Source organism: Parasteatoda tepidariorum, chromosome 4 (assembly GCF_982258835.1).
Source record: "Parasteatoda tepidariorum strain Cologne lab strain chromosome 4, Ptep-v5.0, whole genome shotgun sequence".
NCBI classification, from domain to species: domain Eukaryota; kingdom Metazoa; phylum Arthropoda; class Arachnida; order Araneae; family Theridiidae; genus Parasteatoda; species Parasteatoda tepidariorum.
Window position 1 is genome coordinate 54,147,751 of NC_141758.1, and position 144,179 is coordinate 54,291,929.

Genomic DNA, 144,179 nt, shown 5'->3' on the forward strand with positions numbered 1-144,179 from the left:
ATAAAAGCAAGATATATAAAATTAGCTACCGTATTAATAAGTAAAAGAAACGAAAACTGTGCAAACAAAAGTGCGGTAGATTTGTTCAGCAGTCTGTTGGTTCCACCGAACAAAATCGTACAAGATGCGGGTCTAATTAACAAAATCCTGTCAATAAAATCTCGTTTGCCTACTACTTATCAGCAAATACCGAGAGGTTATATCGTCGTGAATCGTTTCATTACACCCAAGGGATATTTTGAGAGACGACACAGTTAGTAAGCTACATATTAGCATCACTATAACGATATAAAATTCAATCACCTTTACTCCGGCCCAATTATAGCCTGTCCAAGAAGAATGGGGAAAGTCGTTAAGAAAGTAATGTGAAATTTGGATGGAAAATGTATGAATGAAATACATGTTTTTGAATTGTTTAGCTATCCCGTAAAACAGAAAGGAAAATTAATAAAAGCGCTATTATGGGAATACTCAATTAAAATATGGGGAAATTTGTTATTTCAATAATCAAAAATAGTTTTTTCTTTTTTCTACACTTTCCGTTATAATTTAGTTATTGGATATTTTTAATTAATCAAATGTTAAAATCGAAATTGATGATTGATTGAGGAAAATCGATATTACAAAAGCAATCATTCTTTAGTGCAACATAAACAACATTCAGAATATGCATAGTTTTTTTTTAAAGCAAAACGGTTGCAAATTGAAAATTTTTTTAATAATTTCAACAAGAAAAAAAAACGTTTTGAAGAAAACGCTATTTAAAGCTTGTGAACGCTTATTTCAATCATACTCGTGACATACTTTCAATCATACTTTCAATCATACAAGTTTCTTTTTTTATTTCATAAAAAAATTAAATTACATAAAGGTGTGCTTAGATGCAAAGTTCTCCAACAATGGTCAAGATTTGAAAAAAAAATTTCGGACGCACGTATAAATGGGCGGTTTAGTGAATAAGTTAGCTTAATCTCTTCATCTTAAAATTAGTTATAAAATTTGGAAGCATGTTGAGGTGCTATTGATTGAAAAAAAACTAAGAAAAAAATAATGTTTTCAGCAGCATGTCAGATCACTGCATCTGAAATATTTGCACTTGAATCAGTTAATTTTTTCCTGAAGACAATGCTGCGTTTTTGTTAAAAATAATGAGCATTTTTAAAACAGATATTTATAGTTTTAACAGCAGTGATACATATTGACGAAATTTGTAATTAATTTTGAAATTCGGTAAAAATAAATAATTGGTTTCCTAAGCAAAACGCAACAAGCTGTATATCTTTATCTCTTTTTTATTTTTAATTGATTTTTAAATTTATCGGACACGTAAACTCGCCTGATTTTAATTTCAAAAATTTAATAGGAAACATAAAAGAGGATGTTTATTTAAATGTTATTAAACAAGAGAAAAGCACATTTTTAACGTAGTTTGGTATAGTTATTGTACTTATACATAAGACTTATATGTATATATATATAAGTCTAAGAAGACTCAAATCATAGTTCAAGAAAAGCTAAAGGTTAAAATGTTTCCTTCTTTTCAACATTTTGCTTTTAGAAATCAATGCATGTTCTTTTAATTTGCAAGGAATATTTTAATGTATGAGACTTAAAATAGAAATATTTTGTATAGAACAACTGGAAAAGGGAAGAAAATATTTTAGTTTTAAATCTCGAAAGCTTTCTTACAATTTCTGTATGTTAGTGAAGAAAGCGAACTGTTGTGTTTATGTTGTTAGGAAGTGCAAAGAAAAATAAAACCGAATCGTAAGATGCGAGTGCTTTGACATTCTTTCTAACAGCATTCTATCTTTGTGTACAGATTTCAAAGAATGGGCTTTCTATCTTTATAACAAACAAAGCGGAGTGGACAAAGAATGTAGAAGTTTCCAGCCTTTTGTCTTTTCTTTTAAAGATTTTAGTTTATATCAGTAAAATGTTTTTACCCGATACTGATAGAATGCAATATCTCTTCTCTTTTTTTTTTAAAAAAAAAGGAAACGGGAAAATATAAATGGGGAAAGTATAGTGAATCATTAAATCAACGAATGCACAGAGAAAAAGGTATGATCAAAATCTGGTAAAATTTGCCATGTTTCTGGCTCAGTGGGTACACCAAAAAGCGAAAAGACAACCTGTGCGTGAATTCGAGCACTTTACAGTAGAACAGTTTAATGAGAACCGAGGGGTCAGGATTGTCCGGTTGGTAGGACGTTGAACTCGCGTTCGTGTGAACAGGAGTTGAAATCCAGCCGGCAGACGAATCCCTGTGAATTAAATGGTGACTGATGCACTTTAAATTTACCGGGATCGCAAATTCCTCCAGGCTCCAATAACAAATAATTACCTCTAGGGGATCCGCGATGGCTCAGGGGAGAGAGCGTTCGCCTTCCAATGCTGTGAACCAGGTTCGAATCCCAGTCGATACGAATTCCGCATCCGGCTTGCAGCAATCACAGCGCTGACGTGTAATATCCTCAGTGGTATGCAGATCATGGGTTAGAGTTCCCTTGTCGTCAGGTTAACAGTGTCTTCTGGCTTGGGTTCAATATTACAAGGCTACGGAGTTGAACATTAGTAGTCGTAAACCCATAGAATTGGGTCGGCTGTTCGACGACGGTTATAAAATATAAAATAAAATTACCTCTAGGGGTACCGAATTGGAGAGAGATTGTTCTCTGGTTTAGGTCAAAATTTCGATCTGCGGGTGGGTGAAAGATGTGTGAGTAAGTCCTCACTGTAAAACGTTTTGTAACGTATGTGTGTAGCAAAATCATATTCTTGGCCATAGATGGCACAACTGAAAACCCTCTACATATATTCATTTTATTTCAATCAGGCTTGTTGATATCGGCAAGTAGCATATGTAACAATAGCAACAACGAGGACCCATACTGCGTACCCTTGATCCTTACGCAGACTGATCAAGGTGATCATCCATCCGCCCACTGGCCGCTGACAGTGATGCTTGAATTCGGTGTTCTACTAGGAACCGAGACTTTAAGATCAATCCACTGTTTGATTTTAAATTTATGAATCTATGGTTCGTGGTGTAAGTCGATAATCTCAATTCGTTTTATTTCTTTTACTAAAATTTGATCAGAAATACTTTTAAATTTTAATAATAGCATTTTAATTACCTAATAAAGATTAGCGTATATTTAACAAACAACTTTCTTAAGTTATAAAACCTCAAAAAATAATAAATTTAATCTCTAAGTTTTATCCAACTTATAAACATCTGCCACAAAACCAAAAGTTTTAAAAAAAACTCTAAAATTGGTGTTTTTGCTTCTTGTGAGCATTGTTACATTTATTTATAATTTTTATGTAAATTATCATTATTTTATATATGCTTATATAATTATTTACATGCATTATTTATTTTGCATATTTCTGACATTAATACGATAGCATTTCCCATTAACATTTTACTTATGTAATTGTAAAATTTTCAACTTCCATGCTGTCATAGACGTACGAATTTTAAATGAATCTTTCGGTGCAAATGATTTCACTCCAATATCATATATCAAAGAAATATTGTCTTAACTGTGTAAACTGTATTTGAAAGAGAAAAAAACGTTAAAATCATTCAACAAAAAAATCTAATAGTAAATTTAAAAGGTTGAATTAATTGTTTTCCCTTTTTATAATTTATAATTAATTTCTTTCTTTATCTTTACAGAAAAGAAACATTGTAAACAGTTCTAAAAACAGACCAAGTAAATAAGCGTGATCTGATTAATTTTTAAAATTGAGTGTTTTAGTCATATGCCTTAAATAGAAGTTAATTTCCGTTTTGCTTAAGTTTAATGTCAGAGGTGACGTTTTAAAAACATTAATTAATTTTCGTTATTTAAAACTACGTTAATTAAATGATTCCAAATTAAATATCATGCCTATAGGACATAAAGGAGTTTTTTTCCAGGGATGGTCTACAAGTGCTTTTTGCAGGTGTTCGACAAATGCCATATTTTTAATGAGATAGTTTTGTAATTTTTAGAGTCATTTAAAATGTTACAATAAGTAAAATAAGTTTTAACGGATGTTACAAAAACGCGAACGTTTCTATGTCTTAGGGTATGAATAAAAATATTTTAGCGGCGTTTTAAAACATTTTTGTACAGGGTGCAAATAAAGTGATCATTCTGATAACTCTGAATCTAATGATCGGATTTTCCCATATTAAGATTCACTTTCAGTGGTTCGAAGGTCTAACCTAAAATATGCTAATTAATTAGAATGGATGATAGTTTAAGCTGAGAAATCAGACAAGCAAAAGTATTTTCTCTATTCTTGACTTTCAAACCATAGAGGTAGCCATCATCTTGAAAAATGGTCACAACAGTTTAAGTAGATGAACGGTCAAAAGTTTTGACTCCTTGGTGTTATTTTTTGCTTATCGCGCCACATCTCAAGAACTTTTTATGGGAATTGAAATTTTTTGCACAGAATATTAAAATTGATTTATCGAAGGAAATTTTCATGTAAAAAATAATTTTTAATGATTATTTATTATTATATTTAAAAATATTCGAAAAATTTCGATGTCAAAATATTTTTGCGTCATTTTAAAATATGTGGTTTTAGATGAAAAATACGAAACTTGAACGAAATCGGTCAAATATGTAGTTACGATGTACGACTTTTTAAAATTGGATAAATCATAAACAAATCAATTTTGTATTTTTTCATCTAAGATTACATACTACAAAGCGATATGAATGTTTTTTCTTACAATTCAAAATTTTTAAACTATTGTTATATGTATATATAATAATAGAAAATAGTAAATATGCATTAAAAATTATTTTTCCCTTGGAACTAATTTGAAATAAATCAACTTTAAGAAAAACCTTTTTGATTCGTTTGAAAAGTTCTTGAGAAACATCGAAATGCCCAAAACTATTTTGCCAATACAATTTCCTTAGTCCCCCCCCCCTCCATAGTTTAAAAGAATCCGAATCCGTCAAAAAAAAAGGTATTTTTATTAACAGAAAATACGTTGTCTGATTTCGTAATTTAAAATACCGTCTGCAGTAATTAAGTTCACCTGTTTCATAGATTAATCCCTTGAACCATGAAGATTGAGTTTTAGTTCGTCAGTATTCGAACGCTTTATGTATCTTTCACGCTATTGAAATCATTTGTTATGTGGGTATTTGAATTATTATGTGGATATTTGAATTATTATGTGGGTATTTGAAATAATATTATTCAGTTAATATTTACAATTGACAAGTGCTTAAAAGGCAATGTTCTTCTATAATCCGGTAATTATATCAGAAAAAAATATTGTTGCAAATAAAAAAAAAAATAAAAAAAAAGGCTAAAAATTTTCCTTCTCTTCCTTCGCTTCACTCCTTTTTGAGGGATAATGCAAGGAGGGAAATCGAATATTATTTCTACACTCAAGCGAGGTATTGTTTCTGGTGTATCTCTTTACAGTTAATCGAGTGAGATTAATCACTAAATGATCAAATCAATAGTTATATGGATTTTATGTACGAAATAGTAAAATTTCGTACATGTGCTTATTTATGCCTCTGACATTGCTATCTTATAATATGAGAGGTATTGTTTCCTATCTATTTCCCCCCCGCTAAATCGAATCTATGCATATGTCAATGGTATGAATAGTTCATAGTTCTTATGTATAAAAAGTACTTCGTTTGACATGCACTTATATTGCATTATACATTGCACATTACTATATAGTGACTATCATATCATGTTAGGTATTGTTTGTGATCTTAAGGCCTGGTTTCTTAGGACAGGACACCGTCAGCTGGAAATCAGCGCTAACCTCTGATTGGTCCATTTGTGAGCTTGATAGTATACGTCATCGAACGCTCATCTTGAACTACAATTGCCGTCCAACTCAACTGCAGTTGGATTACAACGTGACGTTAGCCACAGAAGCAATGGCGGACAACATCCAACAGCACATTGAAATCAGCCAAGATTTTGATTTTGACATTAAACATAGCTTCTTCATTAAGCATAGCACTCTTCATTTAGCTCAGCTATAATGTGTTTTTTCTTGGACAAAGTCATTATTTGTTCTCTAAAACACTGGTCGACAATAACAAAATCAATACAAATTCAAAATAAATATTTGTTTACGTTATTAACGCATGCGCAATGAGAGATAATGTCTGCGTTGGACCGACTGCTGAGCTAACAATAAAGTATTTTTTTGGCGTCAACTCTACGTCAACTTTCCGCTGACGCCCAGATAAGGCGCTAGTTCTAAGAAACCAGGCCTTGAGCTAACAAACCAGTATTTTGTTGGCGTCAGCGGGACGTTGACGTCCCGCTGACGCCTAGATAAGGCGCTTGTCCTAAGAAACCAGACCTTAATTGATGTAATTTCACTCCGCTAAATTGAATGAGATCGATTCCGAAACAATCAAACTAATAGTTTAAAAGTTATAACCGCTTTATATACAAGAAATACAATTTTGTACTTGATCTTATTATAGGACTAATAGCATGATTATGGTAAAATATAACGCGATGTTCTAAACTTGCTAATAGTTTAAAAGTTATAAACGCTTTATATAGTACTTGATCTTATTTTCGGATCTTACATTGCTATACAAGCAAGTAATGTATAATTTCCTGTGTGTAATTATTTTTAAAATATTTTTGTTAAACAAATAAATATAATATTATATAAGTTTTGGAAAAACAAGTACAATGTTTTGAAACTGTATCTAAAATTTTTGACGAAATCATCTGAAAAATAATATGTTCCAGATATTTATGTGTAAGAGAGATACATTTTGAAATCCCAGAAAAAGTTGATAATATAAAATTTGAAAAGATAAAAAAAAGTATTGAATTATGGATTAAAAGCAAAACCAGTAAAAAAATATTATCGAAGAAAGATAAGTTATATTGCAAGCAAAGCACGAAAGCTTTAAAATACAGCTGAAGGAAGAAGATTTTATGAAGAATAAAACGTAAAGAGATTAAATAAAAAAATTATTTTACTTTCATAAAAAATTTAAATTTAATAAATTAACAATTAGCATAGCTTTTATATCATTACATGTTTTAATGAATGGGCGAGCTTGTCTACAATTATTTTGTTAAATATACAAATTACAATTCTTTTAAATAATTCCAAAAATGCTTCAGTTTTTTCTGAAAGTTCAATCAATGTTTTGCGACCATATTTGTTAAAACACTTATGATTGAGTTTTAAAATATTCTACAACAAAGAAAGTAATAATAAATAAATAATAAGAAAAATACTTTACACCATTTTAAAATCCTTCAAAAAAAATTTTTTTTTTTAATTTTGTAAAAATTTAAACAATTTTGTTCAGCTTATACATATAAAAAATTGGATTTCTAATATAAGTTTTAATCTATCAAAGTCTTTTTAAATTATAATACGATATTTTAATGCTCTGCTAATCTTAATTCTCCTGAAATTTTCCTCTTTGATTCATTGCGCTGTCATCTGACACCCTTGTTTTTCCCCAAAAAATCTCTGAAGTAGGAGAAGCACGTGGCAGAGGGGACTCAGATGTTTGCATCGAAGAGAGATGGGGAAAAAATATAGCAGCGTGCGTGCTCTACTTTTCTGTCATTAAGACATAAAGGTAACATTCTCTGATTTGTTAAGAGAGAAAAAAAAAAAAAAAAAAAAAGACAGAGAATAATTGGTGGAGTAAACAAAACTAACATTTACTTGTAGACTTAACATGGAGTCATTGACAAATTATTTTTGTCGTACACAATATCTCAATATTGTGAGCATGTTTTCGTTTTTCTTCGCCTTTAAAATTAAACTTAACTATTGAAATTTTTTTAAACGTAAAAATATTACTAAATAACTACATATTTCGTAAAAGAGTTTGATTTTAAGAATTACGATACATCTACATGACACTTTATTCAAATTATTTATGAAATTATGTGACATAAATGTGCAATCATATACCAGTTTTAACACACTATCATACCCCAATTTTGATATTCAATTATATTCCAGTTTTGATTAAACATTAGCTCCATTGCTAAGAAGCTATTAATGTTATGAATTTTGCAAACATACAACAGAGAAAATTATTCTGCAATATTTAAAGAATTGAATCAACAAACAAACAATACGAGCAATTTCCTTGTAATTTTGTCTCTCTATTCTGGCAAAAAACTAAAATTTTGTAGGTGAATATATAAATACACTACCATAGCAATAAAAACTTCCTTCAAAGGTTATAAACTATGACTCTCTTTATATATACTTTTGAATTTTAATTGCGTATAACAATTAGTAATTGTTTAAATAAAAATAAAATTAACTACTAGATACCAAAAATAACAATATGAAATCAAATTACAAACAAAAAGCACGGAACTCAGAGTAAGAAGCGGAGCATGTCAATACAGCCAAGTGTTAAGTGTGATAACCGTCTCCTGTGTCCTTTTTCTTTTTACCTCTATTTAGAATAATTTCAAAGCTGTTGTCATAACTCTTTAAAGATATCTAGGTATTATTACAAATTAAGGCGTTTCTTTTCTTTTCAATAAAAACAACTTTTTCTCTTTTATGATTTCTCTATCATCTTTTCAATTAAAAAGTTGATATCTGTGATGTTTCTAGTTCAGCTCTGTTTAATAAAAAACTGAGTTTATTACCCATTCTTTAACAATAAATTATTTTTTATTCGTTATGTCAGGTAAGCTCGAAAATTAACGTGGATGGCATGTGAGGGCTACGCCACGCCACTGAATTATTACTTTGAAGTTATCTGAAACCACGTATTTACTTTTTTCTACAGCTGCGATTATGAAATGCTATATTGTTAAAAAATGTATATTGAAATCAACGGTAAATGAAAAAAGTATAAATTTTATACGGAGGAATCAACTTTTTGAAGATTAATTTGCCCTTTTAAAAAATAAATGACACCACAATAATTTCATTTTCGAAACATGCCAAATCAATTGAAGTATTTATGTAAGATATTTGCAGTGTTTTGAATACATAATAGAAAGGTTTCAAAAATATATTCATTAGCTTTAGGGTAAGGGTTCTCATTTTAAAGAGCATATAAAAAAACTCGATTTTAATTGTTATGCATATTTTATGTTTCAGTGAAATCATTATGTCTTTGTAGATTGTTAAATCAGCGTTTTGCTACAAATCGAAAAATATCAGTGAATGAGTAAAACTTCAGGTAAGAGTATCAAATGAAATAGCTATTTACATTTATCTATTTTGTTGTTAAAGTTTAAAGCAAGCCTTTACAATGGAAACCGATAAATTATCCAGATCTGTAACAGATTTTTTATTTATGATGATCCAAAATATCAAAGACTCTCCGATAATCATTATTTTACCCTTAAGAGAAAATATTTTCTCTTATTATAAAGAATGAATCTTAAGTTTTCCATCGATTCATTACGATGATGTCAGATAATCGAATATTTGATAAGGCACGTTCACTGAATTATCAACCATTTGGAAGGAAATGGATTTTGAAAAGAGATTATTATTTAGTAAAGCTGTTTTTCAATATTTTGGAATATTTTAGTAGCGCAATCTGGCCTAAACGGAAAAAAGAACAGCTTTTAATTTTAAATTGTGACTTGGAAGTAGATTTAAAAATGTGTTTTCAAATTAAGACTTTGGAGATTTTCAGTCATTTTATTAAAAATTAATTAATTGTGTGATAAAACGTGAAGTGCTTTTAACAATTTCTTTTAACATTAAGTACTAATATTCATGCATATAATTATTATGAAAATAGATAAATTAAAAGGAATAAACAAGTTTACTTGCTAAGTTTTGTTTTTAATTTGAACTCAGACTTTCTTTTTAAATTCATGCAAAATATCATTACTTTTTTAAAGGTACGAAATAAGGTTTTGTGGTATTGGAAAAATTTACATAATAATAAAAAAAAAGTGTTACTCTCAAAAAATTTTATTTTTGTAATAATGCACAGTCAGGTTGAACCATATTATCAATACCTTAAAATGAGAGCCGCGATGGCTCAGGGGATAGAGCGTTCGCCTTCCAATGAGGTGAACCGGGGTTCGATCCCGACGATGGCTGGTCGATACGAATTACGCATCCGCTTGCACCGATCACAGTGTTGATGTGAAATATCCTCAGTGGTAGACGGGTCATGGGTTAGAGTCCCCTTGCCGTTAGGCTAACCAGGGGAGGTTTTCGTGGTCTTCCTCTCCACGTAACGCAAATGGAGGTTAGTTCCATCAAAAAGTCCTCCACGAAGGCAAATTTCTCCCAATACTTGATCCAGGAGTTCCCTTGTCTTCTGGATTGGGTTCAAAATTACAAGGCTACGGAGTTGAATATTAGCAGTCGTATACCCAAAAATTGGGTCGGCTGTTCAACGACGGATATAAAATACCTTAAAAGGTAGCCGTGGAGGCTCAAGCGATAGAACGTTCGTCTTCTGATGCGGTGCACCGGGTTCGAAACCCAGCGATGGCTGGTCGATTTGAATTCCGCATGCGGTTCGCACTGATCACAGTTCTGATGTAAAATATCCTCAGTAATAGATGGATCATGGGTAAGAGTCCCCATGCCGCCAGGCTATCCCTGGGAAATTTTCCTCTTCGTGTCACGCAAATGCGGGTTACTTTCATCAAAAATTCGCCACGAAGGCAATTTCACCCGATACTTGATCCAGGAGTTCCCTTGTCTTCTGGATAGGTTTCAAAAGTACGGTATTAAAACATTAGTAGTCGTAAACACAAAAATTGGGTCAGCTGTTCAACGACGGTAATAAAATTAAATAAAACACCTTAAAAGAGAGCCGTTATGACTCAGAGGATAGAGCCCTCGCCTTCTAATGAGGTGAATCAGGTTCGAAATCCATCGAGGGCTGGTCGATTTGAATTCTGCACCTGGGTTGCACTGACCACAGTGCTGACATAAAATATCCTCAGATCGTGGGTGAGAGTTCCTTTGCCGTTAGGCTATCCGTGAGAGGCTTTCGTGGTTTTCTTCTCCATGTAACGCAAATGCTAATTAGTTTCCTGAAAAAGTCCTCTATGACGATAAATTTCTCCCACTATTTCATCCAGGAGTTCCCTTGCCTTCTGGATTGGGGTCAAGAAAATTATTACAATCAAGAAATTTGAAATTAGAAGGCTACGGTTTTGAACATTGGCAGACTTAAACCCAAAAAATCGGGTTGGTAGTTCAATGACGGTTGTAAAATATACTTTCAAACATGCGATAATTTCGTCAGTACGGGGGTATAGGGGGTAGCCGTAATCTGGGGGAATATGGTCAGGAGAGTGACCCAATATTTGGAACCTTTGAAATTCATTGTACTTTTTTCGTATTTCACTATATCATGGGAATTTTTTAAACAAATCAAAAAATTTTCTGGTACAATTATGAAATCCGTTTATTCAGTATTTATCTTGTACAAAAAATATTTTTGGAAAAACTATAGGGACTATATTTCCCAGATAGCGGCTACTTTCTATATTCTGAGAGTCAAACATCTATAATAGAATCTGTCTATAAGAAGCTATGTTTATTAAGTGAATGTACGTTTTTGTGTCAGGTTTTCTAAAAAATACCATTTGCACTTATTAATATTAGCATATTTAAGGTAAGGCCCTAGAACCATTGAGACTGAGTCTTAGTGTCTAGACGATCAGATCAATAAATGATCAAATAATGTATCAGATAAAGATCAGATCAAATAATGCAAATAGCTTACGCTTTTATACAAGATGTTACATAACAATAGCCATTCTTAATATATAATTTAAAGCCCGATTCTTAGAATGAAGATTAAAAAAAGTGAAAACTGGAAATTGCAAAATAACATTTAAGCATGAAAAAAAAGAGCAATCAAAATCTGAGAATTCATTACTGAAAAAAAATGGCACAGAAAGTATCAAAACTTTCTTAATCGCCAAGGAAAGTAAAAAAAATGCTAAGGGATCAGAGAGAATTAAAAGCATTTTCAAATTTTAACCAGCAATCAAACAGGTTCTGATATTTTGTACTCCTTCAACAGCAATTAATTCCGTTTCCATCAACAGCAATTAATCAGATATCGATAGCGCTTTTGCCTTTTTGTTACTTTAAAAATAACTTGGGGGTCCTCGATGTGAATAACTATTTGTCTTTATTTTTGTCTTCCTTTTAAATTAATTTCTTATTGTGTACACAAGCACGTTGTTTCCACACACAAAAAAAAAAGATTAAGTGAATAAATTAAAAGTCTACATATTTTTAAGAACTTGCAAAATTGCTGTATATAAATAACAAAACATCTTAAAAACTTTTGATTTGATAAGTGGAATTTTTATGAACTTAAATGCTATCTAAGTTATATTTAGGGCTAATCTTAAAGTAGGCTTGTATAAATAAGAATTTTATGCGAATTTTTGTTGTTTGATGGAAATAAGTTAAGCAAAAGATGTTACGTATTTAAACTGGAAAATGTATTTTCTTTGCATTCGGCACATTTCGATTCAAATTTAGATTAAAAAACCCCCAAAATAAAGGAAATTGGCCGCAATCCGAAAAATAGTCTAGCCAGGAGAGTGGTTGAAAGCTTGGAATCCTTCCTGTAAATTTCACTTGTAGAATCAAAACTTCACATCATTATACAACTCCTATTTCTAAGAATAATTCTTTACAAAAATGATTTTTGATAGTTATCTTATAGTTTTTCTTATTTAAACAAATAATAAATATTTTATTAATTTTAAATTATGTGATAAGTGACAAAATACAAAGTTTAAACGAAATCGGTCGAATAATTCTCGAGAAATGAAATTTTTATCACACGATTTTTTTAAAAAATACTATGATTCAGAAGGTATTTGTCTGATTTTTGTTAACGTTTTGTTAATTGTTTGTTAGTCTCGTCATGTAATTCTGCTCACTATGAGGTTCGCATGAAGATTGCATAGTCAACCCTTTTATATCGAGGTTTAATCTACCTTTACAAAACAAGGCTAGAACAATCTTCTGAAATTGGAGACTAATCAATATTCGCAAATCAAGAGAAGAAAGTGCTCACAAACCGTGGATAAGTTCACCTTCTCTAGGTTTATTTAAAAACTTTTGACCATCGCTGAAACAAAGTTTATTTGCGCAGGCTTTTATGTACTTTTTTTAACACTTTAAAAGTAAAGGTTGATTTGATCATTAAGTTTTCAACTCAAGCAAAATGTTGCATTTGAGAGCCTGGACAAAGATAGAACGAAAAAAGACGAAAGCAAGGCACTAAAAACCAAAAAATTATACATATTTTTTAAAGTTTTTTGCATTCTAATTCAAGTTTTAAGGAAACTAGCTTGCCATTTTTACTAACTTTAAAAAATGATTAATTAGTCAACTTTTCTGTGTCAACCAAATGAAAAGGAAAATACAATGTATACCGTAAGGTTGCCTGCTATCTGAGACGCTTTATTTAACAATAAAAGTTAAAAATGTGTATTTTAATAACTGTGTTTTCAAATTAATAAAACTAATTTACTTTTTAGGTGTATAATTATGTTTCAAAACGTCATTTTTTTAAAATAACACAATAACTTTTGTTAAATTTTGGATGTTTTACCAGTTAAACTAACATTCTACAGTAAATGCTCTGGTAGCACATGTTTATTAATTTTGCTTTGTTTGTTAATTATGTTTGTTAATTTTCTAATATTTACTTTAGAAGACAAAAGCTTTCTGGACAAAGTCCAAACATTTGTTCATGCAAACCGATCTATTATTATCAATGACAAATGCTAGCCAAATATATTCTTCATTTCAATAAGAATATTCTCTAACACTTCCTTCCTGAATGAAATTCGTGAACACCTTCATTATCGTTTTCTAATTAGTTCGTGGACTTCCTTTGAACTTAACTTGGTAAACCCCACTCGTTCTTAATGATTAGACATGATCAAGGAAACTTTAATAATACAGAAATTAGTTTCTCAAAATTTAAGTGCAGTATTTTTTTATTATTTAGAAATAATGAAGTAGCGACTTTATGTAACAGGTGTTAGAAATTAGACTAGTTGCTATTTTATTGAAATGTTTTATAACATAACTAAGAATAAAATCAGAAAATTTTGAATGAAAAAATTCTGCAGATATTTGCCAGTTAATTTTTTACTATGCAAGAAAATTTGATTAACAAATAATAAATATATTAAGAAACATTTCTACTGTAAATATAAATTCACGAAATCTGAAAATAATTACAATAGTAAGTTTTAAAAAATTGCACACTTTTATTTCTTAGTTCACCTAAATATTAAATTTTAAATTTCGTACAGTTGCTAATTTCAAATTTCAAACAATTAAAAAATTTTTAGCACAGCAGAATTATGTTTCCGATTTCTCACGATCATAAAACTTGAATTATTTGCAAAGTTATAAAACTTAAATAAATTTTTCAGGTCATAACTTTTAAAATTTTAAGTAGCTACAATATTTTAAATTTAGAAAAATAATTAACATGCAATATAAAAGTTTCTTCCCCATAATTAACCTTGATAAATATTGTTTTATTAAATAATATAATTTAAAATTTAAAAAAATAATAAGGCGATGTTTTTCGTTGTTGATTTCATTTGTAATTTCTTCATTATTATCGCTTTCTAATAATTGAATAATTTTAATCACAAAATTTTTTTTATTTAAAATATGCTCTTACGGCCGGGATAGCCTGGTTGGTAAGGCATGGGGAGCAGGTCCAAGAGTTCCTGGGTTCGATCCCAGCCGGCCGAACACTTCCTGCGTAGTAAATGGTGACTGATGCGAGCTAAATCTGTCGAATAGCAAAGTTCTCCATGTTCCCATAACAAATCAATACCTCTGGGGGTACTGATTCAGGAGTTCCCTTGTCTTCTGGATTGATTCAAAATTACAAGGCTACGGAGTTGAACATTAATAGTCGTAAACCCAAAAATTGTGTCGGCTGTTCAACGACGGATAAAAAAAAAATATTTTTAAACAAATGATTTTGAAAACACGTGCATATGAATTTTGCTTGCCTGCATTTCTGTGTCCTTAAATTATTAAATTATCAGTTATTCAGGAATCTTTACTTTTTTGAAAATGTAAAAGTAAACATTAAACAAAATGTTATTACTAAATGTTTATGCCCACTTGAGACTTTGTAAAACGTAAATAACTGTTTAAAAAATAAACTAATTAAAAATGCATTTCTTTCTACTGTATTTAAAAAGGCACATCTTTACATCTTTTTTTATTTTCTATAATTGTTAATAATTGCAAAAAAAAATACTTAGATAATAGTTTTAGTCAGATTTTTCAACTGCGCGCACGGATTAAAAATTCTGCTAGAATTATCATACTGCATGATAATGAAATTTTTAGTAAAAAACACCATAATTATGGTTCATAAAACCATAGTATACAGTAATTAAAACCATTCATTTTGTTATTTTTCTACTCAAAAAGGTAACAGTTTACCGGAAATTCTGGTTTTAAAAATTACACCTCGCTTTAAAACAAATTCAATAAAAAATACGAAACAGAAAAGTAAATTTAACTGAATAAATATCATGCTCTAAGGTATTATGATAGAATTAAGAAATTTTACAAATTTTATATTCTAGAGCTATATTTTATTGTTAATTTTACCAAATTCATTATCAAAATGCTTCGGTAAAAATTACTGAGCTCTTTGATGTTCTCATTATTATTAATAATAGTAAAATTTTTTTCATCATGTTCCGGTAATTTTAACCAATTGATTTAAACAAAGTAGTTATTTTTTTTAAAAAACTATTTAAAAATTTGCTTTATTTCTTGTTCTTAAAAAAACTTTATAAGAAAAGAAATTGACTAGTTAACAGATCCAAATTTCTTTAGGAATCAAGCTCACAACTAAAGAGATTACAAAGTAAACAACACTCAATAAAGTTATAAAAAAAATACACTCACACATTTTTGTCGATTTTAGCAAATGTTACAAATAACCAGTAACCGATAATATAATAAGAAAATATTTCATAACTTCTTTCTAATTCTTGAATATTTTGGCGAAAAAGTATGCGTCCCTTATATATTATTCAAGAAAGAAAAAAAAATAGCTTTGGAAAAATCATTTCTTAAGATTACCTGCTGCTTTCATTTTATTTACCTACTTTGTAAGAGTTGTTATACTCTCTCGTAGCATTATGCAGAGTTATAAAAGATGCATGGATAAAATATACTACTTTCTCAATTTTATGGTGAGTGCATTTTTGATATTATATGTCAAATCAGGACAGTCTGAACCTTATTTTAAAATTTTATCTATACGATACATCATTTTATATGCTTTTTTAAATTTGTATATTTACTTTATTTTATTTATAAGAGTTCTAACCACATTCAATAAAAAGTCAAATAAACGATGAGTAAATATTTCATATCTTTTAGCATGCCATCTTCTATTGCATTTGACTCGTTTGATGAACTTTCGATTTTGATGCAGATTTTCACAATTTTACGGTTCAGATCAGTTTTGTCACGTAATATTAGTTAACATACGTCATATTTTATGTTAGTGTATGTAAGTTATGTGCTGCATAAGTTATAATAATAATAATCTATTAGGTTTCCAAAGAGAATAAAAATAATGTTTGACTCACCTTAAGCTAATGCTACAATCATAACAGTACTTATACTAAAGCGAATATAAATATTATTGTAATTGTAATATTAAACAGTTATTGTAATATTAAAAATGTATATAGTTATTGTAATATTAAAACGTTGACCAAACTACTGATCTTATAATTAATGATCATGATAACATAATGTTTAGTATAATAATATTCATATTAAAAGAAAAAAATTTATATTTAAATTTTGTAGAAATTATATCATTATTGTTATTATTTTAGTATTATTGTGCTTTTACGTTATATTATAATAGTCACTGTATTATACGTTATAAGTTGTTATTACATATAAACTAAAGACTAAGATAAAATCATGCTTAATTCAACGTTAAATAAGTAAAAAGTGCACTTTATTTCTTTATCTATATTTAGAATCTCGTAATATTGATTATAATCGGCTTCTTCCTGTAATCTTTAAACCATTATAAAGAATATTGATTTATTTGGGCATTTTTACTTGAAATTTGCTTTTTACTTTACGTATAGACTTGTCTGCGAAAGATATAAATTGCAATTTGTAATTTTGCTCTAAATCGATTACGCATTAATAATTTATAATTAACAACTCATTAACAAAATCTCCTATTATTAAATCTTATTAATCTCCTATTATCCTAAAATTGCTTTCTATTTAAATTGTAAATTATATTATGATTCGAAGTTAGCTAAAAATACCTTTACTTTTATTATGTTAAAAATATCTTTACTTTTAAGTTTTTCGTATCTTTAATCAAATTATTAAAAGGTAAATCATATTGTTATCGATATAATCATAATATCGTATAGTTAAAATTTAATAGTTAAGGTGTCATTAAAATTGGAATCTTACAATTGAATTAAATTCATTGTTTGTATTATTCATTCCTTCATTGTGAGATTGTATTATTTCATTCTCCCATTTAAACTACATTCAAAAATATGAAAAATGTAAACTAATTGGTTCGTTCAAGGAATTTTTATACACTAATTTCGTACACTAAACTAATTTTGTAAACTAATTTCGTACGCTTTTATACACTAAAGTCCATTATCGTATTAGAAGACATGTGCATAACTATCATATTTAAACCCCTTATTAAATTCATTCGCAGGAATTCCGATAATATAAAAATCCAAATAATCTGAAAAATATATTAGTTTGTTGAATTTGAATTTCAGCTTAGTTAAAACATATTTCCCTCTCAGAGAAAGTAATAAAATTCAATATGAACGAAATATTTTTCCATTTACGTTAAAAGCTTTTAATTTTATTTTTATAATAACAATAATTTTCTCATTTTTATCTCTGATTCTAACCAAATTTTGCGTAGTAATTTTATATTTCTTCAGCATAAGAAATTAAAGTAATACAATTTCTCCTTTATACTTTAATATTGTTTCCTCTAGAAATTTCCCTAATAATGCGCTATAAAATAACAATTTACTTCATTAAAATTAAATTCCATTAATTATATTGCTTTTAATCTGAAAAATGTAAATAGTATTTAACCTTTTACTGCGTCAAATCATTTGAATATTATCATGATATTCAAAATATTTACCAACATTTATTTTTTTACCGAGAATTCACCTGTTCTTGGATTTATATAAGATAACCATTCATTTTACGTAATTTAATGTACACATTATTTAATAAAATATTGCTGCTTTGTTTTTGTCTGAGAAGTAAATTCGATTTGAGGGCAATGCAGACCACATCACCACAATCGTTCAGTTGATCACGAAATTGTGGATTTTTATTTCCATGAACACAACGGGCTGTAGTGGAAATGCCTCACTTTACTGTTAAACTATTGCATTCATTTCCAAATTTTGTTCTAATATACTTTTAAAATCTTTTTTTTTCATCTTATGTATAACAAAAAATTTCTTTGCACCACTATTTAAATTTAATTTTCGAACTTATGTATAGTTATTTATTTCTGAAACTTCTTGAACTGAATTTTATTTAAGAGCCCTAATTTTCTTATGAAAGACAACGGAAAGGTGAATTACTGTAGCATAAGTATTTAAATACAATAATTAACTATACTGTTAACTAAATAATAAAATTGAAATATTACTGATCTTGATGATATTATATTAGCATGTCTTCTGTTTAACATAGCTATGGAAAAAGTTATTAGAGATGCTGGCATAAATACTACAGGTACTATATTTAATAAATCAGTGCAGATTTTGGCACATGCCAATGATGTAGACATCATCGCAAGATCTAGGACTGCACTGAGTGAAAAAATTTTGGCAACTGGAAAAATCAGCTAGAAAAATGAACTTAAGAGTATATGTGGAGAAAACAAAAAATATGTATTGTGGTACAATGGAAACTATCCCTAAATTGTTGAAATAGATTCTTTTAAATTTGAATCTGTGAAAAATTTTACTTATCTAGGATCAGAAATAAACTATCAAAATGACATTATTCCTGAAATCAGAAAATAATAATCGCAGCCAATCGTTGCTTCTATGGTTTAAGATCATTATTGAAATCTCACTTAATAAAAAGAAAGACGAAGATTTTACTTTGTAAGGTATTAATCAAGTCAGTTTTGACTTATGCTTCAGAGACATGGATCTTATCAAAAAGGGAAGAAAAGTTATTAGCAACCTTCGAAAGGAAGATCCTACGAACCATCTTTGGTGCTATCCTCGATAACAACAACTGGAGAAAAAGATATAATTTTGAAATGTATGAGATTTTTAATAGTTATGATATCATTAAATCTATTAAACTAAGTAGAATGAGATGGGCCGGGCGTGTAGTGAGAATGAGCCTTGAACGAACAGCATTAAGAGTCTTTAATGCAACCCCTTCCAATAAAAGGACAAGAGTAAGGCCCAAAAAGAGATGGAAAGACTGTGTGGATGAGGATTTTGCCATCCTAAAAGTAAAGAACTGGAAATCAATTGCTGGGAGAAGGGAAGAATGGGAAAAACTTCTGAGGAAGGCCCAGGCTCACAAAGGGCTGTCGTGCCAATGTTGATGATGATATTATATAAATTTCAACCAAATTTGGAAAGAAAATTTTAGTTCAAAGGTTCATTTATAGCAAATATTATTAAACATAAAGTTTATAATGGAAGAGGAACTGTTGTGAAACTTAAAATTTTCGTCTTAGTTTTTTTTTTAAGTAACTTAAATAAAATTTATTTTTAGCATTTGTTTTACCTTCCAAATCTTCTTAAACAAATCATTAAAAGGACTTGAATTAAAAATGAGGCTCATCATGCGTGGAAAATTATTTAATAATCAATGTTTCCAAAAGCCTTTTAAACTAAAATTTTATTATTTGTATTTATAAATAATTATATGAGTTTACTCTTAATATACAATTGTTTCTAATTTAGTATTATAATTTGATATTGAATATTAAAATATTACAATAAGCAAAATATCTATATTTCTTTGCAAAATGCTATTATACCGTAATGCATACATAACATAATAAAACGCAGAAAAGATTTTATATATGTACATATATATATAAGATATTTAAGATATTTACTTTATTAAAAAAATTATATTTATATCTACACTTTCTTATTCAATTGCTGAAATATTTTTATTTTTTAGTAAAGAGTCATTTTTTATCAAAAACACATGACAGTGAATTAAGCAATACAATTTGGGAATTTCGTGCCATTATAAAAACAATAGTTTATTACATTATTAGACATTCATTTCTTTAATTTGAATCATGACATATTTTTTATTAACTTATTGTTTTACCGTTACCAATTTAATACTGAGTCGCAGTTATTTAAATATATTACTTTAGCATAAAAAAAGATGATTGAAAAGTGTTCCCATACATATTATAAAATTTCCCTTTCATAATAGAACACAGAACATAACAGATGTAAAAGAAGACTAATTTTAAGTCAATAAACAGGTGCAAGTGTGGAAATAAATAATTTAAACATTAATTTAAATTCTATTTTAAATTCATATAAAAAATGTAATTAAAAATTATCAGCTTTAAAGCATAAAGATAGTGCTCAAATTATAGAGGGAAAAAGTTTTTCTAGTCCTTTCTATGACCAGAAATGCCTGGAACTGGTTGATACATTTCGATTTAATTAATTTGAAACAGTACAATAAAAACAAAGGAAAAAAACTTCATGAATATACTAAAATGTTGCTCTCGAAAATTTTAAAACATGCTTTTTTTACTTCAATCTTCAAAAAAAAAAAGTGAGTAAATTTATTTAGGAACAAAATTTTTCCTCTTATTCTTTAGTAAACGACTTTCATTAAAATCCTATTTTAAGTAAAAAACAAGGGCGCCGGCAGAATAATATAAAAGGGGGTGCAACCCTCTAACAAACTACCCCCCCCCCGAAAAAAAATTAAAATATTCTGCTATTATATTTTGTTTTGTTACTACATATACTTTCATCTGTTAATTTTTACGAGATGCATTTCTTCATTGTTAGCAAGATATTTAAAAAAAAGTACGAATCTCTTGTACTTGCAAATTTTGCCCAGAGAAACTGTATCGATGGCGCTGGCATAGCTACTGACTTTGAAACACAAATAACTACAAACAGTAGTTTCGTATACTAACGTGTTTGTGCACACTTAACATTGGTATTTATTGTGTTGATGAAGTTTTACAATTGTGAGAAGTCAGTTTGTGTTAAACACCTTTGTAAACTAAATAACTAATGGAAAATATAATATTATTTATATTTTATTAAATTAAATTTAAAAACATAGCTTAGATATCTGACAAGTTTGTGCATACTCAGTGTGCATAAGAAAAGAATCAAAGATGACTCAGAATTCATTGAAAAAGTTAAAAACAGATTTGGACAGCAAACAAGACGATTACAATTCTTGATTTATTAAACAATTTTTTAATTGTTATGAATCAATAATTACTTAATTATTTGTTTTTCAATAAAAATATTTGTTTAATAAAAAAGTTTTATAACAAAATTTTTCTGTATCTCTTTAATTGTTTAAAAAAAAGCCAGGGGGTGTAAGTGCACCCCTTTACACCCCACTGACGGCGCCCTTGGTTAAAATATAAAGTTTTGAAACCAAAATATTTGAAAAAAAACTGTTTAAAAAAGAAAATTTCAGCAGTTCGGAAAAAATAAAAACGTTGATCTTCAATGTAAAAATGAAACGAGAAATGTACTTATTATTACTTTTTTTACGTATTATCACATACAAAAGTTTAGCTCGGGATATTGATAACTTGACGTCAACGTTTGTTTCGAAAAGGAGCATATCTATTCAGTCCGAATCATATGTTAATTTTGTTAAACACAGTAGAAAGGTGAAGCCATTTTAAGAAAGTGAACAACATCTACAGGAAATACTGTTTTAAAAAATAAGAAGACAATGATAAAGAGATAAAATATAGATACAAATGGTACATTGAGAAAAAGGATATGATCAAAATGACAAAAATATTCACTGTATTTTTGGTAACAACGGAACACTTTGGTAATTTTTACCAGTGTGCTTTGGTCATGATTTTGGTAAAATTAACAATAAAATATGATTTTATAATATGTGACGACATTCGATAAATATTGTAAAATTTGGTAATTTTGTCACGATACCTTAGAGCATAGCATAAAAATCATTTATTAGGTTAAGTTTGCTTTTTAATTTTGAACTTTTACTATAAGTAGAAATAAGAACTATAACTTTGAAAATCAGAATTTCCGTTAAACAGTTGCAATAAAATTCTGGAAATTTGCCAAAATTAATGGTTCAAATACCGTATAGTTTGGTTTTATTAGCCTGAACTATGTTTCTTTTTTACCAGAAATGTCATTACCATTGAGTACAGTAATTTTACAAAATTACCTATTCAGTATTTTTTCCTATATGCATAAGTGACAGGATCGGCTAAACTAAACATAACTTAAACAATATCACCTACTACAAAATATGTAAAAAATAAAAATCTGTCATAAATTGAGTAAGTTGGGCAAAACTTCTTTAAGCCTGTAGTGGAATCCATTTTGACGAAAGTTCTCAGATAAGTAAAAATTTTACGTAGTGATTACTTTTCCTTTTCTTCTACTTATATCAAAAGTCCTTTTCACGATACAACGAAGAAACAAAATTTTTACCAAACAGCATTTACCTGAAATCTGCAAAATATTATTCAGTTTGGAAACTGGAAGTATATTTTACATCTATACATAATAATAAACGCGGCTGTGTGTGTGTCTGTTTGTCTGTCTGTCTGTAATCACAATATATCGCCCCAGAAGCCTCACCCAGGCACGAAACTCGGCACATAATTGTGTTTTGACATAATGAAGAAGTATTTTTTTTTTAATTTTTCAAAAATTTGGATTAGTTTTTTAGTTATCAGTCATTTTGTAAGAAAATCTGTGCTTTTTCGTCTTCAAAGAGCCATATTCAAAAAACTATTAAAAAATGCATATACTTTTCTCCACTCTTATAAATGTATGCTAATGCGAACCTTACAATTGAAATATTAATTTTCGACAACTTAAACCAATAATATTCGAAGGAATTAATAATTAAATTGTAAGGTTCGCATTAGTTTACATTTATCAAAGTGGAGAGAAGTTTAACTTTGGTATTAAAAATGTGGCAACATATTCGATACGTAAATAGAACGCTTCGCTTTGATATATTTGTCGCAAGGAATTTGAAGAAGAGCCTCAGAGCTCAAATAAATCCTGTTAGGCTAAATTAAGCCTTACCTATTGAAACGCAGTGCTATAAGCGAAAGCAGAGAGCACGCCGCACTTTACTATACTCAATACTCAATACTATATTTGTCGCTGTTCATAATTGTTATAATAAGTTTTTCTTCTTCTTTCCACGCTCTATTTTTTTTCTTAAGCGAAGACGATAATTTTTGTAGCGATATAGAAATAGAAATTGATACCATGTTAAATTATATAGAAATAGAAATTGATACCATAAAAAATTAATTCGTTTTCGGGTTCTTTTCATGTATTTAGCATTTTAGTTTTTTTTTTCTTAAGCGTTGTAGCTATATAATTTCAAACATCCTCAAGAGCTATAATACATCTGCAGCAGAACTGGATATGAAGACAAAATTGCAGGACAGGAACACTTTAATTGTCCACTAATCTTCAGATTTCCTGCTATGTTTTAAAAAAACTTTATTTGTGAAAACCTTTAGCGTGGCGGACAGCTGGCCGCCTTAGGCGGCTAGTTGCTCAATAAAAAGGAAAAAATTTCTCTAACCTTTTTGACGTTTCTAAAAATGACCTCAAATCCTTTTCCCTAAAAATTATTTTAATGATTGTTTAATAGTTTACTTTTAATGGCACTAAAAATATTAAATGTAAAGACAATATTTTATAATTTTAATAAAAATTGTTGAAAATTAGGAAGATCAAACTAAAAATTCATAAAATATATTTTGTATTTCAAAAACAAAAGCTTATGTCTTCATTAAAAATATAGAACCTTATAAAAAGAAGTTTGATTTTTCTTAATGGTAATAAAAATGTTTAATTCTGAATAAAGGAATGTCGCAAGACTTTAATTAAAACGAATAAGAGAGTTTTAGTCTACAGAATTTTTATACAGAGTTTTAGCATTAATTTATTTCTCAACTGCATTTTAGGAACTATATTTAAATTATTTTCTAAACATAGCAAAACGTGCTCAAATGTCGTCTATCACCATACATTTTTTTTAATCAAAATATAAACCACTTCAGATCAGAGAATAAAAAGGGAGATAACCTAATAAACTTCCCTGGTTGATAGAATTATGAACCCACTTACACACACGACAATGTTATGCGCTGTGGACAAATGAAAGAAAAAAAAGGGAAAAAAAATCCTTATATCAGGAAAGCTTCCTCGATTTATCATTTATACCTTTTCACTTTCGTTTTTTTTACGGCAAACTGGAACTATTTATCAGAACTGCAGGAGAAAAAAACATTCTCGACTGCTTTTTCATTGTTGGCGCTTTGGCGACCATTCCTATTGGCGAAGAAAATTCCACAGAAATAGCAACCTTAACCAGCGATGCGGCTCGCTAGCAATTAAACCATCTGTCATTCTAGAGTAGATAGAGAAGTTTCGGGTTCGACCACTGGAAGACAATAGTTGATTCTTACTATTTATAATCATAGAAGAAATGGGTGACTCAAAAACAGACGATTCAAAAGCGACAGAAAACAACACAACCGAAAATGCTGAAGAATCGTCTGCTCCACCACCTAAGGAGATGCGGGCCATCGTGCTGTCGGGATTCGGAGGCTTAAAAGCGGTCAAAGTCATGAAAAAGCCGGAGCCGTCACCGGCCGAGGGTGAAGTGTTGATTAGAGTAAAAGCATGGTATGTCAATCTGTTTCAGGTGTCACATTTTAGTCATGAGGCACTTGAACATAAATCAGTGCATAAAATTCTTTTATTTATGATTAAAGAAACGATTACCAGTTTTCATTGTCACGGTTTGAACCAGACCATCTGTTAGGTTAACTTCTGACATTTTGAGACCATATGTTAATGTCATGTGTCAGCATTTCCAAGATTTTATTAAATTTAAATACTTTTTTTTTCATTCATATTTGTTGATCAATATTAAACTGTATTTCGTCACGAAATTAATAAATTTTTTTTCTCATGGATAATTAAATTTTTGAATGAAAATTTTTTATAAGAGAAATGTCTAGAATTTTTAATTGTGAAAGATTCTCGTCTCATAAATTTATTATATTTCGATATATATATCCTGAAAGATGTCAAATGGTAACCACATTATTTTTTTTTTCACATATAAAATTTTGTCCTTAGTTCTTAAGCGAGGGTCACAAACATGAATGGATTATGTCTAGTTAGACATTATAAAACACACAGAGTTTCTAACTTAATGCCGATACCAAGTCCTTAACACCTTTTTCATTATAACATATTTTCAGGAATGGTTATTAAGAAAATAAATAAATCCTGAAGTCCCTATGTTAACTTTTTATTATTAACAAGTAAGCCGCTCTCATTTATAACTATCCAAAGGTAATTTTATGCATATATTTACTATATAAGTTTCAACGCCTTTTTTGTATCTGAAATATGTATAACTGGGATTTTTATAACTATTCATTAATCTAATTACAATAATTGCTTATTAACTAATTAATTTAATATTTGTTTTATGGTTTTTATTCGTGAAAATTATTAGTATAAAAAACTTTCTTCATTTTAAGAGTGACTACTAAAAGATTTTCTTTCGATGAAAGTTGCAACGACTTATTTTTTATTTTGCTTGAAAAACATATTGTTCGATTTTCAAAGAATCGGTTAATAATCTGCTTAATCTTATTTATTAGTAACTAATTAATTTAATATTTGTTTTAGAAAAATATTTATAAACAAATTGTTTTAGTGGGTAAAACAAATTAGTTTAATTTTCATTGTAAACAGAAATAGGATTTAAATTGAGAAGAAAAAAAACAATTTACAAGTTTTTGAACTATCTTCATGCTCTCTCTTTTCATTATATTTTTGTAGATTTTTTTTAAACTAGTTGTTGACGTAACATACATGCAAATCTTTCTATATTTAATATATTAAATCCCCCGAATCTTTTCAGCTTTACAAGAAGCATAATTGTTTTTTTTTATTAAAAAATAATTAATTAATCAATCTTGAAAATCTTTGCTTACACTATTTCAATATCAATAAATTTCGATCAATTTCGCAATGGTCAATTTTTTAAAAAAAATATTATTAGGCCAAAAAATAACCGAAATCCTATGGCTAAATGACTAATAATAAAAATTTTGTGTTAGAGTAATAATTGATAATAAATAAATTTTTTAATGTACACGGAGAAAAAAAATGGTGAAATTACTGCACTGTATTTAATTTTTAGTAAAGAAAATTATAATACTGGTTAATAAAACAAAAAGATAGAGTTTTTAAATCATTTATTTGGCAATTTTTCCATTCATCTGGCAACGGTTTGTCGGAAAATCTGATTTTTAAAAGTATAGTTCTCAATGCCACATTTTTAGTAAAACGTACAAAATTAAAAACTAAAATTAACCGGATAAATAATTTTTATACCATACTCTAAGATATCGTGATAAAATTATCAAATTTTGCCATTTTTCTCACATTTTATTACATATTATAAAGCTATATTTTATTGTTAATTTCAACAATATCATTACCAAAGCGCTTCAGTCAAAATTACCTAGCTTTTTGGTATTCCCAAAAAATATGGAACACAGGAAATTCTACCATATTCCGGTAGTTTTGGCCATAATTTTTTTCTCTGTGTGGTCTGTAATTAAACTTTTTTTTTTCAAAAGAAGAAACTGATGTCAAACTCAGAGCAATTTTGACAAAATTACACGTTTTTTAAATTTATATGATTTAATGTTTATTATAATTCACTTCCGGCAATAAAAAAACAGGGCAAAACAATGTTTTATTTTATTATTTAAATGTTTCAATTACCTTTATTCCAATTTTGTTTAATTTTCGTCTAACGCTTTTTAGACCTGTTAATAATGCACAGAAATTAATATTTGTATATTGAGAATTTTATTACATTTGTATAATTAGAATTTGTATTTGATTAATTTTAATTTATTAAGCAAGAGAATAGATTTTCTTCATAAATATTATTAGCTAAATTCGATGCATAATTTAGAAATTATTGTATGTTCATTGATATCAATCATTCAGTTAATAGAGAGAATGCTTAAATGTTTTGGAAAAGTTTTATTATTTATATATATTAGAAATTATTTTTAGCTATTATTGAAGTAAGTGTTTAAAGCCACTAAAACCAAAGTCATTTAAAAATTGAAAATGTACTTGTAATATTTACATTTTTTTATTAGTTGTAAAAAATGTGCGAAACAAATGAATATATTTTTAATTTAATTTCTTTTATCATAAATTTATTCACAGTATTTTATTAAATATGGTATTAAGTAATTGCATCTGAATTAGTAGACGTTTAAAATTCAAGGTATCCGCCAAGTGTCGATAACTTTTTTCAAAATATTAACATCAAATTTTGAAATTATGAAACTTATACTTAGCGAAAAAATACCGTTTTTTCTTTAAATAACTATGTTTAGGTGAAAATAAGACATTTTCTGCATATCTCTAAACACTGCAAAAAATGTCTCTTTAAAAAAAAAAAATTTAAAAAGTATAAGTATCAAATTTTGAAATTATAAAACTTATACTTATAAAAGTAGTGAAAAAATACTCTTTTTTTTCTTTAAATAACCATGTTCAGGTGGAAATAAGGCATTTTTCTGCATATCTCTAAACACTGCATGAAAATTTCTATAACCCAAAATAAAAATCCTTTGAGGTTTTTAATTAAAAGGCTATCAACTTTGTTTTGAACTATTAACTTAATTATCTTAAAAGCAAGCGCATAGACTACTGAGTTGAGGATCAATGTATTTAAGAAAGCACATTTTTAAGAACTTCCGCAATTGTATTTTCGAAAAAACATGCATAAAAATTGAAATTAAACTTTTTTCTCTTAATCTGTAGTTCAAAATATGTCCGCTATTATCATAAACGCCTATGAAAAATTGCAGACAATTAATTTAAAAATAATATGAGATAACGTGTTTAAGGTGGGGTAAAATGTGAAACAAAATCTAATTTTGAGATAAAAGCATTTAGAGTATTAAACTGATTATTAGTCTCTCCACTGTTATCACCTTACACAAAAACTGCTATAACTTTGCAAATATTTGGAGTACAAACAAAAGTAAAGTATTTTCAAAAAGCTAAGAGTACAGAGATTCTAAATTTATAATAAACTCAATTTCTTATATTTTGTTCAAAATCATGTTTTTGCACTAGCACTTTAATTGAGTAAATAATTTTTTTTTTGCATTACATGAGAAGGTACTTAAACTAAATGTTCTGTTCATTAGTTGCTTAATTTCTCCAGAGTAGAAGCGTTTGTGCTTTGAAGAGCAACTTCTAATGCGTTTATGAGTTTTCTGAGAAGACGTAAGGAAGTTATTAATGTGAAATAATATAAATAATTCTCGAAACGTTTATTGTATAATGATTAGGATAATATTTTAATGAACTGATAAAACTTTTTATGGAGAATTTAATGTTTTCTTAGAGTACAAAAATAATAACTGAAAATAAGTTTCTAAAATATGTAGATGAAATGGCAAATTCTTATTTACAAAACAATTTAAATATTGTCATGTCTGTATGCTTTTGACTTCATTGGAAGTCTACTTGAATTACTTCACTGCATTACAAATATTGGTTAAGAGGATTTAAAGATCAGTTAGACTTAGTTTTAAACCGTTTTCAAGCTGATAAATGATAAAATTAAAAATAAATTTTCGTAATATGAAATTAAAATTGTCTTAGATTATTGAACTGCACGATTAGGACAACGTAATATCAGCTGGTCTAGAACTATAACAGCTTTCATTTCAACCAAGACATGGGAATTTACTGATTACTTTTAGTACACTCAAATTCGATCAAAATATGATGAATATATGTTAAAATTGCGAAGTTTTGAAACTTGTGTTTGAATACTCATATGACGTCTGGCGGTGAAAAACAAAAACTTCCCAAATAATACGAGGACGCACTTTTCCCTTTAAAACTATAGTTTTGAGGTACTTAATTAATGAAATTTTAATGCTTTTAGTTTTCGTGCAATTATTAACTAAAAAAAAGATATATTTCTAGTAATTAAAATAAAATTGTTCACATTCTCTGCAGAACACTACCACTTCTCCCCCCCCCCCCTCCCTTATACATTTTGGGTACTTTCCAACTAATATTTTTATACACTTTCTTTTTCAATTTTTTAGCAATTGAATATTTTTAAGCAATACATTATTTATTATAAAATAATTTTGATTTTTGAACATACGAGGAAAATAACAAGTTAAAATGTGTTTTACTAAGATCAACTTTGACTTAGCCACTTATATTAAGCAAACAATTTAAATTAAATTTATATTATTTTATTAAATTTAAATTAATTTATTTAAATGCTGATATTTCTTGAACTCTATTTTTAAAGGTGATCAATTTGAATGAATTTAATATCGAGATAATTATATTAGATAGTCATCATAATTATAGGTGGTAGTAATAGATATAATAGGTACTATATGTTTACAAGTCTTCTAAAATTTGTCTCGGCCGAAATTCTATTCAGGCTGCATGCCTCGATTGATTATTGTCTCGAACTCTATCTTTAGAAATAAAAAATTTAAATAAATTTATTATCGAGTTAATAATAATGTATAAAGTCCTCTAAAACTTGTCTCGGTCAAAATTTTATTCAGGTTGTATTAAAGACTATTATTATGAACTCTAACAATTGAATAAACAATTTGAATAAATTTATTATCAGGGTGAGAGAGAGAGAGAGAGAGAGAAATTTTTACTTCATACACATCATCTTTTAATTGACACATTGAACAACCAGAACTCTCAACTCTCTCGAGCAGCTAATTAGAAGTTATACAACTCTGCTCATCCCCATTTGACTCACATGATGAAAAACTCTAAAACTGTACATCCCTCACACTAGATGGCATAACTAGATCAACTAAATCCTACCCAACGAGATTTAAAATCAGTAAACGTCTTCCATTCCTTAAATTGTGATTTCTACAGTTAAATCATAGCTGTAGTTGATAATATTTACATGCGTAATAAAACATAAATTATTATTTTCACTAAAAAAACTCTTTATAACTATTAGAGTTCATATTAAAAAATATCCTATTACTATTATTTAAATTAGTTAACTTTTCAGGGTTTCAAGTTCAACTGTCTTTGATAATTCAATGTTCTTTTTTAAACGTTATATTTACTACCATAAATAATCAAAATTTTGAAATTCTTTCATAGCGGCGGGTTGGGAAATTTTTTTATAATTAATTAAAACTGCGTCTGCCAACTCATGAGTTAATCATTTTGGGTTAATAACATTTTAAAGGGACTAAACATCTCCTCTTCTAATCTAATTTTCCTAACAAATATAGAATCCTCAGTCGTAAATGTAATAAATCAATGTTTATTAATTTTTAACAATCTATAATTAAATGCACTTGGTCTACTTCTTATTAAATAATTTTTAAAATATTTCGGTTTTAACTTTCAACACACTAAGGTTAGACAGACCCAACTGCAATCATTTTGTATTAGTTATTAAATTTTATAAAAAAATTTTATAAAAAAATATTATAATAAACTAGCTTTTCGTACTCAGGCTATTATTTATCTGAAAAGGAGTCGAAAATAATTCATGCAGGTTAAAAGTAGTAATGATTCTGGATAGATTGTTTAGAAAAAGAGACAAAACACTTAAATAATCGTAAAACTAATCTCTCATATTTAAATTGATCTCTTATAAAAATTACCAACTTATGGTCGAGTTATAGATATTTTAGTGTCTAATAAAAACATTTCGTATTACCAAAAATACCATGATGCTCATTAAATGCAAGAAAATATTGCTAAAATTGATGACTATATTATTTCTGGTCGAGCAGTGAGTGAAACTTATTTTAATTGTAGACAATCTTCTTTATAGCCATCCCCGTTAAGAAGCATTAAATATCTTTATTTAGAAAACAAACTCATAAAAGTCTGTTTGAGTCATTTAAGGTTGTTTTTCGCTTACAATGTTTAAGTACATTAAAGTTCCAAAGCGATGAATGAGTTTAAGGAAATATTTACTAATTCGACACTTAAAAAACGATAAAAAAAAAATTGGAATGTTCGTCATGCATTGTAAAATTTTTTAAATTCTAGCAATGTACTAGCGTAATGTACAAGTGTAACAGAGTTGCATTCATTTTAAGTTTAAGCTTATATTTTAAATTTAACTAGGAGGCTCCGCCCCTTGCTCGCTAACGCTCGCCGACCCCCGAGAATTGCTACGCAATCCTATGTGGTTCACGCCGTGAACCATGGCTCGCTGCGCTCGCTCGCCAATGAACACAATGTTCTAGCACAAAGACATAATATATTATCATCAAAGATATAGTATTTTATCATCAACGACATAGTATTGTACTTATGTAGAAGAATTCTACCAATGTTCTTATTGGCTTTTAAAAAAGTATATGAGCTATTTAGATTGTACATGGTGAAAAAATCAAAACATTAGCTAAATAAGAAACATATTAGCAAAATAAATTATCAAATATTGCTTCACTAATATTCTGCATTTTAAAGCGTGAAAATTTAATGCATAAATAAACGCGAAATATAAAAAAAATTCAATGCATTCTATACAAACACTTAAACTTTTTTGGACGTTTAGGTAGCTCCCAGTAGAAAAATATCAATTCAACAGCGGCCTTTTAAAGCATTCTCACTTCAATTAATTAATTAATTCCTAATTGAGTTTAAATTAAATATTGTCATGTTTTTAGTGCATGAATCTGAATTGGACAACCTGATAATGCTCACTCTGGTTATTGTTATCTGGTTGCTCACTACGTGCTCTTGCGCGCCGAATCCAATCAATTAAAAATGAAAACTGTTGCCAGCGCGAGAAAAGAAATATCATCTGTTTTATTGATACATACATACGTACGTATTAGCGTTTTATATAATATAGATTATGTATGTATTAAGAAAAGCGTGGTTCTTATCCGTTCTTACTTAAAGTAATTTTAGCATGGAGAAATTTTTTTAAAATTATTTTTTCTTGAGGGGTGTGTGTGAATTTTATGATTTTTTTTACCTATTATTAATTTATTTTTTATTTCTTCCAAAAGTTACCGAATTCCATTTCCTAGTTTTTCTATTATTTTTCATGCATAAAGCAGAAAAATCTTCTTAAGCCACAAAATTTTTAAAAAAAATTTATAAACTATTTTTGTCATTGTCTAACTATTATATAAAATTTTTTTAAATTTAATTAACAGAAAATTTGCTTTGCATAGTTATTTTAAACACTTAACTAAAGCACTAAAATAATTAAAAATAATAATATATTATTTCATATTTATTTGTTTTGTAACCAAGTTAAAAGTTAGATTGAAAAAAAAAATGTTTTTTAAAGAAACATTAAAAAAAAAATTTCTCATTTTTTTCACGGATTCAAATTTTCGACTTTTCAAAATTTGATCAAAAAAATGAATAAATAAATAAATAAATAAAATAAATAAGTAAATAAAATAAATAATTAAAATAAATAAATAAATAAAATAAATAAGTAAATAAAATAAATAATTAAAATAAATAAATGAATAAAATAAATAAGTAAAAATTATCACTTACTTAAAATAAAGAAAATTATTTTTATAAACTGCTTGCGGGAAATATTTGATTTTCGCAATGAGTTCATAAAGATTACAGAATGCTCAATAAATAAAACATTAAGGAGTGTAAACTTTCAACACATGTAAAAATTAAATGATAGTTTATTTTATTTTATAACCGTCGTTAAACAGCCGTCTCAATTTTTGGTGCTCGTCTACCAATGGTCAACTCCATAAACTTATAATTTTGAACCCAATCCAGATGACAAGGGAACTCTTGGATCAAGTATTGGAAGAATTTTGCCTTCGTGGAGGACATTTTGATGGAACTAACCCGCATTTGCGTCACATGGAGAGGAAAACCACAAAAACCTCCCATGGTTAGCCTTACGGCAAGAGGAATCCGTCTACACCAAGGATATTTTCGTCAGCACTGTGATCGGTGCGGAATTCGAATCGACCAGAAATAGCTGGGATTTGAAATCTGTTCACCTGATTGCAAGGCGAGTGCTCTAGCCCCTGAGCCACCAAGGCAATTAAACGACATAGTCAAGAATACGGCTGAGACTTATATTTTAAAAGTTTTTACGCAAATTTCGTATCTATTGAACAAAGATTATGTTTGTTTTATCAGCTAAGTAGTGACTTAATCTTACTAATTAATGTATCAAAATAGGAGCTTCAATGACTTTCCATAATGTTGCTAGTTCTTAAGTGACCTCAACCATCGCCATCTTAGATTTTAGGTTGAGTTTTTGATTTTCGTTTTCTTGATTTTTTTTTTTTTTTTGTGCTCAACAAACTTTTGATGATAGATTATTATTCGATGATAGATTATTCATACATTTCAAAAGAGGTGGAAAATCAAGGAGTCGCTTTATTAGATTCGAAAAAATAACGCTTTTTAATTTTTAAAACTTCTATGAAATTTCCTTCAAAATTATAAAATCAATGAAAATATGCGATTTGTAGTTTTGATTCTGAAATTTAGAACTACAGATTTATCAGTTTTCAAATTTTAAAACTTTAATTAATCAGTTTAAACTGATGAAAACCGATTTGGATGCTATTAAAAAATTCTTATAACCTAAATTGCTCTAAAACAAAGATATTAATCAAAAATTTGAAAGCAGACAAATATATACCATTCAACTGCCTTTCAAAAGCTTCTAATTGCAGAACTGTATTGGTAGGATGTTGTCGAATAAAATTAAAACAGATTCTAATATACCGCACACTTTAGCGACCTTATGTTTTACATGTATTGAATGACATAACCAAATAGAGTAAAAATCCACCAACAGTTAATTTGTGAAAATTAAATAAAGAGATTTTGAATTTCGCCTCCCCGTCTTCACCCTTTTGACAGTTGAGTTCAATAGAGAGGAGAAAGACCTCTTATAGTATTGCAATAAACTTTAATATGATTTTATAATTATTTTAAAAAATAATTAACCTCTTAACTGGTTTACTCTTACAACGAACATGCTATCCTAAGTCAGTCTCAACCAGTTTACCCGTACAATGTGAAAAATTCTGATTAATTTACCGACATTTTGGGTGGATCATCAGTAAAATCCATTTACCTATAAATCCATTTTTACCTTCAAAGATTATGCCGTAAGTTTCACAGTAATATTTATTTAATTAGAATGATTTTACAGTAATTATTACTGTAAAAATTATTGTATATTAGATCCTTTTTTGTTTCGTAACATGGTTATATGGTTTATTAGAATTTTAACGATTCAACAGTTTTTTCAAGGCTCATGAACGAATTATATTTAAATGTATTGAAAATTGCGTCAAGTGTCAAGTAATTTTTGTTTTCATTTTAGTGGTTTGAATTTCTTGGACCTGATGGCTCGACAGGGGGCAATCGATAATCCCCCGAAAACTCCATGCGTGATGGGGTTTGAATGCGCTGGAACTGTCGAAGCTATTGGAGAAGGTGTCACAGAATTTAAGGTAATATTTTGATACCTAACTTTACAATACATTGCCGAACGATCAAAACAAATTTATAAAATTATAAAAACAAATTGTTTTGTAAAGAGTTTGTTTTTCCTTATAGTTTTTAGTTTTTTATAAAAAATTAAGCTGTTCCTTAATACGAAATGTAGAAAAGCTTTGCATTTTTTGAAACGATTTTTCCTCATTCTGAAATGACAGTATTGTAATATCTCTCTTAATTCGTTGTTAAATAACCCAAAGCATTGTGTGAAAGAATGCTTTATTATAAGTTAACACCAAATCGAGGGTTCATATATACTTTAAAGGGTGTAGTTTAATCTAACAACAATGTAAGATGATATTACACCAAGATAACGCTCAACGTTGTTTACACCATTCGAGAACAGTTTTCGCTTCCCAAACACGCCAATAGTGGCATTTTTTTTGTAAAAAGTTTACTATTGAATAAGGAATAGCGTGAGTTTGTTGTTTTGCCATTGATATACATCTATCGAAACAGAAGTTCCCCGTAATTAAATGCAAGTATGTTTTTAGTTGTTGTTATAAGGATAATTATATTTTAAATGTATGAATTAATTAAATAGTTTTATAATATTTTATTTTTCAAGCCTGATTCAAATTCCTCTTAATTTTATTATCTGCGTGCTACGCTTATAATTGATTTACAAACTGATTATATTTTAAGAATAAGTGCGTGTATGTTTCCTAAACTAACTGTTCTTACTTTAAATTGTTTCTTAAAAATAGCTTTACTGATTCGTACGTGTATCAAATCTTATTGTTTTTATAAATGGCAATTTTACGGAATGTCAAGATGATGGCAGCTACTTTTTACCAGCTTGAATAAGTGAAAGATTTTGGTGTTTGACTACACCAGAAGCTATTTTTGGTTCTGTGTGTAGTGTGAACATTTATCTGTAGTATTTTTCTACACCACTTTGTGTAAAGTAGTTGCCTTAATTTTGGTGCTGAGAGACACTAACATGTTTTACAGTTTATGAACAAGTCACAAAATACTTTGTAAAAATTTTTAAATTATGTTTTTATTTGTTTGTATGCTTCTTTAGCCAACAGTAAAAATGTTAAAATTGAAACCTTAGGAACGATAACGAAAATATACCTTAAATTATTAGTCCATAAAATTGCATTCTTTTTATTGCTTCCTAGTTTTTTATAGTAATTTCTATTTCATAAGGATATCGAGACATTTTCTTACAAAAAAAGAATTATTCTATCGGATTTGTTTTCCTTTTTACGTATAGAAAAAAATTATCATAGTCATAATTTAAATGTTAGCATTTCATTTTTTTTAATAAAAATTTTTTAGGATATTTAAAAAAAAATTTTTTTCAGATTTTCTCAAATTTTAATGGTTTAATTTCTTGAAATATATAGTTTAGAACTTTTACATTTCACCGATTGACATTCTTTTATTGATGTAGTTGATTTTTGAGAGATTTTATTTCATTAAAAATATTAAAAAATAATGTGGCTCCTTTCAGAATTAAAATATAAAATTTACTTTAATATATTAATTTTTTAAATATTAATTTGTTAGGATATTTTTTTTAATTTTTTTTCTAGACAACTAAAAGTGTGAGATTTTTGTAGCGTTTAATGGTTTAATTTCTTTAAATACATAGTGTAAAAATTTTACATTTCACCGATTAACATTATTTTATTAATTTAGCTGATTTTTATGTGATTTTATTTCGTTAAAAATATTAATAAATTATGTGACTTTTTTTCAGAATTAAATTATAACATTTTCTTCAATATTAAATTGTTCAAGAGCATTTAATATTATATAATACTGTTATTAGTAATAAAAGTTGTGATAAACGTATTAATTAATCGAAAAGAGGAATTAAAATTGTGCTTTGCTTTTTTTACTCTTAGATACATCTAAGTCCCTTTAATAATTTCTGCAAGAAAAAAGTCACAAAAAAGAACTATATTGTTCAGTTTTTTTTTCCTTCTTTGATTTACGAAGATAGTCAGATTATAACTTACAATTTCGACAGTTTACCTCGTTAAGAAAATTTTAAGAGAGAAAAGAGTTGTTTAAACGGATTGCCTTAAAAGCTCTTAAGAATACTGAAACATATTTTCTTTTCAAGTTAGGTTTTTTTTATGCTTTTTAATTCGTTATTTTATTCAAAAATAAGCTAATTTCGAGGAATTTGATTTCGGCAATTTAAAAATACATTATTCGGAATAATTAATTCAATTTTAAAGCATTTTTCATTAAAAAAAATTTTTTTTAATAAAAACTGATGAAATTAAAATATAATTATTTAACACTTGGAAAAGATGGAGAGGTTTACAAGGAAGGTGCAAAAACTGACACTAGCCAATTATGTTGGGTTTTGTTGCGCTTGAATAGTCTTAAAGTAATGATAAGCGAAAAACTTTTTGTGTGCACCTTCATTTCGGTTATATTTGTCATCAATTTTCGAAAAATAATTTTTTTTCACATGGAACAATCGTATTAAAGTGCAGTTGCTGGATACAAATTTACTCAGCAAATACTATCGAAAACTACCTTCGGAACACGGCATACTCGCTCTAAATCTTATTCCACCTCTAAATATTTGTTACTGCCGACCGGCCAGTGTAGGGATCAGGAAACTGGTCTTGAATCAGAAAGGTTCTAGGTTCGAATTCCGGGCAAAGCATGGATGTTCTTCCGTTCTCTGTACTATCTGTCCTCACTGTGGGAGCAACGTTGGCCCACCTAATATGGTCCCCTTGAAAAAGTGGCCAACAAAATCTGCACTTCAGATGCCTTCATGACGAAAGGTTATTCTCCAGGTGGGCATTGGGAGAAAAAAAAATATTTGTTGCTTAGTTATAGATACCCCAATATGCAATTTAAATCTTTTTGTAAAAATATTTTGTTATAAAAACAAATATTTCTAGAACAGAAAAGTAGACCAAACTTCTTCCTTGTATAATTCTGCTATTCGAGTATAATTCTATTATATCTCGTACTATGTATTCTATACATTAGATATTTTATTAATATATAAAAAAAAGAACGAAGAAATATCATGATTCAAAAATGACAATTTAATTAACCTCCGTTATAGTTCATCTTCAAATATTAGCATTCTTCTTTTAACTAACATGTATGTGCTTCTGTTTCATTATAGCATTGGAAATATTGACTCCCACTGATAAATATATCAAAAAAGTTTGTTGCAAATCTTTCTTAGACGTATAGCTGAAAATTATTACCGTGAAAGTTAATTGTTGTTGAACTTAATAAATTTAATAATAAAATATCTCAATAAATGAAAAAGTTTGTAATTGCAATTTATTTTTAAAAAAAATTGGAATGATCGGGCCTTCAGTGCTTGTAGAACTTCAGCTGACAAAAATTATCTTTACAGTAGTATAAATTAAATGAATCATCATTTGACAGTTCATAAATTAATCTATTTGATTGTTTTTTCGATTTATTCATTTATTTTAATTAATTTATTTTTCATTTATTTATATTTTATTCATTTTTTTTGTCGAGGAACAACATATCTATAAAAGGTAAATAATTCTTAGCTGTTATAGAATTTTATAATTTCGGAATAAGCTATAGACTAGGCTTATCTAAGTTGTGATATCTGTTTGAAAGAAAAGAATTTGCATTATTTGCAATAAATGGTAAGTAAAAAACGAAGACATTACAGAATTCAACCTGCAAAGGATTCAATAATTTCAAAATACCATGATAACTTTAGGAGTCCAACTTTTTCATTTTACTGTATAATGATGTCAGAAGTATTTTTAAAATCCGAATTAACCAAGTTTTATTCAATAATACATTATTAGAAAATATCTTTTCTTCAAAATGCTTCAAACCTTCCCTCATTTTCTTTGAATTACAACAGAAACAAAAAAATAAATAAAAGTATAAAAAAATAAGTAAAAATCGGCTATTAAAAGATTTATTTTATATGAGTTAATGAACATAGCAATTAGTCTCAACTCAATCCCTTGTTAGCATTAACCGAATTTTTCTCAATGAAAAGTAAAAAAAAATCGTCAAGAGTCCCTGGTTTAAAAGCAATTAAAAAGAAAATAGTTACATTCATTAGTTTTACATAGTTATTATTTTTTTAAATAGTGAGATAATGTTATTCACATTTGACATTTGCAGAAATATAAAATACGAAGTTAAAATCAGACGCATATTTTCCCAAAAGTTAAAAATAATAGCATCATCATTTAATTGGGATAGATTTAAGACTATCTGAAAATGGATTTTACTGTAAAAGGGATTTTACAGATGATGCAGCCAAAGTGTCGATACTTCATATGGTAATTTGATCCCGAATTTTTTACAGTGTATCTCGGAAAATATTTACCCGATTTTCTATTTTTTTAGAGATCATAAATAAAAAATAATCAAACTTTGAATGAAGTTTTCCCTTTTTTATAACTCTTGATTTTAATGTTTTATAAGCTTCAAAGGTTCTTTTTCAATGGATTTTTAATGCACAATAATCTTTAAAAAAATACAAGTATGATTTTTTGAATAATTGTGAGTGGCGTCCGTTTGAATCCATCTTAAATTTTAACCATATTTTTTATTCTCTATGAAACTTGAAAGTTGGATTATTTAATATAATTATTTAAGGCGTTTCTTAGATATTTCTTTGTTTTTCATTCACAGGTAGGAGATACCGTTGCAGCTTTAACGGAATACAAAGCATGGGCAGAACTTGTGTGTGCTCAGGCAAAATATGTGTACGCTTTGCCTCCAGGTATGGGTGCTCAAGAAGCCGTGTCAATCCTCATGAATTACGTGGTTGCCTATTGTCTAGTATTTGATATTGGAAATTTACAAAAAGGGCAGAAAGTCATAATACACTCAGCAGGCGGGAGTGTGGTAAGTAAAAATTCTTGTAGCTTTCATTTAAAAACAAAAGTAGCTTTGCGTTGTACGTAGCGAAAAGAATTCTAGTAAAATTACTGTGGTGTTTGGTAATAACATTTCTGGTAAAAGAAAGAGGGGGAAAAATAAAACATAATTCTGGTCATAGAAACCAAAATATATGGTACTAAAGCCATTCATTTGGTAATTTTTCCCTTCATATAGTAACTGTTTACTGGAAATTTTGGCTTTTAAAATTATTGTTTTTACCACACATTTAGTAAAAAAAAATACAAAACTGAAAAACAAATTTATAACCGAATAGGTGGTTTTTATGCAGTGCTCTAAAGCATGATGATAAAATTATCAAATTTTATCACATTTTATAAAACCGTATTTTATTAGTAATTTTACCAAAATCATTATCAGAGAGCTTCGGTAAAAATTTCCGAGAATTTTGGTGTTCCCATAGAGCTAGAAACACGGTAAACAGTGTCTTTATTACCCGCGTTACCTTATTCTGGTAGTATTAACCGTAATTTTTCTCAGGGTGTGTGCCAAAATTATGTATAAAAAAATGAGCAAGAGTCATTTCAGATCATGAAAAGAAAAGAAAAATTATTTAAAAAAAAAACACCTCAATAATTGAGATTTGTTAGCAACTGAACCGAAATAACTTAGAATATGCAAAGTTCTTGATGAAGGGACCCATGTTTAAACCTCGAGAATGACTAGTTTATTCGTATTTTGATAAATTTCAACACTGAACTCAATGTTAAAGAAAACTCCTCTTCATCTTAAGCTAACCGTGACAGGCCTTTATGGCTATCTTCACCACGTAACGAAGCTGGTTAATTTTAGTCAAAAATTCCTCCACGGTGGTTAGTTTGACTCAGTGCATGATTCGTTATCTCTTTAGTCTTCTCAGTTGGATACAAAATTACAAGATTCCGATAGGGTTTGACAATTCTTGAATAAAATAAAATGAATTTCGGCTTTGTAAATCAACGAATAAGAAATTATTTATCCTTTTTCCACTTTTATCAAACTCCTTTTCTGTATTTAGTACAGATACTTCGTTTCAGTCAATCACGTTTCATCAATATTTCGTGCCCAATACCTACGAGTTTATCTCTTATTTTTCCTTTATGCTTAGTTAATAATTTTAAACGTGATGAAAAGTTTCAGTTTTTTCCTACATATCTGAAACAATAGGACTGATATAAACACTTTGCATAAACCCATTGAGTTGGAGAAAATTAATTTCAAAAAATAATATTTAGCTGTTAATAAAACATGTTCGTAAACATTCCATTTTATTTAAAAACTCGTTTATGTTAAGAACGTTACTAATTGTATAAAGACTTATAAATTTACACCATTAATTCAGTGATTTCAAAAGACCTGGCCCATAAGAAGAGTTTCATGGCTTTTCTCACATATCTTAATTTCTCACAAAATGTCTTTTGAATCGAAAGCTATCTGCGATATTCGACTGATGATTTCGTATTTTCTTAATTGAATTCAAGTATGCAACATTACTGGTATAGCCGATCGGCCGCTGTAGGGGTTAGGGAACTAGCCTTCATCAGAAAGGTTCTGGGTCAGAATCCCGGGCAAGGCATGGATGCTCCTTCCTTCTCTGTATTATCTGTCCTTACTGTGGGAGCAGCGTTGGCCCACCTGACATGGTGCCCCTGAAAGAGTGGCCAACAAATCTGCTCTTCAGATGCCTGTATTACGAAAGGTCATTCTCCAGGTGGGCATTAGAAAAAATATATATATTCTTAAGAAATGTGTTTGGTGGGATGCTCTCGAGCAAATGTTCCTATTAATGATTCTTGATACAGCGAGTGAATAAAGAAAAGAAAGGGCATTAAAAAAACATTACTGGAATAACAGATTTAAATCATAAATATATATTTTTTTGCTTGTCGAAATACATGTCGTAACTCGATTAACAGCTCGATCATCTAGTAAGCTTTGCTAAATATTCTTAATCTCTTTTCCTTTAAGGGTCTCGCTGTTGCGAATCTTTGCAAATCTGTATCTGATGTGACTCTCATCGGAACAGCCTCCAAACATAAGCATGAAGCAATAGCAGAATATTTTACTCATTTATTTGATCATAGTCAAGATTATGTGCAAGAAACTAAAAAGTAATTATTTAATTTCTAATTATCTTATTGTATTTATATTGTGTGTAGAACTATTAAGAGAAATACCCTTCAGAGGTGAAACCTTATTAGGGAACTCCTTCCCCTGTTTCAAAATTTGTTCAAAAAAAAAAAATATAATAATAATAAATAAATTAAAATAAGGAGTTTTAATAACTTTTGATTTATTAATCGGATTTTCAATTACTATAAAACTCAATCTCAATGGTTTGAGATCTGAACTTTAAATATGCTGATTAGTGAAGACGTTATTTTAAGTCACGAGATCAGACAGAAACCTTCATTTTCTCTGAATAAATATACTTTTTTTCCGACGGTATAGGATAAAATGAAATTCGGTCGAATTCCGAACACAATTTCATGTAAAAAAGAATCCTTAATAATTCTTTATTATTTATTAATGTATTGTTTAGACGAAAAAATTTTGGATTTTAAGCTATGCAGATATTTCGATCATTTTAAAGTTTGTAATTCTAAATAATAAAATACAAAATTTGAGGGAAATCACTTGAATAGTTCTTGAGAAATAAAAGTTAAAATCCGATCATAAGATCAAAAGTCTTGTTTATTTAAGCCCAAAATTTATCTATTTTAATTATTTCTTTATTGATTTTTGAACACTGTACAAAGTATTCTAAAATTATTCTTACTACTTCAAGATTCTATTTAAACAAACATATAAATCTTGGAATTAACGTTAAACGTTAATTCCACGACATTAAACGTTAATGAAATTCATTTTTACTCAACTATTTGAAAATTAATTAATAAAAAAGTTAAACATTTTTCAATTCAAAGATCAGAATGAAACAATATTTTTACCCTAGATTTGTGTTATTTCTAACAACGAAATGCATTTCTATACGAAAATATTCATCTCTCAGTTATTGCGAATCAAATGATGACAGTTTGCTATATTTTTGATAAGATGTTATTGCCTTTTGTTTTACGATTTCCCATGAACTTCATTAATTTTTGCTAGAACATAAAACAATGTTTCTCTAACATTATTTTCAAATGACAGCATAAAATAAAATAATGCTTGGGTGATTTTTATAAGTGAATTAGATTTGCAAGAATTTGTTAATTTCTGTGTTTTATGATTTCTTATTCGTTTTATTAAGTTTTATCATAAATTAAATCAATGTTTTTCTAACATTCTTATAGGTTGTTGCCAGATGGAGTTGACTTAGTTCTAGACTGTGTTTGCGGTGAAGATGTCAATAAAGGATACAGCCTACTGAAACCATTAGGCCGCTATATTTTATATGGTAAGATCATTTATTATTAGTTTTATTGACTAATTTCACTGTTATACTGAGATTATCATGTGTGTATCTATCTATCTATCTATCTATATATATATATATATATATATATATATATATATATATATATATATATATATATATATATATATATATATATATATATTCTATTTTATTTGTTGTAATTTTTATAACAAAAATTTTTTGAGTGCTCCTCACACTATTGTATTAATATATTTTGCTTTGGCTTTATTGATGCAATATCTCTCTGTTTTGCGGATATAATCGTGTGGGCTGATGAAAAGATTATATCTTTTTTTTTCCGGATTTTTAAATAAAATTTCATCCACTTTTTTTTTTCTTCTTCTAAGTTGTTGTTTGTTATTTTTTTACTTATTATTTCCCCCCCCCTTCTTTTTTTCATATGTCTATAATTTTTCTTTGTTTTATTCTACATTTTGAACATATATATATTTTTAATATTCCTAAATACTTTTTATAAAATCAAATGTTTTCTGATTTTTAACAAACATGAGTTTGAGTCAAAAAAAATTTTTCGATTCAAACCCCTGCGAAATTTTCCTCCACTATAACTGTGATGTCTATCAATGTTTTCAGTGCTTTTTTAATGGTTTGAACTGTATATATATATATATATATATATATATATATATATATATATATATATATATATATATATATATATATATATATGTAGCACGAAAGAAAGATAATCAAAATCTCTCAGCAAGAAATTTAATTACTCAGTTCTTATGTAATAAATAAAAAGTAACGAAAAAGCATCAATAACGCAATACAATCTTATCTTGAAATGGCTCACTTGATCAAAAATACATTAAATTACGAAGCAAAACTAAATTATTGCAATTAGACCTATAATAGCATGCCTTTTTTTTTCACTTTCCTACTGGGTTTGGATTAATTCAGATTCACCACATGTTTAGATAACAATGTTTATCTTACATATAAACGGCGTTGAAAAGTAGACATAATTATGAGTTTACAGTATGTTAGTCTCCGCATCCTTTTGAACCAAACCCAGAAGACAAAGGAACTTCTGCATTAAACATTGGGACAAAATAACCTTCAAGGAGGAATTTTTGATGGGGCTAACCCGTATTTAAATAACATGGAGAGGAAAACCACAAAGACCTCTCACGGTTAGCACGATGACAAGGTGATTGTAACCCATGATTTGCTCGCCACTGAGCACTGTGGTTGGTGCAAGACATCAATTATTCCAGGCATTTTTTCTAGAAAAGTAATTCTTATATTCATTTATAGGGACATCAAGTATTGTATCTGGAGAAACGAAAAGTTTTTTCAGCTTCGCAAAATCAGTAAGTATTTTGATTTCTTTAATAGCATAATTTAATTAGAAAAATGTAATAAAATTTGTATTATAATTATAAATAAGATTTTCTTTTAACATACCTGTTTCATTGTAATATGTTCTATATTCTGTACATGAACTGTCTTTTACTGTTCCACTATTACTGTAAAAAGACCATGCTTTTGCTGCTCATCTTTTACTATAACTACTTCATTTCTAGTGGTGGCAAGTTGATAAAGTGAGTCCAATAAAGCTCTTTGATGAAAACAAAATTCTAGCAGGTTTCCATCTACGCCACTTACTATATCAACAAGGGTGCCATGACTATGTTCGAGATGTGGTCGACAAAGTATTTAAACTTTGGGAAAACCAGAAAATTAAAGTCATAACTGACTCGGGATGGGCCTTTGAAGACGTGAGTAATAAGCACTTTCAAGTTTAATTATTATAATTATTAACTATCATTAACACACTATTATTCCAAGTTAAGGTAATGAGCTTACTTTTTCAATGTATTAAAATAACTAATTCCTTTTAAGGAGACCATTAAATATCACATCTAGGTTTATTAACCATTGACTTTCCAAGTATCTAATGGATTATAAAGAAGATATTATCTTCTTTATATCAAGACAGAAAAAAATTTATTCCACTAAAAGTCAAATTAACTACATTTAGTCTATAAAGAAAATTTTCTATAAAAATTAGTGAGACCAGAATAAATCGCACCTTCTGGACATTCTTCCCCTAAAATAATAAGTTTGAACAGTTATTAATATCTAATTAAATTACTACTCAAGAGTTAATGCTAAAGACTAGTAATAATTAAATAGAACTATTTATCTTTATTTACATACAATTAGTATCGAATAACTGTTAAACATAAATTTAAATTAATTACAAATTAAGTTAATTTATAAAACAACGAAATTATCTTCCCTCTAACAATGAGATTTTTATGCATCTAGATAAAATTGATATTGAAGTCAAATTAAACATTGAAGATAATTAATAAACAATATTCGTAAATTAAACTAAGTTGTCAGAACCAAAACATCTTTTCTCTAAGTGATTAGTAGTTTTATGGGCATAAATTTAAAATACGAAATAAACCTGTTGATTAGTTCTTGAGAGATTTACAAGACAAAAAAATTTTTTTTACATAAATAATTATAAAAACTTAAATTATCAAAGAGAAAATGATGTGAAATAAACTTAATTAATGTTTATTAAGACTTGAAATAAAATGAAAGTTAAGAGTTTTTTCTTGTTTTTTACTTCACTAGGTAGCCGAAGCTATGCAAAAAATGCATGATCGCAAAAATATTGGTAAAATTACTTTGTTGCCTGATAAAGCTCCTAAGCCACAAGTAAGTGAGCTAAAATTTATGTCATTTCTATAAATTATCTCCTGATAATACGACAGGAATGAAGTATGATTTTTTTAGGCAAAAGTCTCTACGAATATATAATCCTTGATATTTTACAGGCAAAAGCATCCTCCAAAGATAAAGAGGGTAAATCTTTCTCGGGCGATAGTACGGATACAGATGCCAAGGATGAACAAACACCGCCTCCTTGTAAGTAATTATGTTTTTTCTAAAGCAATTAAAAATGTTTTCACATTTTTCTTCCAATGTTTAAAAAAATTCACATAGAGAAACTAAACTCTCACATTCTGCATAAAATATGTTAAAAGTATCAATCCGATTTTAAGTAAGTTATAAAATTGTTGTAATTCTATAATATTGCGTAAAAATAATATCATATACTATCCAAGAAGTGTCTGAATGCTTCCAATTTTATTGAAAAATATTTATTCTTATTTATTAAAAAATTACTTTTTTCTGTAAAATAAAGGGAGCAACATTACTTTGTGCAAATAAAGGATTTTGTATGAACACTCAGAATGTTTCCATTATCGTTTTCTATTTTCTACTACAGTTTAAACTTTTTATTTTTAATAAAACATTGAGACTTGAACATTATTTGATAAAAGAAGCACTGATTTACAACAATTTCAAATTAAGTAAAATTTGATGGATAACACTAAGGAGAAAAAAAATTTCCGTTGCATGAGATATTTTGTAACAAATCTTGAATAATTTTACATCGATGATTTCAAATTTGCAATCAGTTTCTCTCCCAAAATATAGATTTTTTTAAATGACACTTTCAATCTATCTTTCGTCGAAAGATAGAAGTTTAAAAACGTTATATATAAAAAGGAGTTACATAAATGGTGCGATAACCTTCTAGGGCAATTAGGGCACTTCATCAGGATTAAAATTGCATAAGATCCCATACGCGTAATGTTTTCCTACGCCGCTAAGTGTTCTTTCCTACTAAGAACTGTTTCTGAACGTCATAATAGGGAAAGCGCCCTTAATGGCGTATGACGACATTTCTGAGCATGAGTTTCTATGCAATCTTAATCATGATAATTTGCCCTAACTCCTTTGAAAATTGGTCGCAACGTTTGCGCCATCTCCTTTCTACTAAAAATAGACTGAAAATGCCGTTTTAAAAATATCTGTAGCCTTAAGAGTAAAAACTAATTTCAGGTTTGAAATCTCCACACCCGAACTAGGAAAGATAAAGTAATTGTAAAGATGGGCCAAAAAATTTGTTCCTTAGGGTAGTTTATATACATTAATGCTATCAGACAGTATGCTATCAGACTTTCTACGGAATTCCTAGTCCAGTACAGTCCTTGTACAACCGTCGTTGAACAGCCGATCCAATTTTGGATTTACGGCTACTAATGTTCAACTCCGTAGCCTTGTAATTTTGAACCAATCCAGAAGACAAGAAAACGCCTGGATCAGTTCCGCCAGAGGTAATGATTTGTTATGGGAACATGGAGGACTTTTTGACTCGACAGATTTAACTTGCATCAGTCACCATTTACTACAAGAGGAGTCTTCGGCCAGTGGGAATCGAACCCACGAACTCTTGGACTTGGGTCCAGTGCCCTACCAACCAGGCTATCCCGGCAAAGTATGAAATTATTAATATTTCATACATTGCCAATGGCGTTTTATGCATTGGCTAGACCAGTACATAATGATTCACATGTTTTCTAGTTCGCTAAGAGAGAATTTGTCATTCAATAGACGGCTTAAGCATTCGTTCGATTATTTCATACTTTCCTAAAAACGCGCCAAGCAATCTATACGATGACTTAACATTAGATAGAATCATAGCATTCCATACGTTAACAGTAACATATATTTCCTTACAAAGTTTTACTCATATATAAGTTTCACATGCAGACTTCTTTTGCGGATGTGGAGGAAAGCATTTTGTGGGCCAAAAACCTTAGATACGAGATACTTTATCATTTACAAGAAACTTAAAACAATAAAAAAATTGATTTAACAGAAATAGCTAAAGTTCTATTGAATACAATCGAAAATAAAGGGGGAAGAACAGTTTCTGTTCTTTTTTAAGAAAAAAGGTGGTCGGATCACCATACGTTGCATTTTAAGGATTAAAAGTACTCAGAATTCAATAATGGGAAAATCGGTTCTCCTTTATAGTTATTACTCAATAAAGATGGGTCATGTGATAGAAGCACATTACTTGACCGCTCGTCCGTCAAAATCAGCTCTCATGAACATAAACTGCTCTTCCCCCTTAGTTAATAATTTTTAAACATATTTTTATATTTCACTTTATGGCGCATTGACATTTCTTTCTACAATTAAAGCTTGAAATATTACTAAACTTATCTAGTTCTTAACTAATGTTTGTGACTAAAGAATTCAATATCTATACAAAATCTGGGAAGGATAAATTGTCAAAAAAAGGTAAATCAATATTCAAACAAGTTTAATCACAGTACAAAATCATTAGCTGCATATTTAATAACTTCCTTTGTAGGAAATTAACAGCCTGACTTTTTTTTTTTCAGGAAAAACTTAACAATGTTTCATTTGTACCATCAATAGTTTCCTCTTTTCATATGCAGAAAATAAAAGGGTTAAGTAAACTTCGTTATGCTTCAACTAATTGGCTTAGCGTTAAATTACTCGGTGTTGTGGTGCTTCCAGTTGCTTGTTAAAATTCTATCCCTTTGTTATTTAGCTCTGTTTGAAATAGTTTAATATCATTACGTATATTACAATGTTCCTTATCGTTTTAGAAAACCTCTCATTTTTCTTGGTAGTGCAATATTTGAAGGTTGTGGCAGAGTTAGAATGCCTTTGATTATTTTTTTTTTTCTCCATAGGTGCCAAACCTTTTTGAAATACAATAATTGTATCATGTCTGTTAAAGTTCCAAATATTAATACCATTTCTCAATAATTATACGTAGCGAAATTAGGTTCTAAAAAAATATGCGATTTCATTCAAATATAAAAAGTTGATTTTTTTTTTGTTCCAATTTTTATTATTCCAAAAATTAAATAAATTGATAAATAAAATAAAATGAAAGATTTCGTTTTAATATTAAAAGTCGCCTGCCGTTTTTTTTTCTTTCTTTTTAAAAAAACAACAACAGAGAAATAGAAAAAAAAATTTAATTAAAATAATAAATTAAATGGACATATATATATATATTTTTACCTCAATTTAAAGCTTAAATTAAAATTAACAAGTAATGAGAGAATATGAAAATCTAGCTAAATAATAATCTAATGGCGTCTTTTTTGATAAATTATAGCAAGTTTTAACCAAATAATTTTTTTAACAATTAGTTTTTAATAATTATTAATAGTTACGAAAGTATGCAAGCGTTTTCTGAAGAAAAATAGATAAATTAATGCTCTTAAATGAAAATATTTATTTATGTGAAATACATTTGGCATCTATACGAATTGTTGAGCACAAATCAATCTAGTCATGTGTAGCTATAGTATTTGTTTATATGTTGTGAAGAAAGTTGCAGCTATATTATGCTTTTTTATTGATATGAACAATATTAATTAAAAAAGCATTAAAAACTCTATTCTTGCCATTGAACTATGAATTTGTTTTATCTTGAAAAATTGTATGATATACAAAATTTGTAACGTTTCTTTTTTAATGCATTGCATCATGCTGTTTTATGCATCCAATTTTTGAAATATTACTTATAATATTTACAACACGTACATGCAATCTTAAAGTTGAAAACAAACTTAAACGTGCGATAAATGAACGAAATATAATGATGAATGGTTAAAGAAATAGTAATAATAACCATTTATATGTTAAAGAACGTGTTTTGTAACTTACGAGCTAGTATTTGCTTATTAATGATATGCAAAACATTTGCAACGGCTCGGTAGTAAATAAGATAAATTAATTGCAGCCTTAAGTGTTGCATGAGTCTACTAAACAATGCACTATAAAAACATAACTAAAATAATATTTCCCTTTTCGTTTGTTTATTCATTTTCATCCATTCAATTATTACGGTAACTCTGAAATACATTTTTCTGATGATCTAAATCTAAAGTATTAATATTTTATATGAACATTGATATTATACAATTAATTTATTAATTAGCTGGTAATATATGTAGAATATATATTACTTCATTTGGAACTTTTTTAAAAAAGAATATATACGTATTTGAATTGTTTCTTGCTGTTTTTTTGAAAAAGAAAGTTCATTTTATTTTTGCTAGAAACCTAACAAATCACATAACAAGATATTCATCTCTAGCAAAAATAAAAACTGCATGAAATATATTCAGAAACTAATCTGAAACCAAATGCATATTTCTTCTTTAAAGACATATAATTTAATTTTTGTGTTACCTAGTTTTTATAAACCCTCAGTTAATACAAAATCAGGAATTGTTTTACATTTTAGGATTTTAGACAATAAGTAATTTTTTTTCCCCACCTCACTCTTATTTTTTATGATTATTTCCTTTCCTACTATATTATATCATAAAGACAAGTTTTGGACAGAAAAGTGGTTTACGAATATTTTATACAAATAAAGTTTAATACGTCAAGTTTCAAAAAGAAAGATGTCTTATAAATTTAAAAGAAAATTCTAAAGAAACCAAAATCAGTAAGAAATAATACCTTATAACTTTTTAACATCGTTTCCAAATTCTTTGTTAGTTGCAGACATCACAAATGTTGTTAAAAGTGATCATCGTATTAACCTATCGAAATTCTAATTATTAGCTATTATTAAAAATTCGAATTATTTTAACCATTTGTTTTCATACCAAACGTTTTACAGATGTTCTTTTAATTATTGCTCAACATTTAAAATAAAATCGTCTGCGTTGAAAATCATTGCCAGATATTTTATCCAAAACAACCTAACAAATATTTAAAAAAAATTGCTTGTATTGTTGCCAACAAGCTTTCCTTTTGATTTTGATAAAAATAACGTTAATAAACACTGGAAAAAAAAGACTGTAATTTAAACCAAGAAAATAAAATCAGGATTAATATTTTTATAAATAATCTTTTAATTGGTACATTTAAGAAGTTTCTAAAAACAAAGATTTTATTTTTTTTATGAAAAACATTTAAGTGCTTAAAAAATAATGCTATTTTATAATGTTGTAAAAATATGGTTATTTAAGGTACTTTTATCGCTTAAAAATTAATCCATAATAAACTGAATGCTTATATAAGGTACTTTTTAAGTATGTTGCTACCTTAAGTTTCAATATAAATCAACTGTTTCCATTTTCTAAAATTTAATTTCTAGGAAAAATATTAATACATAACGTTAGCCAGTACTGTGACAATAAATGACAACAGCCTTATGTGACACACATTGAATACTAAAAACGTCACATAATCTAGTATCTTAATCATTCGGGGACATGAGATTGATTGCTCCATGAATAATCAAGATATAATTCTGAGCACATTACGTTTTCAATATTCGCAGTCATATATATAGCATAGATGAGGAAAATACAGATTTTATTTCTTTACATAAAATGCTTTATTAAAAATGAATATCGAACTATTAACTAATGCTCTCTCTCTTTAAGCGTAGTAAACTTTTTTTGTTAACTGCTTTAAAAAATCTTTGGATCTTATTTGTCTTTTTTAAAGCAATTAATTTAGAAAAAAATAATCGATTTTTTTAAACTGATATTTTTACGAATCAGAAATAATTTTGCTTATTTCTCTAAAATTTCATTTCTTTTTTTTACTTAAGTTATGTGAGCTTTACCCCCTCCCAAAAATGATGGTTTTAACTAACCATTACAGAGCTTGTATATTGCTTAATGTAACTTAGTAATATGAGATTTCTCAACAAGACGTTGCTGCTTAACGAGTTTAGTGCATTTCTGTATTTTATTTTTTACTGTATTCAAAATCGATGTTGAATCAATTGTTTTCAAAATAATTATAATGTTACTATGTTTAAAAAAATACTCTCCAGCACTTAACTTTCCTGGTAAATTTCTATTATAAAACCTTTGTGAAATCCATGTGTATGTGTTTATATTTTAAAACGTGTGTATCGTCCATGTTTATTAAATAGAGTAGTTTATAGCTCTAAGGAACAGTGTGGTTTTTGTGTGAACTTAGCAGGTGTGATTTTACTGCCATAATTATGAAAATAAATTTAATATTTTGAAATTGCTTATACATATAGATATGTCAACAAGTTCAAAAAAAAATAATAATAAATGCTTCAATAAAAAGTATTTATCAATCAAATATATATATATTTGTGATTTTTGAAGTTCTTAGAAATGAATCTATAAGCCAAATATTAGATTATAAAATTTAAATATTGAACTGAGTCCATTTTGTGCAAAAGTATTTATGATTGGAATATTTTTTAAACTGTTTAATTTGTATGGAAATATAATTTTTATACTAAAAGAAAAGTACATATCTAAATTTTTGTGAAAAAAGTTGAAAAGCGTTTATAATATAACACTATTGAATATATAAATTCTTAAAAATAAATTTAGTCGATATTGTTATTAAAAATAGTCAAAGTGTATTTTTGTGATGGTTACTTATTACAATAAATGTTGCAATTTTGTGATGTATTACAATTCATGTGATAAAATAAAAATTATAGAACTAGTGTAAGTTTCAATGAATTGTCACAATAAGGGTTTGTCTGTCTATCCATTGATACCTAGCGTACTTTTTTATAGCAACAATTCTACAAATTTATCGCATGTTCTTAGAAATTTCTTTTTGACATAAATTATTTAAAAGTATCCATTTCTATCTAAACATTATCAACACAAGACATGTGAAAAGTTTCCTTGATATGCTTGTTTTCATTTTTACATTCGATATGAATATTGCTTTTAGCGATATACAAAAAAGATTGTTAAGTGGCAATAAAAAGTCTGATTAGTTTCATAATGGAAATGAAAAAGTAGCCGAAGTGATTCAAATGACGCTCTTTCTAAGGAGGATAACACGTGAAAAAGGGAGCAGGTTATAAAACAAAAAGGCACAACTGTTAACAAAAAAAAAAAAACGATATTAACGAGGGGGGGGGGAAACAAGAACTATCACGGTAGCCAAGAGAACGCCGACGGTCGAAAAAGTCAAAGCAGGGCAGAATGCATTTCCTTGTGAAATATTCGAACCGGCCCTCGTAAGAAAGAAATAATACTGAAGAATAAGAAGATGAACTGATACTACAGATAAAGAATTTTGGTGCTATTCGATTATTTGCATTTAATTTGCTCTTTTACTATTTAATTTTAGCAAGTAGTTTAATAAATACAACTGAAAAAATATTTTCTTCCAATCTATCTTCCACAAATTTAGAATTTATGCTTTGCTGAAATTAAGTAAGTTTTCAAATAAAACAAATAGCTACATGCATAATTGTTTCAGCATAAATTTCTTAAGTGTCACTTGGAAACATTTCAATTGTCATTTTAAAAATAATGTTACAGCTCAACTCAAAACTGTGTGGTACCTTTTTTTAAATATCCGACCTTATTTTGGGTTTACGACTACCAATGTTCAACTCTGTAGCCTTGCAATTTTGAACCAATCCAGAAGACAAGGAAACTCTTGGATCAGTACCCCCAGAGGTATTAATTTGTTATGGTAACATGGAGGACACTGCAACTCGACAGATTTAACAAGCATCAATCACCATTTACTACACAAGGAATCTTGGGCTGGTGGGGATTGAACACACAAGCTATTGGACACGGGCCCAGCACTAACTAGATTTCGGCCAAAGATTCCCCGCATACCTCTTTAAAAATGACTCTTGAATCGTATAAAATACAGATGCCCAAAAAACATAGGTTTTGGGATGCAAATTTGGGCATTTTAAATTTAAAGCACTACTAATAAAGCTTATAAGCTAACTCTATTTTTGTCATTACTTTGAAATTCGGGTACCATATTTCAATGAGGTTAAAGCTCACCCAAGGATACATTTAGTAACTAACTTTAAAAGATGCTGTAGTTGTCCACTGTATTCTTAGAAAAAGATGTTTTAAACACATACAAAAATCAGGAATATAAAAACAAAATATTTTTAATTAGGTAAAGCATAAACCCTAAATAGTATTAAAATTTTCAGGGTTTCTTGTTCAAGTCAATTCATGTAAGGCTTAAAATTGTTTTCAATAACACCCTTAAACAAAATTGACTTATTTCAAGAGTTAATTTAAGAGTCATACAGGTGATCAGGCTACAAAGGTCTTTCTCTTTTATTGCATAGGATAAATTCAGTTCTTGATAATAGAAATTAACTTATAAGGATTTAACAAGTTCTAGCACGTACACTTGTTTGTCATTTAGTTGTATCAAAAATAAACACAGGCATAGGAAATCAAAATTGAGTACATTTTTATGCTTAATTCCAGCTAAGGTGAATTTGATAAATAGTCAACAAGGAGAAGTTTATAGAAACAAAAACAAATAACGCAATTAAATAATAAATATAAATTTTTATTGAAAAGCTTTTGGTATAAATTGCTTTATGTACATAATCATTTACTTAAATTCTATACTACAGCTCGTACTTTCATTATAGCCTCTACATTTTCACTAGGCAAAGATTTTAAAATAATGTCAAAGTCATTAGGAAATTCTTTGTAGATATTGTTCAGGAGAGAGCTTATAGGATCAATTGCACCTGGAAAGAAAGGGAGAAAAAAAACCATAAGCAAATCAATAAAATAATTTTTAAACCTCTATGAATTATTTATTTCCTGTCTAACCTTCACTACATGCACCAATTAAAAGTATGCAAGAGTATCTTTAACAAGGTATAAAATTGTTTGGTATTAATTTTATAAAATTAACAACTCAGATTTGAAATAAAAATATCGACAATGAAATTGGCAGAAAATTAAAGGATTTAACAGGGATAACATATGAAGATCAAGGATATGAAGAAAGGCTTATGTTCATTAAAGTGTTTCTGAGGGAAAAAATTAATTTTAAGGTGGAATGGAGCAGTTTTTCCCAAGAACAGCCCAACTTTACAGTATCATAACACTCGGGGAGAGCCAATTTTCCCCATTATTCATTTGCATTGGTAGATATGCATAAAATTAGTGTTTCATTTTTTCTAAGACCTAATTTCTCGTGTATAATCTACAGATTAACTGTTTAAAAAACAAAAAAATCATCTTTGTGGATCTTCAGACACAGAATATCTGCAAAATAATCTTTGTGAGCATCAGATATTGCAAACTTCCGTCAATTATAAAAGCGCACAAAAAATTTGTGTATGCGAATTCAGAGAAGCAAATGAGAACCTTATTAGTGAAATACATTTACCCTCGAAAAACTCTCCAATAGTTATTTTAATTATATATTAAAATTATATTATGTATTTATGTTATTTCCATTATTAATTAAAGCAGATTGCTGCTCTAAATGAGCCGTCATATAATCCATGGATAATACAGTGAATATTACCCTGTGGGTAATATGCAGGAAACTACAGAACTTCAAACTTTTTTAAAATGTTACAATATAGCGATCCGAAATCGCAAAAAATAAAAAAAAAATAATAATTCATGTAAATTAACTATACGCGTAGATGAACGACTTAATTAATACCTCTTTTTACGTAAACTGATAATCGCTTTATAAAAGCTAAATTAATAAATTTTTTACAAACACACTTTAAACATAAAAGACTAGAAAATTCCAGAAATAAAAATTATATGAAAGAAAGAGCAAGAATAAAATAAAGAAATATATGTATAATGATAAATTGCTCACCTTTTTTCAAACCAGAATGCATTAGTGTTTCTGAACTGATTTTCACTAGCTGAGGCAGATTTTCAAAGAGCTACAAAAATTTATATTGCTATTAATATGCAAGTACTTTCAAGAAATTAATAATTGAATTTGGGAGATCAAAATAGAACAATTGAAAAGTTATTCAGATGTGGCTACACTTTGATTTTACTGTCGAATAAAATGTCAATATTATCTATACAGGGCTTCAAGTGGCAAAAGATGGTTTTGGAGCATCTTTGGAGCAACAAAAAAGCAATTTTGGAGCAGCAAAACAAAGATTTGGAGCATAGTTAATAAATAGAATTAAAACAAGAATTTAATAACAAGAATTTTAAATTTCGTTCATTAATAACCTATCTAATTTTTTACACTTTTTTGAAGGTCCCTGCATTAAAAAATTAAGTTTCTTTTTGGTACCTTCCAATGCTGTCTAATATTCTGCTATCCTCGACTTAGCCTCAGATAAGAGGATCTGTCCGCTTTCTATAAATTAATATGTCTTTATTATTTTAACTATCTTTAATATTTTTTTCAGCTGCGGCTAAGAGATCCTGAGAAGCCTTCAATTTTTTTTACAAATCAATTTCAGCAGCTTTCAATCTGCTTTCCTCAGTCTCAGTGTTTTTCGCTTTTTTCGTTCTTTTTTCTCAACCTCTAATCGAGCAGAATAATTTTTAAATGCTACCACTTTAATCATATCTTTGTCAACTTTAAAGTTATTTAAATCCCTATTTTGTTGATATATGACACAACTTCTCTCAAACCATTCACACTATGCAAATTTAAACTTGCCTTATTGTCAAGTAGCTTTTTGTTCACCCTTAAACCTCTTTCAATATTGGCATTCCCATGTGGTACGCACAAAAGAGCTATGTTATAAGAGGATATTTGATAATTCCCAAAATTATCTTTCTTCACAAAATAGTTTTTCCAAAACACATCAATCTGTGCATATTCATTTGAATCAGAAGAATAACTTTCTGGTTCCCCATGTAACCTTGTCCCTTCATCTAGTAACAAAGATGCCTCTCCAGGCTTTATAATGGATGGGGTTACTGTTGTTAGATATCTTATTGACTTAATAGAAGTTTCTTCCATTCTCATTACAGGATGCAACACTTTAAGATGGTACAGTAATCTATTTTTAAGAGGCAATACTTTTAATAGATTTTTTGCGCATGCCAAGTAAAAAGACCTTGCACCTAAATACATAATTTTTTTTTCTGAAGAAGATGAGGATGTCATCACCTTTGTGGTATCTAGTCCAACATCTATCAAATTTTAATTTTGCCAAATTTCTGCGTTTTCTACATTCAATGATTTTAAGTCCTTTCCTGACAAACATGAAAAGCAGAACTCTTCAAAAAACGCCCTAACAATGCTTTAACTAAAAAAAAAGAGCTTTCGGCAAAAGAAATTTAAATAAATTCAATACTGAATGGCTCATACTATTTTTTAAATTAATAATTACTTTCCTTAATTCCGTAAAAGGTAATTCAAAACTGTAATTAATTTAACTATTATTTAAGGTCATTGAGTGTAATTTTCTTAAAATTTAAATAAATGTAATTTGTAATAGTATATTCAACAAAACATTAACAAGATTAATATTGATCATACCAAATTTATAAAAATATGTAAAGAATTAAGCAAATTAAGAAAACTTTAATAAATTTATATTACAAATGTAAATTAGTCAATGGCCCCTAATAATTTTTATTAAAATTGGTTACTTATAAAGTATTTCATTAATGAAATGATTAAAAAAAATTAAATAATTTTTAAATGCAAATACAATGAGTATTGAAGCTAAAAAAAATTTGTCAGAAGTAAATTATTATATTGTCTCTACACTTATAATATTTAACAAATCTGTGACAATTAAAATTTTTTATATCAATTGCTGTAAATCAAATCATTAAAAGATGAACTGAAGTATTTTTGAATGAAAAATCTTAAAAACATAAGATTTTTTGCTGCATTTAAAACATTGAAAGCCCCTCTCTTCATACTTATTTAAAATTTTGCCTCTAAATATTATTAAGTTATTTCCTAAAACAAAATAAGAGCACTGAAAATTTTGAAGGTAATAACACAATAATAAAATGCAATAAGTAAAAAAAAATATTAGTAAAAAAAAGTAATAAAATAAAATAATTGTTTAAAAACAATATGCAATTAGTGGGTGGTCCCACAGATAAAAAATTTACGTTATGAAACTCAATTAATTCTTATCTTTATTAAATGAAATGAATAAAAGGGAGATGGAAAGTTTAAAGTTATGAAGCTTTGTGATTCTTGACTGTTCTGAGGATCAACATGAAAATATGTACTTAGTGGATGGTCCCCTAGTTAATTCAAAGATCATGGTACTAATCTATAAATAGAATAGCGCAAGAAGGCCATTACCTTGCCATTGACGATGGCACTTCAATAACGATGAAATCAACAAGAGAAAAAAAAATTTCTTATGCTATTAAAATTTGGCAATGTTTAGTTGGTCCCCGAAAATTTTTTGGCGCAGATTCGGCGCAAATTTAACATAAAATGCCGTTTCTGCGCAGTAATGCGCAAATATACCGATTTGGCGCAAAATGCGCAATGTGCGCAGCACTTGAAGCCCTGTCTATATTACATAGATATATATTTAGTAAATAAAATCAGAATGCTTAATTTTTAGTAAATTTAATGCAAAAAATTCTAAATGTAGAATAGTATAGAAGCAATTTAACTGGAGTTAAGACATTTGAAACAATATAATAAAACAATAAAAAGAAAAATTATTTCAATTTTAAATATAATGAGAATATAAGTATTTACCTGTTTGTAACGCATACTGTGCAAGTAAACTAGACACTCAAAAACAGTAGAATTTTCCTCCTGATCCTCTTTCAAAGGGAGGTACTGGAGAAATACTGGAAATACCTTGTAAAGGGCAAAAAATACACGTTTTCATCAAATATTTAATAAAATGAGTGTTGAAAAAACATTCACAACTTATTCAAGTGGCTCAAAAGTTAAATCAGAACATTTACATTGTATAATTTAAGTCAATAGAAAATTTAAGTCAGTACAGTCATTTACGAATCCTGATTTAACAAGATTCCAGGTTTAGTGCAGAATTTTTGAATAAGTTGTTAACTTAAATTTAAACAGCCTTCATAAAACTCTGTTATAACAAGCATATCTTGGATCTGTGGTCTTTTCTATTGTGTAAGCCTTCAAAATAGGGAGCAATCAGTTTTAAAAAAATTTTAGTCCAGCTTTAAAAAATTTGAAACAAAATGGAAAAGAAAGCTATTCATTTTCAAGCATTGGCAAAGAACTCTTGTTAGCCCCTTGAAATAACCTTAGAAAATTAATTTTATGAATCATGTACTTTTATTTCATGTCATCTAGAATATTTTAAAGGCGAAGTAATATTAATTTTTTTTATTCATATTCAAGGCAGATAATTATTAACTCAAAATAAGGAAAATAAAAACATGTCGTAAATATGAAGGGAAATACAAAAAGACACCTTTGAAAGCAATTGTTACTGTAAAGTAGTGTTAATTGTTGTTGTACTACAATAACAATTGTTACTACAATAATACTACTGTATTAAAATAATGATGAAAAATCACTAAATATAATTTCTGTAAATTATTACTATTAAGAATGTTTTTATTAATTTAAAAAGCAGATCCTTAGCTACTTAAATAAGTTTGATTTTGTGTGCGTGGTATCTATCAATCAAAATTCTACCAATTTCAAGTAGTAAGAACACTTTTAATGTCTACTGGAGTATTGTACTTTACAAAATGCAAGCTTAGAAAGGTTTCTTAATCATTAAAATATAATTAAATTCAAAATTCAGTCAATAGATCCCTCAACACAATATAACACCGATAAAACCCATTCGGACACAGTATAGCCTCAATTCAGCACTTTTCCATTTCATTAGGGCAGGCGATTAAGTCGCGCAAAATCACTGGAAGCAAATAAATCAAACTTTTTTTTTTAAAAAAAATTAATAAACAAATAGTATTTTAAGTGACTGCCATTTTTAAAGAGTAATAAATAAATAGCTGAATTTACTTGCGCCTATGAAATGGAAAAGTACCGAAAATTCTAACCACTTTCCAACTAGTTAGAATGAATAAATCTAAATTGGAGCTCTATGCTAGATGGCAAAACAAGATTGTTTCTTTACTGCACAAGCTGAATTTATCTTCAAATAGAATTGACTGTTGATAAAATGTTCACTTTCTGACTAGCAAGGGATTTCCATTTTCCACCGATATTCATGCCTGCTGACAGTATAAATTACAATTGTTTTTTAATTGTAAATACATACATACATATATATATATATATATATATATATATGTAGATATTTCCTTCTTCTTCTTCAAAATTTAAACCACTTCACAATATAACCTGACTATCACAAAGCTGGAGAGAAGTAAATAAAATAAACAAAAATCTTACTAACAAATTTTTTCAAGAGGATTAATAAGAAAAGAAATATTTATATCGTCACACCTAGAATGAAAAACGTGAGGCGCACCCCTTCCATAATAAATTTATATCGCAACCAATATTCTCTTCGCATCAAAAACTATACATACATAATTCAGTTTCGGTGTAACAAAAATATAGTCTCAATTCACTTGTAAAACCCATTTTTTAAATTTTTTATTTCATTAGACATTTTATACCAATCACTGATAAAAATAGAGATATTTTTCTCTTGTATTGCAACACTCACTTACTGTAAATAACCTACTTTTTTATTAAAATATTTTTTCTTAATTATCTTCTTGAACATTTAATATTGTAGTTCCTAGCAATTATGTTTATCAAAGATAGTCTTACCTGATCTAAAGGCACACCTTCAGGATTGGTCTTAATTAATCGAGCTATAGCACCACAAACATTGTCTTTTGTGCGACGATCTTCTTCAGACGCAATCATATTTGATAAAGCTTGCAAATAAGTAGGGTACTGACTAAGCAAAGTTAAAGAATATTGTTTCTGCAAGTGAGAGTTTAATATAGAAAAATTTACAAAAATTAAAAAGAGAAAGGCACAATAAGTACAAATTATCCATGTATTGTTAAATATAAGCATACACAGATGTAAAAACTAATGCACGATGAGAATGAGCAAATCAGGAAGAAAAAAAACTTTTTTGATCTATACTAGATACATTTAATGACAAAAGTTATATTAGGTATAAAAAAATAGAGAAAGTAGATAAAAAAACCATTGTTTTCCATATAACAAGCAGAACAAGAGTTACTTAACAAATTAAATCGTGAAGTATAGATAAGTAAATAATGAATTGTTTTAATATTTAAAAAAATAAAACACTTATACACTTTATAATCAATGGCCAAGAAATTAAAATGGCATTTTTAGTGTGGCTCAACTGCAGCCACGGGGTTATTTTCATTGCATCTATTATCTACTGACAGACCTGCAAAGAGTTGTACAATTTTGAAATACTTGTGGTGTTAGAGCAGAGTTCCTTTAAACTAATATTTGCTACTATTTGCACTGCACTACTTTCAACCACGGAGTTGAAGGGAAGGGAAATTTAATGAAGATTGGTTGCATTTATTAATCTTAAAATAGTTAATAATTAAATAAATACACTAATGATTGTGAAAATTGCAACACCAAGATAAAATTGTGAGAAATTAATCCTACAAAATACTGACAGCTGTACAAATAAACGTGCTCAATAGTAGTACATGGGCAATAACTTTGTAAATCCAATGATTTGCCTGTCTAACCTCACTTTTTATTTCATGTAAGTTTATTAATAAGTTAAAAAATTATTTTAATGATAAATACCAAATCAACACAAACAAAAACTAGCAAATATATAAGTCAATTTATCTCATTCATTTAATTGGAGTAAAGCTAAATTACAACAAATTAAATAAAACCAAATTATAAAACTAAAAATTTATTAAAATCCCCAAATTAATATAAAAAAATTAGTGATAAAATACAAGGAAACTTATTAATCAAATTAAAAACAACACTTAAAAACTACCAAATGGAAAGTATAATTAGAAGAATCGATAACATAAATATTTTAACTTCAGACAAGGCAGGTTATAATGAGAAAAATTGAATTAAAAAAAAAAAATCTTAACTTAAAAAAAAAATTAAAAGAAGTAATTTATTGAATACAAAATTTATTGTGAACGTGAAAAGATAGAAAGACAGAACAAAAAAACTCAAAACAAAAATTTTTCACTTGCAAAAAGAGAAAGCTTCTATCTGCTTCTTTAAATAATCCTTTGCTTTTAGTAATAAATAATGGTATGTTCAATTAAAAACTATACTCTGCTTTTGTTTACAAAAGTAGACTTCCTTTAACAAACTCAAATGTGATTACACACACAAACCTTACAAATGATACCAAACCTCTGTGGAATCAGAATTTCTTCAATTATAAAAAAATTGTTTCTTTAATATTTATCAAATGAACATAGCGGACCATACAAAAACGTTTTGTTCTTAATAATTAATGGATGACCAGAAATATTAAAACAATGTAATAATAAATCCAAGATACTGCAAGTTAAGAAACAAAAGTGGATTAAAAAAAAACTAATGTGTCAATACTTTCTAGGCAGAAGTTCCTAACTCAAACATCCAATTGACAACACTTCAGAAGCGCTTAAGAATATCGCTTCATGACGGTCAACCCCCAAAATAAATTAGAGCTTATTTTTAAACTCTCAATCGTGCAAGCGCAAATTACAGTTGAAAACGGGTTTTGAAATCCTGCAGTTTGATAGGGTGTCAAATTTCCAGACAAATGGCTATGGAATCGTAATTCATCCCAAAGGCATTTTATGAAAGTTAGATAGCAACTATAAGCAGTTTTTGAACATATTATGCCATATTAAAAACATTATTTTATAATTTGTTTGATTCGAAATTAATTTCCGAAAATAATAAGATTTGTATTGATAAAGGATACTCAAAAACCAATTCTTTAGCATTTTCAGCCAGCACACCTAGTCCATAAACAGAATTGCTTCGAACCTCTTCATTTTCATCCCTCATTCCACCAAGAAAAACTGGTTGCAAATGACTTATGAAAGGCTTAACTGTCCGAGCCTCCATATTGCTCACTATGTCTGCTAGCGTACCAGTAGAAAAAGATTTTTCAGACACTGTGCAAGCTTTTTTCTACAAAAAAGAGTTGATATTAAATTAGGATGTAAATATATTTTTAAAATTCTCAAGAATATATAGTTCAAAAATAAGAATGAAAAGTATAAATATGCATATTTAATTTTAAAAATGCATAACCAAATTAATGCTTTTTAAATTCATATTTTATGTTTTGAGAAAGCAAATACTATACTTAATTGTTTTCGATATCAAATTAAATTAATTGATTATGACAGTCAAATATGATATGTAAATAAGAAAAATAATGGAAGTTAATCATATAATATATTTAGTAATAAGAAACCAGACAGGAACAAATTTAAAAAAGTATCATTATACGTTAAAAAAGATAAGCCTATTTAGCAATAGTAAAATTACTTTATATTGGCACATTTACATGAATTTAATCTTATTATAAATTCATAATCAAGAAATTCTACAAAATATATGTATTTTCTGTTAATAAGGAAGAATAAAACATGATTAAAAGAATACACATACTGATTTGTTAATGAGGAAAGGCATCAAACCAGCAAAATAAGGAGCAAACTGTGCCCAAGGAGTAACTTTAATTAGAGAAGCAATTAATTCACCGGCATATTCTAATATAAGACCGTCATATTCTGCTTCTTGATCATCTTCATCCCCATCTGCTTCATCTTGACAAGCTAGCTGAAAACAAAATTAATTTATTCTTATATTTTTTTTCCAATTTAATGAAAACATTCAATAACAATTTTATCATGCATGCTCATTAAAGTAATAAAGAAATATTAAACTGGTTTAAGATGCAATACTTCTGGCGTTTAAAATTTTTTTTTATCAAGTCATTCCTTAGATGTTTGTTTAAGATTTAATAGCCCACTTATAAATATTTTTAGCAAGAAATAAAATATACTGATACAATTATACATTAAAAAAAATATATTTACATAGTGATAGTTCAATATAGTGATACTTTTTCAATGGAAATTTAACATCTTTTAAGAGAAAGCTTTAAAGTGCAATAATGTGAAAAATTTCCTAGTTATGTACTCAATTTATAAAGTAAAAAATATAGAGGTGCATTTACATTAGTGGAAAAGTTTAAATATCTAAATAAATGTTTATTGCATTAAACATTTATAAGTTATTTACGCATAGTGATATAATAAGTACCTTATTTTGAAAAACATCCCTAATCAGCAAACAGATAGATTCCAAATTCCCACCATATATGGCCGGCTGTTTAATATTGTCAATAACATTTTGTAGTGTCTCTAAACAAGCAAGTACAACACCATTTTCGGTATCTTCTCGAGCAAGAGAAAAAAGTTTAGGAAACAACATGTTAAGATACTTCTCCAGCGCTAAAAGTAGAACAAAAATTTTTGACTTTGAAATTAGCATGTAATTTTGTCATAGGCAGAGATTTTAACATATAACAGTACAATTATTTAGTTTGCAACAAGATACAGAAAAAAAAATAGATCTTACAACCTAATGAAAGCTCTTATCAAGAGTGAAAGCTTTTATTATGAGTATTGAGCAACATTTAAAATATTGTCCTTACAAGATACTGAAATTTTCTCGATTATTATTAAAAAGAAATAAAAAACTATATCAAACTAAGAAAAGTTCTTTTAAAAACATTAATTCATAATTTTAAATAGAAAGATAAATTTTAGATAATTATAACATAGGTAAAAATATTTCACAAAGATAGAAATTAAATATTTTTGGATTGTTTCAGTGATAGAAAATTCTCAGTAAAACTTCATTAAATTTTTGAGAAAAACTGATTGTAGTAAAAAAATTTTCATAAAACCAGAGCTTTCTCTGACATAGGAAATTTTCTTAAATACAAATCTGATTAGGTTGGCATTTAAACCAAGTTTCAGAAAATACATTTAAAAAATATAAATAAGCTTAACAATATTTTATTGTATAAAGAATTAAAGTTTAGAAAATTAAAAAACAATTTTGTTTTGAATTACTAAACAAATAAATAAGCTCTTCCTCATACACACACACACAAAAAAAAAAAACAGTTTGTCTCAGAATAGCAAAGACATTGGTGGGAAAAAAAAATGTTCACTAATTAAAATGGTAGAATATTAAAAAAAAAAAAAAAAAAAAAATACGACATAAAAAATCTGAAAATTATAATCTGTTCATAGTGCTTAAAATTGTCCCCAAAAATTGCATTTAGAATTACAATTTTAAAAATTTACGAAAAATATTTGAACAAATACTGAATTTCAATGAAGTACTGCTTCAGTGCTATATTGGTACACCATCACTAAGATAAAATACAGGAACGGTAAGAGATGATTAAAATCAGACAAGAGGTTGAGTCATATCAAAGAGATAAATATATAGTTAAAATAGTTATATATGGAGACAAAAAATTCAAAATTAATGATTTCCAAAAATGGTACAGCAGCAAGGTCATTAACAAGAGCTTTTTTTTTTTAAATGATGTAGTAGCTCTCCCAATAGTCCAGGTCAACAACTGAAACACATTTATGGAAGATATTATATCAAGAAAAATAGTATCTATGGGCTTCTGTCAAGAAATAGTTTCACAATGGGTGAACAGTGAAGTTCTTAACATAGCCTTGATGTTCTTTGAGCGGATGTTTGAGTGATCGATAGGTTTGCCCTATGTTTGACAATTTTTCATCCTATGTATATTCCCCCAACTGTTAACACAATCAAAAGGTTGCTTGAGGTTCAAAATTTTACACAGAAAATTATTTATTTTTTAAATACAATTTTTACAATTTGTGGTTTTTAAATATTTTTTTTTTAAAATTTAATTTCATTACAAAGAATAACTCTTACAGTTTTACAATGCAGTTCTGCATAAAATAGAAGCAAACTGGCATTTATAAATCTTTCCCCTTCATGACATTTGATAATTAACATAAAAATAAATTAGCATATCCAGTTGGTTAATTACTCACCAACTCTGCACTCCAAATTTGAAGTTTCAACATGAATGTCGTTTAAAGTAATACAAAACTGCCCCATAGCAGCAATGGCAGTTCTTCGAAGATCATCAGACAAATGTTCAACAAGTTTCTTTACTTCTTCATAACAAGCTTCAAGATATGTTAAAAATTGTCCTCTGAAAAAGTAAAAATTAACTGAAAACAAGACTCCTTAAAATATTTTTACAATTTAGAAGAAAAAAAATCATTCGAAATTAAGAAAAAAATATTTTTTCAAACACATAAATGTTTTAAAAAGTAGTTACAACACGATATATAACAAATAGTACTCAACCAACACAATCTTTCAATTTGTGCTTTTTCATAAATCCAAAATACCAATCACCATAATCAACTGATTGAGTTCTGCATGTGCATCTGCTTTAATAGATTAGATTAAAACTAAATCATATTTTAAAATAAATCTATTTTTTAACAATTGAAATATTAGCAGGATTTTCATTTATTATAAGCAAAAAATAAGGTATAATTGATTGGATGTGGTTCATGCTCAATTTAGTTAAATTTTGCTTTACAAATGAAAATATGTACTATGAAATATATAAAATTATCTCCTAAGAAATAGCTAAGGGGAATCCTCATTAAACAATTTTTAAACAGAAACAAAGCATGTGTTTTAAATCAAATGAAAATATACATACAACTATACATAATTATCAATTTTGACTAACCTTATATGTAAAATAAAATAAAAACTTAGTACAATTTATACATAGAAGTTAGTTTTGAAAATCAGCTTTAAAAATATTCAGATTTCAATGGATAGTGGATATCATTTATAGGTGATTTTAACTTATGGCCTGTCTCATCTGTTCTACCATGTAACATTGTTTTTAAAGAAAAATAACTATGAAGTATCTAAATATAATTGGAGAACTTAAATACAAACCAAACAAAATTAAATAAATAAAAGCATGTCAACAAAAACAGTACTTCATGGGACATACTGCCCTGCTAACATGCTGGAGCCTTTCTGTAGTCAGTTGGATTATGTATTTTCTAAATATAATTGTGTTTTTCTGGATTTATCTTTGAATTTTTGAGGTATTGTGTTATTATTCTTATTTTGCACTACATGAGGCCTCGGGACACAGTTTTTGATTGAACCACCGACTACAGAAAGGCTCCAGCATGTTAGCAGGGCAGTGTGGACCCTGAAGTAGTACTGTTTCTGCTCACGTGCCATTTTTGAAATTTCATTTGGGTTTTGTTTAATTTCTATTTCATCCAATATTTATTGAAATTGTGTACAATTTTAGTTTCATGCTGCTTTTAGTGCTTTTCCATTTTGACTTATTGCATTTGAATTTTGGTCTTCATTTTTGGTTAATTCCATTTTTTATACTTTTAATGGATATCAAAATATAATTAAGAGCTTGCAATTCTAAATCTGTATCTGTTTAACTTATTAACTCCTAAAAATGCATCATAAGCTCAAAATTTATTCCATATTATTTTGAGATACTTTTTGAAAATTCATATTTTAATGGCCCCATATCAAATGTTTAGTCTTTTTTAAAGTTTGATTAATACTCGGTTATGCCATTGTTCCTTAATTTAATCAGTTCACAATCATTAAGCAAATATTTGCTCATAAAATTGCAAGAATACTTCTTCAAAACTTCCTGTAATTTCAGATTTGTTAACATTTAGAAGAATTTTTAGTTCTCAGCAAATAAATAAGTAGAAAATTCCAGGTTGCTATTACAAAAATGATTGAAAAATTACTAATTACCATTATATTAATTCACAATTTAAAGGTAACAAATTCCTTAAAAAAAAAATAAACCTATTTTAATAGTTAATCAAACAACTTACTTTAATTCAGCACTGATCTCTTTTAAGGCAACACAAACACTTTCCTTCTCATCTACATATGAATTTTCTACACTGTACCTGCAAATAATATTGAAAATATAATAACATCAGCCTTAATTAATTTTATACACATAATTTAACTTATAAGCTATTTATAAAAAAAACTAGTAATTTCATTGTAAGATTAATTTGTTATATTTAATTTATTGTTAGTGCTTAAAAGCAAAAATATAAAAAGTTTTAAACACTAAAAACTACTTGGAAAGTAGTGATATAAATTCATTAAAAAAGTAATTTCTTCCTACCCAGTGATATCATCATCTTCTTCGTCATCACCTTCAAGATTTTCCAAATTTGTATCACTCATATCACCATTTTCAGTCTCTTCTTCCTCTCCATCCTCAAACAATGTAAAAGCATTGTTTTTGTCATAATCAGTCTGATAAAGAAAAAAAATTTATTTATTGCAAATAACAATAAACTGAAACAAATAATAATCTATAATAAAAAATTATATAGACAAATAAGAATAATATTTAAAAAAGAATATTATTTAAATAAAAATTATTAGATTAGTAATATTTAAATAAGTTTTTATAGCAAGTTAGGCAAATTATTTTGATTGTAGAACCTTTCAAAGATTGCTAAGAGAAATAATAGATACAGTAGAACATCAAACCATTGTTCTACAATCCCACAAACCATTGTTCACAAACCGTTTCTTTGTGCGCATGATCTCATTTTGACAGTCCTGTGTTAAATGATTTTCTTATGTTGATAAAACCAATTTACATTATATTTAAAACTAGCTGGGGAGGGAAGCTTCAAACAGCTGGTTTGATGTATATGTACGAGTCCACACTGACACCAAAATTTACTTTTCCTTGATATAAGCCTACATATTAAATCAATCATTTGTCTATTTGCTTTACAAAATTTCTCTCTCTTTATTTAGTGTGTTCTTTTCTTTCTTTTTTCAGCAAACAAAATGAAAACATGAGCTAACCTTGCATAGATCACTGAACGAGCAACTTTCCTTGAAACCATTCATATCTATTTTTCACTTCACCATTACTTATTTTTTGTTCTAGCACTATAATCTTTTTTTTCTTTTAATAATCTTGATTAAACTTTTGCCAGCATTTCAATAGGTTGGAGAGAAAATGCTAACTCAAGCAATTTAAATTCAGCATTAGTACGAAGTTTGTTACACAAGCCAGGTTTAAGTGTAATCAATCCTATTTGTCAGGACTTTAAGAATAAGATATAGTGTGGCTAACAAAAGGAAGATAAATAAAAGTATTGAAACCATTCTTTCATTGCAGTGCGACATCATTACTAAATCATTTTGTCATATTAGTTTTTAAAAAAAGAATTTTTATTGTTTTTTTTTTTTATGTTTCAAATAAGAAAAGAAAGTTTAATTGATGGAATTTAGTCCATTGATTTTTTCTCCAGACAGATTTCAGTCCTCAGGACTTGCTTGTGGAGTAGTAGAGATTCAAAAAATGGCAGCAGGAGCTGAAGAAAAAGCTGATGAAGAGCTTTGATTGAACTTACAGAAAATGAAGAATAATCTGTTACAATTGTCACAGACTTATTATTTGCCTTGAGAGGAAAGTATTGTGTTCAAACCAAAATTCTCAAATAAAAAAATGTATTTATTTATCTTTCTTTATGTAAAAATTTATGCACTAAGCATGTAATTTTATTTATTAAATTTTTATTAATACTTATAGTAAATTTATTAATTTTCATTTTCATATCTTAATTACTTTTCAAACACTTTCAAGTCGCTATTTGATATTTTATGATGACTCATATCCATCTTTTGTAGTGAATGGTCCCTTGAGAAATGATTGGTCAAGGTTCTCTTATATTACTAAAAAAATGTAACAAAACACTAAAAGTAACAAGCAAATTTAAAGAATGCACATCTTCAGAAAAAATACTCACAGTCACACTTATTTCCTCATTTGATTTTAAAGTGGTAATCATGCGCTCTATTACTGTAGGTAAGTAAGGAGCCATTTCTTCATGGAGAACACATGAAACAGAAGAGATTAAAGTGTAACTGCAAAATAAAAATATGTATGAGTAACACAAGATATTGATAATATTAAAAAGTAAAAAAATTAACTGTTAACAATGAAGATTAATTAAAAATAAAAATATTCATTAGTAAGTGGCATTAAAAGTTTAACTAATATAAAAAATGAATTAAAGTTACAAATGAAAATACTAAATGAAATTAAATTAGTATTAGAATATTTTTATAAATTAAAAAATTTAATCTTTTGATAAAACTGATCAAAATTATTGTCGAAAGATAAGGTGAGTTATTTTTAAACAAAGTAATATACTCTCAAGTATTTGAAAATCTAAAAAAAAAAAATTATTTTCTTAATTGGCATAATTTAAACGTAACATGATTGATATTCGAATGAAAAATATACTACACAAAGCTTAAAACATAATTCATTTGTTCCTACAATATTTTCTATAATTAAAATTAATTACACACCTTCAAAGTGGCAACAAACAGAAGGTTGTAATGGAAAAATAAACTGTTAACTTTATTTATTTTACTTATTAATTTTTGTCTAATCATCATCTTTTTATCATAACTGCCAGCATGGATAGGAAAAAATCTAGTAGATTATACAAAATATTATAAATTTCATGATAATTGTTGCATAATGTATTAAATATTTTACACATAGGGAGTTTTAGGGATCTTTATTGTAATCAAAATGGAAAAACTGCAATATTTTCCAGTTATGATTTAAATATACTTATAATGTTATATATTATGTTCACTCATAATTTAGAATAGTAAAAGGCATTTAATTCAAAGACAGTTAGAAGATTTTTTTTAATTAACTTAAAAAGGAAGTTCTAAATAAAAATAAATTGAACGAAAGTTTCAAATTGATTTCTCTAAATGTGGCATCCTTCATTATGTATTAGTAATGTTTATTTAAATATTTAGGTAAGCAATAATCTATTTCAATAAGGATTTTTTTTTTCTTTCAGAAACCTATTCAATTTTAGGAAATATTCTAAAATGTACAAAAACCAGGAGAATTTTTACTAAACCAGTAGACCAGGTGAAACTGGCTGAATCCAGTAGTCTACTGGAAAATCCAGTAGATTTGGCAGCTATATGTTTTTTTGTTTTATGCATACTCACTTAATGTTTCATGGCAGTCATTTACAACTTTAAAATAAACTATATTTTTGTTCAAATATATATGATGATTTTTTTTATTTGAAAGGATATAGAAAGGAAGATGAATTTAATTACCATGATCTGCGAACATCTGGATCGTCAACCTCCATCATAAGATGAATGGCACATTTGACACATTCATGTGCCACGGGTTTAAAAGTTTCAGCCCCAACTGATCTAGCAATAATAGCCAGAGTATCTAAACAAGAAAATAAATAAATAATGAGCATTAGAAACACAAACACTTTCAAAACAGTCAAACCCTGCTATTGTGAATCGTCTGCAGATCCAGTAATATAAACAATGGATCACTAAATCCAAATATTTTTTAGGAATTATTGAAATTTTTTGTTTAAAAAAGTAATGTGGTTTGAAAATGAATTTGTTAAAAAATTATTTACGAATTAAATAGATAGCAATTCAAACTTTAAAGAAAAAAACTTGTTTGCTAAAAATTAGTTTTAATTTTAACAACATACAAACTAAAAAAGTTTTAATTTTCTTTTCTACAATTCAGAATTTTCTGTGTAAAATATATACAGTAGGGAACCGATTATCCGGAACGATCGGGACCATCGCTATTCCGGATAACTGATTTTTCCGGTTTTCTGAATCGCTACAAAAAGCCGTTTTTTTTATTGTTAATCCCAACTAAAAAAAAATAATTTTGGAAATAATCTTAAAAAGAAGAAAAAACGATGAAGTAATACACTAATGATTATTTCCAAACTGATGGTAAGGTAAAAATCTTTCAAAAAAAAAAAAAAAAAAAAAAAAAAAAATCCTAAAATCTTATGAGGAAAAAAAATAATTTTTTTTTAAAAAAAAAAATGGCGGAAAAATTTTCCGGTTTTTTGGTTTTCTGAATTCCGGATAACGGGTTTTGTACTTTATATATATATATGTATATGTGTGCATACAAAAATTTCATTTCATTCCAGATAATTAAAGAAATTCACAACTAAAAGTTTTATTACTCAACCATAGGATCGTAATCTTGACTATTAAATCTTAATAAATGGCACCTCAGATACCTTCTTGATATGCTCTATTAGTGGTGAACACATTGTAAATTTGAGAGGATTTGAATTGCTTTTCCAAGTTACCAAGTCAACATGATTTTTGAAATCTGAATTTTTTAATAACATTAATTCACAAAGGAAAATTAAAATTTGAAGAATAATTGTTGGAAAAAAACAAACAGAAAACCTTAGAATAGCAGAAGAATAATTATGTTTTAAAACAATTATTGCTCTTTCCATTAAGTAAAAAGACAGAAAATTATACCTATAGCTTGTATTTGAAGGGGTCTTGTTTCTTCAGTATGTTTGTCAGCAATGAACCTCTGAAGATGTTCCATCACAGGTTGAAAATATGGCACAAACTCAGTCTTGGCAGAAGATGCTTCAAAAACAAATAAAAATTTTAATTATTCTTTATCTGTTTTAACTATAACTATTTAATTTAATAAAATATATATATATGGAAAATGATTTTTATGCATTTTACTCTTTGGGTAAATTAAAGCAGCAATTGACAGGTTATAGATAAATCCAAAAAATTCCAATTTTGTTCCAATATTCATAAAAATTTAATTCTTTCTTTAATTTTGACACAAGGTAACAAAACAAATTTTACTAACCTCGTCAAAGAAATAGGGGAAAAAAGTTACTTGGATACCTTAGGGTTATAGAACTCGCAACAATCTAAAAAAAGGCAGACTGGCTGATAGGCGCCTCTGAGATTTCTAGTCAAATTCTGTCGCAGTTTCTAAATTATAGATCAGCAGTTCCCGAATGGTATGCGGCCTGACCCTAGGGTTTTGTGATAAGTTCACAGGAGTAGGGGATCTGAGAGTTAGGAATTTTTTTTAACTAGCATAACCGCCTACCTTAGGAATCAAAAATTAGGAACACTACATGCGACAAAATTATACGCACCCATTACAAGAGTAAAATAAAAATTTAACTATTAAATAATAACATTAATAGATATATTTAAATACCTTATGTAAATTAGTAAAAAAAATTATAAACACTATCTTTTGTTGGAAATTTATAATATTAATATTTGATAATTAGAAATACCGGTATAATAGTTAAAAAAAACAACCACTACCTATTAATATATAATTATTCTTTTCCAAATTATAAAACACATGTAAATATTAAACTACATCATAAACAAATATTTCTAATGAAAATGTTTCAATACTACAATACATTTTTTTTAAAAATAATAATACTAGTTGTTTAAGATTCAATTGTGAAATGATCTATTAGTTTAGTGAAATGATCAGCAACAGCTATTGGAATAGTATTTTTCAATAAAAAGCTACTACAAATTACTTCTGCACAATAATCACAGGAAGCGCGATTGCGACGACCAGAACAAAGTATTGGTTTAAAAGCAAAAATACTGCAATTCTACGAAAATTCGGATTTTTTAAATAAAATATCAGAATTTCAGATTCGATTTAAAAATTAGGAACAAATCCGAAAAATTCTGGACAGTTGGCAGCCATGAACTAGTTATTTTAGAATCATGTACATTAAATAAAGTTTATAAATATTCACAACTTATTTAATATTTCTGTTATTTTTATGAAATTATTTAATAGAAATGCTAGCGATGAAAGAAATTTCAAAACAAGTTTTTTTGTAACAGTAATATAATGAATGAATTATTAAAAGAATATGCATTTGTAAAAAATTCCATTAATTATTTGCATCAAATAAAAATAACCAAATTCAACAATAAAGAAGTACGTTATCTGCTAACTATTCTCTTCCATTAATTATTTGCATCAAATAAAAATAACCAAATTCAACAATAAAGAAGTACGTTTTCTGCTAAGTATTCTCAACCTTTATTTTCTTTCTTAATTTTTATTTAACAGAAACCATTCAATAATGGATACTTCAAATCATTCATTTTCACTTTATACATGCACTAAAATCAAATTAAGAACTAAACTAGATGCTGCTCTAGACCTGTGAATTCAAATGTCTGACATAAAACCCAATTATATAACAGATATTGATAAGATGAAAATATATCATTCATCATTTATTCCCTAAATATTTTCAAAAAAATTAATAAAATTTAGATCATTACATATTTTCACAATGATTAATCTTTTGTTATTAATTGCTGATGAAATTTATTGATGTCTCGGGGTTCCACCAAAAGAAAGTCGATTATTTAGGGTTCCACAGCCAAAGAGATTTAAGAACAGCTGATCTAGATTGCTTAACTTTCGAAACTGCAGGCCCTTCCAACAGGGTTGGGTTTTTGACGTCAAAAAGTGGTTTTTGACATGACAAGGGTATAATACTGGTTTAAACCGTCAAAAATGTCAAAAACTGAAGTTTGCCAAGAAAATATATAAACTTCAAAACTACCAACAGTTGCCATGCATTATATTGAAATTTAATTATACTATAGGTAATCAGCAGGTTTTAAAATATTTTTTAATTAAAATTAAAGTAAAATAACAGATTTAAAATCTCAGAAATTTATATTCAAATGCATGTGCAGAAAAATTTTGCACAAAAATTGTTTAAATATTTATATTTAAAAAAAGTTTTTTTTTCTTTTTGATACTTAAGAAAATTAAAAGTTTATTACTATGCATTTTTGACATATAAGGAACATATAACTAATATTTATAAGGAACTTACAAGTTATGTTGTATAAATAGAAACTTGATATAAGATACAAGTGTATAAAAAATTTTTTTTAATGTTATATCGAATATCTTTATTATCCAGTATGTTAATTTGAATTTAAAAGTGGTTATATTTATGAATAATGATAAATATAATTCATATTGTTTATTATATTTATTTGTAATTATTACACTTATCATTTTAAAACAATTTTTATCTCTTTATTTTTTTTTCTCCACTTGTATTAAGAATACAAATAATGCATATCTTGAAAGCAAGAAGTAATTATTCAACAGCTGAATATTTAGATATTCAACAAAACTATATCGTATTCAGCAAAATGAAATTCACAAGTATTTGGATAAACTAAATTTTCAGCATAGTAAATGAATAGGCTGAATATACTGTAAATCGACACTAACTACTCTGTGTATTTAACAGAAAGCACTTAAATTTGTATTGTCTTATGTTAAAAAGATTATTAAGAAGATTTAAAAGAATATTAAAAAGATTTTTCTTTAAAAGAAGATGTCTAATGTACAAAACTGCTAATGTTTATCTTTAAAAATGTCTAATTTTTAGTATAATCTATACTATACACTAAATTTGGTTATAAATAAATTTCTTAATAATATCACTGCAGATTTTCAATAACACATGAAAATGAATACATAATATTACAAAAGATGTGAGTTTTCAAAAGTACAAGATTTTGGTTACTATTTAAAATATAAGTGTTTCCTCAAAATTTTAAATTTATTTTTTCTAGAACATATTTAGAAACACTATCCTTTAAAAAATATATAAATTTTATGCATTAATTAAAATTCACATATGAATATAGGTTTTTGACATTTTTGACAGTGAGGTTTTTGACGTGACGGTTTAAACCATGGTTTAAACTGTCAAAAACTGTCACATGTCAAAAACCTGCCAACCCTGCCTTCCAACAAAAGATTTTCACATTTCAGGGATCATTTTTTTACTATAAGTGGTTATCTAATTAAAAATACAAACAGGTTTCCACTCAATTTGCAGAAAAAAAATCCGACTTTTCCAGGTATACCAGGTAAATTTCAATGAAAATTGATACCATGTAAGATATATTTAACTAATCTCAATAACTGATTACTGTTGCTGACAATTTTAAGACAAGTTGTTTTCCAGGTATGATATAGGAATATTCCAGGTTTTTGTAAAAAAAAAATGCAACTTTCTCTGATTTTTGGAGTTTAAATAAAATTCCCTGACAATTCCAGGTTTTCCCTGACCCGTAGGAACCCTGTACAAATTATCTACCTAATTATTCATTAATTTATTTACAAATTTTTAGCTATTAAATGTAAATAAACAAAATAAAGAATTTCGAAGCAAAAGTAGATTAATATCTGAGCTATTAAAGTTTTTATTAGGAATAATCCATCAGCCACATCAAAGAAATGCAACACCGTAATATGATCCTCAAAACTATTCTAGTTTCTCATTCTATTTATTTATTTCATCAATAAAAAATGAGTTTTTTATAAATATAACTCAAGTATAGTTACGGTTTTGGCTGAGCAATTTTGCTGGCACAATACTTTTTTCCGTGGAGATTTACGCATCCATATGTGCCATAACTTAATTTTTGTGTCCCCTCCACGATGTTTAGTGTATTTGACGCACTATAATGCATGGGCGGAATCAATGCATCTAACGATGATTATGGATATGTAACATTATATAAAGTAGGACATGGATTTTTGACACAAAGAGACAGCAAAAATTATGTGTATCGAATTAGGCAGGCTAGGTGGAAAGTGTTATGCTATACATAAAAATATAATACCAACTAACAACTAATAGAAAAATATAAACACAACCATAACAACTTACCTACAGAGCCAATAGATTCTACTGCCAGTTCTTTGACAGTGACAGAATTTTCTGTGTTGATGGTAAGGAAAGTAGTTAAGCAGTGCATTAAGTTAGGTAAGTAAGGCTTTATATCTTCTGAAATAGTATAAAAAAATAAATAAATACATTATTAATAAATACATAAGACATAAATAAATACATAGATAAATACATAATACATAAATAAATACATAGATAAATACATAATACATAAATACGTTAGTAAGTTTTCTTTTAAATGCATTGTTTGTTTTTATAATGTTTTTGTGGCAAATTTCCTTTTTAGTAAATTTTATAAATTTAAGTAACAGTTATTAAATAAGAAATTTAAAAAAAAAAAAAAAAAACTATTTTTACTTTTTGAAATAATTAACATACATTAATTATAACTCATCAGAGCACATATAGTGAGCTGTTGTTTTAAATAAAATAGATTTCTACATTCAGCATACAAAAATGCAAATATGCCCATATTTTAGGAGTTCAGGAGATATCAAATATTCATTAATACTTATTAATGTTAGCATTAACATTTTTTAAGTTTCTTCATTCCTTTTATATCCTTCTCCCTTTATATATAGAATGACTGTATGAAATGAAATGATCTTCCAGTTTAAGCATTGTAGCCTGGATCTACAAATAAACAGTTCAGTAACACTATCAGTTTTCAGAAACGCAAAGATAATAGGTTCAAGTCATCAGTGCAGAAATTAGCAGAAAAGTAAATTTAAAAAATAACATTTCCTTGGAGGACAGAAAAATTAATAAATCTTCAGTTCCAATCGATTGAAGTCCGAGAGATTTTCAACTTTATTTGAAGGCAGGAGATACACCAAAAATCTAAAGTCAACCAAAAACTGTTGGATTGTAGGTGTGTTTATATTTCATTGAGCTGTAACACTGTATTTAAAACGTTGTAAGAATGTGAAGACAGAAGTTTTGAATTATTTAAATCACACATATCTAATTGTCTCTTCCCAAGATGCTAAAGCATAAAAAGAGAATGGAACAGAAACTTGAATCACTAAAGCTTATAAGTGATATGCACAAGCAAAATACATAAAAACATGAAACAAAAGAATCACACTAAAGAATTATGTTATGTAATTTACATAGATACACCATACATACCTAAATTTTCACAAAACCTCTCAACAGCATAAAAAGTCCTCACTAAACTAGGTGGCTTTTTATGACCTTGTTGTAACAGAACACATGTTTGTTGCAGGAATTCGAATAAAACTGGCAATATTTGAGGGGCAAATTTACTTATATCAGGCTGAAAATGGAAATAAAATTTTTTTGACATCTAGAAAATAAATATTTTACAAATGCATCACAATATTTTATACCAGTAAGAGCAAATTAATTTAAGTGGGCATAGCCACAGAAAAAAATCAACCCAATAAAAGTAGGTTTTTCCCAACCCTACTGAATGAAATGGAAGAAGCTTGTTATCAAGAAGAAACAAGTTACTGGAAGAAATAAATAAATTTTTAAGCAGTTTATAATTATAATCTAGCAAAAATAGTAGCATCAATTTCCAAGCCATTTCATGTAATTTTTAATAAAGTAAAAACTGAAAATTAACAATTAAAAATTTTGAAGAAAATAAATTTCAATGTTTTTTTTTTTTTTTTTTTTTTTTAAAAAAATAACTGTAGTTCTTCAAAGTCTTACTTAAAGGAATATAGCAAAACTTAATTTCATAATTATATAAAGAGCTATTTAAACAATATAATAAAATAGTTTTATTAGTATAATCAAATAGTACTTAAATAATATAATCAAATGTTTTAATAGTTTATAGAATAATTTTATCAATACTTCACAACTCATTCCAATTTCAACTCAATACATGGAAAAATTTTATATGACTATTGCATTAAAAAAATTTTTTATTAATTAGTTAATATTTCCTCATACAAATATATAATTGAAATTCGTAGCCTAGTTCAAGATTTTCTTAATTTTAAAGTAAGGTTTCAATAATCTTTAAATAAAAACACAATGAATATGTCGCTTTAAATTTTTGAACAAGAAAAATTTACGTGGATGATCCCTCAAGTCACAATTAAAAAATTCTAGTACATTATTGCATTGTTGATTAGGATCTACCATTTTTAAAACCACAAGAAAGAGATGAATCAATAATAATTGTTAAACTACAAAATTCCATCTCCTCAGCTATGCTCAATATATCATTCTAGAAAATTCATTGATGTAATACTTCTTAAATAAATGAGTTTCTTTTCTAGAAAAAGTCAAATAACCCATTCATAAGACCGTGTACACACTCTAACTCAATTGGAAATTTAGAATTAATAAAATCTTAGGGAAAAAGTTAGACATTTCTACGTTATATGACAAAGTAAGAAATTTATTCATGTAATTCACATGTGATTTAGTCAAGACTGTACTCATGAGAAGGGGTTTGGGACTGATGAGGACTCTGCCAAAAATTGTTTACAAAACATATTGTTTGTTTAAAAAGTTTTTTAAAAAAAGGAAAATTCATAGAATTTCTTTATATCCATATAAAAACTACAATTTTGTTTAAATAAAATATAAAAATATAGCTCTTTGTTAGGCAGAAGGAGCCCATAATAAATTTTGCTCTGGATCCCAAAAGAACCTTTGTTCAGCCATGGCAGTGGTTATTTTTTACACTTCTCTGTTGTACGGAACCTTTCAAAGGGCTGGGACAAAATTGGGTAGTACCCAGTGTTACCTTGAGGACAGAGGTTACCGAAACATAACAGAACGGTGTTATCATTGGACTAAATCTTTATTGTTTGTTAAGGTATGAATATTTAGTCAATGTATAAATTACACCAGAAATAATTTTCGTAACTGCAATGACCAATAAATAAGACATGCTTAAAAACAAAAGAACAGAGTGTTGATATGGTAAACCAAATTTATTTTCACAAACGCCATGAATTAATCAACAAGCCAATATGGTAGCTCTTTTTTCCTGACTAGTGAAATCAATAGTTTGACTAGAAAAAAATAGATCTAATTTCGACACAAGCAAGATACCCAGTCAAGATACCAGTTAATTCCATGCTCCCCTATGTAATCCCTAAATTGAAACTATCAAATTTTGCAGTTTCTATTAGCATTATTAAAATGAATATATGGGATTAAGAATTCAAATCCTTCGATTCTTCAAATCTACTTTTAAAAATCTGCATTTGTTTTTCTTAGAAAAGGGGATTTTTAGAAAACACAAAACTCTAAATATAGGATAAATAAGACAAAAAACTAAAAATATGAAAAGAATTATTTTTTTTTTTAATCTGGAAAAATACAAAACCTGGAATGAGTGGTACAACTGACTCTTAAATAATATACATATATATTTAAAAATTATGTATAAAACAAAAATCAATGCCGTGAAAATATATATACAGTCAACCCTGCTTAAAGGAATACCATTAGTTCCAGCTAACTCTATTCGATTAAGCAAGTTATTCAATTAAAAGGCGAGTGTATTAAGCGCTAAGGCTAACAATATGCGATAACAAAATATTACATTAACACCATGGCTGACCGGACTGTATGGTGGTCACATTCTGGGTTCGAATCCTGGACAACACATGGACGTTTTTTCATTCTCTTTTCTGTACTATTTACCCTTCTTACTGTGGGAGCAATGTTGGCCCATCTAATATGGTGCCCCTGAAAGAGTGGTCAACAAATCTGCTCTTCTGATGCCCAAATAAGGAATGTCAATATCCAGGAGGGAATTGGGGAAAAAAAATTATCATAAAAACAATATTATCTCCTTAAACGCTACATTATGCACTAATGGAAAAATAAAATTATGAATACTAAACTAACATCAGTGGGTTGGAGCATTCTGATGTTGATCAACAGAGCGTAAAAAATCCAAAACAAATATTTAAGTTGATATATATTTAAAACTGGCAATTTCAAATTCATATTTTTTACTACTGGGAATTATATAATGCAATGACAGAGAGTAAGAAAGAGTTCAAGTGTGTGAAATAAAATGAAAGTTTCAAGACTATACCTAACCTGTAAATATTCAGCATACTGTCCAATAGCATAAAGAGCACTATTGCAAACACACGAGTCTGGATCTTTTACTCCTTGCTCAATTATTGGTAGAAAACTTGGCAGATACCTAAATTATTGCATTTAAATTTTAAAACAAAAGTTTGATATTTACAAAAAATTTTCCTTAATAAGATAGAAAGCAAATGAATAAGTTCCAATATCTGAATAATTTTCTTTCAAAAATTATATTATGAAAAATAGGAAAACTGCAAAACATTGCAACATAAAAGCAATTACTATTGAAACCACTTTAAAAACTGTGGAAATCATGTAAAGCTATACGCTTCCGGTTGCTAAAAGAAAATAAATAAATACAAGTTTAGATGACTTAGTTTGAAATTCTCATTTTTTATACTGAATTAAAAGGGTTCGGTCTCTTACTTTAATCATTTAATTTTTAACAAGGATATGACTATTTAACTTTTCAATTTAATTTTACAAAAAATCAGTAAGTTTTTAGGCATTTATCATAATAAATAGCATTAAGTCAAGATGGGTTCGAAATTAACTAATTAACAGTGCTTTACCACAAAAGTAATCAAATTGTTAATTTTGTAAAAGGTTTTCAGTCCATTTTTGAATAAATAATTTTCCTTCAAAGATTTTTTTTTTTTCAATTTTAACTCTCTACGGGGATTTTAAGCTGTAATAAAAAGCAAAACTAAACACCTGCTCTAAACACATTAATAGTTAAGTTTCAATTTAAAATTATTTTAATTTTCATATATGAACCCCTGGCCCAAGACATACAACACTAGTTGCTGCAGAACTCCATTCAACAGTCTAAATTGACACAATGACAGCAGGTCTATGCTATGTAAAAAGACTTTTCTTTTTTTAACCCTCTTTACCCTATGATTTAGCAGAACTTTTTGAAAGATCACAAACGCAATGAAAACTGTTGATAATATGCTGAATTGAGTCTAGCAGGAACTGTATGCAGTGTGACCAAGGGATCACACATAGAACACTTGTAATAGCTGTAAATAAACTTAGATCAAGGAAGAAATTAGATTAGTTTCTATACTTAGATAAAAGAAAAACTTAACTTTAGAACTTAACAAGCATATGTAAAAACTGTTTTAAATAATGAAGAATATAAAATAATTTAGATTAATCCTTATTCAATCTATTCAAATTTAAAAAAAAAAAATTACTTTGCTGAATGCTCAATTGAATATTTGGCGAAACATTAGGAAAATAAAATATTTGTTAAATGATCTGAATAGACCAAATAATGGTTACATCCTTAATGAGAAATATTTAAGAGACACAAGCAAAAATTGTAAAATCAAAAATTGTTTTTAAAAAAAAGCAATACTTTTCTCTAATGTATTCTGAACAACCTTCAGCAATAACAGATAGTGCAAGGAAAGCTGCTTTCCTGTGATGAGGGTTCGGGTGTCCAAAGGCAGGTTTTACGTATTGCATCTATTTCAATTTAGAAAGAAGAAAAAATTATTAATACTTTGACATTTTAAATATTAAGGGCATAAATAAATTACACGAAAATCAACATATAGTACAGTAAACTCTTTTTAATTGAAAACGAACCAGAAAATGTTTAATTAGCCAAAGACTATAATTATTTTTTTAAATATAGTTTAGTTTAAAGATAACTATGAATGTGCTTAAAATTAATATATTTACAAAAAAAAAATTTTAAAGTCTTTTTAAGCCTAATTAATGATAGATTTCATGTTAAGAATGCCTTTGTTAGAGGTCTTAAAACATTCTTCTTTGTCTTTACTTAACTGAAAAGCAGGCAATATGCCATACTTTTCAGCTAAACTACTTCTTATCCTCAAAAAACTACTTTTTTATGAATTATACACCTTTTCTAAAACACTATCCTATTATACAGTGTGCTAAATAAGAAATAGACCACACAGAATAACTTTTGATCTAATAATAGTTTGAAGTGGTGACCTCAAACATGCTAATTAATTAGAGTGGACGATGTTTTAAGTTTTGAAATCATACACAAAAATGAATTGTCTGAGTGTACATAACATTTTTAAAGAGATTCGAATTACTAACTCTCAAAATATGGCGGGGGGGGGGGGGGGGGGGTTAATAGAAACCTAGGAAATATGTTCCCTATAGTTCAGTCAGAAGAGTGGTTTAAAGTTTGGACATTTTAATGTTAATTTATTTTTTTGAGTATTTCCACATATTTTGAGAACTTATAAAGCAAATTGAAAAAATTTTGCACATAATTTTAAAACTAGTTTATCTAAAGATAATTCCATGCAAAATATAACTTTTAGTAAATATTTATTACTTTATTTAATAATAGTCAAAATAATTTTGAATCATAATGTACAAAATTTTTTTCAGATAAACAAATTTTAGAATTGTGTACAAAATTTTTTAAATTCGCTTAACTAGTTTTCAAGATACGGTGATATTTACAACAAAAAAATTTTAACATTAAAGGGTCTGGTCCAATATCTGGATCACTCTCTAGACCAAAACTATTAAGAACATATTTCCCAAATTACGACTACCCCTTCACTTTGAGGGTCAGAAATCCAAATCCATTGAAAATAAAGGTACATTTATTCAGAGTAAGTACATTATTGTGACTGATTTTATAACTTAAAATATAATCTCCACTAATTAATTAGCATAGTTGAGGTCATGCCATCAAACCATTAAGATTGTTTCCTAGAACGGAAAGATCTTATCATTCTATCAGAAGTTACTTAGGGTGTCCATTTCCATTTTTTACTTTACCTCGACATTTCGATATACAGTGATAACAAATGAATTAAAATTAATATAATGAAGACTGAAACATCGGATCTAATAGATCCAACTGTATTTATACTACAATATATTTTATCAGCAGAAAAAAAATTATAAACAAATTAAATTTTTTAACTACCATGCTTAATTTAAAGGAAAAATAGTTTATGAAAAAGCCTTGAACTTTAACTTATATATGAGTATTAGTTAAAACAAATTTAAAAATAAAGAATTATTAAATGCTTTAAATTCTAACAAACAATAGCTAATTAAAACTAATATTTCTCAGTTATACATTTTATAAGATATTACATCAAACACTAAATGATATTTATAACTATTCAACATATAACACAACTATAATATTTATAAACAAGAATATGTACTTACTATCAAAGGCATTAACTTAGTTGGAGGCAAATGTAAAGCCATTATATCAAGAGCCTAAAATAATTATGCAGAATTAATAAATAAATTCAAAATAAAAAGTAATAAATTGTAATAAAGAAATCGGTAGATAATCCAAAATCAGCTGAGAGCTTAAAGTTTTTCTTAGTGTTAAACGATTTTCATTTACATTCAATGGTTAAAAAGACAGCAACAGCTGTTGTTATGACAACAAATTAATCATCAAATCAGATCTTGTTATGATAAATACTAACATTATGAAATTCTTGATGAAGTAATGAAGACTATCCTAATCCCTGAACTTATTTACATAGAAGCATAACAATAACAAATGCTCCAAAATGAATAATTCAATTTAACGAAGGAAAAAATTAACGTAACTCAGTTCTGAATACCTATTCACAAAGTGGCCCAGGTTTGATTATAAGACATATTTAAAGTCTAAATTTGCAAAAATAATGATAAGAATAAATCAGTAAATAGAAGTCACATAATAAAGGAAACTTTTCATTTATTGTGCGAAGATTTATTTTGGTACTTCGGAAAACAAGGAATTTTACAGCCCTATTTTTAGAAAGGACTTAAACAAGAAATAGAGATAGAAAATATAAGTTATTTATTAAAAATATAATCATTAGGATAACTTTTTTTCTTACACGAGATAGTTGGTTGAATAAGAATGGATGAAGAGTTTTAAATAAATTGTTGGTTTAATGACAAAAAACCTATATAAACTCAGTCATTTTGAGCATAACTAGATTTTATTGAGGGATGTTTTAAAAACTCCTTTAACTTTTATTTTATTGAAGTTGTCAAAAAATAAACAATTTGTAATATTTTTAAATACCTTAAATTTTTTTTAAAAATGCCTCCACAATTCAATATGTTTAAAAATAATATGGAGATAAGCAATCAAGAGAAAAAATATGAGAGGTTCTTCATAAGTTTTACCACAATACACAAGTAGTTAAAACCTTGGAACTATAAACAGAATATGTTAGCAATGATATTGGATTTAAAATTATTCAAAAAGAAAAAAAAAAATGTTTAGTGAACATTTTTAAGACAGTATATTTTTGTAACAAAAATGGCAAGAAATGAAGGAAATGGAATTTTAAAAGTTTATAACAATATTTCAAAATAAACATAAATGTAAATAGTGATGTTTTTCACAGCTAATATTTGGTTAAGAGTTTTTGATGGGACAAGTCACTGTAAGATAAAATATCTCAATAGTTTTAAATGTCAAAATTAATCAATTCAGGTAATAGAAAATCAGTTTTAATATTTAATATAATTTCGACAATAAGTCAAGAACCCAAGTCTTAACATTCTAGCAAATGTCAATGAAACTTAATTAAGGAAATAAAACCTTTACAAAAAATAAATAAATAAAATAACAATAACATGTATTAAAAATTTCAACAAAAAAAAATTGTGATTGCTTCATTACTATCACTGGCTACCCATTGGTCAAATGCTTATTTTTTTTTTTCTAATTTGACTCCGATAAACACCAAAACATTTCAAATCATGGGTTGCAAAAACTGTCTCAATTGTTGTTAGTCGTCGGATTGGTTTTCAAACCCTGGCTACATACGTGTTTCAAAACGTCACAAAATACTTTTCTATCTTCAGTATTCATATTTATATTAAAATCACTTTCAAGACAGTAATTATAAGTTAATAATAAAAATACTTTAAATTAATATTATGTAAATACATTTAGAATGACTGCTGGGGAAAATAAAAAGAAAATAGGAATCCTAAAAAAATTATCGAACAGCAGCAGTCGCCATAGCAACGCATGCACACTGTTTACTATTACTCTTGAACACAGCTGAAAAGTGTGATGATGTCCGAATAAAGTGTGTATGCCATCAAACCCAAAACAAGACCCATTTTGACAATGGGTAAAAAAAGGCTATATACAAACCTGACCAGCAGCAGAAGGAAGCGAAATTTCCAATTCTTCATAATCAACATCATCAGTGTCACCAGGACATGGTTGACACATTAATGGAAAAAGAACTTCAAGCATTGGTTGAGCTAATCTTTGTTTGATAATAGACTGGAAAGAAAAGGAGCTATAATTAGGAAAAACTTTGTTTTATTTTGTTCTCAATTCTTTAAAATTTTAATTAAAGTTAAGTGAACTACCTTCTTCTTCAGCTTGATTAAATACGATATTATGTGCACAGCTTTTATTCTTAAATCGGCATCAAATTTGTCAGTTGATGCAATCTGCAAAACAAAGTCAATTATTTTCAAACAAAATTCAAGAAATGTAAACTATCAAAGCTACTTAATGAAACAAATAAGGTTTTAATTTTATACAACAATTCAGAAACTACTAAGGATATCAATAATATTCTTTCATAGTTGAATAAAATATTTTAGTTGAATTTAACTATTAATTTGCATTGAACAATATCAAAATAAATCTTTGGCCAAAATAAAGACCTCAATTCTCCAGTTTTCTTTGAAAATATTGATACAAAAGATATTACAAACAGATTTCATAACTTAGAACATCAATTACAAAATTTTATTTTATTGCTATTCGTATTGAATTTGTGATTTATATTTTAGAGGTGGGTTATAGCATTATGGTCAATAATTAATCCTTGTAAAAAGAAAAATTATAGGTAAAAAAGCATATAATTTCAATAGGTTATGCATTTTCTCAAGTTCAATCAGTGAAATCTCTTCCTTATCGAAAAGATAATTTCTTCCATTGAACTCGAGAAAATGCATAACAAAAAACACACCTGAGTAAGAAAAAAAGGCTTAATTCATACATTTTAAAGGTAATAAACATCTGTTGGCAGGTATGCTGTAGATAGTGACCATTAAATTTCAATATAACCGTTAATTGTTATTTCACAGCTAATTATCACAGATTGTGAATAACACCTCTAAAATGTAAAACATTAAAAAAAAATTTTTTACATTTTCTGTTAAGTGAAAATTAAAATAATTTATACTTAACAGAAAAGACAGACAATAAAAAATAAAAGGATTAGTCAAAGTTTACTAATATTGTTAGTCATATTTTACTGCAATAGACCAATGAAAGTATCTTACCATAAGACACAATTCAACCAAGCCTTTCAGATGAGGCTGTAGAACAGCAACTTCAGATTCAAGCAGTTCATCAAATATTTCAAGACTTTCACAAGCCTTGGCCTAAAAAAAAAAATTATATATAATCTACATTAGTAACTTGCAATGCTAATTCATAAATAAAAAGCTAAGTAGCAATATTACATTCAATATTATGGATAATAAATTCTATTAAAAGAATGGTTAGCTACATAAATTTCAGCTAAGGGGAATTCTTGGCAAAAAATAAGGTACAGGAAGCGTAGCCATATTTTTAACAAAAAATAAGCACTTTTTAAGCACTCAAAAATATTTTAGGCAAGTTTTTTAAAAATACAAATATCATAATTACGATTAGCCCACTAATAAAATTTTTTTTTATTATTTAAAAGTTCCTATATATATATATATATATATATATATATATATATATATATATATATATATATATATATATATATATATATATATATATATATATATATATATATATATGTAATCAAAATAATTTTCAAAGATTTTATACGATTATGATAAAATAACTAGTTTCTGATAAAGAACTTTTTTCTTGATTATATTAACTACCATATAAACAATTTATGCTCAATTTAAAATATTCCATGTTGAGTGGCCCATTCTATTTTTGAATAAATAATTACTATGCTTAACTATGTAAAAAAATTTAATTTAATCCAAAATTATAATTAGTTTAATATTTAAAAAAGTTAATGAGTATATTTTTCAGATTTAAATAAAAGTTATTTATAAACACATATTTAACAAAAAATATATTGAATATTGAAAAAATTATTGAATACTATTGATCATACTGAATTTATAAAAATATGCAAATTAAGCAGACTAAGAAAACTTTAATAAATTCATATTACTAATGTAAATAAGTGAATGATTCCGATTAAATTTTTATTAAAATTTGATACCTGGTTTAGTATTTCTTTAATGAAATGATTTAAAAAATTTCAATGACTTTGAAATGCAATGAATATTGAAGCTAAACATTTTTGTAACAAGTAAATTATTATATGGTCCCTTCACTCATAATCTTTAACAAATCTGAGATAATTGAATTCCTTAATTCAATTGTTTTTAAATCAAATTACCAGGAGATGAATTAAAGTTTTTTGGAATTACAAATCCGAATAACGTAAGATTTGATGCAGTGTTTAAGATATTGAAAAGCCCTCACTCAATTTCAGATAGCAGAAAAAAGAAAATCAAGATTCTCTGACAAAATGCACATAAAAGTGTAGATTCTAGTAGAAGTAAAGATAATTATTTTCCAGTTTAAATCTTTAAAAAAAAAAGCAGAACCGCAACACCCTATTGAGGGCTAGGGGTGTCAACTATATTTTATTTAACATTGTATAAGAGATATTTACACATTTCCAACATAAAAATAATTCTTAAAAATTACGTACTTGGTCAATGGGAGCAAGTGCTTTAATAATATTGATGATGTTTGGAATTAAAGCTTGAAAAATATTCTATAAGAAAAGAGAATTCCATCATTAATACACAGCATTATTAAAAGAAAAATATAGAACAGAGAAAATATAACTTGATTAGAATGATCTTTAAAACCTGAAAAATAAAACATATATAGATTTCAACAAATAAACCTCCCGTTTACATATGCAGTTTCCATATTCATATTTGCTTATGTAAAACTTTGAAAAAATTTCCTTGAAAATATTAGAATTTTTAACTTAACCACACAATACTTTACTATTTACTAATTAAAGCTGGATGTAGGAACAAGCAATACAACACGGAAAAAAAAAAAGAAAAAATTTTTTTTAAAAATAAACAATTTTTAATAAAATTTTATTAAAAATAAATTAACAATAATAAGAGTAAGACTCTTACTAATAAATTTAATTGGTTTTGCCTTTTACAGGGATGCAGGGGCGTTAATGCTTATTGAAAATTTCAGCAAAAGAACAAGATTTTCCATTTAGCAACTGTTCTAAGAGAGCCCAAACTTTAGTGTACAACAGAGCAAATGAACAATTTTAAACTGTTGTTTTCCTAGTTTATACACTAAAACAGCAGATCTTTATCTTCAAATTAAGCCAAAAGATAAAATGTAAACTAAAATATATATATTTATAGAATATCTAATAATTAAAGCAGTGTTTTCACTACAGCGCGAGAATCTCACATATTTTTTTATATTCTCGCATTAAAAAATGATTACCGCGAGAAATTCGCGCATTCTATAAACCAATTTCAAAATTTGCGAATTTCTCGCATTTTGAAAAAAATTTATCATTTGCGCCATTTAGAATAAAATCAGTTTCACCTTTCTTCCTGGATCTTTTATTATTTTCAACATCTGCCCCATTATCTAGCTTCCCTATTTACCAGTATTGTTCAGAACCTTTAAGAACAACAGAACACCATCCTTCAGAACCACGAAACTTCTTTCGGAACGCATTTCTCTGCAACCACGTGTTTCTTCATGTAAGATGTTCAAAGTTCTTGCTCCTTATTGTAAGATGGACAAATACCTTGTAAAGCCAATATCTTCTACTCCGAAACGGACAAATGAAAATGAAACAAATGTAGGTAGAAACGATCAAAACGAAACAAATATGCATTTGAGCAACCTAATGAGAACAGCTGATGAAAAAGTAGATGTAGAACATTTTCCATATGATGATGCAGCAAAAATATTCAATGCTTTAAAAATTAGAGGATGTTAAAAACGCATTATAATTAAAGAAATTATTTTATACTTTGTGTGTTTTTTTTTTTTAATTTTTGAAATCTCACTTAACTTTTTGAAATCTCACCCTGTTTTTGAGAAAGGGTGAGAAATTCTCACTCATTTTTTTTCTGAGATGAAAACACTGTAAAGTGATAGAAAGAAATGAACATGCACACACAAATTAAAAACAAAATTAGATAACTTCTATCCTATCAATAAAACAATAACTTGCTCAGATTTTTTTTTAATTGTCCTATCCCGTCAGGAGTAGAGATATAAGAAAGTAAAAGTAATTACATAAAAGGCAATGAAGCAGACAGCAACTCTCGACTTTATCTTTTACACACAAGAAAAAATTAACTTATGTTGGAGAAGATCTCAAAAGCATAATTTCATTTAGCAATATATTGTAATAGAAATAGCAGTATCCTGAAAGACCAGCATTTTATCCAATTTTATAATTACTGTTATTGAATTAAATTATTAATGCTGTGTGTTATCTAATATTATGTTTATATTTAAAAAATACTGGTTATTCAGATTTAAATCTGGTTTTACAATCAATCTGGTTTTATAGTTTCACCTAACTTACAACATTTGACAAATTTATTCATATAAATTAAACAAACATAATAAAATAATTTTAGGAATTTTTAACAAAAAAAGAAAGAATTAAATTATGATTAAAAAAAACTGATACTTACTAATTCTTCAGTACCAATACTACACACCATGTGAGTAAGACACCTAAAAATAATATTTTTTAGAAGAAAAAAATCGCAACGGCTAACAAATTTGAAACAAATATAAGAATTGAGGTAGCTAAGAATAAGATATCTTAATTTCATTATGAATTGTACAATAAAAAAAGGACAACAGTAACAAAATTTTTTATTGTAATAAGGACTTTTAAAAATAGCTTTAGCAAGTGTTTATAGTTATATAAATTTCATATCACTTCATTTATATATCACTAATTTAATAATGCGTACATCAAACAAGGAATTTTATCTAATCATATTTTATTTTAAAAATTTACTTAGAGGAATATACAATAATCAAAACCTAATTAATTATAATTTTTAAAAGAAATTTTCTTTAACATATTATTTTGAAGTAAAAATTTATTTCCCTTAGAAAATTTTCGAAAAATGAAAAAACATAACTTTTAACAGATTTCAAGATAGATTACATTTTTCATAAAATGTTCATTTTTATGTCAACTGTATGTTACTTCACATAATTTGTATCATGTTTTAATGTTGAAAGATTTTAATAGGATGAGAAACCTATAAAATTCAATAAAAATGAGTAACTAAGCAGAAAATTTAGTCGAAACTTAGTTTATTTTTAAAACTAGTATATAACCAGGGGTCTGTTTAGAAGAAATTTGGGTGCGTTAACGGACCCTTCACAAAATATCTCTTCATAAAAACGGACCCTTCACAAAATATTTTAACTTAAAAACGGACCCTTCACAAAATGATTTTTCTTTTAATCGGACCCTTCACAAATTTGTTTATCTTCATTATTATTTTGTTAATCGAATAAACCTTCCCAGGGCAGAAAACAAGAAAGATGGATGTAAACGAATTAAGTTTTGTCTTCGGCAAACGATTCTTCTATTATTCGTCCGAAATTAATATTCTGCGTTCAGCAGTATAGGCTTAATACCAAATATTTGTAGGTTGCACCTCTAATTTAGAAGCAGCAATTGTTGTTTATTTTTTAAAATTTAATTTTTTTAATTATAATTTTACAGTGTTGAGCATAATTTTGTATGTCTTTACAATTTAAAAACTCCTTGAAAAAGTTTTTTTTGCAATAACGGACCCTATTTGCACAAATTGATAAAAGCGGACCCTGGTTGAAAGAATGTGAGTAATTTTTTCACAATTTCACAAAAAACGGACCTTTCACAAAATGTCTGGACAGACCCCTGATAACACAAATGATCAAAACATAATATTTAGTAAATCATTATCAGAAATATCTTCACTTAATATGCATTTTTTAAGTAAATATTCCTTCTCTTTAGTGAATTTTTAAACTTTTTATTAAAAAAAATAAGAATGTTATTTTCCAGGAGTTCATGATAGCACAATGATTATAAATCACTCAAGTAAATTTCATATGCACTTAAAGTAGCACACAATGACTTATTTTATTTTACTAAATTGTACTTCTTACAATTACATAGCAAACAATCTTTAAATTACATAGCAAACTTAAAAATGAAAATATTGCTACATTGATCTTATTAGGCTTTACTTTAAAAAAAAATATTTATATCAGATATATTTGCTTTATTAAAGGTAAATGCCTTCAAATAAAATATTAGTTCAACTTTCAATTTTTTGGTTAAATCCTATTAATAAACTATTTTGAATAAAGGAAAAAATCTATAAACTAGGAAAAAAGGGGATAAAAATAAAAAGCTGAGCTTTTACAAAGTAGACACCAGGAGTGTATGCAATACAGTGATATCAATAAGATATATGAAAAGATAACTTCTAACTCTGCTGAGATTTTTATTTATATTAAAAGTGGCAGAAGCATTTGGACAGTGAAATGTAAATTTTTCTTTAATATAATTTTAAACGTCTTTCCCCACTACTATATTAGAGAAAATTAAGCAATATATAAGGGTTAGTAATCACCATTTTAAATTAATTACCAGTCAATCATTAATCATTTTAAACTAAAATAGTTGATAACTTTCACCTCATCTATTTTCTGATAGATTGTAACTATCAGTTTTAGTCCGTTTGACTGTTTAATTTGACCAATCAAACTTGAATTAATTTTTTTAGCAACGTATCTCTGCTTATTCGTGGAAGTATTTCATTCCTGTATAAAGGATCTAATGATAGAAATAAATTAGGTTTACATTTAAATTTATGCTCTCTTTTCCAAAATACTGAACTCATATATAGAAATAAATAAACAATAAATATAAGTACAGTACAGAACCCGTTATCCGGAAATCAGAAAACCGGAAAACCAAAAAACCGGAACGAAATTCGCAAAAATTTTCCCGCCATTTTTTTAAAAAATATTTTTTTTCCTCATAAGATTTTAGGATTTTTCTTTCTTTTTTGAAGGATGTTTACCTTACCATCACTTTGGAAATAATCATTAGTGTATTACTTCATCGTTTTTTCCTCTTTTTAAGATTATTATCATAATTGTTTTTTTTTAGTTGGGTTTAACAATAAAAAAACGGCTTTTCGTAGTGATTCAGAAAACCGGAAAAATCAGTTATCCGGAATAGCGATGGTCCCGATCTTTCCGGATAATCGGTTCCCTACTGTATTTAAAATGAATACTTTCTATAAAAAAATTTAAAATAAAAAAGAATCATGAAAGATAAAATATATATTACTAAACACATGAAAATCACAGAAATATTAAGATCAAACTAATCATACTCACTTTATGGTGTAATATGGAATATCTATACTGGACATATCAACAAGAGTGCTTTGAAACAAATTTAATAAACTTTTAAAATGTGGCTTTAATTTGTCGCCCAATGCTTTGGTAATTACACTCAATGAATAAAGCCCAACCTGAAGAGAAAATAAACATTAAAAAAGTTATAAATAATGAAGCTCTTTAATGGAAGTTCTAGAATTATCTTTATTTAGGCTAGGATAAAAAATAAAAATTGCACATACTTCTCTGTCAACATTGTTGTTACTGCGGATACTTTGGCTTAATAGTGCCATCAATTCTGGCCATTGGTTAGTAGGGAGATCATGTTTAGCAATAGCAGCTATCAATTCGGCTAAAGCATTCCTGACAGTTTTGCTATGAAAAGAATAAAAAAAGATAAGTTAAAAAAAACATGCATTTGATACAGGGTGTGTAGCCAAATTATTCAACAATAGATAGCATCTTTTAAGCACTTTTCAAGCACTCAGATAATATTTTTAAGCACTTTAAAAAATTCACAATTGGGTAGGATTGGAAAATTGATGGTTTTAATCGTCATGTCAAAAAAAATTATAAATAACCTTTCGACACTGTTTTTGACAATTGTCAAAATTTTTGTAATCATGTAAATCAAATAGCATTTTAATACGCTGTGAACTGACGATATGCCGAAATAGATTGGGGTTGAATTAATTGTGAAAACACTGAATAGAACAATGCCTTCTGCATAATTCGTAGGGAGAATCAACATGGTAAAGGAAAAATTTCATTTTGGAAAAAGGAAAATTAAGCACTTTTTAAAACATCCAATGAAAAAGCACCTTTAAGGACTTTTAAAAAACGAAAATCGAAAATAAGCACCTTTAAGCATTTTTTAAAAATGCTACACACCCTGTGATAGAATCAAAGAAAAAATACTACTGAAATTTTCTGCACAACCCAAATACATATTTTAAAATTAGTTAATTTTTCTCAACTATAAGAGCACTACCTCATGAAGTAATTTATGTTATGTTAAATGTAATCAAGATACAATGTAAACTATTTCCTACCTATAATTATTAAAAATATATGAAGTAAATAATATGAAATATTGTTAAAATATTTTTTATACTGAAAGGATTACTGGTTTTTTACCCACATAAAGATTGTAAACAAGCTTTCATCTGAAATACCTTTTGATAATAGCAATGCTCCAATTTTTGATGCAAACTCTTTTAGGCATTTAAAAATTTAACAGACTAATTGTTATTATTTTAAACATTAATAAATAAATAATTCAGTATCTAAAACAGTAACTTACTCAGTATCTTTGATATAAGCCTCAAGAATAGTAGCTTTCATTCTGCAGAGAAGGAAAAGTAATATTTGATAAATAAAATCAATAAACAATTTATGCAAGAAACAAATTGAAAATTAAATAAATACATTTTTAATTGCATTAACAGATAAAAATAAAATCTATCTTTTGACCCGTCTTGACAAGCATATAGAACAGAATCCATAATTATATATTATAATTGAATAAAATAACTAGAAAATTTGAATTGAGTTTTTGAAAAATCACTTTTTCATGCATTCGATTTGCTACGATTTTATTGTCCACGTGGTTTAGTCTATCGTATTTTAAACAGTTATTGATATAGACTTTTGCATCATATCTAATGATCTGCGCTTTTGAACAGTCACTTTATGATGCGCTCTAGTTATGACAATTTTATCTCAAACCTAAGAATTCTTTTTAAAAATGTAAGAGTTTTGCACATTCTGAAACAGAGTCACGGGTCTGTCCAGGCCGAATTTACTACCGTTTAGCGGTACCTTCACAAATTCAACTTTAGGAAAAACGGTAGTTTCACAAATTCAATTTTGGAAAAAATACTTTTGGACAAAATACTTTTTCTTAAAATTTCATTTTTGTATCCCTTAAGAAACGATAAATCCATATTTTTGTGTTGATTTCTTAATATAATTTTTAATTTTTCACAAATTACGTCTAAATTTTCACAAAATAGGTACCTGTCAGAAAAACCTAGACAGACCCCTGAGAGTGCATGATAACTTTGGTGGTTAGTAATATTTTTATGAGAGCGAGGAGAAGAAAAAAAAGAAATTTTATTTATCCCGTAACGAAAGGCCACCGTATTCACAAAACTTTGTTTTGGTTATATCCAAATTTTTTGATCATATAATAGTAAAAATCCAATAAAAATCATGCAAAAATCAAAAGTCTGTTAAAAATCATGAAAAAGCAGAAATTAGCATAAAAGGGGAAGTGATAAAAATGAAATAAAAATGCGGTTGAAATAACATTATAATTTCAAAATGTAGAGGTAATGACTCGAGGTGGTGAAAGATTAAAATCCTTGAGCACTTCAATTTTATTTTATTATTTACTCTTTTTTTTTAAAAAGTCTCTTACCAAATTAATTATAGAAGAATTTCAAAATAAAAATATGTTTAACTCAAAACCTTTTATATGTAATATAAGCCATGTTTTATATTTTAATTCTAAATAAAACCTTTATAATTTTCATTTCTTTTTTTTCTTCTTCTATGCATAATAATATTAGGTTAATGCAGTGGTCGGCAAAGTGCGGCTCCAGAGCCGCATGTGGCTCTTTAGCTCCTTAAGTGCGGCTCTGGCGCAAATATCCACGGAAGGAGCAATAATATTTTCATTTTAAAAAAAACTTGGTAAGAAAAAAATTACTTCTTATTTTGATAAATTAAAATTCTTCTATTTCATGGTAGACGTTACGTCTCATCTAAATCAGCTTAATCGTAAACTACAAGGGAAAGGAAACTTAATTTTTTCGACGTTAGAAGAAGTAATAACATTCGAAAACAAATTATCCATTTTTGCTCTGGATTTTGAAAGGGAAACATCGTTTCACTTTCCGAGCCTGCTGAAGCATTGCCAAGAAAATAATTCCTCTATTGATAAACACCATTTTAAAACAATAATTTTAAATATGAGGGAAGCATTTCTCAGCTGGTTTCAGGAATTTAAAAACAGCAGAGCAACTTTAGCATTTGTCAAAAATCCTCTTAATGCTACGATAACAGAGTTGAAATTTTCTCCTTTTGAAATTGACATTGGTAGCTTTGAAACACAATTGCTGGATTTAAAAAATAAGGAGATACATGGCTCTCTAAATTCGAACGTTTTTGTGTTGAAATGGAAATATTGGAGAAGAAAAAATTTCATCTTAGTTCACAGCACAAGTGGTCTGCTTTGAATGACCTGGAGAAGGAAGACACGATCATTTTCAACGCTTGGAATAAATAGTATTCCTTACTCTTACGATCAGCTGAGAAAGCTTGCGTTTGGTGCTCTTTCCCTTTTGGGTTCTACATATATATGCGAAGAAACTTTTTCAAGTATGAACATTGTCAAGAGTAAACTGAGAAGTCGTCTTATTGATGAGAACTTGGAATCATGCCTAAAATTAAAAACAACAACATACAAACCTGACTTACTCAAACTTTCCAAGGAGATGCAAGCACATTGTTCGCATTAATAAATATTTATTAAGTATGAAATTTAGTTTTATTTAGTATACTACTTATTTAGTGTAATAAAAGTTTACTAAACAAGCAGATTTGGCTCCCAATTTTTTTAAAAATTGCTGTAATGTTCATATTTGGCTCTTTGGCTAATAAGTTTGCCGACCGCTGGGTTAATGAAAAACTTATAGAAAAATTATTATTCATAAATGAAAAAAAAAGTTTAAAAATAAAAAACTATCAACATGCATCGTGGGTCACCAATAAATTGCCTAGCACAGAAATTTTTTTATATTTCAGTTTAAAAAATTAAATACAATATTTTGGTTAGAAAGCATCCTTGCAACAGCCTGTTGGGGAACCAGAGAGGTCATGGAGGTTAAAGCTTCAGAGTTTCATCAGCATTGGCATGTTTGTGGTAATGGGGTCTGCATTGCACTCAGGCTGTCTTTATTTCCCACACAAGCTGGTACCAAAGTTATTTATAGTTGAAAAAATATTTTTAAGATAATTGAAAAACATAATTAAGAAAATGACTATATTTTTAAAATTATAACGCTAAATGTAGTGGTGTAATAAAAGCAGACAGGTAATAAATCTATACAAGAAAAAAAATAAATAAAACGAAAACATAAGACAAATATATTTACCCTTGTTTTACATCTGGAGGCACCCTTTTCCAATGTTTCGACTTTAAAACTCGTCTGCGAAGCAACAATGAAGCATACCGTCTCACTTGAGGGTCTTGAGACTGTGTCACACATTGACATAAGGATATATTAATTGTCGGATCTTTGAACAAACCTTGTATTTCTCGAAAGCCCTGGAAAACAGTATGATTAAAATTATTATAAAATTTCGTCTGTGGATGTTATATATATCTTCAAACTAGATCATACATAGGCTCAAAATAAGAAAGAAATTTTATAGGAAGAAAAAATACAATTAAGATTATGAATGCCAGGTTAATTATCAGTGTCTGACATTTAATTTTCATTCAGGCTGAGCCACGGTGAATTTTTAGTAGTGTGCTTTGCATTGTCATGTCATAATAGGAGTACCTCTAAACAGTGTGCATGGCTTTACCGTGGCTTCCCTTTTTTTAAAGATAGGGTGACCTGGGGTAATTCCTGATCAAAAAATGCAAACATCTATTTTGTGAAAAAACTATTCAAAATAAAATGTTAATATTTACTGGAAGTTTGACGCTATATGAGATGAGTCCTATGCCACCTTTTTTTGTTTGAAAATCTAATTAGAATTTAAAATATTTTAAATTTTTAGTGATCAGGAATTACCCCTGGTCTTGATCATTTCTGGGGTAATTCCTGATCACTTCTGGGGTAATTACTGATCACCAGTTTTTATTGTAAAGGGGCTGTTTAAAAATAATTATATAATGGTAATTAACAAATTAGACATCAAGATCAAACAAATAAACCAAAGAGATATATTTAAGTAGCTAATAAAATGATTTATTTAAAAGCAAGAAGAAAGATTAACACTTTAAATTTTCAAAAATCTTTGCATCATGCAATACATTTTAGGCAATCAGCCAACTCATTCTCATGTTCGGCTGAAATATAAGAGAGTTTCTACATGAGTTACTTTTGCTGGATTTTTTAATTTCATGAAGGGAAAGTGTAAAGTTAAGTAAGGTATGTCAACAGCACTGGCAGCAGCTCTCACACTGAAATTTTAATTTTCAATCATTAAAAGAAATTCACTAATTTTGCTTTCTAGAAGCTTAGTATCCTTTTTAGGCTTATAATTTCTCACCATATTTATACTAGGCTAATTTATAAACTTAAAAATTATTCTAACAATTATACTAGGCTAATTTATAAACTTAAAAATTATTCTACTAACTCTGTACACACATAAAATTAAGATAGAAGCAAGGTAAATCAGAATACAGTCTTGTATACAGTTAAAAGCAAATTTTGTGATGACAGTTAAAATATATTTTATAGTTGTTCCACTTAATAAATATGAACTGTTATTTAAGAAAAGACAATTAGCTATTTATTAGCTATTTTATATACTATTTATAAGAAGAAATGACAATGATCAGGAATTACCCCAGTGATCAATAATTACCCCATCTGTAGGGGGCAATATTTGATATAGTTTCCTATAATCAATTATAATGTTTACAGTAGATGTGAAACAATTAAACAAAAGCTTACACTACTTTTATATCAAAGAAAAAGAAAGTAACTCAAAATATTTATTATTAAGAGAAGGAGGGGAATCTTTGCAGAAATGTGCACATTTTGAAGCCCATCTTTGAAATGGAAAATACAGAAAGCAGTTTAAAAGATACTTATTTTGTTAGATTAAACAAAAAACTATTATTAAGTAAATGTAGTTATACTTTAGTAAAGTGTACAAGCATTCTTGTCCATGTCTCAAATTTTAAAAAAAAATGTTTTTTTAAAATAAAACTTAGGTGATCATTATTTACCCCAGAAACAGAGTGATCGTGAATTACCCCAGGTCACCCTACAACTGTCAAAATTAAATTACCACCATTTTTTTTAAAAAATAAAAACAAATAATTTCTATTTGGAGGTTAAAAATTGCAAAATGAGAAGAGCACGTAAAATTTTTATCAGAACTTGGTAATGAATAAGATGAATCTAGAGTGATTTTTTAAGCTTATTGTTTTTGTATTTTTCTCTTCAATAATTTAACAAATTAATGGTTTGGTTAAATTTCAATTCTATGCATTTTTATTTATAATTTTTAAAGATTTCCTACACCAAAATTTGGGTTTTTGACAGAAAATGTCAAAAAGAGTTGAATATCAAAATAAATCAAGAAAATCATTGATTAATCGCTAGTAATTATATATCTAAGTTTATTTATAAATACTTCTTATTTATAATTGCAATTAATTATCCTTACACTAAAATTTTGGGTTTTTGACACATGTCAAAAAGGGACTTTTAACATGACAGATAAAATAATGGTTAAAACCATTGATTGTTGAAAACTTGCCAACCTTAGAAATAATGGACAATAACAAAGAAATACTACTAATAGAAAATTAATTTTCTCCAATTTTATTTTTATTTTCCATTGACCTTCTTATAAGTTATTGTCTTTTGTTTATATTTTTATTCCATATTATGATAAACAGAAGCATTTATTGATATTTTTAACATTTTCTATGCCACTAAAGTTTGCAATGGAAGATTGTTAGTTCTGGTTTAAATTTATAAAATTCATATATATAATTTAAGATGTCAGAAAAAGGAAATTGTGATCAGCTATTGGTTACATTAAATTGTTAATATAAATTGAAACATTTGGAGTGCTCAAATGATGGGAATAACTTTAAAATCATCATTATTAATATATTTCTAACTAACAAGAATATTAGAAAATAAAGCAAACTTTTTGAAATTTAAATTCTATATTAATATAATCAATTAAGAAAAAATTTAAATCACACCATTATAGTTTTTAACATAAAAAAAACTTCAGTTTTTTTTTTTTACAGAATATTATAAAATAACAAAATTTTCATGAACTTCATTAATAATTGCAAAAAAACTCAAACTAAAATAAAGGTACCACAATTTTATAAATACTTACACTTGGGCTGATTAATATACTTCTTTATACATTGTTAAAAATTGTTTCTTTGGATAATTTTCTCTCATTATCTAGTTTTTTGACAACTTAAAAAAGGATGAGAAATTAATGATAAAAGCCTACTATTTGTTAGATAATTACAAGTCAAAAATAAAAACAGATTCTGAACACTAAATTTTATAGAATTTCATTATGAAAAATTTTGTTATAATATTGTATATAAAAATATATATATTCTTCATATGGCTGAAATTAATAAAAAAGAATTAATGATAATTTAATTAAACTTAAAATGACAATCACGAATTGCCATTAAAACGCCCAGTTGAAACAGAAACTAACTAGTAAGAAAATTAATTTTGTAAAATATAGAATACCTATAAATTATATTAGTTTGACAAAAGTCTCAGCGAAATATAATTGTCTTTTATTAATAATCACATTTTACTACAGAGAATAAATTAAAGCATTTAACATCATGAACTAGTAAGGAATACAAGTTTGTTAAATATTTAATTTCTCGAGGTAATGACAACGTCATGATTAATGAAGCAATCTAAGTGGTTTATATTATACAAAAATGTGAAATCAAATAGAGAAAATGACAGTAAAATATTCACAGAATACGTCTAAATGATTTCGTTTTATTCAATAAATCTTAATTATAATAGAAATCGTACAATTTAGTACCGCAATTCAAGAAACGTGGTAGCCACATGGTATTTACATCTCAATGGAATGTAGGGAATATACATTTTATAATGATAATATGCTTAATATAAAGATTCCTTACTTCAACTTGACCCTCATTTGTTGTGTTCTGGAGTAATTTTAGAATAACACTTTCCAGCGGTGCCGCCATTGTTTGGTAATTATCATACGGATGTGCCCGAAATAAAGTAATAATATTTTGCCGCCTGCCGACGAAAAACTTCTTCAGAAGAGAAAGGGAAAATTTTGTTAAACAATTCCCTATTTCCCTATGCAACAATTTTTTTCTTTTCGATAACAATGATTCAAAATTACAAACTTCGAAAGTTTTAATCGATTATTTTAACTCGGGATCCCAAGTCGAGCGGTCTCACCGTTCCGCCAAACGCTCATAAGTTCTGATATAGTGGGTTCAACTTTATCTTTCAAAATCAATATTGTTAAAACAAAGATCCTTTGCAGGAATTCTTTAAAATAAATAATTTCTTTAAAAAGGTAAAGGGTTAAGTTCTAGAATGGTTTATTAAGGACGCTGGTCAACTTAAGCACATGTGCGGGTAACAAGCGTAGGATTGGATCTAGACTAATAATATAAATTAGACTAATTTATAAGCCGTTCACTGTATGGAACCCACAAGCTTTATTGGCAATCGAAATGGGCTGCAGGTGGCGTAGAGTAGAAGTAGAACTCAAGTCTTCTCCTATGGCAACACTTCACATGCTTTCCCCATTAGCGTGTGGAAAGTCATAGAGGAAGGAAGTACGTTAGTTTCTCTCTTGATTTTCATATAGATTAAAATCTTTTAACTTGAAAAACTATATGGAACTGAAAACTACATTAAACATAGTTCTAAAGAAAAGTATCACGGAAATATTTTTATTAAGGAAAAATATTAAGAAAAGGGAAAATATCGTAGTACATTCCTATATAACTGAAAAGAGGAGAAGGGTTAAAGGCATGAAACCGGTCTCTCCCCAGATGGCGTATTCGAGTGTTGCGATCGCGAATAGCAAAATAGGAATGTACAAAAATAAGTTACCGATCGGTGACGGTCTAGGAAACCTCCCGAGGATGATCAGAAGACATGCATCACAGTTTTGATCCTTTGCAGAGGAGATGGCATCCCTGCAGCGGAAGCCCAACGACCTGCTCTCGAAGTCGAGCACTTTACGATAGAACAGTTTAATGAGGAACAATACCGCACACCCTCGGCCCCTTCGCAGGCTGATTAAAGTGTTCCCACAGTACCGTCTTTACGCATGGGCATAACCGGGCAGTGCCCGGGGCCCCCAAACACTCAGAGGGTCCTTGATATTCATATTTTCGAAAACTTGTATTTTAAGAAAAAAGAAAAGAAAGAAGTACATTGCCTTATAAATTTTTAAAAAATATATATACCATGGAATAAATATAATGAATGAAATATATTCTGTTGAATAAATTAATTCAAATGAATGTGTAATCATTTTTGTAACACATTAATTATGTTATGTAAGTACAATACCAATAAATTTGATAAATATTAAAGAAAATTTTTGTCTCATGATTTTAAGTATATTAATTTAATGCAGAGTTGGCGGGTTTAAACCAATCTATGACTTAAGCCATATATATATAAACCAAACCATTTTTTTTTTTTTTAAAAATCTGTTATATATTATTTTTTTGTATTTTAACTTTTTTTAACACTAAAAAAACATTTTCTTTTTTACATTTTATATAAATACTTTTAATTTGACAAACTGAAATTTCTCTCATATTTCTCTTTTTTTATTTTTAATTTTGAGTTTAATTGCAAAAGTGGATCTGTCTTTTTAAAATATACATATAGTTTGTCTAAGGTAAGAACTCCCCTATCCATTTGTCTGAACCCGTGGCTGAGACAATGGTTACGAGGTGTAACTATTTCAAGTAGGGTCATTGTTTAGGACAGGTTTTGACTCGGATCGGCGAGAGAAAAGTAATATTTTTCTCCGGTCGATTGTGTTAGCCCTAGAGTGAAGAGAAGTTACCTTCTCCAAAACGCACTATTCTTGTTTCCATAGCAACAGACAGCCTCAGACTTTGTGTTGGGGTAAGTTCTTGTCGTAGACAAACTATACATAGTGTAATGTCTATAGAAAACAGCCTAAGACTTGGAAGAACAAATAAATGTTCTACGCTTGCTGTAATATAACATGTTTTTTACTTCTATTTTTTCTGGGCATGCATTTACTTACGTCCTTGAAAGGTGAATAAAAAGTTGTCATTTAACCAGCTCAACTTTTTAATGAGGCAAATGAATTTTATTTTAAGATGTACTTGAGATAAAAGCTACTCTCCCTATTTTTGTTTCCATAGCAGCAGACAGTTCTAGACTTTGTGGCGAGGGGAGTTATTGACGTAGACAAACTATAAATATGGCATTTTTAAATGCTTACTTTTCTAAATTAGTTAAGACAAGAGATATTGTTGAACAATATTGCTAATACTTTTAAAAAGATGATCAATTAAGTTTTCCAACCAATGATCAATGATAATAAAGTTATCGAAATTTTATTACATTACAGTATTCATTGCTTTCCTGAAGAAAAAAAAATTTCTCTGTGGAACAAATTAATGTGAGAAAGCATTCGGTTAGTTCATGTTTCTAAAACTGGTTCACCAATGCTTAAAAAAACAATAAAAACTCGCGAAGTTCTGTTTAAAATAGTTTATTAAAATTTTACTTTTTGCCTATTGATACCTTTTATATAGTTAATCATTTTGAAAAGTTTCTACGGTTTTGAAAATTAATTAAATTTAAAGTATGGAGGATTAAAAATGGTTACCACCTGAAATTTTTTTAAATTTATACATATCTTTAAAATAATTAATTTCTCCACGAGCGCAATAACTCTCAAACCATGAGATAAAAAATATATATTACAGATAAAATTTTGCATATAAACCAGTATTATTATTTGAATATGGAAATAATCTTGGGAAAGCTAGAAAATGCTTTAAAACTTGTCAATATGGAAAACTTTCTATATGCGGGCTCAATATGGATAACTATCATTGTCAACCCCTCGAGGTCAACTTAAATTTAATTAAGGGCACAGGCAATCAAAAGAGGGAAAACTTAGACTTTACTATCTGGACAAATGAGGTGCTGTTCAAGCGTAAAAAGTTTCAGGCACAATTTTAAAATTCTTTTATTCAAACTCAATTCCATGTTAAAAATGAATTTTAATAGTTATTTATTACTTTATTTAATAAAATTCTAAACTTCATAAATTTTAAGGTATACAAATATTTACACCATTTTAAACAGTGCAAATTTTAATAATAAATTAAATTTGAATGAAATTGGTTGAATAGTTTTTGAGTTATAAAAGTTCAATTATGTCGTATTATTACTCAAAATTCTCAGGTGCTATTCAACCTAATCAAATTTGGTCATTTACAATTACAGAGTTTAAAACTATGTATAAGCTTGTATTCCTCTACAATTCAAATTTTTTTCTAACTTTTTTAAAAATACTTCATTATTTTTACTCGGAGTCTTTGCTTAAACAAATGTTACAGTCGTCTGCAAAAAATCTTAGCTTATGATGTTCCAGTTTATGGTGAAATGCACACAATTAAAATTTTTGATTTTTCTCCTGACTAACTTCTCAGGACCATAGTTATCCCATATTTTGATAATCAAAGATCTAAATATGTCAACAACATAAAAGGTATATTTTCTCATAAAGAGTACAATTTTAGGTTTTATTTCTTAGCCTAATAGCTAGTGCTAATTAGCACAGCTGAAGTCACCACTTTGTAAACAATCAAAATTAACGCTTAATTTCTAAAAATTCGATCATGGTGCAAAAGTTAGTGTTCTGGATATATATCCGTGTGTATGTAACAATTGTGTAAAATTTAGAAGTTAATTTGTACACAATTCTATCATTCTATTGTTTTTCCCTTTCTGAAAGAAACGAAATGTTTCATTTAAAAAATATGATTTAAATTTAATTTTTAGCGAGACTATTTCGTACTAATGTTAAATAAAATGTTAGCAGACCCAGTATTTTCGTTTTCTTTAGTTTACATATTTTGTACTTTTTATTTTATTTTTACTCAAGGATTTATATGTATATAAAAATTTTTTAACGTGACAGATATTGCAAATGATTCCAAAAATTTTGTTGCGCATTGCAATATTATTTCTAACGTGCAATTTTATTTTTAATTAAGGTTAAAATATTTCTACTATAAACCATTATTTTAATGATGGTCAAAAAAATTTCAAATCTTGAAGAAATTTCGAATTTTAAAATTTTTTGAATTGCAATTTTTTACACTGTTTTAAACACTGCAATTTTTAATAATAAATGACAAACTTTGAAAGAAATCGGTAGAACAGTTTGTGAGCTATAAAACTTGAAATATGATGCATTTTTAAACTTTCATTTTTCAGAAACATTGTACCCATTACCACCAATTTCTGTATTTTTTCATATGCAGCAATTGAAACAAAAATTTTAAAGAATCGATGCAATATGTTCCTTGTTTTTAAAAGAGCTTTCCACGTTAGTAAGCTTAATGTAATGCAAATCGTTCCTCGCCTCCAGAGAAAAAATTAATTTGCCGTTAATCTTGTTGTTTAAGAATCGAGGTTCCTTGTTTTTTAAAAGTTCTTTCCACGTTAGTAAGCTTAATGTAATGCAAATCGTTCGCCTCCACAGAAAAAAATTGATTTGCAGTTAATTCTTGTCCCACTTCTTGGTGTCATAACTGTTCTCCTAATTAGTTTTAACTCTTATACATATATTTTACTCCAATTTTTTAACTTTATTAATTCTAGTTTGGGTCAAACGAAGGGGACCTATACTGTAATACCATAGAACATAAGTTTATACAATAGTTTTTGAAAAGAAAATTCTTAGCTATAAACCAGCATTTAAAAGAATGTATTTAAAATGTAATTAAATGTTTAATACGTGTTAAATATAAAATTTAAGAAAAAAGGTACCACCATCAATAAAAAAAACACTGTGACGAAAAGTTTTTTTAATGTTTAATAAAATTAGGTATGAAAAAATAATACTCAAACGTCAAAAAATAAGCTTTTAATTCATTCATATGATGATTTACCTTAAGAAGTAATATAAACAAAATTTGCACTGCATCAATAAAAAAAAACTCTTTTGACAATCAAAATACTTTTTCTTTAGAAAACTAATTAACCGCAGGCTCAAACTGACGCATTACTTTAGTCAATTACAAATAATAAAAAGTAAGTATCAATAACTTTTAAATATAACCCAATTTACTTTTCCTCTTCTATGCTGTGATTCCTCTTCTATGCTGTGATTTGGGATTTAAGAATTTCGATTATAGCTTTCGAATTGGCGAGTTTTGTTTTCAACTCCAATATTTCGTTTCGCAATTTCGATTTTGCATCCAAAATTTTCCTCAGAGTGATGAGTTTTTTCTCTTCATGATCCACCCATCTCTGCTTGGAACTTGGAATAGTTGATTCCTCTAAGCGCAGTAAATCATACATGATCAACGTAGGATCGGTAAAGACGAGCTCGTCATAAAACTCAGAAATTATTGGCTTATGAGGATTCTCTTCCGGTTTGTGAAGAAGTTTCAAATAGTGATACAATGTGATCGGCTTCTCAACATCATCTTTAAAAAATATTCTAATTACGACTTCAAATTCTCCCCAACCAGTTTCAGTCACTTGGAAGGGAGGATTATGACAAATTCGAATCGGATTGTCGTAGCTTACGTGTAGTTTGAATTGGACGTATTTTACGAATTTGGAAATGTCTTCGTCGTTATGTCCTTTCAAATAAACTATCCATTGGTGAGTGTGACAATCTTTTTGTTGTTCCGGTAAAAGTTTCCATGACAAATTTCCATAGACAACAGGTTTCACAATTTGTATGCCTTTTAAACGGTTATAATTTTCCGGACTATAAACTACCTTCTTTTTAATTCCACTTCTTCTTGATTTAGGAGTTTTCTGCTGAATATTTTTAGTATCCATGCTTCTGTTTGGGTTGGACGAAAAAGAGGTTTATTGGTTATACATATATTTGCAGGCTTGTGTGCTCAATTTAGGCTTATAAACCTTTGTCAAAGAGAAGGACGGATTGGACAATACAGAGAGGGACAGAACAAAGATATATTCAGAGTAAAAGCAGGATTCGAACCCGCTACCTCCACGCTTTGAAAATTGTGTTGTCATCTTGTTCAGGGAACCGGTTACAATTTGAACACTTCAACTTATCGAAAAGGGATCGAAATTTAAATTTGAGGGAATTTTTATTTTTATTTTTACTAATAGATATTCATTACGTTTAACTACCAGGTTTCATTTTCTGTTAAGCAAAGTGTGTGGACATGTCAAATATAAATACTGCAAATGAAAAATATTTATTTATTCATTATTAATATTATTATTATTTTTGAAAATTCACTATCCATGGAAAAAATACTGTTCTGAAGATTAAGAGTAGACATGGTTGCGACGTTCAAGCTAATGTTTCTCAACATTTTTGTTCCGGAGACTAGCACTTAAAATATTGTAAGAGTTTACAACTTCGACTTTGGGAAATACGTAAACAGTATACTTGTGTTCGCATAGTTATTAGAAAACTGTAATATTTGTAAGGAAACTAAGACAAAGTTCGATTATTTAATAACTTTGTTACAACCACTTTATGTTGTTGTTGTTAATTTACGTCGCGCTAGAGCTGCACAATGGGCTATTGGCGACAGTCTGGGAAACATCCCGGAGGATGATCCGAAGACATGCCATCACAATTTTGATCCTCTGCGGAGAGGATGGCACCCCCGCTTCGGTAGCCCGACGACCTGCTCGCGAAGTCGAGCACTTTACGGTAGCACAGTTTAACGAGGACCAATACCGCACACCCTCGGTCCCTACGCAGAATAATCCAAGTCGTCACCACTGATCGCAGCCAGTGATGCTTGACTTCGGTGATCTGCTGGGAACCGTGTCTTAACGATCAGTCCACTGCGGGACACCACTTTACGTTCTTCTGTAAAGAAAATATATTTGTGTGAGAATAGTACCTTTCCAGAACTCTTGAAACCTCTTGAAATTGTATTAGTAAAGAAAGGAAATTCTTGCTAGAATTAATGTATATTTACTACCGCTAAAATACTATTTTGACAATAACGTTTCCACAGCAACCCCTCATTCATGTGTACACATTTGTCTTGTGCAGTCATTAATTCGTTTAAACTCATTGTTAATTAATTTAAAAACGACAATTCAAATGTGATTATTAAAATATGTAAAAATAACGATGCTGAATAAAAAGTTCAAAATTGAAAATAAAGTAAAAATCAAAAAGTCACTTTTCCACCATAAAAACTTTTTATTTACTTATTTATTTTTAATTTTTTTTTGCCATTCAGCAATTTAGTGTTTTGTCTTGTTAACTACACATGAAAGTGTTACACAGTTTTTCCTTCTTGCAAAAACAGATAATTTTTGATTGTTAAAATATCAGAAATATTCCATTTGTCTACTCTAAGTCGATGTCAACACTCCCCTATGTTTCGAAACTAAAATTTTTAAATTTACTCGAAAGATACAATGTGAAAGAGTCTATTTATGCGTATATAATTATTTAAGATCTATGATTATTTTAATTGCTGTGGGAATTACATTAAAGTTTTCGGTTTTGCTAAAGTGCAATTAAAAATGTTGAAAATTTTTGCAGCAAAAAATTGAGCTTCCCTCCCCCTTGAAATAGCCTAAAAATTTTCATTTTAATATATTTTTATTGCTTTTAAATCTCACTATATCCTATTTTATTAGTTTGATTTGATATTAAAAATGATTTGATTGCTAACATCACTCTACAGCCACAATGTGTTGTTGACAACGACTAGGATATCATGGTTAGTAATGTCTCGAATACAATCTTGAGCATATGTGTTGCTCTATTTCAATTTAAATATGGAAAAGTAGATTTTGATACATCAACCGCTCTCTTCTCAACTACTTACCAATTTATTTAAAAACCGAATGTAAAATTCAATTTTCTGCTTTCAAATTATATCATTATTCTCTATTTTCTGATTCGATACTTCTCTGCTGTTTTGATCCTTTGCAGAGGGGATGGCACCCCGCTTCGGTAGCCCAACGACCTGCACGCGAAGTCGAGCACTTTGCGGTAGCACAATTTAACGAGGACCAATACCGCACACCCTCGGTCCCTAAGCAGACTGATCCAAGTGGTCACCCACCCGCACACTGACCGCAGTCAGCGATGCTTGACTTCGGTGATCTGCTGGGAACCGTGTCCTAACGATCAGTCCACTGTGAACCGATACTTCTCTGATTCATTAATTCATTGTCGTTTTTTTTTCTCCATTTTTCCTTTCTTCCTTTGTCCCGCAGTGGACTGATCGTTAAGACACGGTTCCCAGCAGATCACCGAAGTCAAGCATCACTGGCTACGGTCAGTGTGCGGGTGGGTGACCACTTAGATCAGTCTGCGTAGGGACCGAGGGTGTGCGGTATTGGTCCTCGTTAAACTGTGCTACCGTAAAGTGCTCGACTTCGCGCGCAGGTCGTCGGGCTACCGAAGCGGGGGTGCCATCCCTTCCGCAGAGGATCAAAATTGTGATGGCATGTCTTCGGATCATCCTCCGGGATGTTTCCCAGACCGTCGCCAATAGCCCATTGTGCAGCTCTAGTGCGACGTAAATTAACAACAACCAACAACCAACCAACCTTTCTTCCTTTATTCACTTGTTATATCAAAAATCATTCACAGTAGTTAAAGAAATTTGCCTTTGCGATGCTAATCCGTAATAATATACTTTAAAAATTGAATTGAAATGACTGTCGGAGAAATAAATACTTGAAAAATACTATTAGAACACACAAAAGTTTATTTTCATAACTGGATATCCCCGTAAAAGCTCTCTTAAAGTGCTTGAAAGTAAAAATTTTGACATAGTATTAAAGTTATATAATAGTATTTTACTAATTAGTAATAAAAATATTTAGCGTAAAAAAGCACTAAATTACTACAAAAGCAAACAATCCCTAAAAGTAGGTTAAAAATTACTCATGACCCTCTCAACGAAATGATCATAGATATAAAGGCAGAAAGATCAATCACTCGACCAAACGGACGTCACGGTGAACGTTGACATCACTGGTCTAGTAACTAGTTTGTACTCTATATCCACGCCCTCTAGTGAACTGCGGTGCTTGTTTATTGCAGCTGTACATAATTTGTTCTTTTTTTTATTTGATTTTTATAAGTTGTAATGATTAATAATAATTGATAACATTCAGTCTCTTTGCCAGAAAAATCTGAAATTCGCAAATTTTATGACACATTTTTTTCCCAGATTTTTTTAAAGATTTATAATTCGTAAATTTTAAAATTAAAAAAAAAAAACTAATATGTTTTTAAAATTTAATTCTTTATATCATTCTGAAATTCAAATATTTGAAATAAAATAAAACACACAATTTATGTACTTACAAAAAATAAATAAATAAATAAAATAAAGAACATTTTAGTAAACATTCCAAGCTAGCCAGTTAGCGTACAATTAGTTTGGTAGTAAAGCGTTTTCTTGGTTTTCATTTGTGTGTAATGGAAATTCTAATTATTTTCATTCAAAAAGTTTTTCAGAGTATGATTTTACTCCTCTATTTCAATAACAAGGTACTTTGATATCTGGGTCGTGTTAAAAGTTAAAAATATAAGAAAAGTATTTCACAACATCCACTAAGATGAGAAATTGTCTGTCAAGGATGATAAAAAAATTAATGGTTAAAAAAATAATTCATTGCGATAATGAACACACAGCTGTAATGTTATTATTGTTCAGTTATCTAAAAGACTTTTTCGTGGTTTTCCTTTGCATTTAACGCAACATTTGATTTGTCTAAATTTTAATTTAATTTCAAATACAATATAGGTTACTACAAAAGCTTTTATAAACATGAATTTACTCTGATATTTAAATTGCAAGGTACTTTGATTTCTGGGTCGTGTTAAAAGTAAAAAGTGTTTCACAACATCAACTAATATGACAATTAGTCTCTCAAGGATGATAAAAAAAATTAATTGTTGAAAAAATAATTCATTGCGATAATGAACATTTAGCTAGAATCCTATTACCGTTCAGCAATCTAAAAGACTTTTTTGCGGTTTTTCCTTGCATGTAACGCAAAATTTGATTATTTCTATTTAGCCTTAATTGAAATAAGTTATTTTCATAACTTTAATGATTATGATTGTACTCCAAGTAACTTATGAGTAATTTTGATTTCTGGGTTGAATGAAAAATAATAAGGACGTTTCCTTATATTCACAAAAATGCTAAGCCATCTATCAAGGATGGGAAGAAAAAAATTATTGATTATTTAAAAATAACTTCTTTTAGATAATGAACATTTAGCTGGAATACCTATTACCGATAAAAACAATCTGAAAAACGCATTTGTAGTTTTCTTTAGCATGTAACGCAAAATTTGATAATTTAATTTAATAAATTATCAATAATACATTATTTTATAACTATAGATTATTTTTATAACTTTCTTTTATAACTTTAATAAAATAGATTATTTTTATAACTTTCATAAGTATATAATTCTAATTCGATACTTAAATTGTGGCTTATTTTGTTTTACTGGTTGAGATAAAAAGAAGAGCTTTTCATTTATATTCAGCAAGTTGATACCTTATCTATTTCATAATTTTATAACCGTCGTCGAACAGCCGACCTAATTATGTGCTTACGCCTACTCATATTTAACTCCGTAAATTCAATTTTAAATCATATCCAAAAGGCAGGGAGAGTCCTTTATAAAGTATTGAGAGAAATTTGCCTCCATATTGGACTTCTTGATGGAACTAGCCCGCATTTACTTTACATTTTGAGGAAAACATCCCACGGTTAGCCTGACTTCAAGGAGACTCCTGATCTTCTGAACCACAACGGCTAGGCCTGATTAATAATAAAAAATGGCTGCTTGTAAAAAAATAATTTCATTGAGATAAAGATGAACATTTAGTTGAAATCCTATTACCGCCAAGCAATCTGAAAAACATTTTCTAGGTTTTCCTTTGCGTGTAACGCAAAATTTTATTACTTTAATTTCAACTTAATCTTGGTTAAAATAAATTATTCTTATAACTTTTATAAACATTGTTTTACGCCGATATTTAAATTGCACGTTACTTTGATTTTTGGAATGAGTTAAAAATTACAAAAAATATGAAGAGCATCTCGCTATATTCACCGAAATAATTGACTGTCTGTCAAAGACGCTAAAAAAATTATTTATTATATAAAAAAAATTTATTACGATTACTGAACATTACGCTTAAGGAGTTCTCCTTAAGCGTCAAGCAATCTGAAAGATATTTTCGTGGTTTCCCTTTACGTGTAACGCAAAATATGATTGTTTTCTTAAAAAAAAACATTCATAAAGGCAGCAATGTTTAAATATTTACATAAATTATGAATTATTTTATCTATATTCCTTGTAAATCAAAACAAAATGAAGAGCATTTGATTGTGGGCAATTAATTAGCAAGGTACATAGTCTTACGCTGACATTAAGTAATGAATTGGGAGATTTTGATACTGATATACATATATATATATATATATATATATATATATATATATATATATATATATATATATATATATATATATATATATATATATATATATATATATATATATATATATATATATATATATATATATATTATAATAATTTGAATAATTATTTGTGCAAAGGCATTAATAAAGATCGGAAATTAATAGATAATACAATAGAGTTTATAATAAATACTACGAATAATTATTTTCATGAAAAAGATTTTTATTTTTAATTCTCATCGGAAAATTTAACAAATTTACGGTCGCATGGCTTTAAAAAAATGTGTCATTGATGTGCATTTTTAATTATTACGATTTTAAAACAATAATAGTAAACTTATAAAATTCAAAGGATTTTAGTTTCGAACTCCTTCTGTTAAATCATATTTTTAAATACAAAAAAATGCTAATATAAGCATCTATACTTAAGTTATAATAGAACCAGACGCTTCAAACTAATAACTATGGTTGGATAAGTAAATATCCTTCCTTCGGTTTTAATTAATCTAAGTTCTGAGAACCAAAACTAAGCAAAACCGAAACTATAGTATATAATTGCTCGTAATCTGAATGATCTCTGCTTTTAAAGCTTCAATAAAGAAACAAATAAATTATGAGTAATGAATAGACATCTTTAAGCAATATACAAAATAATATACTGGTTTACGGAAATGAAAAAGTTTTAGAATTTAAATTAAATTGCTTTTTAATGATCAACACTGATTACGCGCAATGCAAAGGTACGGCGGAGATGTCAGAAAATAATCACTACGACGACGCGAACGCCACTTTTTGTGCGTAAAACCGGTCTGTCAAAAGCGTGTTGCTTTTCTAAAACCCCCCCGGGAAAGTTAAATGTCCTTATCCCCTATAGGAAATGATAAATGTCGACGAAACGACGTCTACGAAATGACTTGTTCGATAAAACGACACCATCAACGAAACAACCCGGTTGACGAAACGACCATGCCGAGGAAATGACTTGTTGACGAAACGACCATGCCGAGGAAATGACTTGTCAACGAAATGACCTATTCGATGATATGAACTAGAGACTTATGTGAATCACACAAATTGAGAATGTTCCATGAATTTCCCTTGATGACTGGAGTTGCGTGAATTGCATGCAATGATAATGGTCCGTAACGGGAATTGCAGTGCATGCTCGAATCAAATTTGCGAGCAATCGCATCGTGAATTTTAGGCAGTAAGAATGCTCTTTTAAAAACTTCGCAGTACAAACACTAGATATTAACATAGCAGAAACAGGCAATATTTAGGCATCAATCAATCAATCAATCAATAAAATTTTGTGTTCTTTCTAAATAATTCTAAAAGCACTCTTAAAGTCCGTTTAACTTTAAATAATTCATGATTTGAAAGGAAACAAAATGGAAAGTAAACCAGTGATACCGCTGGCTGTGCAACAGAGAACTCTCGCACCTAAAGGTAGTGGACAAAACAGCAAACTAAATGCCGAACAAGAAGCCGGCGGTCGATTAAAAGGTGTTCAAGTTGTAAAACCTATCGTGTACGGCAATGTCGCTTGGTATTTGGGTGAAAAACGACAAGACGATGGACATACGCATCAGTGGAATGTGTATTTAAAAGCTTATGACCATGAGGATATGTCGGTGTATGTAAAACGAGTGCATTTTAAATTGCATGAGAGCTATGCTGATCCAAATCGTGTTTGTCATGCCCCACCCTATGCAGTGACGGAAACTGGATGGGGCGAATTCGAAGTTGTGATCAAAATTTTCTTCCAAGATAGCAATGAAAGACCTGTGACTATTTATCACTTCCTGAAGCTTTTTGACAGAGAAAAGGATGGCAATGTCAAAATGACAACGGTGCCCGTAAATTCAGAATTTTATGATGAACTTGTGTTTTCTGACCCCACTGTCAAAATGCACCGACTGCTAAGTCATCCTAAATTGAGTACTCCAGAACAACGGCATAATACTGATTATGAAGGAAAAAAAGTTCGAGATTTGCAAAAAGTGTTAACAGTCAAGAAAAAAGTGAAACAAGAAATTGCTGAACTTAAAGCTAGACTTGCAGATGCTAAAGAAAATATTATGAAACTAACTAAAATCTAATGTTTTATCATAATCTTTTTGATTGTTTTCATTTGTTTATTGAAAAGCAGCCATTTTTTTGGAGAGTTATTATGTACGGAATTTTAAATTATCATTCATCAGTATTTTTTGAAAATCATTTTAAGGATTTTTTCCACATGCTCATAGATGTTATCAATTGAATTTTATTTACATATGCCTTTGCAGTTTCTTTTTCAAATTTAATTAATTTGGAATTCTAAACTCTCATTCATCAATGTTTTTGGAAAATAAGTTGTTGTTTTGTATATAGTTGGTTCCAGGGTTGGGTTTTTGCCGTCAAAAAGTGGTTTTTAATGTGACAGTGGTAAAAACCGTGTTTTTACCTGTAAAAACGGTCAAAAACCTACTGTTTTCTTCTTTAATTTATGGCACATAGTGGACGATATATTATTTTTACATAATTGCCTTTATAAATGAATGTTGTAAATGATTGCTATTGATTTTGAAATTATATATATGTATTCTTATAGAAGGATATACATTTATACAGGATTTCCCAGGCTTTTTCATGTCTCATTTCTGTGTAAAATATTGAAAGCAAAATTGATAAGAAAAGTTTACTTTATGAGGCTATCTTTTTATGTGTACATGTGTTTCTGAAAGCAAGATTTTATGAATTAAAGTAATCAATCTTGACATTCTTCAGTAATGTTTATGCCAAACAAAATGATGCTTGGAAATGTTGAAAATTTTGTTTAGTATCCAAATATTTTACTTCAAATAGTATGTTTTGATATAATCATGTTGGGAAAATGCAAGAATCTGTTCTTATATATCTTTTAAGAACTTTTTTTTTCTAATTTTATTGCCCAAAAATGAATTAATTTTAAATTATAAGCAGTTAAACTCAAATAAAAATACAGTTTTACCAAAACTATGGGTATTGACCTTTTTGACACAGGGTTTTTTGACATGACGGTAAAAACTGTCATGTGTCAAAAACTTGCCAACTCTGGTTGATTCATATCATCATAAAGTCATCATTTGCATTCCATTAAAGCCATTTCAGTTTTTTCTTTTGATTTTGAAAGAATGATTGAAAAATATATTTTATATTTTTCATGGAATTTTAAAGCTGCATTACTTTTATTTATATATTCACTATTATATATACATATATATTTCACTTAATTGCCTTCGTTTTTCATATTCTATATACTTCTAATTTAGAATAGTAATGATTTTATTTTTAAAGTGTCATTTTATTCTTTCAGTTTTGAAACAGTAATGGTTAAAAATATTTTTTCTTTCCCAGAGATTTTAAACTTAAATTCCTTAATGTTCATGTGATTTTATATCTTATTCATAGCATAATAAAACTTATTGCCCTCCTTTTTTTTTTGCATGGACTCTTTTTTTTAAAATTTATTTATAGTAAATGTAGTTATTAAACATTTAATGTTTTGAAAAGTGTCAGTCCATTATCATTTATAATATTTCAATCTGACACTTTTTATCTTAGCCATGGTTTTATACCTAGATAATATATTCATGTGATCATTAGTTATTTGTGTTATTAAAAACATTTAGTTATTTCTAGTTTTTATATTTATTTGAGTTAGTTTTAAATTTTCTTATATAATTCTAAGGTGAGAAAAATTGGTTCTATGTTCTATAAAGATGCATAAATTGCTTTATTGTATGTCCAAAAAATAAAAAAGAAATTCTCCTTTGAAGAAACTCGCCTCGCCAAACCTCAGATTTCCGTCTCTGACATCATGGCAAAGTTTGAACTTTTACTTCAAGAACGAAGCATTCGGTTTAACTAGCTCTAATTAATACTGGAGCATTCTTTTTTGTGACGTATTCCAAGACATTCGTTGTTTTCTATAATGATTTTCCTCATTTTTTTGAAGTGAATTATAACAAAATTATTAACAAAATGCCAGGTTGCACAATTGCAACTTGCAAAAATTCTGACAGAAACGCAAAAGAAAAAAATATAATTTTCCTTGTGTAAAGTAGATGAAGTTGTAAATGAATGAATTACTTTATTTTCATACTTTACTTTCAATGAATTACTTTACTTTTATTTACTTTCTAAAGTAAATGAAGTTGTAAGCAAAATGAGTGTGTGTTAAAAAATGTCTACTTCCATTTCAAAAAGCAATTATTATCTTTAACAACTTAATTTAAAAACTTGTTAATTGCAAATAATCTTTCGTCAAAATTATGCACAGAAATAAAACATTCAGAAATAGGTTGTTATTTAACTGTGGAATTGTTAGGAAAAGCGTTTAAAAAGGACAGAAAAAATATACTTTCTGAAAATAATGATATTCTAGACAACACTGGAGATATAATGCATGACTTAAATAACTCCATTGCTACGTCTTGGGATATTGACCTTAATTTGGAAGACAAAATGATCAATTCACAAGAAAAAGGACTAAATTATATTGCTGGTGATGTAGCATTTCGCTTTAAAATATTAGTTCAAAATTAGGAATACGATCTTCTCAGTACATCCAACAACACAGGAGCGATACGAAATAGATAAATCTCTTATCTACGGGAGGATTAATTGTTTCGTCAGCAGCATGGTTGGAAATGTGACAGTAATTTGAGACCATTTTGCAAAGTGTGCATGGCATCTAACAGAAAATCAAAAAGTGTTATCAAAGAACTTATAAATGAATTAGAGGGATGCTCTCCCACATTCAATAAAACAACAATCTGTTTATTTTGTCGCCAATGTGTAATTGTAACAATATGTAATTTGCCATCTAAATAGAAACTGTCCCGCTACTTCAAAAAGTTGAAAAAATTTAAAAAAATGGATAAAGTAAAAAAAAAAAAAAAAAACTTAAATAAAAGGTATAAATAATTAATAGTTAAAATTCTCCTAATTTCATAGCATATTTTTTAATGTAGTTATTCTAAATATTTATGATTTTTTTAAAATTATATTCTCCTAAATTTAAATATCTATAAACAATTGTAAAATTTCCAATATTTTTCTGAACCTAAATTATTATTTTGTTTCAATAATTAACGTTTAAGGTTTTTGTTTCCTAATGATTAAGTATAAACAAATTGCTATTTGCAGCATATTTTAAAATCAGGATTCTTAACTTAACCCAACTTTACTAATTATTGTTATCTAATAATATTTAGCTAAAAAAGTGTCTATATATGCTTTAATTTTTTTTAAATAATAAAAGTAGAAACTGAAAATTTTAAAATAAAGTATTTATAGTGTCATTTATGACAACTAGTGAAATATTTTTTTTAGTTTGCAATGGTATTTTTTTTAATATTATGGCCACGAAAATGTTTTTGAACGGAAATAATACATTAATTGTGTAAAGTTTGAAAGCTAATTTCAAGAAAAAGTGGAACTTATTTTTACAGAGAGAATGATGCAAAGTTGTCATAATATCTTTTCTTGCGATCTCCGAGATCTGTTTTCAGCGTGACGTCACGAAGAGAAAAACTGTAACTTCAGCCTTAAGAGAGGAATGAACCAGCCCTTCTCTTTTCTTTAACCCTGGGATCAATGCACCTTTGGTCTACATCATAGGAACATGTAATAAGATAAATAATATATTCTGAAAAAAAAAATTGGAAGATAAATGTTATCCAGTATAATAATTAAAGTTTTTTGTTTCACATTTAAAATGAAAATTGCATTTTTAAAGATTAATAAATTAATAACATTTGTAAGAAAAAGAAAATAAATTAATGATAATTCTTATTGCGCACAACTTTTTATTGAATTTTATTAAAAATAAATTTTTGGCAGTAAGCCTAAGTGGTTTTTCATTATGAAACATGAGATAATAGTTTAAAATAATTTATAGCAAATTAAACTAATCAAAAGACATATCAAGCAATAGCTGAGCAATAAAAAGCCTAATATTTATTGAATGAGGTTCTAAAAAATTAGAATTATCTTTGCGCTATTATTCATCAATATTTTTTGGATATAAAACGTATCTTTATTACCATTGGCATTGCATCATTTAATTTTAATTCATAATAGAACATTAACTTATTGTTTATGGCTGGTATAACAAGTTACTGGATTACCTTGCTGGATTGCTGTTAGAAAAGGGTTTAGTTTAGGTATTAGAAACATACACACTCCACTCTTAAAATCTTATGCCTGTAAAAGATTCTGTCTCTATGTCTGTAAAAACGAATTTTAAGATTTTTTAGAATAGTTTACAGAAATAGTTAAGTTGGAATGAAAATATTTCGCAAATATTAAAGTGGAATTAAAAATATCTTTTGTTACGCATCTGTTCAATAATTGTAATGTATGATGTAAAGAAATTTCTGATGTAAAGAAAGCTGTTTTGTAATATTTGACGCTAAGGGTATATCTGACATATATAAATTTTTTATACATTACAATTTAGCAGTTTTAAGAAATTCAAACAACGCACAAAGTGTAATTCATCTATGTTTTAATACTCATCTTAGATTCTTTTACAATATTATTTATTCATTTCTTTCTTTTCTGAAGTTTAGAATGCTTTGCAGATATAGTTAAGTTGAATCAAAGCTATTTTAATTCATCAAAGTTGGACCTTTATCATTCAGAAAGTATTATGTCATTATCCTTTAGTGATCAAAGTGTTTATTCTTTTATTTATTTTGAACATTTACAAATATTTTTCCCATCACTCTGTGAGCGAATTCTTCAATTAATCGAATTCTAATTAAAAATACATTTAATCTAAATTCATTTCAAAAGAGTTTTAACAAACAGAAGACCTCTTTTTTCAGAACCGTGATAAAAAAGCGTCTAAATATTTATATAATATAAAACTCATTTTATAAATTATATAAAAAATGATTTTAAAAAAATGACTTTAAATAATTTTAAAAATAAATTAATACTACAGTTTATGATGAAAAAGGTATTAGATTAATTTAATATGTTTCTTTTTTGAACTCAAAGAATGTAATTTTTAATTTGGAAAAGAATACATCAAATATAAAAGGGTTCTGGAATAAATATAAAAGTTACGTTTAAAATAAACGCTTCTATACAGGTTTAATCATGCTATGTTTAAGCAGACCAAACAAAAAATATTAAAATAAGAATTTGCTAAATTTTTAAAAGAAATGAATATAATTGTTTAATGGTAAAAAGTTTCACATTAACAATCACATTTGTATTATATATTTGAATAATTATTCTAATTTAACGTGAAGCACTGGTTTTTTAAATGCTTAAAATAGAGAAAATATTTTTTGTCTTTTAAATTAAAATCGATTCTTCTGTATATGCTTTAATAATACTCAGTGAAAAAGAAATCGTTCTTTTTCACTGAATATTTAACAAAATTTTCACTGAATTGTTCTTTTTCAACGAATATTTAATAAAATCGAAATGAACTTTTTATTAATATCGTGTTTTTTTAAAACTATTTATATTTGAATATATATCATTCAAAACATTTTATTTTATGCTGTATTAGCTTATTAATATTACATATTTGAAGAAAAGTAATATTTCTTTATCTATTTAAATAAATTTATTTTTATCTCAATGTTTAATATGCTAAAACTATTAAAATTAGAATGAATTCTAGTTACCAAACTGCAACTCGGTTTAATAATGTTATGAAAAAAAAAAAACGTTAACTATATTTAATGATATGAAAAATATTAAAATATGAATTTAATATCGTTTTAAAAAGAATTGATCAGAAATTAAATTGCTTAATGGTAAATAGTTTATATTAACAATCTATGTATAGAAATAATTATTCTAATTGAACAAAACATTATATTTTCAAATACTTGATAAATTTAAAATAACGTTTCAAATGTTAATTATTTCTATCTTTTTTAATGACATCATGCTTTCAACGAGATTTTTTAAAATTAAAATTATTAGTATTAAATAGTTTATTTATTTTTATATTTAAAATTTATTTATATAAGAGTCTTCTATGCTAGGTCAGACCCATTTTTTATTCTGCATGAACATAATTTATTAATTTTACTATTAGTATTATAATACCTTATTTATTTTTAATTACATTAAATATGTTGTGTTAACTCTTAATTATAAATTGAATTACAAAACATGTTGAAATTTACCAACAACTTCAGGCGAGATTTATTTCAACTGTAAATTATTAATAATTTCATTTAAAGTTTCGTTAATTTTTTCAAAGATTTTTCACAAGCTTTTAAATTAAAGTTTTAAATTTTAGCTACTTTATATATTTTTTAACACTTCTTTTATTTTTCAATAATAAATATTTGCATTTTACATTGAAGTTCAGCAGCTTTAAGAAAGGTAAAGAAAGTGTAAAGTGTAGCACATCTATTTCAGTGCCATAATACTCATCAATCAAAAAATCTTTCACAATATTCATTTAGTTCTTCTTTTGAAGAATTTAATTTTACTCTGTTAGAATTCTAAAATTACGTTCGAAAATTACGGTAAAATAAATGGCAGAGCATTTTTACCTATATGGTTTTGAAAACGTTTACAACTAGTATGGCTATAAAACCATGAATGCAAAAATATAGAATGTTTTAACCATTTTCAACTACCATGGTTACAAAATCGTAAAAAAGAAATTTAGCTAGACTTTGGAGCTAGGCATTTCGATAGGCAATGGTCATTGGAGTTAGGTTGTGGTTGAGTTGTGTTTTATAGAATGAGCTGTGGAATTGTGTTAAGCAGCAATATGATGCTGCATGAGAGTTCCCTATTAAAACAATATATTTTTTTTTATGAAACATAAAACTCGTAAATATATATAAATGTTACACAATATGTATTCATATGTCATTTTGCGAAGATAAATTCATGAAGTCATTCCTTCTCTGCAGTTGATATTCACACGTTTTCGATTCTATTTCGTAATAATTCTTTGACCTTTAAAACTAGGGAGGAGTCTATTTATTTAAGAAGAATGTTTTTTTTCTGAGTCGTAAAAACAAATGTGGCTTGAGCCGTGGTGGTTCAACGATATGACTCGTCTCCCTGTGAGGTGAGCCAAGTTTGAATTCCAGCTATGGCTGGTCGATACGAATTCCGCACCCGGCTCGCATTGACCACAGTGCCGACGTAAAATATCCTCAGTATTACACGGATTATGGGTTATAATAACTTGTCTTTAGGCTAACCGTGGGAGCTTTTCGTGGTTTTCTGCTACATTTAAAGCAAATGCTGGTTAGTTCCGACAAAAAATCCTCCACGCTGGCATATTACTCTAAGTGCTCGATTCATGTTTCCTTGAATCATTCATCGATTTATGTCCGATCTCGTTCCCTTGTTTTCTGAATCGGGTTCAGAATAGTCCGTGGTGTCACTGACTTGTCAGAAACCGACGCAAAGTCTTTGGCGATAGTTTGAGTACTTTGAGAGGGAATTTTGTGTATTTGGTTACACGGATCATGGATTATAATAACTTGCCTTTAGGCCAACCGTAGGAGCTTTTCCTGGTTTTCTGCTACATTTAAAGCAAATGCTGGTTAGTTCCGACAAAAAATCCTCCACGCTGGCATATTACTCTAAGTGCTCGATTCATGTTTCCTTGAATCATTCATCGATTTATGTCCGATCTCGTTCCCTTGTTTTCTGGATCGGGTTCAGAATAGTCCGTGGTGTCACTGACTTGTCAGAAACTGACGCAAAGTCTTTGGCGATAGTTTGAGTACTTTGAGAGGGAATTTTGTCTATTTGGTTACACGGATCATGGATTATAATAACTTGCCTTTAGGCCAACCGTAGGAGCTTTTCGTGGTTTTCTGCTACATTTAAAGCAAATGCTGGTTAGTTCTGACAAAAAATTCTCCACGCTGGCAAAGTACTCTCAGTGCTCGATTCATGTTTCCTTGAATCATTCATCGATTTATGTCCGATCTCGTTCCCTTGTTTTCTGAATCGGGTTCAGAATAGTTCGCGGTGTCACTGACTTGTCAGAAACTGACGCAAAGTCTTTGGCGATAGTTTGAGTACTTTGAGAGGAATTTTAGGGTCATTTTAACAACATGCCTCCTTTTATTTACTTCAATTGAGCGACCAGATTGTTTTTTTTTTTATCGTGAATCCGGTGCCTTCCGCTTTTTTAACAATGGAACGAATTGTTAAAAAGCTCCATTTTTTATTGATTTCTAATATCCCGATAACTTTTTCCTATCTCAGAAATATTAAACTTTTCTCGAATGGGGCCTGGAATTTCACATTTCTTAAGATCCATACTTACTGAATACAGAAATTCAAAATAACTATGAAATTGGCTCAATATTTTAGTGCTAGAGCAAGTTTTGAATCGGTTTCAATAAGTGAATATAAAGTTTTATTCTTCCTTTATTTTATGGTTGCAATCAAATTCGAGTGTGCAAAAAATTTTTTATTTGCAAAATAAAAAGTGCTTTTTCTGCATAAATAATTTATTAGCAATATCTGGAGTTTTAAATTATATGATATAGTTTTTTTTATTGAAAATTGAGTGCAATGCAATTTAATTGGTAAAGTTAGAACTTTTCGTTGTGTAAATACCTAAAATGATATTGGTGCGTCAATACTTATTTTGCAGTCTGTATAATTAATGGAAATGCTGAAATTAAATTGTTTAAGAGTGAGAATTTTTAAATTAGCAATATAATTTGTATAATATATTTTATTAATTATTCTAATTAAATGTTAATAATTATCTTTTTAAATACTTAAAATGGTTAAAATTTTATATAATCACTTTATCTATATTTTAATCTCTTCGATCGATTTTTAAAAAATTATAAACGGTGCTGATGAATCTATCTCTTAATGGTTGAAATTAATTCCTTTTAACCTATAAGACGTTCCGTATGCTTTTAAAATAAATGTAAAATTTTTACCGCAGTAACTATTTTTTCTATTATATCGCTCTTTGAGCAAGATTTTTTAAGGTTTATATTAATATTAAATAGTTATCAATGTATAAATACTTTTCCAATATTTGAAATAATAATAATGTCCAAAAAAAAAAAGAAAAACGACGAAAGAAATAATAAACCACATTAGAATTTAATACTTTAAAAATTCGGGATGAATTTTTAACTAGTATTGATTAATCAAAAAATATTTACAACATGAATGATTATATGTTTGACGATAGACGTAATCACACGTCTGTCTTCTTTTTTTTAAATTCAGTATTAATATTCAGTATTCAGTATTATTCAGTATTATTATATTCAGTATTATTATTTATTAATTTATAAGTTTTACCACTATAATAGTATATAATAATGTTTTATAATAGCGCAACTAGAATAATTAGTATTGCAATAGCGCAATTATGCCTTAGCTATTTTTTAATTACGTTAAATATTTTCTGTTCTCTCTGCATTCTAAATTGAATTACAAAATATATTAAAAATTGCAAACAATTTTTACCGAGATTTTATTTTAATTCTAAATTATTATACTAAATAGTTTTATTCCATTTAAAGTTACGTTGATTTAAACCTTAATTTAATTTTAAGGTTTTTCATAAGCTTTTAAAATAAGGATTAAATTTTTAATGAGTTTTTATATTTTTTTTACGGTTTTTTCATTTTTTAAAATAAATGCTTGCGTTAGAAATTTTCTTAAAAACCATGAAAAAACTATTTTTTTTATATATATAATAATTTATCAACTTTAAGAAGGCAAAAAACGTGCAACGCATCTATTTTAATGCGATAGTTTACTTCCGCAATGTTTATTCAGTTTTTTAAAAAAGTTAATCGTATTAGATCAGATTAATTGTATGTCTGACGCTAAAAAAATATCTGAATTTCGCGTATTAAGAAATGAAACACTTTTATTATTAGCTATGTTAGGTGAGTTTAGTTATAAATTTTTTTTCTTCTCTGCAGTGCGCAGCTATTAGTTTTATTATTACTAATTACAATTTATTACTTTTTAGCTTTTACTAATAATTATCAGATTACTCTGTTAGCAGGCTTTTAAATTAATAATAGAATAAATGTTAAACTTCTGGAATGAATTGTTTTGGAAAAAAAGAAAATTGATACAAAGTTTTTTTTTAAAAAAAAGCATATTGAAATAATTTAGTTCATTAAACACACATAGAATAAGGATAAACAATTGGGAAAAATTCGCCATGGATAGGCGGCGTTGGAGGCTACGCGTGGTTGAGGCAGCCAAGGCCTGTAAGGGGCAGTCGTACTGAAGAAGAAGAAACACACATAAAACTTAAGAATTCATTTGAAAAAGAAGAAAAATATATAAAAGAATGCTTAGAAAATATAAAAGTTATGTTTAAAACACGCGCTCTTGGAACTATTAACAATATTTAATCATATTGTTCGAAATTTCTTGGTTAAAATGATTAAATAACAATTTATTTAATTGTTATTTTATCATATTCAGAAAAAATGTCAATTAACTGTAAATAAAATGGCATTCAAACTGTGAGAAAAACCGTTTATGAACTTAATACGGTTAAGCAACTAGAATTTAATCGCACTAACTAGGCCTACTTAATGATGCCACTTACTCCCTTGCAGTTGGGTACTATCAGAGAGGCTAATTATGTAAATTTCATGACCGACAGAATAAGGTTTCAAGTCCCATCTTAATATCCATTCCTTTCAGCATATGAAAAATTTCCTGACTCCTCTGTTCTGCACTCCGCAACTTGTGACCCTGGACTATTACAATACGGTACTCTAATAGCACTACAGAACTGCTAAACTATCTTCAAGTCTACTCAATTGTTTTTACGGTTTTGAAACCATGCTAGTTGTAAACGGCTTTAAAATGTAGAGGTAAAAATGCTTCTTACCGTAATTTTTACTGTTTAGTGGTGTTAATTATAATTTCTAATACTCAATAGATGGCGCTCTGCGCAGTAATGTAAAATCATTTAGTTTCTAATCAGTTTTTCCTCCATGTCACTGTAACATCATCATCATCCTTCTTGTTATTAAATATATTTTATGTTAAAAGGCGTTTGTAATGATTGAAACCCCGAGATCTGAGAGATCATATCACCGTATTTAAGATTGGCGCACCAACCTGGAGCTAAGAATTTGATTAAAGGTGAGTGCACTTGATTTAAATAATGGATTCATACGATGATTTGAAAAATAAAAGAAAAACAATTCGCTCTTTAACAACTCGATTAATAACAAAAATTGAAAATTTGATGAATGATGATAATGTTGAAACTAAAGAAAAGATCGAAGAATTAATAGATTATAAGGAACAGTTAATTGATAAAAATAAAAGTTTAAAAGCAATAAATAATCGAATTGAACCACTAATTGAAAGTGAGGAAATAGAAAATGAAATTACTGGAATTGAAGAATATTCGGAAAAAATAATAAAGTGGCAATCTCGAATCGCAAGATTTTTGAAAGAAAACAATAAAGAAAGTAGAGGAGGAGAAGAATCATTTAACAGCGCACAATCTAAATTTGTTCCAGAAATAAGTAATGCAGTTAAACTCCCAAAACTAAGCAGAAACAAATTTTACGGAGAAACAACATTATGGCTTGAATTTTGGAATCAATTTGAAATCGCGATCCATGAAAACGAAAGTTTAACTGAGATACAAAAATTTACTTATTTAAAGAGTTTACTGGGTGGAATTGCATTAAATGCTATTAAAGGGTTTGCTTTGACTAAAGAAAATTATATGAAAAGTATAGAATTGTTAAAAGATAGATTTGGGCGCGAAGATTTAGTGATTAATAGTCATATGAATCGTCTATTAAATCTTGATCCCGTAAAAAATTCTAGTGATATTAGAGCATTACGGAGTTTATATGATAATTTAGAAGTAAACATTAGATCTTTAGAAAGCTTAAATGTAGTCTCTGGAACATATGGACACTTATTATGCCCTATATTATTAAAACTAATACCAGAAGATTTAACTTTAGAATACAACCGCAAACGAAAATCAAAATCAGAATTTAATGTTTCGGAATTAATTCAATTTATTAAGGAAGAAATTCAAGTACGCGAATCGTCTACATTATTCCATGATAGTGTTAAGAAAAATAAACACTATAACTATTATAATCCCAGGGAAGTAATAAATAACAAAAAACAGTTCAGATCGAATATTCCCACAGCTTCAGCATTGGCTACTAATGTAAAATTTAATTGTGTATTTTGTAAATCAGAACATGATTCATTTATTTGTGAAAAAATGTCGGTTTCTGAAAAAAGAGATAGATTAATGCGCGAAGGTCGTTGCTTTAAATGTTTCCGAAAATCACATTTAAGTTCACAATGTAGGAGTAAAATTTGTCCTTGTAAAAAATGTAATAGTAAATCTCATCACGAAATAATTTGTTTTGGAATTCCGAAAACTCAAAACGAAAGTTCGCAAGAAACCGCAGAGAAAAATACAGTTGTAGCCAGTGTTTCTCATGTCGAAGAGGGACAAAAGGGGGAATTTCAATCAGTGCTTTTACAAACATGTGTTGCGAATTTGCATCTGGCAGACAAAACGCAGGAGATAAATATTTTATTTGATTCCGCATCGATGAGGTCATTCATTACTAGAGAATTAGCTCAAAAGCTTAATCTCCCGATAATAAGAAAGGAAAATTTATTAGTTTATACTTTTGGAAGCCGTGAACCGCAAGAAAAAACATTTGATATAGTAAAGGCGAGTATAAGCAATAAAAAATATCCTACTCGAAGGTCAGAGTTCGAATTATTGGTTTCAAGTACCATAACACGTGCATCTTTCCCACCTCATAATAATAAAATAAAGTTGCTGCTTGAGGATTTTGCGCTTACTGATTTATGCCTTTCGAAAGGAATAAATTCCATTGATATAGTAATTGGAGCAGATTATTATTGGAAACTCCACACTGGGTACATAAAGGAGTTGACTAAAGATTTGTTTTATGTCGAAACATTACTCGGCGGAAGCGTAACTGGGATTACTCATTCAGATTTAAAAAATGACTCTATCATTGAAAATTTATGTTATTGTAAGGAAAAATTTAATTGTGAGGAATTAACTAGTGAAAATAATTCTTGTGATGATATAAATTTACAGTTACGGAAATTTTGGGATATTGAAAGCTTAGGCATAAATGATAAAATTCAGAATACACCTTTAGAGCAAGAAACTTTAAAACAGTTTGAACAAAATATAAAACTTCAGGATGGCAGATACGTAGTTAAATTACCATTTAAAGATGAGGTAAACATTTCTGACAATTTTAATTTATCTAAAAGAAGGTTAATTAGTTTAACATCGCGTTTTAATAAAAATCCTTCTTTGCATGATAATTATGCTAGTATTTTTAAAGAACAATTATCGGAAGGAATAATAGAACCTGTTAATGATAAATCAATAGTTCCAAATATGGTTTATTACTTACCTCATCATCCAGTAATTAGAAATGATAAACAAACTACAAAGTTACGGATAGTTTTCGATGCTTCGGCTAAAGAAAAAAATTGCTACTCTCTAAATGATAACTTATTATCGGGTCCCAATCTAAACCCTAATCTTTTAATTTTACTATTAAAATTTCGCGAGTTTAAAATAGGAATAATTGCTGATTGTGAAAAGGCTTTCCTACAATTGTTAATTGATGAACAGGATAGGGACTATCTTAGATTTCTTTGGTCAGAGCAATTCCCTCCCAAGAAAATTGAGGTTTTTCGCAATAGAACCGTAACTTTCGGAGTAAAATCATCAACATTTTTACTGGCTGGAACAATAAAGTATCATATCAAAAATTATAAAGAATCTCATCCTTTGGCGTGTAAGGTTTTGAATGAAAATTTGTATGTCGACGATCTTATTACTGGTACAAATACGATTGAAGATGGACTACTATTATCCAGGGACACTAAATTAATATTAAAGGATGCATCAATAAATCTTAGGAAGTGGAAGAGTAATTCTAAGGCGTTATGCCAAAAATGGCAAGACACGAAATTTGAAAAATATCCTAGTGAAGAAACAGTACCTTTAAAAGTTTTAGGATTAATTTGGAATACTTTAAGGGATGAATTTAATTTAGATTTAAGTTCTTTAATTGACTCTTTGGAAAATGTGAAAAATACTAAGAGAAGCGTGTTACGCATATCATCGAAATTATTTGATCCAATGGGATATATAACAGCATTCACGATTAGAATTAAAATTCTTCTTCAAGAAATATGGGAACAAGGCTTAGAATGGGATGAGGAATTCGGAGATATTTTAAGACTGAAATGGGAAAAATGGTATAAGGAAGTAAATGTATTAAAGGAACTTTCACTACCAAGATATTATTTTCATGAAGAAGATAGCTGTTCCGAAGTAGGGAATTATAAGATAATTATATTTTGTGACGCAAGTGAGAAGGCGTATGGAGCGATTGCATATATTCGATATGAAAGAAATCAAAATTTTTACGTAAGCTTCGTTACTTCAAAGGCACGCGTTGCACCATTGAAGAAGTTGAGTCTACCAAGATTGGAACTGATGGCCACTCTTATAGGTTCCAGATTATTGGATACTTTAAGGAAAGTGTTTCAAATAAATATCAACTATATACTACATTCTGACTCAACCATAGCCCTTAGTTGGATTCGAGGAAATGCAAATCAGTGGAAGACATTTATTTCAAACAGAGTAAGTGAGATCCAAACTTTAACAGATCCTACTAATTGGAAGTACATAAAGGGAAATGATAATCCAGCTGACATCATATCAAGAGGATGCAGTGCTAATGATTTGCTCTCATGTGCAATTATTTTTAATGGACCAACATGGTTGACATTAAGCGAAGAAAAATGGCCGAAAAATGAAGAAAATTTTAGAAGAGCAGATGTAGATGAAGAAAAGAGATCGAAATTTATTGCAGTTAATTATGCAAGTGAAAATAATGTTAACGATTCAATTTTCGATATCCACAAATTTAGTTCTATTAAGAAGGTTTACCGAATAACAGCCTGGATTAGAAGATTTATAACAAATTTGAGACAGAAGAAAGAAGATAGAATCAAAAATGTTTTAACTGCAGAAGAATTAGAAGAAGCTGAAAACCTTTGGTTGAGACACGTACAAGCAAAGAACTACAGTAAGGATATAGATTGCTTAAAGGAAGGACAACATTTACAGAAGTGCTCAAACATCAGAGACTTAAATCCGTTCATTTCTGACAAAGGGATTCTACTTGTGGGTGGAAGACTACAGCACTCCAATTTGAACTATTATGAAAAACATCCTATACTATTACCATCAAAAACTAAATTTACAGAACTGATAGTGAAAGAAGCACACGAAAAGACCCTACACTCTGGTATTTCAGACACGCTAACACAGGTACGAGAGAAATTTTGGATTCCGAAAGGTCGGCAATTTATTAAGTCAATAATTGGAAGATGCGTCTTATGTAAAAGATTCAATGTTCGATCAGGAAGAGAAATCATGGCTCCTCTTCCTAAAGACAGAATAGAACAGTCACCTCCATTTTCAGTTACTGGCCTGGATTTTGCTGGACCCTTATTTGTGAAAGATTCTGACTGTAAGTTTTACATCATGCTATGCACCTGTGCAGTTACACGAGCAATACACCTGGAAATTGTTTCCAGTTTAACAACTGAAGCATTTTTACTTGCTTTTCGTCGCTTCATTTCCAGAAGAGGACTGTGTTCTGTTATTTATTCAGACAATGCTCAAACGTTCAAGCGAGCAGAGTTTGAATTGAAAAAAATGTGGACTATTTTGAACAGTTCTGAAGTGAGTGAGTTTTATTCCTCAAGGGGAATAAGGTGGAAATTCATCGTTGAAAGAGCACCCTGGTGGGGTGGATTCTACGAGCGAATGGTTCGTTCAATGAAAATCATTCTTCGGAAATTACTGAGGAAAACATCTTTGACTAGTGAAGAACTCGAAACAGTTCTATGTGAAATAGAAGCTGTGATTAACTCGAGGCCTATTACTTACGTGACTACAGACTCTCCAGATACTTTTCATCTAACGCCATCCCACATGCTACTTGGAAGACGATTAATAAGTTTACCGTCAGTCAAGTTATCCGGTATTGACTGCATGATTGACAAAAAAATGATAATTAAAAAATTTAAATATCGAGAAAGACTTATAAATCAATTTTGGAAAAAATGGAAAAGGGATGATCTTTTAAATTTAAGAGCTGTCAATTATGTAAATTTGGATAAAGGTAATCAAAATTTTAAGGTAAATGATATTGTTTTGATTCATGATGACAAACTTCCAAGGAGCATGTGGAAACTTGGAAAAATTGTGGAAACTTTTCAAGGACGTGATAACAAAATAAGAGCATGTGCTTTGAAAACAGATACGTCAATAATAAAACGTCCTATAAATTTATTATATAATTTAGAAGTGAACAATTAAATAAATATGAACATTCTATTTGAACTTTAAATTTACATTTATTATTATTTGAACATTTTATTTACAATATTACTTAAGATATTCATTTAACTTACAAATTAAGTTTATCTTAAGATATTATTTGAACTTTTTTGATTTAAAGAAAATATGCATACATATATATTTTCTTGTTTAAATGCATGTTTGTTTAAAATTGAAATATTTTGCATGTGAAAGAATTTGTGTTGTGAAAATTGCTTGATTTATTATTCATGATATGATAATTTAATTTCATCAATTGATATTTACTTAAATTGCAATAATTTCATTTATTAGGTTATAATTTCATTTATAAGGTTAAGGTAATTTCATTTATTTGTTAAAGGTTTGAACTAATGCTCATGAAACATATTATTTTTAAGAATTCAATTAATATTATTGCATTATAATCTTTATATAATTAAGAAGGGCTCATATTGTAAAAAGGTAAGATTATATTATATTTTTAAATATTGGTACCTTACATTTGAGAAAAATAACTTTGATTTATATATGAAATGACAAAATTGTTATGAACTAAAAGTTCATCGGGGGGAAGTTTGTTAATTATAATTTCTAATACTCAATAGATGGCGCTCTGCGCAGTAATGTAAAATCATTTAGTTTCTAATCAGTTTTTCCTCCATGCCACTGTAACATCATCATCATCCTTCTTGTTATTAAATATATTTTATGTTAAAAGGCGTTTGTAATGATTGAAACCCCGAGATCTGAGAGATCATATCACCGTATTTAATAAGTGGATGGATAGACTGCAGCGGGTTATTTAATCATAATTTTAGAATGAAAATTAACAGTTCAAAATAAACAACAACAATATTGAAATACGAATTTATAATTTTTTTTAAAAGGAATGAATAAAATTAAACTGCTTAATAGCAAATATTTTTATTTTAATAATCTACAGTTTGTATGTATATATTTGGTAAATAATTCTAACGTGAATCATTGTCTTTTTAAATGCTTAAAATGGTTAAAATTTCAGAGAAAAGTTAAATTTCAGCTACTTTAAATGTCTTTCTATTATGTCACTCTTCAGAGAGATTTTTTTACTATAAATGATTAATATTAAATCATTCATAAATTTTTAGTTAAATTCATTTTAATTTAGTTTCTCTTAGCTTTTAAAGTAAAGTTTAAAGTTCGAACTATTTTAACTGTCTTTTCAATTACATTACCCTTTAAGTGAATTTTTGAACTATATATGATTAATACTAAAAGTCATTATTAAATAAAATATAATATTCATAAAATTTTTATCCTAACAGTTGGTCAACAATTTAGATCCTAAAATTTAATTTAAAAAAAAGGGTTCGGATAAAAAAATAAAAAAACATGTTAAAAATTAAATAATATTAATAAAATGGAATAATTGAAATAATGGGTTGAAGATTTAATGATTCCGGATATCTAACACATAGAAACCCATACATATAAGAGAAAAATGTATTTAAAAAGCATTGAGAAGATAAATACAAAAGGAACACCTGTTTGCCAAAGCTATTTCTTAGGAAAGTATAAACTGAGTTTGAACTCTTAATATTGAAGAAGCACTCAATATTACAATAGATGTAATACAATAGATATAAGGGGCATTTAAATTACTGAAAAATACAAAGGTTTGAAGATTTGTATAACGATTAAAGCTAAAGAATAAATATATAAGAATTAATTCCCTCGATCGTCTGCTTCTAGAAGAAAAAACGGAGGAGGTACACTCCTTGGTGTAAGAAAAGAAAGTAAGTCCCACAAATTTGAGAAAAAATTGTTGACTGAAAAGCAAGCAAGCTTCAAGAAGAAGGGAGTTTGAAAAATGGAAGATTAAGATTGGCTTTAAGTAAGCCTCCCAAAAATAAATGAAGAAAAATAAATTAAAGTCTACAATCTGCGATTTTGTGAAAAATAAAGTCATAAAATGTTATGGTATCAAAGCCGAATAGATAGTACACATGTATTTAAATGTCCTAATTCTTCAACCCCATCTTGAATCACCTGAATTAGTTTTAAACAGTGCATTAACCAAATATTTTCATTGTCCAGCTGCACCAAAGACCCATCAAATAAATTTCAATTTTAGCTTCCTAATGTATTGTTGAATTTTGATTTTTAATAATAATTCATAATCTGATCAGTGGTCATTAAAGCTCACAAAGCACCGTAAGTATGATTTTGAGACATTTTAGTATAGTCAACAGCAGAAGTATTGAAATTATTTCCACCTCTGTTTTGGGATAAGATAAAATTCCCGAAGCTCCATTACGTGCTGTACTATGTACTTACGCACCTCTAACTCTTTCTTTGGGATGTAGCGTGAGAATCGGAACAGCGTTAGAACAGTTAGGTTCACCGTGTCTTCGAACGTATCTACAGCAAATTTGATGCGGATTGGTTTAGAATTGCAGATTTGTATAGTGCGACTTTCAGGAGAATTCCACCTGACACCCGTCTTGCGTCGTGGCGGGTACTATGGTTACGAGGAAAGGTCACTTCGAATAGGGGTGTGGGGTGAATAGTTTTGTCTTAATCTTAGCGTAGGTCCTCGAGAGTAAACCAATCGACACCCCCATTAGAAATGTGCTCTCGCTTGCTACCATAGCAGCAGACAGCCCCAAACTTTCAGTCTGGAGGAGTTCTCCCAAAAGCCGCACTATATAAGGTACATTCATACACAAATAGACATATAAGCATTTTGCTTCATTTTTATAGATAATCTTAAATTACGTTTTATGTCTGGTAGTCTTTCTGAATATTATATCTTTATGAAATTATTATTTGATATTATATGTATCCATAATCTCAGTGGTAAACGGATCATGTGTTAGAGTCCCCTTGCCGTCAGGCTAACCGTGGGAGGTTTTTGTGGTTTAACTTTTCATGTTAATACGAGTTAGTTCCATCAAAAAAAGTCCTCCACGAAAGCAATTTTCTTCCAATATTAGATCCAGGAGTTCCCTTGTCCTCTGGATCGGATTCAAAATTACAAGATTATGGAGTTGAACATTGGTAGTCTTAATTTCAAAAATGGGTCGGCAGTTCATTCATATTTATAACTGAGATTAAAATGAAAATTTTTTAGAAGAAAATTAGGTTTTTACTGTTAAATAACAACTAATTTTAACTATGAAATAATATTAAAAGCATCTTTTAAATTTCCGTAATTTTATTCTTGTAAATTATCGAAGTATTTCATTTTTTTTATCTTGAACTTATGGATCTGTCATGACAAATACAAGATGCAAGCCCATAAATATTCGTATGAAACTGCAATTTCAATGAAACAGATTGATTTGTTCAGCTTTAAAACTGTTCGTCATTACTTCAATTAATGAGCAAAATTTATGAATATATAAGTCATTGTTTATTTCTTAAAAATCATTGAAGTCAACTTATTTTCATATTTGAATTTTGATAAACTGGGTAAGACAAAAAGTTATCCTTCCTGTTTCTTTTAATGATTTATTTTATTATTTCATTTCTTAATTATTTTTATATTATTTGTTGAATACATAAGAAAATTGTTTTCAAAAATATACATTTTAATATTTATTGTTAGAAGTTTGAATGACAAATATTGAAAAAAGTGAAATAAGTTTATAAGAATTTATTATAATTATTAATAATCTAAGTTAACTTATGCTTTTTTTCAGCACTTTTTTCAAATTTTTTTTGAGGTTTTAACATTATCTTTTATTTTTCTATATTATAATAATATATTATAATATAGAAAAATAAAAGATTTATATATATAAATAATTTTCTATATTATATTATATATATATATATATATATATATATATATATATATATTATTGGAATCATATAATTTGTCAGGTATCGAGTAGCTCGGTTCGGGCAAGTTGGGGGGTAGGAGGAAGTAAGAGCTTGATTATTTTAGCATATTAACAATTTATTTACAAACAATATTTACAGACATCAGTAATTGTATCATTCTTTACATCAGGCTCATTTCGCGCGCACCTCTACGCTCTCTCTACACATAATTGCTACTGCCATCTAGTGGCCAATCATTTTCTTTTTAAACTTTAATAAAATTAAAACTTAGTGCTAACATTCGGCCAGACTGACCGATTAATCTCCTGATTAATACAAACAATATTAATAACTAAACACAACACAATACATACAAGTTATTTCAAAATATGACAAAAAATAAAGAAAAATGGATACTTACAATTCTTCTAACTATTTCAATTTCACAGTTTACAAAATTTTAGAAATTAAAAACAACTTTCTTACTTTTGCTAACCTACTTATAAAAATAAAAAGAAATTATTAGTACACGGTGATACACTACATTTATACTGTAAAACGATGATTTTTTTTTTTTTTTTTTTTTTTTTTAAAGTTCAATTTAGTATAATAAAAGTTAAATTAAATGAAAGTTCATAAAGTTCAAAATTCTTGTTCAGTGTCACTGGAATCACTAGAGTCTGGATGAATTCTCCAAGGCTTTAATTGACTCACATGAGCGGTAGTTGTGAAAAAGTGTCCCTTTTCCTTTTCTTGTAACTGAGTTACTCTGTAGGTGTCACCTGGTAATACTTGTGTTATTATCAATGGCCCCCTGTATTTTGGCTGAGTTTTCAAAGGTTGACCTGTTGCTTGAGGTGTTTTCCTCATGACCACTATTTCACCTTTAACGTAGTTGATTGTTTTACATCTTTTTTTGTCATAATATGATTTCATCTTTTTCTGCTTTTCTTCTATTATCTGAATCGCCTCTTCACGCACTTCTTCAGGATCCTTATATTCCTTAGCTTCGTCATCTGCTAATTTACTTATAAGTCCATCATAAAATCTAGGTGAGTAACCATGTAGCATTTGGAATGGAGTTTTGTTGGTTGTTTTATTAACTGCATTATTTAAATTACGTTCGGCCTCTTTCACCTTCAAGTCCCAATCTTTGTGTTTTGGATCTTCCATACTTGTAGAAATCGTAGATAGTAAGGTTCTGTGACTTCGTTCAACCATACCATTCCCTTGAGGATGCTTTGTAGAGTTTAGAGTATGCTTAATTCCATTCGTGGCACAAAACTCTTCAAATTGATGCGAAGTAAAGCATGACCCTCGATCACTTATCAACCTATCAGGTAATCCAAATTCGTTGATGAAATTCTGTAAAGCTTTCAGCACATTTTGAGTTGAAGTACTTCTCACTGGTGTAACTCTGACAAATCTGGTTAGATTATCTATTATTACTAATAGTTCTTGATTTCCTCTACAAGTTTTAACAAAAGGTCCTAAATGATCAACGTGAATGATAGAGAACGGACGTTTCCCTGGTGCAATCGGGTTCAAATATCCCTGTTGTTTCCCTCCTGGTACTTTATTCAGCAAACACTCAAAACACATTGAAATATGCCTTCTTACGTAACGCTTCATCGAAGCAAACCAATATAATTCTTTTATTTTACTAACAGTTCGATCAACTGAAAAATGTCCCATGAGATCGTGGGATCTGACTACTATACTTTTCCTCATTGCCTTGGGTATTACATATAATAAAATTTCTTTATCTTTAACCTTGTGTTTTCTATAAATCTTATTCTGCTTGTAAACATATCCTTCGATCATTCTTTTTTCAGCTTCGGATCTATCATCACAATTTTTCTTGAATATCTCTATTAATTTACGCAGTTCAATGTCTGAATTTTGCATCATCAAAACTTGCTCGTCTGTAGTCAAGGTAACACAAACTTCAAATTTTCTCTCAATAAGAGTGTTCAAAGTGTCTTCTGGCTCTTCAACAGCTGCTCTGCTTAGCGCATCAACGTGCTTCATTCGTTCACCTGATCTGTGTCGGATCTCAAAATCATATTCTTGCATTAGGTTAAACCATCTTGCCATTTGAGGATTTGATGACTTTTTAGCGTTTAAATACACTATTGCTTGACAGTCTGTAACGATTGTAAACTTTATTCCTATCAAAAACTGTCTTAATCTCTCTAATGTCCACACAATTGACATCAACTCTAATTTACTTGAATGATATTTTTGTTCAGTTTCCGTAGTTTTCTTACTAACGCAATACACCATTCTCCAATTCTTTTTACTATCTCGCTGAAACAATATTCCGGCCAATCCAATAGAACTAGCGTCGCAATGTACTTCAGTTTCACTTTGTGGATCATAATGAGCTAGAATAGGCGCTTTAATAAGATTACTTTTAAGTTCCTCGAAAGCCTCGCTTTGCTTTTTTGTCCAAACAAACTTTGCTTCCTTTTTTGTAAGTTCAGATAATGGTGCTGCTTTGAGAGAATACTTTGGAACAAATCTTCTAAAGAAACTAGTAAGTCCTAAAAATCTTTGGATGTCATGCATATTTTTTGGAACTGGAAATTTTTCAATAGCTGCTACTTTACGTGGTCCAGGTTTCAAACCATCTCTACTAAGTATAAAACCAAGAAATTCAGTCTGCAACTTTCCAAATTCACATTTTGGTAGTTTTAAAGTCAAATTGGCTCTTCTTAAGCACTCAAATACTTCAGTAAGTTTCTGTATCATTTCAGTCCATGTTTTGGCTGGAATCAAGATATCATCTAAATAACAGAGTACTTTTTTGTTGAACAATGGACCCAAAACAATATTCATTAGTCTTTGGAACTCTGCTGGTGCATTTGCCAATCCGAAAATCATTCGCTCAAATTGACCAGTATCGTCTGGAGTTATGAAAGCCGTTTTCAATTTTGCTTCTTCTGTTAATGGCAATTGTAGATATCCACTAGCTAAATCTAGAGTCGTGTAAAACTGGCTTCCTCCAAGACATTCTAAAATGTCATCAATTTTGGGTAAAGGAAATTTATCCTTAACAGTCTGAGAGTTCAATTTCCTAAAATCTATAACTAATCGTTGTTCTCCTGTTTTTTTCTTAACTAATAATACAGGACTGGAATATGGCGATCTTGTGTCTGACACTATTCCATACTTCCTCCATTCAGAGACTATTTCTTTTATTTGTTTTCTTTCTTCGGAATTGGTTTTATATGGTTTCTGAAAAATTGGCTTACTGCCCTCTATTTCTTTAATGTCCATTTTGCATAAATTCGTGCAGCCTAACTCACTTACGTTTAAAGCAAAACAGTCACGATATTTATTTAATAAACTTAAAAGTTCAAATCTTTTAATACTTTCCAAGGATTCGTCAAAATTAATGTCTGTCATTAAAATAGGAGACTTCTCATTGTTAATTGTATTTAGTTCTACTTTTTGACTATCAATTTCCATTTTATTAGACAGCATTAAGCTTTCCTCACTTACCTCCATTCCCCTACCTAAGCACTGATCTTTCCTAATTTTAAAGTTAAATTCTTCCTTATTTACAACCGGTACAATCGTTTCACCGTTAACTACCTCAAGAATTGAATCAAAATTCTGGCCTATACTTTTTACTAAAATTGTCCCATTAAGAATCGAGTTTTCGCTTTCTTCGACTTTTGCCCTAATTAAATTAATTGATTTACTTTCGATTTCTGCTTCGTTTACTGTTTTCAATTTAACCGCATTTTTATTCATATCTACTTGAATTTCAGAAAAAACGTCATTATTTGCGTATCCAAATTTTAAATTACCTCCAATACGCACAAAAGCAATGTAAGGTAAGTCTATCCATGTTCTTCCTAAAATTAAATCACACGGTTGTGAATCATCCTTAACAATTAATAAAGTAATACATTTCCCTACTACGTCATCTACCCGAATATTTACTACAGCTTTACCTATAGCTTTCGTAACTGGATTATTTTGATTACCAAAACCAAATAAATCACTGTTATCTGGTTGCAAGTCCAGATTCATTTTTAAAGCGATACTTTCTTTCAAAAGACAACTGCTACTTCCTGTATCAATTAAAGCCGTCATCTTATTACCATAAATATAAGCATCTTTCAAATAATTCGTAGGCGCCAATGATGCACTTGAATCCGAGTTGTTTTGACTAACGGATAAATTATTCCCTTCTCGCTTTTGTTCGGTTTCAAATTTACACGTTCGAAGAGAATGACCTTGCTTTTTACATTTCTTACAATAAGCAATAGTTTTAGGTGCCGGGCAATCACGAGATATATGGCCATAATCATTTCAGTTGAAACATTTATATTCCCCTTTCTCATTTCGGATATCCGAGCTTACATAATTTTTTCGATTTATACTTTTGTTTTCATTAAACGGAATTGATTTCTTTTCCGCCTGAAATTTATCACCACGAGAATAAAAATTTGATGAGTTTCTTAATTTATAACTGTTAATCGATCGCACATTATCATAATTATCTAATTTATCTGCTAATTGATCTGGTTTATTAAATTTAGGCCATTCGTCCACAAAATGTTCCCGCGTTGTTGAATTTACTTGTTTTTTCAATTGTTCAGTAATAATCAAATTCTTTAAACTATTGAAGTCCGATATTTCGAGACCCGTTATCCACTCTTCAAAATAGTTTTGTAATTCAAAAGAATAATCCTTCCATGTACCTTCTGGATTTTTAACATGATTTAAAAATTTAAATCTGAACTTATCAGCGCTTAACTTATATCTCTTAAGCAATAATGATTTCACATACTTATAATTATTTGCATTATCTTCGTTTTCACGCGCGATTAGTTGCGAAATTTCATAAGGGAGTAGTCCCAATAATTGTGATACCCAATACTCTTCACTTAAACCAATACGTCGCGCCTGCCGTTCAAATAAAACTAAATAAAAATTTATATCTCCATCTTTGATCTTATATTCGTGCATTAACTTTCTAAAATCTGTGTTTACGTTTTTACTTTCCTCGTTACTACTTAAATCCGAAATGTTTACGTTTTGAGCCCTACTTTCTATGCGTAGACGTTCAAGATCATACTCGCGGTCTGCCAATGTTTTGGCTGCTATTTCTGATGCTACTCTATCTTCCGAAATTCTACTTAGTAAGCTCTTACTAAATTCTTCATCGTATGATTCCGATTCGGTTATAATACGTTTTAAATCAATTATTTTAGCATCTTCTGGTACCGAAAGACCTAATTCCGATGCTAATTCTATTAAATCTACTTTTTTTGCCTTCCCCCAAAAGGCCATGCTTCGTAAATTATGATACTTAAATACTTAATACATAGAAATACTTTATCAATAACGAAATTTTAGTACTTTTATCCTCGAAAACGAAATTACTTCTATTTAATTACTTCGTTGAAACGAAATTAAGAAAATACTTTATACTTATTATTCTCAAAATCGTTTACTACTTAACAATACGTTTTTTATACGTTACTATACATTTGAATACTTAACACGAAATAATTAAAAATCGCCTACCTGATAGCGTTGCGGGGAATCCCGGTTTGTTGTAATCCCTCTTCTGAATTTATTGGAATCATATAATTTGTCAGGTATCGAGTAGCTCGGTTCGGGCAAGTTGGGGGGTAGGAGGAAGTAAGAGCTTGATTATTTTAGCATATTAACAATTTATTTACAAACAATATTTACAGACATCAGTAATTGTATCATTCTTTACATCAGGCTCATTTCGCGCGCACCTCTACGCTCTCTCTACACATAATTGCTACTGCCATCTAGTGGCCAATCATTTTCTTTTTAAACTTTAATAAAATTAAAACTTAGTGCTAACAATATATATATATATATATATATATATATATATTAGGCATTTTATTATGTTATATGGAGTATGGAAAACTGTGTTCGTGGGATATTTACATTGATGGTTTCCCCATTTCAGGGATGTTTGGTTTTTGGCCCAGATTTATCTAGCCATGGAAATATGAAAAAAGACCCGCATTTTTGCCTGTCCCTAGCTTTTGAAATGAGGTTCTGAAAGGGAGTCGTTGCAAGGATCTTCTTATCTTACTGAAACGTCATCCAATTGATAAAATTTAGAGATTTTGATTCGCTAAAAGGATAGCGTCGTTCTGGTGCTGGGAGGTTCTTGGCCTATCTTAATGAGTACTTCATATACGAATTATTGCCCATTAACTTCAGAAAATAATCTTTTATCTGACCTTATCTGGTTCATCTTGACTTTTTATGGCTCTTTGTGAGAGACCGACTTCTACATCTTAAACTTGATGAGAAACATATGTTATAAGTTTATCAGATAATATAGAAAGACTCTTTATGAGGAATTCTACATTACATATATACATATATATGTATGTATGTATGTATGTATGTATGTATGAATATTTTATTTTCTATATATTAATCCTTTCAAGCCTAAATATTTGGAAATTTTTGTGTTCTTATTATCTGTTAAATGTTTTCGTAAATAAACGAATTTTATTTTTGAATCGAATACATTTTTCAAATATTTTCGTCATAAAAAATTACCATATAATAAAAAGAATTATTCTTTCTGTTTCTGTTACTAGGCATCCAATGTCTCAAAAATAATAAATATTTTTTTTAGAAAATGAGCAGAAAAAATGCTGTATCGTAAAAAGAAAAGCACAGGGTAATAAGAGGAACGAAAAAAAGGTGTAAGAGTTACGTTGTTTATTATATACACTAGCAGGTGTTAAAATCATTCAAGTACTTTTGAATTTGTTCTAAAATTGTTTCAAGGAAAACAAGATGCTTTTTTATATAATTTTTCAATTAACAAGGAAGGTCTTTTGATCACAACATTGCTTCTCAAGATAACAATGTCTGAAATACAATTATTAAATCATATCTTTGAATGATTTTTTTAGCTCAACATTAATCACAGTGATTAAAAGGAAGTAAATCATATCATTAAATAATGTTTTAGTTCAACATTAATCCAATTGACTAAATTGAAGTAAATCATATCATATAACGTTTTAATCCAATATTAATCCAATTGACTAAATTGAAGTAAATTATATCATTAATTAATGTTTTAGTTTAACATTAATATAATTGACTAAATCGAAGTAAATCATATAAAACAATGATTTAGTCCAACATTAATCTAATTGACTAAACTTAAGTAAATCTTAAAATTAAATTGTGTTTTAGTTTGACATTAATCCCCTTAACTAAATAGTAAATCATTTGATTAAATAATGTTTTCGTTCAACATTAATCCAATTGACTAATTTGAAGTAAATAGTATGATCAAATAATGTTTTAGTTAAACATTAATTCAATTGACTAAATTGAAGTAAACCATATCATAAATAATGTTATATTTCAACATTAATCCTATTGACTAAATGGAAGCAAATAATATCTTTAAATAGGGTTTAATTATTTAATTTATTTCAATAATAATAATGACATTTAGTTCAACAATAATAGTTGACTAAATTGAAGTAAATCATATCATTAAATAATTTAGTGCAACAATTACTCCAATTGACTTAATTGAAGTATGTCTTATCGTTAAATGCTTCAATTCTGTTAAATTTATCTAAAAATTAGTAAGTCACTTAGTAATTCCGTAATAGCTACCTTAAATTGAATTTTTCGAATCATTGTAAAAAAATGCAGTTTAAAATGCAACCACACTGAGAGTCACGAATTAATTTCAGAAATAGGAAAAGTTAAAATGATATCGAAACCTAAAGAATCACATTTGAGGAAGGCGGGACTAAGAACAGCAAGGCACTTTCCTACTTTATGAGATTTGGAGTCGTTTTTAAAAATCGTTATTAGATTTCTTTCGGCAATCAAGGTGGTTGTGATTTTTTCAGTCTCTGCTTACTATCTGAGCTGTGAGTCATTAAATTTCGATAGGTTGTTTATTTTTTCTTCGTTTTAACATTGTTTATTGCTCTACTTTTGATTACTTTGTTGACAAGAATTTTAAAAACTTACAGTAAGTGTGGTTATTAAGGTAGAAGTACCCTTTTAAGTAGACATTGATCATGGGCATATAGTAGTTAAACAGTAAAAAATACTAATGATCGCATATTTGCACTATGCAGTGTTCATTAATTTTTAAATGCCTAACAGACATTCAAGAGATACAACTAATACCATTGTAGACTATATATTAAATTTCAAAGGAAAATGAGAGGTAGCATAAATAACTTATCTCAGAAAAATATTGGAATTTTTTTTATTATTGTTTTGAAATTTTCAATATATTTGAAATGTAATGCTTAGATTACTTTCTTTTCTTTCATATAAAATATGCATTTCTATTGCAAAAAGTGTAAACCTTAAAAATCTTTAATTTAAAAATTACTTACATAATTTATCTTGTGCATGATTTCAAGGTTATCATTTAAATAAATATGTAGAAAAGTAATTTGTTTGAAAGTTGCACGTCATTGGAGTTTATGATGCTACATTAAAAAAAAAAAGATAAAATAAATCATTATATTTGAATCAAAAATGTGTATAGTGTTAAGTTTAATTAGCGACAACATTTTTTTCGTGATTGAAGATTTCAATTATATATTAGAAAGTTTTATTAAAATGATACTTAACTATAAATATAACAAAAGGAAATAACGAAGAAATTTGTATGATTGATGTTATGATAATTCTTAGGAATTATTATTATTATTTAATAGATAGAGTGAGGCAGACAATTTTGGGAGAATTATGCAATGCAAAAACTGAAAATTATTGCAAAAAATAGTACTGTGATTTAAAGAAAAATGATACTGCGTTGGGTAAAATGAAGTGAAGTAAAACTGAATTTAAAATATTATGACTTTTTTTTATCAATTTAAAAAGATTTTGTTGTAATTTTTTACCATTTTTTAGTATATTTATTAGAAATTTAAAAGTAATTACAGTAAGAAATATAGAATGCAAAGGTAAATATCATTTATAATGATTTCTTTTTCTGATAGTGAATTTTAAATTACAGCGTTGTTTGCATATATCCAAAGAAATATATGCTTTATAGTTTTTTTTAAAAATTTTTTATAACCGTCGTGGAGCAGTCGACCCAATTTTATGGCTTTACGACTACTAATGTTCAACTCCGTATCCTTGTAATTTTGAACCCAATCCAGAAGACAAGGGAACTCCTGTATCGAGTATTGGGAGAAATTTGCCTTCGTGGAGGACTTTTTGATGGAGCTAACCCGCACTTGCGTTACATGGGGAGGAAGACCACGAGAACCTCCCACGGTTAATCTGACGACAAAGGGACTCTAACCCATTATCCGTCTACCACTGAGGATATTCCACATCAGCACTGTGGTCGGTGTAAGCCGGATGAGGAATTAGTATCAACTGGG

At 28.2% G+C, this 144,179-nt stretch overlaps 5 protein-coding genes across 5 annotated transcripts; 3 read left to right on the top strand and 2 right to left on the bottom strand.

Annotated features, from left to right (window-relative positions):
• The first annotated feature begins 24,635 nt into the window (after positions 1-24,635).
• LOC107440354 (putative NADPH-dependent quinone oxidoreductase VAT1L) lies at positions 24,636-52,568 on the top strand. Its single transcript, XM_087161147.1, has 10 exons — positions 24,636-24,984; positions 34,739-34,868; positions 39,550-39,765; positions 41,767-41,909; positions 43,095-43,198; positions 44,501-44,556; positions 44,770-44,964; positions 45,836-45,919; positions 46,039-46,129; positions 48,466-52,568. Coding segments are annotated over exons 1-10 (1,221 nt in total). The 5' UTR covers positions 24,636-24,784; the 3' UTR covers positions 48,468-52,568.
• Positions 52,569-54,397: 1,829 nt separating this feature from the next.
• On the bottom strand, positions 54,398-101,525 carry LOC107440346 (importin-4). Its single transcript, XM_016053252.2, has 28 exons — positions 100,950-101,525; positions 97,204-97,376; positions 94,347-94,388; positions 93,286-93,418; positions 93,041-93,177; positions 90,310-90,352; positions 88,314-88,379; positions 86,857-86,958; positions 85,930-86,013; positions 85,706-85,840; positions 83,752-83,805; positions 81,932-82,041; positions 80,569-80,677; positions 77,656-77,803; positions 76,504-76,620; positions 72,245-72,361; positions 71,033-71,156; positions 69,682-69,799; positions 68,031-68,164; positions 67,726-67,803; positions 65,860-66,023; positions 64,070-64,260; positions 63,413-63,583; positions 62,715-62,926; positions 60,587-60,719; positions 58,547-58,651; positions 55,706-55,775; positions 54,398-54,605 (listed from the first exon to the last, which is right to left on the bottom strand). Exons 1-28 carry the CDS (start codon positions 101,016-101,018, stop codon positions 54,475-54,477), a joined length of 3,270 nt encoding a protein of 1,089 aa, XP_015908738.2. The 5' UTR covers positions 101,019-101,525; the 3' UTR covers positions 54,398-54,474.
• A 4,353-nt stretch (positions 101,526-105,878) lies between these two features.
• On the bottom strand, positions 105,879-106,943 carry LOC107440351 (YEATS domain-containing protein 4). The gene has a single exon (XM_043045590.3). It carries the CDS (start codon positions 106,879-106,881, stop codon positions 106,186-106,188), a length of 696 nt encoding a protein of 231 aa, XP_042901524.1. The 5' UTR covers positions 106,882-106,943; the 3' UTR covers positions 105,879-106,185.
• Positions 106,944-113,789: 6,846 nt separating this feature from the next.
• Positions 113,790-116,179, top strand: LOC107440348 (YEATS domain-containing protein 4). Its single transcript, XM_016053253.3, has one exon. The coding sequence runs from the start codon at positions 113,909-113,911 to the stop codon at positions 114,617-114,619; it is 711 nt and encodes a 236-aa protein (XP_015908739.1). The 5' UTR covers positions 113,790-113,908; the 3' UTR covers positions 114,620-116,179.
• A 9,578-nt stretch (positions 116,180-125,757) lies between these two features.
• Positions 125,758-131,331, top strand: LOC147810962 (uncharacterized). The gene is made up of 3 exons (XM_087162169.1): positions 125,758-126,393; positions 128,185-130,618; positions 131,321-131,331. Exons 1-3 carry the CDS (start codon positions 125,758-125,760, stop codon positions 131,329-131,331), a joined length of 3,081 nt encoding a protein of 1,026 aa, XP_087018295.1.
• The last annotated feature ends 12,848 nt before the right edge of the window (positions 131,332-144,179 follow it).

Excerpts from the sequence above, each read along its gene's own strand:
- LOC107440351 (XM_043045590.3), bottom strand. The coding sequence starts at position 106,881 with ATGGATACTAAAAATATTCAGCAGAAAACTCCTAAATCAAGAAGAAGT.
- LOC107440354 (XM_087161147.1), top strand. The coding sequence starts at position 24,785 with ATGGGTGACTCAAAAACAGACGATTCAAAAGCGACAGAAAACAACACA. Across the intron at positions 34,869-39,549 it reads AAGGTGTCACAGAATTTAAG|GTAGGAGATACCGTTGCAGC; the intron begins GTAATATTTTGA and ends TTTCATTCACAG. Across the intron at positions 41,910-43,094 it reads TATGTGCAAGAAACTAAAAA|GTTGTTGCCAGATGGAGTTG; the intron begins GTAATTATTTAA and ends ACATTCTTATAG.
- LOC147810962 (XM_087162169.1), top strand. The coding sequence starts at position 125,758 with ATGAATGATGATAATGTTGAAACTAAAGAAAAGATCGAAGAATTAATA. Across the intron at positions 126,394-128,184 it reads GTTTATATGATAATTTAGAA|GATAGGGACTATCTTAGATT; the intron begins GTAAACATTAGA and ends ATTGATGAACAG.
- LOC107440348 (XM_016053253.3), top strand. The coding sequence starts at position 113,909 with ATGGAAAGTAAACCAGTGATACCGCTGGCTGTGCAACAGAGAACTCTC.
- LOC107440346 (XM_016053252.2), bottom strand. The coding sequence starts at position 101,018 with ATGGCGGCACCGCTGGAAAGTGTTATTCTAAAATTACTCCAGAACACA. Across the intron at positions 93,178-93,285 it reads ACAACAATGTTGACAGAGAA|GTTGGGCTTTATTCATTGAG; the intron begins GTATGTGCAATT and ends TTTTCTCTTCAG. Across the intron at positions 86,959-88,313 it reads CACTTGCTCCCATTGACCAA|GCCAAGGCTTGTGAAAGTCT; the intron begins GTACGTAATTTT and ends TTTTTTTTTTAG.